Source organism: Podarcis filfolensis (genome assembly GCF_964270895.1).
Source record: "Podarcis filfolensis genome assembly, chromosome: 14".
NCBI lineage: Eukaryota > Metazoa > Chordata > Lepidosauria > Squamata > Lacertidae > Podarcis > Podarcis filfolensis.
This window is the reverse complement of record NC_139616.1, coordinates 10080301-10224479: the sequence shown is the minus strand read 5'-3', so window position 1 is coordinate 10224479 and position 144179 is coordinate 10080301. Positions and strand designations below refer to the sequence as shown.

Here is a 144179-nt window from a genome sequence, read left to right as displayed (position 1 = left end):
GTGCCTTAAACTGTGGACTATTTTTGGAATCCTGTTTGCAGCATTATTCGTACTCAGAAATGATTCGTCATTGCAACTCAGCTTTTCCCAAACCTCTGATAGTTTCTCATTTCTTTCTGAATTATAACTGAAGGCAGTGCTTTTTTTCTGGGGAAACACAGGGGGTTGCATACCCCTAAACATTTTGTGAATCTAAGTTTGGCCTCATTGAGGGTCAGTATTTCAACAGGAGTAGGAAAAAGAGTACCCCTAAACATTTTTTTAGAAAAAAAAGTACTGACTGAGGGTATAATTCATTTTTACACACTAAAAGGTTTACAGGATATTCTGGTGGATTATTGGAAGATTGGCAATAGATTGCCAAGCGCATATGCCTCTCAATTTAACAATAAGAATAACTCCCCCTCCCCCACAAAATTAGGATATTAGCATCCCTGCTCTGACCTCAGACACAGATTTGTACTTGTATATGCAGGTCACTGAAATGTAAGGGTCATGAATGGAAGTAGGCAACTTCTATTTAGTAAGCAAGCAAACAAAAAAGCATGCAAGGCCCAATCTCTTGCTTAAAATTATTGTTGTTGTTGTTATAATTGTATACCACCTGTTAAGTTGTGGGTGAACATATCAGACAGCACAGCGATTCTTCAAACAGCTCGTTTATTCACAGACCAGGACAGAACTGAACTGAAGGGTTCAGTCAGCCTGCTTATATAGAGCTCCAGTACAACGTTATTGTAACAACTTTCTAAAACTATCACTGAACGTCACTTTCGATCCCTTATTTGCATAACTATCTACAGTATCCCCCTGCTGGCCCAGGGTGAGAACTTCAGTACATAACACCACCATCCATAGATCTCAAGGTAGTTCACAACATAAAAATACAAGATAAAGACACAATATATATAATAAAATCAAGAACAAAGAAAAAACACAAACCAGTAACCTCCCCACCCCCTCTCACAAACACATTTAAAAGAGTATTGGATGTAAATCAGCCAAAGGTCCGGTTGAGGAGGAACGTTTTCACTTCTCTGGTGAGAACATTCCACAAACAGGGAGCCACTGCAGAAAAGGCCCATTCTCGTGTTGCCACCTTCCTGACTTCTTGTAGAGGAGCCATACAAATAAGGGCCTCAGAGGTGATTGCAGGGTCCAGGCAGGTTCATATGGAGAGCGGCAGTCCTTGAGGGATTGTGGTCTAGTTTGGCTTGTGGAAGTAGAGACAGGTGACATCCATAGCATACGTTGTTGTTGGTTTAACGGCTTTCCCCTGGAAAGTGTAGTTTGTTAGGGGTCTGATAATTGCAGCTCTGTGAGGGATGAATTGCAATTCCCAGGTTTCTTTGGGGGAAGTCATGTGGAGGTAACTAAAGCTGTGAGTCGGCCTGTCTCTATCTACCTGGGACATTTAGAAGACATCTGAAGGCAGCCCTGTTCAGCGAAGTTTTTAATGTGTGACATTTTAATGTATCTTTAATCTTTGTTGGAAGCTGCCCAGAGTGGCTGGGGAAGCCCAGCCAGATGGGCGGGTACAAATATTATTATTATTATTATTATTATTATTATTATTATTATTATTATTACCTTCATGTAGATGTGATACTAAGGATGAGATCGGGACTTGCATACTTATCAAGCACGTTCTGTTGCAGGACCTTTTCCTAGGGTTCTACTGCCTTGTTGCAGCAGTGCCTGCTTGCCTCTATTTATTCTCCTCTTGTAAATAAAGCAAAGATTACAGGGGCAGTGGGTCCCTGGATGCCAGTTGCTGGAAATTGCAAGTGGGTAGTGTTGCAATCAGGTCCTGCTTTGGGGTTTACCATAAGCCACTGTGGGCTTGGCCACTGTGAGAACAGGATGCTGGACTGGGTGGGATATTGCCCTGATTCAGCAGGCTCTGATGTTCCCAGGAAGACGTATCATGTCCACTTTGCTCTAATCCAAACAGACTCCGGTAGCCCTGAAGATAGAACTCATGACTGCTCAGAAGAGTGGTAAGCAGCTAGTACAGTGGTACCTCGGGTTACATACGCTTCAGGTTACATACGCTTCAGGTTACAGACTCCGCTAACCCAGAAATAGTACCTTGGGTTAAGAACTTTGCTTCAGGATGAGAACAGAAATTGTGCTCCGGGGCCGCAGCGGCAGCAGGAGGCCCCATTAGCTAAAGTGGTGCTTCAGGTTAAGAACAGTTTCAGGTTAAGTATGGACCTCCGGAACGAATTAAGTACTTAACCCGAGGTACCACTGTATTTATTTAAGTAGGTCAGAAGAGTTGCATTACTGTGAGGTCCACTGTGCTTGACACAAACACACAGTCACCAAGCTTGTTTCAGCCCTTGGCTGACATCTCTTCCTCCAGTGTGACTCACAATTTAAATTTTTAAATCTGCTTTGAGGTGTTCAGTATAAGCTGCTCACACCCAAAACGGTCTCCCCTGGCATCTCCTCTAGAGACAGTATTTGTTTCATGACTTACTCTTCCTCATTGCTTACCCGTATGCCTTTTATAATTTTAGAACTGTAATCTTAAGAATGCATGTAAGTCCAGTTCAGCAGAACTTACTTTCAAGTCAACAAGCGTACACTTAAGATTGGAAATATCCTGAGACGTATCTGCCCCAATAAACTACTTAATCCTTCTACCACTGCCCCAGCCTTTCTTATGTTCTCCTTGTCACACTATAGACCCACTTTCTCAGCAAAGCCACCACAGCCAGGTAAGCCGTCCAGGAGGTGGCTCATCAGAGAGTGATCCAGGAAAACCTAAAACCCAGAGCTATCCTTGGGCTTCCTGTTTGAGCGAGGGTTTTTCTTGGGCAATATAAGTGTTCTTTGTTCTGTGTTGTGTTTCACCTTTGATTCCTGACTTTGTTTGCAAGCTCTGGGTGCCAGTTTTGGCCCTCTGGCACAACTCCTGACATCTGACTCCCAGCTCCTGTCTTGATCATGACAGCTGCCTAGAGACTGGCCCTGGAAACCTGTCCATACAGTTGCCACTTGGCTATCCCAGCTGAGTTACAGGCCTACCAGTGACCCTGCATGTCCCTAAGGGCCAAGTTAATAATAATAATAATAATAATAATTTTATTATTTATACCCTGCTCATCTGGCTGGGTTCCCCAGCCACTCTGGGTGTCTTACAGCATATATCAAAACATCAAACATAAAAAACTTCCCCATACAGGGCTGCCTTCAGATATCTTCTAAACGTTATGTAGTTCTTTATCTCCTCCTCATCTGAAGGGAGGGTGTTCCACAGAGAAGGCACCAGTACCAAAAAGGCCCTCTGCCTGGTTCCCTGTAACTTTGCTTCTTGCAGTGAGGGAACCAGCAGAAGACTCTCGGAGGAGGACCTCAGTGTCTGGGCTAAGCGATGGGGGTGGAGACGCTTCTTCAGGTATACTGGGCTGAGGCCGTTTGGGGTTTTAAAGGTCAGCACCAACAATTTGAATTGTGTCTAGAAAGAGACACCTCGGGCAATTATATGCATCTGCAAAAACATGTTTGACACGTTCACATTTAGCATTTTATCGGTGTACGCTCAAAACATCTTAAATATCCATCTAAAATGCAACACATCAAGTATTCCTTGTGATTGTGGAGCTTGTTCATTGTTAGAATGCTTGGGGAATGATGTGAATTTGCCTGATTTGCACCTTGAGGAGGAGCTGTGCAGCTTGGAGCATCATTATCCTTCAGATTTCATACTTCTCCAAATTCTGCACTGCAGTTCTCAGCTAAACCCCCCTGCCCCGGAACAAAAAGCATTAAGAATTCATATTTCAGAACAGAACATGTTTAGAAATATATCAGTTAAAATAAAATATGTATCTTATGCAGTGCTTTTCTTCAGGGGCTACTCAAGAATATGCAGTACCAGAACCACTTTTTGTTTTTGTTAAAAAGTGTGGCATTTGTTGTAGCAACTTCATGGTGAGTACCGGCACCTATTTTTCTAGAAAAAAGCATTGTACCTATAATAATATACTGTATATATATTTATATACAAATTTGTGTGTAGATTCTTTAACAACTTGCAGATTTACATGAAAATGGAATGGAACAGACTTATGAATGAACATTTGCAAAACTGACATGGACTTGAAATAAGCTAATATGTACTGTATTTTTCCATGTATAAGACAAGGTTTATTTATTATTTAAAAATGTTAAAAATTGGAGGTCATCTTATACATGGATAGTGCAGAGGGGTGATGGGCGATTGTTGGCAGCCGCAAGCAGGAGATATTCAGTGACGACTGAGCAGGTGATTGGTGCCTGTGGCAAGGGGTGGTTGAGACTGGCTGTTGTTGCGGCAATTTGGTGGGCAATCTGCGGCTGCTGGCGGTGAGCGGGCAGACGATTGGTGGCTTTGGTGAGGTGTGCAATTGGCATTTGCAGTCAAGCAGGTGAGTGTTTGCGAAGCTACCAGCATGAGTTTGACCAAACTGCGGGAGGCAGTGGAAGACAGGAGTGCCTGGCGTGCTCTGGTCCATGGGGTCACAAAGAGTCGGACACGACTAAACGACTGAACAACAACAACAGGTGAGTGATGGTCATTAATCCCCCCAAAAGAAGCTCAACAACTCTGTGCATCCCCCCCAAAAAAGCTCAGCAACTCTGAGCAATCCCCCCCAAAAAAACTTAACAACTGTGGGCAATCTCCCCCCAGTTTCTTAATTTGGAGTCCCCAAAAATAGGGTTCGTCTTATACACGGAGGAGGGTGTTGTACATGGAAAAATATGCTATGTCCTTAGTTTATTGTAGGTTACAGTAACATAATTATTATTATAACATTACAGGTCCCAAGTTGAGCCCTAGTGTTGACAACAGTTTTTGAGGCTGAAATGAAGCCCTGGATAATATATTAAGGAAAGTCTGACTAGGGATTATAGGCAGGGAGGGAAAGGGCAGGATATGATTCATCAGACAAGAAAGGAGTTTCATAATTTCATGCACTAGGTTTTCCCATGTTGTAATGATTTCCTATTTGGATGACAACTTTAATTGACAGTTTTTCAGTTTGGGTGGACTGTCTCAGATAAGCTGGCACATCCTTCTACAGAAACCATCATAAGGAGATTCCAAACACCCATTTTTGAAACAACATTAATATGCACAAATCCTATATAGCAGTGGTGGCAATTCTTTAGAAAATAAAAACTGTTTCATGATCTACATTATGTTTTATATTTTTCTACACACTTTTCGGCTAGTGTCTGAATGCAGAGCAGTTTATAAATTCTCAGATCAATCAATCCTTATGCTGCATATTCAGGCTGAAACTCTATAGTTCACATTCTCAAGCTTGAGCTCTTTACAGTGGTACCTCAGGTTAAGTACTTAATTCGTTCCGGAGGTCCGTACTTAACCTGAAACTGTTCTTAACCTGAAGCACCACTTTAGCTAATGAGGCCTCCCGCTGCCGCCGCGTAGCCGGAGCACGATTTCTGTTCTTATCCTGAAGCAAAGTTCTTAACCTGAAGCACTATTTCTGAGTTAGCGGAGTCTGTAACCTGAAGCGTATGTAACCTGAAGCGTATGTAACCTGAGGTACCACTGTACCTGTTTACCAGAGGGCCAGGAGCTATGTTAAAATACAGAATCTCCCTTGACGTATCACCATTAAAACTTGTGTGTATATGGTCATAGTTTTCCATATGAAGTTCGGACGCCAGAGCAGTTGCCTGCCCAGCCACCTGTTTTACAGCAGGGGAAGAGAAAAAATCTGATACAGTGGTACCTCGAGTTACAAACGCTTCAGGTTACAGACACTTCAGGTTACAGATGCTTCAGGTTACAGACGCTTCAGGTTACAGACTGCTCTAACCCAGAAATAGTACCTCGGGTTAAGAACTTTTCTTCAGGATGAGAACAGAAATCGCGCGGCAGCGGCGGCGGGAGGCCCTATTAGCTAAAGTGGTGTCTCAGGTTAAGAACAGTTTCAAGTTAAGAACGGACCTCCAGAATGAATTAAGTACGTAACCAGAAGTACCACTGTGTAGCGTTTCAGTGAAGTGAAACCCCCTTGAACCATAGAAATCAATGCAGAAATGCAAGAATTGCACGTACTTCCTGGGGCTGGGAATAAGTGTCTGCATCTCAACCCTGCCTTCAAGCTCTAAAATGGAGAAGCAAGCTTCAGAACAGCTTGTTAATGGCAGAGCATGCTGGGGGAGCATGAAATGCTAATTGATGGTTTGCAAAAGGGGGGGGGGAGAGAATGGATTGGAGGGTCTGGAATTCTGAAGAGAAGCTCTGCACACTGCAACATTTTGTTGCAAGGCCTCACTTTGAACAATGGATGCCATTCTCTTGGGAGGAACAGCAGGAGAGGACCATCACCTACAAATCCCGTTTGGGGACTTCTCAGAGGTGTCTGGCTGGGCACTGAGGGAAACAGGATTAGATCAGGGATTGGGAACCTGGCGCCTGCCAGATGTTGTTGGTCATGGGTAGGCAAACTAAGGCCCAGGGGCTGGATCCGGCCCAATCACCTTCTAAATCTGGCCCACGGACTGTCCAGGAATCAGCATGTTTTTACATGAGTAGAATGTGTCCTTTTATTTAAAATGCATCTCTGGGTTATTTGTGGGGCCTGCCTGGTGTTTTTACATGAGTAGAATGTGTGCTTTTATTTAAAATGCATCTCTGGGTTATTTGTGGGGCATAGGAATTCATTCATTCATTTATTTCCCCCAAAATACAGTCCGGCCCCCCGCAAGGTCTGAGTGACAGTGGACTGGCCCCCTGCTGAAAAAGTTTGCTGACCTCTGTTGTTGGTCTACAACTCCATTTGCCCCAGCCAACATGGTCAGTGATCAGGGATGATGGGGGCTGTGGTGCAACATCTGGAGGGCAACAGGTGCTCCATTCCTGGACTAGATGAATCTATCTGATCCAGCAGCCTCCTCTAACCCTCTCTACCACCTTGTGCCATACCAAGACTGTCTTATTTTATTTGGTCCCTGTGTCTTGAACTATCTTTTTAAAAATATTTTTTATTAATTTTTCTGTTTTCCAGTTTAAAGTACTCCTTTTTACATCCTTCAGATATCAGTGACTTCCCTTCTTCTCTTTCCATGGTTCATTTTACATATAAATCCCTGCATATTTTACAAAAACTATACCATTCAGTATTCCATTATTGCAGCCATCAAAACTCATTTACACTGTTGAATTTATCTTAGTGCTGCCAGCATTTTCAGCTGTACACAGTTATTTCTCATATATTCAATAAATGTTTTCTGATCTTCTCTAAATGTATGGTCTTCCTGTTCTCTTATTCTATATGTCAAGTCAGCAAGTTGTGCATATTCTGTCAACTTAAGTTGCCATTCTTCTTTGGTTGAGACCTCGCTCCTTTTCCATTTTGGGGCTAACAAAACACAGGCCGCATACATAAATAACCTTTTTTGACACCTGGGAATTTCAGTCTGAATTATCCCCAATAGAAAGGGCTCTGTTTTTTGGGAGGAGAGTACTTTTAAACATTTTTTTCAATTCATTATGGGTCATTTCCCAATACTCTTACCCTTTTACAAGTCCACCACATATGAAAAAAACGTTCCTTCTAACTCTTTGCATCTCCAGCCTGTGTCGTGAACTATCTGTGCACCATGTACAACTAACAAACTGTAGTTTAGTAAATTCTGTAATGCGTTTATTAAATTGTTTTTGGATATGCTACAAGATTATTTATAGGAGAAATGTAAAAGCCTGGATTTCTCTTATTGGTTCTTATCGGCTACTACTATCCAGGTGCAACTAAGTGGTCTACTAAAACTGATTATCCGCCACACTAAAACAAAGTAAATATGATACAGTCTTAGAGTGTGTGTGTGTGTGTGTGTGTGTGTGTGCACATACCACATCTTTGCTGCTTTTACGGATTGTTAACTTCTTATCCTAGGATGGTTACACAACAAATAGGTGGTGTTAAATTACTGGTAGGGGTGTTTTCTTCTGTTACATAATACAGCTCACTGGAGTTTCAAACTGAGTAAACAAGGTAAGAAATCTGCTCAGAAGCAACACTGACTAAAAGCCCACAGGGATTAAAAATAAATAAATCTTAATGTTACACAAATTGCACAACAAAGGGCTTGCTCACATAAAATACAGAATGACGTAACAGGCAACACAAGGGACAGAGTGGAGCTACAATTAACATGTGGCATCTGCTAAACATGGCATCCCCGTGTGAAATCTTTTCCTCACTTTTGTAAGATCACTTACCCTGTGTTGCTGTGGCTAAGGATGGAAAGACCTGCCAATTTTTGTTCTCTTGGCTTATCATTTTTCCAATCTCAAATTCAGTTTCCCCATTTCTGCAGCAATTTGATAGTTGTTGTTTTTTTAAAAAAAGCAAAGCAAAACAAAATTAATGATCATGAACCGCATTTATTGGTTCTGTGAAACACCCTGAGACTACTGGGTATAGGACGATATAGAAAGTCAATAAATAATAAAATAAGAATAATGAAAACTTGTCAGAGTTTTAGGGTGCGTTTCTCCTAATAAACACTTTTTTTTTGTACGCAGTTTTGCCTAACGCACACACATTTTTGTAAAACAATTTCCCCCAATATTATGCATCTCTGTATTTTATTTTCACTAATAGATGCATTTACTTAGGTAGAGAACTGTGTTGCAAATTTCAAGGAATGGCTATGTTTTAGGAAAATGAGGATTTGGTAGGTTCAGCTTTGAATGTGAACAGGCACCATGACATTGTGTTTTCCCTGTCTTCATCCCTCATCACTGGCTGACACCAGTGGTGACAGGGTGGGTCTGGGAGACACATTATGTGATGATGCCTCAACAAAGGACTAGTTATTATTATTATTTAATTGATTCTCCATGTAAGGGAAGAGACAAAGACAAAAAACGGAGATACAGTTTTTCAGTAGCAGCCCTATCTGGAACCTTTGTAGAGAGAGCATTTCAAAGTTGAGTTACCACCACAGAAAAGGCCTTGTAGATACATAATGCACTTCATCAACTGATGGCACTCAGAGAAGGATCTCATTTAAAGAATTTAATGCATGAGCAAGCTTGTATGGTCTGAGGCATTCCTTCAGGTATTTGGGTCCCAGGCCATGTAAGGCTTTAAGGCAGGTCTTGGCAGGGGCATCGCAAGAGGCATGCGGGGGGCGCGGTCCGCCCCAGGTGTCATGCCTGGGGGGGTGTGACAATATCCCCCCAAGCGGATCGGTGTGGCGGCGCTCGCACCCCCGTCAGGCGGATTTTTGCAATTGTGATTATACAACCTTTAGAAGACATCTGAAGGCAAGTTTTTTTAATATTTAATAAAAATAATAATTTATTATTTTCTCCATCCATCTGGCTGGGTTTCCCCAGCCACTCTGGGCGGCTTCCAACCAAATATTAAAAACAATACAGTGGTACCTTGGGTTACATACGCTTCAGGTTCCAGACGCTTCAGGTTCCAGACTCCGCTAACCCAGAAATAGTGCTTCAGGTTAAGAATTTTGCTTCAGGATGAGAACAGAAATTGCACGATGGCAGCGTGCATTAGCTAAAGTGGTACCTCAGGTTAAGAACAGTTTCAGGTTAAGAACGGACCTCCGAAACAAATTAAGTTCTTAACCCGAGGTACCACTGTACAGCGTCAGACATTAAAAACTTCCCTAAACAGGGCTGCCTTCAGTTGTCTTTTAAAAATAAAATAGTTGTTTATTGCCTTGACATCTGATGGGAGGGCGTTCCACAAGGCAGGCGCCACTACCGAGAAGGCCCTCTGCCTGGTTCCCTGTAACCTCACTTCTTGTAGTGAGGGAGCATAATATTTTATTATGTTTTTATATATGTTGGAAGCTGCCCCGAGGGGCTGGGACAACCCAGTCAGATAGGCAGGGAATAATAATAATAATAATAATAATAATAATAATAATAATAATGGAATGGGACATCCCTATTTTCATCGGAGAATGTTGGAGAGAATGGAAGCTACCTGATTTGCAGTCTGACCACTGTTCCACCTTGCCTAGCACTTTCTGTCCTGAGGAGTTATAGTTCTCCAGCGTCTCAGGATGAGATTTGTTTGGATACAGGTGATGAAATGTAGAACCTGATACATGCACAGCACGTGCCCTTTCCAGGAGCTATGCCCTGCCTGCAAGAGCACTCAGCACCAATCTTAATAAGAGGTTAGACATTCTTTTAATTAGATCTCAGCACTGTGGTTGAGTGGCAGGAAGGTGTGTTCACTGATGATACAGGAAATAGGAAATGAGACCAAAAAATAACCCATTGCAGGCATGCATGCCATTCTTCTTAATTGTTTTTGTGATCCATCTTTCACGAGGAGCAGAAGGCTTTTGAGCCTCACAACAATGCTATGAAGAAGGATGGACTAAGGCAGAGGGACATGTTTTTAAAGCCACCAGGTGAGCTTCATAGCTGACCAGTGATTGGAACCTGGGTTTCCCACATTCTGGTCTAGGAGCCTAGTCACTGCATCACATTTGCTTTCACTAGTAAATGCCACAGAGAGAAAGAGAGCTGCTTAAGGCTGTATACACACACTAGGTAAAGGTAAAGGGACACCTGACTGTTAGGCCCAGTTGCGGACGACTCTGGGGTTGTGGTGCTCATCTTGCTTTACTGGCCGAGGGAGCCGGCGTACAGCTTCCGGGTCATGTGGCCAGCATGACCAAGCCGCTTCTGGCGAACCAGAGCAGCGCATGGAAACGCCATTTACCTTCCCACCAGAGTGGTACCTATTTATCTACTTGCACTTTGACGTGCTTTCAAACTGCTAGGTTGGCAGGAGCTGGGGCAGAACAACGGGAGCTCACCCTGTCGTGGGGATTTAAACCACCGACCTTCTGATCGGCAAGTCCTAGGCTCTGTGGTTTAGACTACAGCACCACCCGCGTCCCTTGTGTACACACACACTACTGTACTTTTAATAACAATAATTTTATTATTTATACCCCACCCACCTGTCTGGGTTTCCCCAGCCACTCTGGACAGCTTCCAGCAAGATTCTCTCAAATAATTTTGGGCTTGTAGTCTTTACTTACTGACCCTTGATACGAGATGTATTTGTTATATATTTATTTGGTGCATTTATAGCTTGCCCTTAGCCAAATCGTCCAAGCATAGGGGTGCATATAATATCTTTTTTATATATATAAATTTTTATTAATTTTCCAACATATATTAAAACACAATACAACTGACAATACATAAACAAACAAACATATAAACACGTATAATTTCATAACCTCTTTTCCTTAAACCTTGTTTCAACGACTTCCCCATACCTCCCTTTTCTGCATCCCTGTTTTAAACTTTTCCAGCAACCCCTAATTTCAATTACTTATAATTCACTTTCTTTAATCCTTTTTCTCTTACCCAATTATTTGTCACTGCAATTCTGTTTTACATTACCCATGACATTTTAGCACTCATTGATTTTACAACAGTTCTTAAGATAAACTTTAAATTTCTTCCAATCTTCTTCCACCGTCTCTTTTCCTTGGTCGCGGATTCTGCCAGTCATCTCGGCCAGTCCCATATAGTCTATCACCTTCGTCTGCCACGGGGTGCATATAATATCAAAGCCATAATCAAAAGCATTTCTAAAGCTAAAATGCAGAACATAAAAACACTAATATAAATCTGCATGGCAGCAACGAGGGACGAAAACAGTTAAAGGAGTCGTTTCACTTAAATCAGGGATGGGGAGCCTGTGGCAAAAGTTGATGGACTTCAATACCCAGAAGCCTCAGCCAACAACTCATGCTCACTGATGGGAGTCAAACTTCTGTAGCTTTTGGAGGGCCGCGGTTTCCTCAACCCTGATTTAACTGAAATGACTCGTCCCTTGCTAAGCATGTTCATTTGGAAATGGTGCCATCAATATCAATGGGATTCCTTTCTTTCTTTTTTATAATAGATTTTTATTGATTTTACAACATATATTAAAACACAAAACAACTAACAATTAACGACATAACACATAAACAAACAAACATGTAAACACATATAATTTCTTAACCTCTCTTTCTTGAACCTTGTTTCAACGACTTCTCAAAACCTTGGCCTACCCCCATCCCTTGAAGATTCTTTTTCATAAAGCTCCAAGAAATATTGTCAATGGGATTCCTTTCTTCCCAGGTCAGTGTAATTAGGTGTAATTTATCATTTATGTGTGGGCAAGTGTTTATGTACCTGCCTGGTTTCCTCATTGAAACTTGATCCAGTGACATACATTGTCCTCTTCCACCATGAAGTGTGCCGTGTTTGCCCTCTGCTGGCAAAACTACAAGGTTGCACAGGAAAGATCCTGTCTCACTTCTAAGTTTGTTTCTAAATCTTTCCAGAAATTGTTTAGGAAGGCTTCCCATTGTCACAAACAGTAAATGTTTGCAATTTATTTTCCTGTGTGACCCACATTGCTCACTTTTATTAACATTAACTGTTAATGATACGGTAAAAATAAAACCTCTGTTCTATAGCAACAAATTATCCCATTTTTTGTTTTGTCTAAGCTGGCATTTTGTGCACGTGGGAAGTGCTGCAGATAATATTGCAAGGAGGAGTTACCAGCTGCATACTTCCTAAGATTTCAAAGTGAAATGTGAGGTTGGTATATTCATTTATTCCTTCACCGATTCAAAAGCCATAGGGTGTTTGTTTGGGGAAGGGCACTACATCTATAGATAGCCGACACCTATGAACCTGCCCATGTTTTAAGATCAGTTTCCGAGACCCTCCTTGGGTGCCTGCCATTAAGATCCATTAGGGTGCTGGGCACTATAGGCAGGGCCTTCTGAGTGCTGGCTCCCACCCAACAGATATACAGCTAGTTCCTTCATTTCAGGTTTTATACAAAGTTCTAAAAACTAATCTGTTTTTGTCCTTGGCTGTTTAAAATTATGTATTTATTTATTTATTTCGAAATAAAGAGAGTACAAAAGTAAAAAATCAGGTGTCATACATTAATGTTATATTCATATCAATGGTTACAATTCAGTTTTGCTCCATCTTCGAACTGATGGGAAATGAAGAAAAGAACGCACCTGCCTGCCACAAGAAAAACAGCTGACATTTATATCCATGTGATCCAGGAAACAAAAAGTTCAACATCCAATTTGGGTTAAGTAAAAACTCTAAATAAACAACGACTCTTTCCTTCTCCCCCCTGCTCCCAAAACCACTGCATGTATCCAAGAAATACGACTCAGGAATGCAAATGGAAGTTTCATGGTGTGCAATTTTGTGTGGTATGTGAGCAGTGCCGGATTTACGTACAGTGGTACCTCGGGTTATATACGCTTCAGGTTACATACGCTTCAGGTTACAGACTCTGCTAACCCAGAAATATTACCTTGGGTTAAGAACTTTGCTTCAGGATGAAAACAGAAATCGTGCTCCAGCGGCACAGCGGCAACAGGAAGCCCCATTAGCTAGAGTGGTGCTTCAGGTTAAGAACAGTTTCAGGATAAGAACAGACCTCCAGAATGAATTAAGTTCTTAACCTGAGGTACCACTGTATAAGCTAAACAAGATATAACTTAGGGCCCCACTCTCTTTGGGTCCCCCCAAAAAATTAAAGGAAAAAAACCCTGGATGTACATTTCCAAAATCTAAGATAAAAATCAAACAAAATAAAACCTACATACAGCCGCAGTGTTTTATGTTGTGTAGGCTCCTATGATGTAAGTAATGGGTCCCACCTGCTAGCCTGCTCCCGAAAATATCACATATAAAGGGCCCCATTACCTTCAGTAGCTTAGGGTCTCATCAAACCTAAATCCGGCCCTGTATGTGAGAGATAACAAAGAAAAGAAAAATGGGTTACCAATAGGAAAAAGTCAAGCCCTCAGAATTCTAGCATAACATTCTGCTTAAAAACCTCCAAGGAGATCCCACCACCTTCTTCGGAAATCCATTCCACCGTCAAACAGCTCTATCTCACTGTCATAACATCTATGCTATGTTTTCGTTATGGATTGGGCTCTCCCTACTGGTTCTCTTTCTGACTCCAGATTTTTGTGGGGTGGCAGTGCTCCTTTTCTTGCAGCCTCTTGCACTGCAGGAGTTTGGACTAGATGACCCTTGTGGTCCCTTCCATTTCTACAATTCTAAGATTAACAACACAGTTCTAATCATGTCTACTCAGAAGTGAGTCCTATTAGCTTAAGCTTTACCTTTACTCAGAGGTCGTTGTGCTAGGTTTGCAGCCTTGTTGTTGTTGTTGTTTAGTCGTTTAGTCGTGTCCGACTCTTCATGACCCCATGGACCAGAGCACACCAGGCACTCCTGTCTTCCACTGCCTCTCACAGTTTGGTCAGACTCATGTTAGTAGCTTCGAGAACACTGTCCAACCATCTCGTCCTCTGTCATCCCCTTCTCCTTGTGCTCTCCATCTTTCCCAACATCAAGGTCTTTTCCAGGGAGTCTTCTCTTCTCATGAGGTGGCCAAAGTATTGGAGCCTCAGCTTCAGGATCTGTCCTTCCAGTGAGCACTCAGGGCTGATTTCCTTCAGAATGGAGACGTTGGATCTTCTTGCAGTCCATGGGACTCCCAAGAGTCTCCTCCAGCACCATATTTCAAAAGCATCAATTCTTCGGCGATCAGCCTTCTTTATGGTCCAGCTCTCACTTCCATACATCACTACTGGGAAAACCATGGCTTTAACTATACGGACCTTCGTTGGCAAGGTGATGTCTCTGCTTTTTAAGATGCTGTCTAGGTTTGTCATTGCTTTTTTCCCAAGAAGCAGGCGTCTTTTAAGTTTGTGGCTGCTGTCACCATCTGCAGTGATCATGGAGCCCAAGAAAGTAAAATCTCTCACTGCCTCCATTTCTTCCCCTTCTATTTGCCAGAAGGTGATGGGACCAGTGGCCATGATCTTCGTTTTTTTGATGTTGGGCTTCAGACCATATTTTGCGCTCTCCTAGGCATCAGCTATGTTTAAACCACTAGGTGTCAGTATCAACATTTTAGATGCCTTGATAACCAGGCAACTGGGATTTCCCAGGCTCGGAAAGTATGCAGAGCTTTCCTTCCCCCTCTGCAAAGATTCACTGAGCTTAGTCAAACAGAGATCTCATGTGGTACTATAAGAATGAGTTCCCTGGGGAACGAGCTTGACGCTTACAGCAAAACTTTCCTCCAAGGTATGCATAGCAAAATGCCCCAAACTACCAAGCAAAGGTTCCAGTGGAAGAGCTTGTCTGGGGACTATAAATTGTGCAGGTTGGTTTGAGAGATTTGCCCGAATTAAATAACAGGAACAGAGACACAATTTATGTGACTCTACTACATTCCGTTTCCTAGCTTTGTTTTCGTGAAAGGCATCCTTTGTTGTATTTGCATCCAGAATTGAAGTTCTTTTTTATTCATGCCTAGTAATCAGGCCATCAATAAACAAAGTTTAAGAGAACTGCATAGCCATATCAAATTGGCAAAAGTTAAAATAAGCATAAACAGCACACAAGCAACAAAAGTTAAAACAGATAAACTGAACAAATGTTTATCTATAATTAGATAAAAGCAAAATTAGCCTTAGTGGTGCCCTTTAAGAATTTGGCAAGGAGGAAAAGGATGGGGGGCATAACTAGAATGAGTTTGGCTTTGGCACCACCTACTGGTGACCTCCATTCTTTTTGCCCTACCAGTCCCAATGGACACCAATCCCCACTGCATCCAATGAGCAACAGATATTCATTAAACCTATTCCCTGCTTTCCAGCCAAGAATGGCTCCCGAAGCAGCTTACAATTAAAATCCAAACGTACAACATAACTTGGAATGTATTGGTGTGGGTATGAACCTATCAGTCCTGATGGACACCAGCTGCCACCACAACACCCTGTTGGCTATGCCACTGGATTTGCTTTCTTCTGTGTTGTTAGAAGACTGTCTTTTTTCCAGCCAGGTCATTACTGCTTTATAGTACATTTACTGAGCATTTCCTACATTAGGACTTTAGAGTAGCATATAGAAATTTAATAAATTCAGCCCAGACACTGAGGTCGAGCACCAAAGGCCTTCTGGTGGTTCCCTCACTGCAAGAAGTGATGCTACTGGGAGCCAGGCAGAGGGCCTTTTTGGTGGTGGCACCTGCCCTTTGGAACGCACTCCCATCAGATGTCAAGGAGATGGGTAACTATATAACTTTTAGAAGACATCTGAAGGCGGCCCTGTATAGGGAAGCTTTTTAATGTTTAATGTTTCATTATGTTTTTTTATATGTTGTAAGCTGCTCAGAGTGGCTGGGGCAACCCAGTCAGATGGATGGGGTAGAAAATAATAAGAATAAGAATAATTCTGCTGAGGCAGTGGGGGGAGAGGAATGGAACCAGGGGGTCTCAAGATAAACCGTGGAAAAGTCGGCCAAGCCTGCTTTTGGCTTGCAGATCTTTGTACTAAACATCTGCAGTGCCGAGAAGTCCTTTTCAGAAAGAAGACACAGAACAGTCCCACCCACAGACCTGCTGCTGAGAGAGAGAAAGGCAATAATCAAAATGATTCAGAAAAAGACTCAGGAAAGGACATGAATATGAGTCATAGATAGACTCAGGATGACTGTGTTAGCTGAGCTGTTCTCCTAAACCTTCAAAGTCCTGTGATGATTTCAGCGCTGAGTAAAAGAAAACGCTGGTAGTCAAATTTCTCTTGGTGTGAAACTTCTACATTCTGAATTGTATGGTCCTATGGGAAAGCTACACATCCCCTTGGTAAAGGCAAGTTTCCATTTTTTAAAAAAAAGAATAAAATTTAATTTGTTTTGCTTTAGGCCAAATGACATATTGCATTAACTACATATCTCTTGCTGTATCCAATGTAGCGCTAAGCAACCTTCCTGTCACTGCAAGGATTTAAACTTGCACAATAGGACTCCTCCTGCTGCCCCCTCACATGCCACACCCTCTCCAAATCTGCTCTGGAGGGTTAATAATAATAATAAATAATTTTATTATTTATAGCCTGCCCATCTGCTCTGGGTTTCCCCAGTCACTCTGGGCGGTTTACAGCATATCTAGAAACATAATAAAAACATCAAGCATTAGAAATCTCCTGACACAGGGCTTGGGAGGAAACCGCCAGAACAGATTTTAGGAGCGCATGAGAGGACAGGGCGAGAAAGGGCATTGATGGGATGGCTCCACAGTGTTACAGTGACTACAAGTCTGTGATTTTAAGTGCCGGCAGGGACGTACCTTGGGATGCGGGTGGCGCTGTGGTCTAAACCACTGAGCCTCTTGGGCTTGCCAATCAAAGGTCACGGTTTGAATCCCCCCCACGAGGTGAGCTCCTGTTGCTCGGTCCCTGCTCCTGCCAGCCTAGCAGTTCGAAAGCACACCAAAAAGTGGAAGTAGATAAATAGGTACCGCTCCGGCGGGAAGGTAAACAGCATTTCTGTGTGCTGCTCTGGTATCAGTGTTCCATTGCACCAGAAGCAGCTAGTCATGCTGACCACATGCCCTGGAAAAACTGTCTGTGGACAAACGCTGGCTCCCTCGGCCTGTAAAGCAAGATGAGCGCTGCAACCCCAGAGTGGTTCGCGTCTGGACTTAACTGTCAGGGGTCCTTTACCTTTTTAAATAATGGAATACTGTATGGTATAGTTTTTGTAAAATATGCAGGGATTTATATGTAAAATGAACCACGTGACTCAGTTTCTTTCCTTTATATTTATTTTGTATTTTATTTTTTGATAAATAAAAATAAAAAAAGAAACCCAATTATCTTTAAAGCTATTTTTTATCCATTTAAATTTAATTAGAATTTTAAGTGAAGAGTGCCTGTGTCCATTCAGGTCCATGATTCTAGAATGATCATGGGCTGGTTCCATTCAAAATGGAGAGTTTATGTCTAGTCAATGTGGCGTTATGTGACTAAACCATTCCCAACCCCAACCCCCCTCACAAGCATAAAACCACAACCTCAAGGGTTTAATTGTTCAGGAGGAAGTGACTGGGCTTTGACTAAGGTGGGGGAATGACTATTATGTAGAAGTGGAAATATTTCATTCTGAGCTCATTTTCAAAAGTAGCATCTGAAAAGGTTTTCAGTTAAGAGAAACAGAGCTGGATATGAAATTGGTACTCTAGGCCCATCTGCAGTATAGTGCAGATTTAAAGCAGTATCATGCCACTTCAAGCACTCATGGCTTCTCCCAGAGAATCCTGGGAACTGTAGTTTGAGAGTTCTTAGAAGAATCCTATTCCCCTCCCATAGCTAATTCTCAGAGTTCCCTGGGAAGAGGCTCTGGGAGTTTTAAAAGATAAAGGTAAAGGGACCCCTGACCGTTAGGTCCAGTCGCGGACGACTCTGGGGTTGCGGTGCTCATCTCACTTTACTGGCCGCGGGAGCCGGCATACAGCTTCCAGGTCATGTGGCCAGCATGACGAAGCTGCTTCTGGCGAAACCAGAGCAGCGCATGGAAACGCCGTTTACCTTCCCGCCGAAGTGGTACCTATTTATCTACTTGCACTTTGATGTGCTTTCAAACTGCTAGGTTGGCAGGAGCAGGGACCGAGCAACGGGAGCTCACCCCGTCGCGGGGATTTGAACCGCTGACCTTCTGATTGGCAAGTCCTAGGCTCTGTGGTTTAGACCACATATTACGGCCCTCCAGATGTTGCTGAACTACAGCTCACATCATCTCTGGTCATTGGCCATGCTTGCTGGGGCTGAAGTTGTAAATTCAGCGACATCTGGAGGCCCAATGGTTTTCCACACCTGGTTAGCGGATTGGACTAGCGCTGGAGTAACCATGATTAAAATCCTCACTCAGCCACTAAATTCATTTTGTGACCTTCAACCAGACCTTAGCTTAATCTACCTCACAGGATTGCTGAGACCACAAAAATGGTGGTGAAGAGAAATATGTTCTCTGAGGGAATGCTGGGATAAAAACACATATACTTAATATAATTATCTTATATAATTTACTTAATATACATATAATAGTAAATCATCCAAGGGTCCTTCACCTTTACCTATAATATATATAACCCGACCATACCTTATTCACACTGCAATCAAAGTAAAAAATCATGTTTATTTTGAAGCCCCCACCTTTTCATAGGAATGCAGTCTTAACTGTCCAATCCCAAAGGTGCTGAATCAGAAGAAAAGTCCCATTAAGCTTATTGAAATTTACTTTCATGGAAGCAGGCTGTCAGGAGCAAGCCAGCAATAAATCACATGGGGTAAGTGAAGTTAATTCTTTATTAAAAGAAACAGGATCTGCTCAGGAGTATCAGGTCTAATGAGCACAGCAGCTCTTCTCTGTAGGTTTTACCCCTTTGAGGAAATTGTGGAGGCCCACAGTAGCCAAAGGCTCCTCCTCTCCTCTTCTGCCACTCTCAAATGTTTTTTTGGGGGGGTTGAACCCTAAGCTGTGGAATTCCCTCCCCACAAAGATGCACCTGGCACCTTCACTGTACAGTACAACATTTAGTGAATGTTGAAAACACACCTCTTTATCCTTGCATCTGATGCCTGAGCAGTGTCAGAAACTGAGATAAATGGCACCTTAAACCTAGGTTATGGGCGCAACAACGGAATGTCTAGGTGCACTTTTTTATAACAATAATACAAAGCTGAAAATGAATGAACTGCAGCTTATACAGTCATACCGTCTTATACAGTCTTATACAGTCATGCCTTGGGTTACAGATGCTTCAGGTTATGTTTTTTCGGGTTACAGACCTGCCGAAACCCGGAAGTACTGGAACAGGTTACTTCTGGGTTTCGGCAGTCGTGCATGTGCAGAAGCGCCAAATTGCAACCTGCGTGTGCGCAGACGCGCTGTGGCGGGTTGCAAATGCTGCGGGTTGTGAACGTGCATCCCGCATTGATTACGTTCGCAACCCAAGCGTCCACTGTATTCATTTTTCACATGGTCTAGTCCACATCTGAAGATTGCAAAAAACAAAGCCCTGCTTCCCCTGCCTGCCCCCCCCCTAATATTCTTAAGAGGGTCTCTTCTCCAGTCTTCAGAGAGTGGCTGGAGGTGGGGAGGCAGAAAAAGCTCCTGCTTTCCTTCCACTCTGCAATTTTAATCTAAAATCTTAGACTCAATACTGCACCCAGAGCTCAGAAACTGCTCACGCTAATGAAATTCCTTGTCGCAAAACGCGCCTAGAACAATGTGTTATAAGAAAATTTCTCTGTCTCCTTTGTTGGGTTTCTAGAGCCCGTACACAGTTCCTCACAAAGGTCTCTATCGGTTGGAGAGAAGAAGCAGAGGCCAACCAGAGTATATGGAAACAAGGCAGCTAGTAAGCCTGATCTTTATTAATAGAAATAAGCTGCTGCAAAAGGTCCCCGCTCACCACAAGCAGGAGGGAAGAGAACCCAGAAAAAAAAATTGTATACCTTTTGATCCAGAGGCAGATCTTCCTGCGGCCTGCCCAGCAAGAACATCAGTCATATATCAGAAATACAGTACATCATAGAAAGGAGGCACATCGGATAGAGTTACAGGTAAGTTTCACAGGTTATAGTTACGTCACTGACACCTCCTCAGGTGTTGGGGTGGGGTGTTATTTAGGAGAGGCAGGCATGGGTGGGTTTCCATCTGTCACCTCAAAACATCTCCTTGCCAGTTTCTGGGTTTTTTGTTGTTGTTTAGTCGTTTAGTCGTGTCCGACTCTTCATGACCCCATGGACCAGAGCACGCCAGGCACTCCTGTCTTCCACTGCCTCCCGTAGTTTGGTCAAACTCATGCTGGTAGCTTCGAGAACACTATCCAACCATCTCATCCTCTGTCGTCCCCTTCTCCTTGTGCCCTCCATCTTTCCCAGCATCAGGGTCTTTTCCAGGGAGTCTTCTTTTCTCGTGAAGTGACCTAAGTATTGGAGCCTCAGCTTCAGGATCTGTCCTTCCAGTGAGCACTCAGGGCTGATTTCCTTCAGAATAGATAGGTTTGATCTTCTTGCAGTCCATGGGACTCTCAAGAGTCTCCTCCAGCACCAGAATTCAAAACCTCCAGCACCATAATTCAAAAGTTTTTTTGCTTATACCCTAATATCAATAGCATGCTAACAATTACTTGATGTTGTCTTTTGCAGGAACAAACATTGGAGAGCACATTCTTAGGAATGTGAAAAGGAAGTACCAAAGGAGCATCTAAGACATGGAGTTTTTCTAGGGTAACAATGTATAGAATGTACAATGTATAGAACGTTGTAGTTTAATGTTGAATTTTGGATATAATGGAAATGTAAAGGATTTGTATTATTATAAAAGATGCAGGAGGAAATGGTTAATGAAAGGACCCACAAAGGGGAGGGCATCATGCAATGTGAGGAGGGGGGGGAGAGAAACACCACTTAACAGCTTATGAATCCAATGAATGGAGTGGACTGACATTGTGAACTGGTGTTATTCAGTACAGATGCAGTAGATGTCGCTGTGTAGCTGTCAGAGCTCCTTCGCTGCTTCTAAAAGGAAAAAACCCATTTCTTACCTTTTGCCAGATGCAACCTTATACCCAAGTATCAATTATTATACCTAGTTTCATTAGGCTTAAGATAATTTCTTCTAACAAATGGGAGTTTTGAACACTGTGCCCGAGATATGTGCTTTCAGGGCCTGCCCTATTCCTGTGATTGTAATTTGTTTTAACTGTTTTTAATACTCAAGTTTAAATTGTTGTTACCCGCCCTGGGGCCTGCTGGTGAAGGCTGGGTAAGAAGTTATTATTAATTAGAATAATCAGGGCTATATTTCTAGAGAAAGAGATGCCGGAACTCACTATGAATGCCTCCTTTGTTCTCTGAGAATGGCAATGGCGCCCACCTGAGAGGGGCCGGAAATGAGTTCCGGTGAGTTCTGGCTGAAAAAAAGTCCTGAGAATAATAATATTAATAAGAATGGTTGGGATTCAACTACAATGGTACCTCGGGTTACAGACGCTTCAGGTTACAGATGCTTCAGGTTACAGACTCCGCTAACCCAGAAATAGTACCTCAGATTAAGAACTTTGCTTCAGGATGAGAACAGAAATTGTGCAGCGGCAGCACAGCAGCAGCGGGAGGCCCCATTAGCTAAAGTGGTACCTCAGGTTAAGAACAGTTTCAGGTTAAGAACAGACCTCCAGAACGAATTAAGTTCTTAACCCAAGGTACTGTAATGGATGCTGTAGTGAGACCTGTCAGTGGTTGCCCAGTGCAAGGACTTCCATTTGCCTGACAGGGTTCCCCCCCATATGTTCCCCTCAAATTGGCCCTGTGGTGGGGTCAAGAGAACTCCTGGAACAGCACACAAGGGGAGGAGAGAAGGATCATTTCACCTGGCAAGCCGAAATGTTCGTGCGGATGGAACAATCCTCGAATTCTTCCTCCTCCTTTTCCAAATAATAATCAGTGCTTCCAATCCTTCCTTGGCAAGCAGAGAGCCACTGGAACCGGCTGGGATCTGAAGCTTTCCATCAATAACTCCCTAGTGTAGCCAGGGAGGTTCTTGGTTGAGAGCCATTATTCTGAAGACCCATTTGCAAGTGGTTTGTTAGCCTTAGTTCACGGGTAGGCAAACTAATGCCTTCTCATTCTGGCCCATGGACGGTCTGGGAATCAGCGTGTTTTTACATGAGTAGAATGTGTCCTTTTATTTAAAATGCATCTCTGGCTTATTTGTGGGGAATAGGAATTTGTTCATTTCCCCCCAAAAAATATAGTCCGGGCCCACACAAGGCCTGAGGGACAGTAGACCGGCCCCCTGCTGAAAAAGTTTGCTGACCCCTGCGCTTAGCTTATAGATGCATGGCAAAGGACTTAGCAAGGTTATAAAGTTTATGACCACACTAAACTCTTTTTGTTGTGCATCTGCATTCTGCCCTCCAGCATCTCCTGAGGGAAGAATACGGCTACACAATGAGGGACTTAAGTTGGCTAGAAAGTTTATAGCCATACTTAACTCTTTGTTGTGCACCCAGGCCTTCTCTCAAGAGAGGTTGGAAGACATGCTCCTGAAGCAGTATGGGGGTAGAATTTCAAACTGTGGTGAGAAAGTGGTCTGTGTTGTGTTTAGCCAGCTCTATGCAGCACAATCCCATCCATGTACCCTCAGAAATAAGCCCCATTATGTTAAATTATGTTAAAAAGCAGAGACATCACCTTGCCAACAAAGGTCTGTATAGTTAAAGCTATGGTTTTCCCAGTAGTGTTGTATGGAAGTGAGAGCTGGACCATAAAGAAGGCTGATCGCCGAAGAATTGATGTTTTTGAGTTATGGTGCTGGAGGAGACTCTTGAGAGTCCCATGGACTGCAAGAAGATCAAACCTATCCATTCTGAAGGAAATCAGCCCTGAGTGCTCACTGGAAGGACAGATCCTGAAGCTGAGGCTCCAATACTTTGGCCACTTCATGAGAAGAGAAGACTCCCTGGAAAAGACCCTGATGTTGGGAAAGATTGAGGACAGAAGGAGAAGGGGATGACAGAGGACAAGATGGTTGGACAGTGTTCTTGAAGCTACTAGCATGAGTTTGACCAAACTGCGGGAGGCAGTGGAAGACAGGAGTGCCTGGCGTGCTCTGGTCCTTGGAGTCACAAAGAGTTGGACACGACTAAACGACTAAACAACAACAACAACATGTTAAATAAGGCATTCTTGCAACAGCCCTATGAGGTAGGTATGGCTGAGAGGAGACTTTAATCCAAAGCCTTTACGGTAGAGATCTAAGATTGTTCTACAGTGGGCCATGGGAAGACAGGTTTGGAGGGGATCCCAAAATCTGGGGTTCTTTCCTGTGTCTGGAGGATACAGCAGGCTACCAGCTCTGTTTCTGAGTCTCTTCCATCCTACCTTAGACTCTCCTGCAGTCACAAACATTTACATAGGTGCAGGCTTTGGGTCTGCATTTCTGCAACTTCTGAAACTCTTCCGCTGCTCTGAGGCTCTGGGAGTTGCTTCCTTTCATGGAGGAAGGCATTATGTGTGTTCTTTGCAAAGGAGGAACATCCTCTCCTCCATGTATGAGTCAAGCATTTTGTCTGGTTTGGTTTCCATGTCTGAGATATTCTCTTTATCTTGTTGATAAAAGAAGTCTATTGTTTAAACAGGTCATGCAGTTACAAGGACTTTTCTTTCATAACCTCAGACATAAGATTCCGTCTTGTTATATAACTTTAATTTATTATTCTGCTGTGAACTGACCTACTGTCCTGGAAAATAAGACTGTAGGATGCTCTCCCACTTCCCTGGCAGTGAGATGCTCCTGGGACAGGGATACCTGATCCACAGTGTGATCCCATCTTTGTTCTTACAGATATAAGTCCCACTGAGTTCAATGAGACTGACTCCTTTCTTTGGGTTGCAGCCTGAACAGAGCAATTTTGGCATCTTTACTTGAGGGCAAGGGCTCATGTGCTCACTCCCTTTTCTTCTATTCGGGATTGCATTTTTACAATGCAATCCTAACCATGTCTAATCAGACAAGTAAGGCCTATCAAATTCAATGGGAATTGCCCCCAGGTAAATGGGGCCAGGATTGCAGCCTCAGTATCATTCAGATTAGAAGAGACTAAACATGCATTTGCAATGTTACACACAGCACAGAGACTTCAGGGGTGCCAGCACTTACCCCGGCTTTGATTTCCTTGGAATGAAGGTCACCAGAGACTGTAGTGTCTTTGGGGTGTATGGTTTTACTTATACAGATACGTGAGCTGAGCGTATGATGAAAGTCTTCATAGAATTAGCACGCCAACAAATCTTGCTCCCCCATTAGATTTCTAGTGGGGTTCCCAAAGATAGTTTTGGGTTCAGCACAGAAAGCAAGGTCTTCCCAGCTCCAGAGGAGACCATGCAAGACGGGCCTCTGGCCTGTTGTTTTCCTTTCACTTGGAATGACCTTGCCTCCTGCTAGGTGAGAGGTGAAGGCCTGCAAGTCCAGCAAGTCTAAGGTGCTGTATGGTCCCAGCTCCAGAGACTAGACCAGACTCTGTTGGTCCTCAGTAGGACATCACCTCCAGCCAAGAGAAGGGAAGGAAGAATCACATGTGTGATGGCCAACTCTTTAGTCATATAAAGAGATACTTTATTATGAAACCTTTAAGATAATATTTTGGTTTCCTATTAATTATGTTGCTTTGAACGCATACATATTTGACTTCTTTTGTAATGCTTTATTCTAGATTGTTTTATTTGATCACAGAATCATAGAGTTGGAAGGGACAGCATCTAGTTCAACTCCTTGCAATGCAGAAATCCTGCCCAAGGCTGTCCCTGGGTGGGCTTGAAACACCAACCTTCTGGTTCACAGCCAGAAGCACTAACCCATGGTGCCACTGGGGGCTCCTTAAATGATGTCTTAATGTAAACCGTTTGAGATTTTTTCTTAAAAATATAAAGCAGTATACAGTGGAACCTCATGTTACGTACCGTCCACCTTATGAACGCTTTGGGTAATGAGCTCCACTAACCCGGAAGTAGATGCTCCTGGTAGTGAACTTTGCCCTGGAATGTGAGTGGGTGGCGTGCCAGCAATGGGAGGCCCCATTAGCAAAAGCGCACCTCATGTTAAGAACGGTTTTGGGTTAAGAACGGACCTCTGGAATGAATTAAGTTCATAACCGGAGGTACCACTATAGAAATGAAAGGAATATGATGACAATGACTAATGCTTAATGGATTTGGCTACACTGGTTTGACCACTGCAGCAGTTCATTCTGCTACAATAATCCATTTTATATACATAAAACCACAAGTTTGGATGGGCCCAACAGATATTATCCAGACTAGTCCCCCCATCCTATTTGCTTTATTCAAACTTCCTTTATTTCACACAGCTACAAGCACAGCTGGATGCAAATATTTTTAGAGGGGTCTCTGTTTTGCAACAAAAATAACAATGGGTGTTAGCCTTTAAAATGCCACAAAAGTCCTGGTTGTTTTTGGAAGCAAAGAGCCACTCGAAGGACTGTTACCCTAAGTCAGACCAGAGACAGAGTCCTGCACCCACAAGGTGCCTTTAGACTTCTTACAATTCTTTCTCTTTCTCTGAGATTTCAACTGCCCCCCAGCCCTGCAGCCACCACTGCTTAACTGAAGTTCTCCAAACCTCTGCTGGGGTATCTCATTCAAGACACTTTGAACTGTGAGGAAACCATCATTGACCTGACCATTATCCCCCATTCATTAAACATCCTGGACCATTAACCAGGAATGTGCCTAATAGAGCCATGAGACCTTCAACAATACTCAGTTAGAAAAGAAATACAAAGGAATTAAGTGCCCTTCTTAAGCTCTTTTAACATAAGTACAAAGATGAAGCCTCTGAGGAGGAATCCCTCTCCTTTAGAGATGGGGATGGCTTCCTGGGGAGTGGGGAACAATAGCATAAGAGGGGGATGGGGAAACTGTGTCCTGCCATGTTACTGGATTGCAACCTCTGCCACCCCTGTAAAATGGCCATGCTGACTGTTGAGGCTGCTGGGAGTTGCCATCCAACAACATCTAAAAGCCCAGAAATGTTCCCTCCCCATCATGGGCATTGTTGTTGTTGTTTAGTCGTTTAGTCTTGTCCGACTCTTCATGACCCCATGGACCAGAGCATGCCAGGCACTCCTGTCTTCCACTTCAAGAACACTGTCCCACCATCTCGTCCTCTGTCGTCCCCTTCTCCTTGTGCCCTCCAGCTTTCCCAACATCAGGGTCTTTTCCAGGGAGTCTTCTCTTCTCATGAGGTGGCCAAAGTATTGGAGCCTCAGCTTCAGGATCTGTGCTTCCAGTGAGCACTCAGGGCTGATTTCCTTAAGAATGGATACGTTTGATCTTCTTGCAGTCCATGGGACTCTCAGGAGTCTCCTCCAGCACCATAATTCAAAAGCATCAATTCTGGTCCAGCTCTCGCTTCCATATATCACTACTGGGAAAACCATAGCTTTAACTATACGGGCCTTTGTTGGCAAGGTGATGTCTCTGCTTTTTAAGATGCTGTCTAGGTTTGTCATTGCTTTTCTCATCACGGGTATAAGACATAGTTTTTGGATGGGTTTTTCTTTCCTATGGACCAATGCAGCTGCCTTGGTAGGGGTTTTGTTGATGCTGTTATTTTGCAAGTGAGAGGCTTCCCTTGAAGTAGATTCATCCCAGTGCTCCTTCTTAAGAACATGAGAAGAGCCTCTGGATCAGGCCAATCTAGTTCAGCATCCTGCCCTCACAGTGACCAACCAGATGCCTATGGGAAGCGCAAAGGCAGGACCTGACTGCTTTGTGCAAATCAAGGCAGGAAGCCACTACCTGCGGCGACAAGGAGAGACATTCCTTCTCTTGGTACAAACAGGGCTAGTGCAGACACACCTTAAGTGAATACCGTACATCCTGTGTTACATGCAACACTGGGGTGCTTTGCCTCAAGAAAGCCGCACCCAGGTTTAGTTTATTAGTTTCTGCAATGCATTACTGGGAAGACTGCTTGCCAACTGCCATCATACATTATCCTTCTAAAATATCACTTTTAAATCTCATGGGGAAACAAAGCATCCTTATGTTTTCCAACTGTACAGTAATTTTTCAAGGAACAATAAAACCTTTCTGGTTCTTCAGATGGAAAACACCTTTGTGGCAGATGACTGCCATTCATTCATTATATTTATCCTCTGCTTCTTTCAGCCAAGATTAACTCAGCTGAAAATCCACACATATGTACAATATTTTTATGAGTATTTTTTTTTGGGGGGGGATAGGCTATATGCCTGAGTCCCCTAATGAAATCAGTGGACATTATTTGCATCCTGGTCGTTAACTGGATGGGTCTACTCTAAGTAACACTTTGTTGAGTGCCATCCCTGGTGCCCTTCAGATGTTTAGGACTACAAACTCCTATCAGCAGGAACGCTGAGACAGAACATCAGCTGAATCAAGTCAGGCTGCTTTATGGTGGTAAGTAACTCTTTTAAATCCTTTGACTGCTAACAGAATAAATATATTTAAAAATTCATTCCAATAGCACCTTAGAGACCAACTAAGTTTGTTATTGGTATGAGCTTTCGTGTGTGTGGTATGAGCTTTTCGTGTTTCTAAGGTGCTACTGGAAGGAATTTTTTTATTTTGTTTCGACTATGGCAGACCAACACGGCTACCTACCTGTAACTAGAATAAATATGATACTGCCACCTCTGTGCACCTTAAACCTCTGTGCACCAATCTGTACATGGAGGCAGGTGAGCACAAGGAAGGAAGCAGACACAATTTCCTTCTTTAGAAACTCTGGGGCTACCCAGCTGCTCCATATGGTAAGCAGCTCCTTGCTAAGGAGAGCCACCTGATTTATCTCCCAACTCCTGACAGATGATTCTCCTCTCCACCCCCTCACCCCCGGCACCCATAGCAGTGCCACTTCCCTTTGCCCATGGATTACTATTCTGGAGTTGACATTTTGCTGGCCCATGGATTTAGCAGCTGCTTATCTCTGCCATCTGAAACTGCTCCTGCTGCGGGGAGTCTGGCCTTAGCAGATGCAGGAGGCAGTGCAGCCAGGGACAGAACATACCGATATGAGACTAACCCAAGTTGTCTGTTTCTGTCAGGATTGTTCTGTTGTTATTTGTAAGATGCTTAAAATCCCCGACACTATATAAATAATCTAAAACGGGATCCCTCCTCTAAACAACAACAACAACAACGGCTTATAAGGTAAAGGTAAAGGACCGCTGGATGGCTAAGTCCAGTCAAAGGCGACTATGGGGTTGTGGCGTTCATCTTGCTTTTCAGGCCAAGGAAGCAGCGTTTGTCCACAGACAGCTTTCCGGGTCATGTGGCCAGCAGGACTAAACCGATTCTGGAGCAATGGGACACCGTGACATAAGTCAGGGTGCATGGAAACACTGTTTACCTTCCCACCACAGCGGTACCTATTTATCTACTTGCACTGGTGTGCTTTCAAACTGCTAGGTTGGCAGGAGCTGGGACAGAGAAATGGAAGCTCATTCTGTTGTGGGGATTCGAACTGCTGACCTTCCGATCAGCAAGCCCAAGAGGCTCAGTGGTTTAGACCACAGCGCCACTTGTGTATAGTAAGGGAGGGCAACCAGAGGTCTCTGGCCTAATTTTTCATGGGTGGCAATAATGGAAATATGGGGTGAAGCAGTATGCTACTGGATACCTGTTTATTCCTAGCAAGACAGAGAAGCACTCTGTGTGAGAGTTTCCCATGTTTGAGAAAATGGTCACTTGTACCTCCCCTGAAGGAGCAGGTTTGCAGTCTTGGCTCCAGACTGGAGGGCCAGGCCATTTCAGTGGTTAGAATTGACTTTTACCAGTTGAGACTGGGGCAACAACTACGATTGTTCCTCAACCAGGAAAACTTGGTAGTTCATGCACTGGTTACTTCAAGACAGGATTACTGCAGTGTCCTCTATGAGGTGCTCCCTTTGCACTTGATCTGGAAGCTGCAGTTAGTGCAGGATGCTGCTGCCCGATTGCTGATGGAAGCAAAACCCTGTCTACTGCTGCTTGAGAGTCCTGTACGGGTTGCTGTTCTGCTGCTAGGCCAAGTTCATGGTGTTACTGTTTATTATATGAAGGCTTTAAAAGCTTGGGACCAATTTACCTGTGAGATTGCCTTACACCATATATGCCCAGAGGACTACAGTGCCCACTGGAGCTGGCACTGTTATAGGTGCCACAAAATACTCATTCTGCGTTTGTAAGAAATTGATATTTCAGTGTAGCAGCGCTCAAACATTGGTATTCCCTGCGTATTGGCATCAGGTAGATAGATGCCTTCACTGTACACTTTTGGGGATCTGCTAAAAACATTTTTAAAAATAAAGCCTATCCAGACATGTAGAATGTTAACATGTGTTTTCATCTGGTTTTTAGTTGATCACTGATTCTAATTATTTTTGAATGCTTTATAGGTGTTGTTCTTACTGATGATTTTAGTGCTCTATTCCTTTTGTAAATGACTTTAAGGCTTTATTACAATCCAATAGTATATCCATCTTGCACAATAAAATAAAATCAATTCAAGAGGAAAGTCTTTAGCAGGTGTGTGAAAAGACAATGGACAAGGTCCCTGTCTGATATGCAAAGGGAAGGCATTCCAAAAGGTAAGTGTCTCCACATCAACATTTCTAGTGGGAAGGATGATCCAAGGTAGCTTGTTTGTAGGAGATTCAGCGCAGGGAACAAAAAGTGTGGTGCATAACAAATGCACAGAATTAGCTGTCACAAGATGTGATAATGGCTATTAGCTAGGGCTGAGGAACCAGTGGATAATAGCCTAAACAAAAGAATCTTGTAGTGCCTTAAATATTAAGTCTGCAAATTCACCTTCCTGGGAGTAAGCCCAACTGAGTACAATAAGTCTTACTTGAGCGCAAAGAATTAGAATTACCGTACACTAACACATTTAAAGTGGTGTACTCTTTGGTTATCAACAACTATTTCTTTCACGATTACCCAGTTAACTATGACCACTGTCTGTACTTTTCTGCATTTCATTTAATTCTTACCTCACTGTTTATAATTCCACACACACATACACATGCCTGCAACTCAGGATAACACTTCATGCGCATGATGAAGCATGGGGCAATTGTTTGAAGGAGTTTTCTAGGAACTCAAAAGGCCGCATTAAGAACATGTAAAAGAGCATTTTTAATAATTCTACAGTCACAATTATTTTAATAGTAAATGATTACTATTTGAAGAAACTTGGCATTTAAAACTTAACAATAACAACAAAAACCCCTCCACAACTCCAAAAGGTGGTTTGTTTGTTTGTTTGTTTGTTTGACAAAATCCCACTCAGCATAAATCTTTGCAACAGGCCTCCTGTCTCCGGTTGAAAGGAAGTGGACAACAGCAGGCCAGGGATCATAATAGGCTGTACCAATCTCATTCAGAGCTATGTTTAGCCTTGCATTAACAACCATACTTGTTCACGTGCCATCCACCAGCAGATTAGGCAGAGCCACAACTCTTTCAGTTTGCCCTCAGTGGGGTTGGGTTTTTTTTATTGCTGACAGTTATGGGCAACAGGTGGTAAAGACTCACCAATAGTGAACATCCTAAATCACTCCCACATGGGAGATGTGGCGCTTCAGAAAATACTTGCCATTGTTTGTATGCATCATCAACAAATGCACCACCTATCCCTAGGAAGACTCTGGTGCCCAGTATAAACCCTGCTTTCACAAACCATGTGAGTGATTGGGTTGATAGCAGGTATTGGATATTATTATGGTTCTTTATTCATTGCCTTCCACATATATGTCTTAGGGTGATGTGAAAAAAATAACAGAAGCAGCTAAAAACAGTTTAAAACAGCACAAAATGAATTTAAAAACAATGCAAAGCAGACACCCATGGTACAGACCTATCCATCCATCATGGGAAAGCCTGTCAGAAAAAAAGTCTTCAATTGTTTCCAGAAAATGCAGATAGCAGGTCTCTGTCATATCTCAATGGACAGAAGACTATCCACAGACAAGTTCTATCCCAGGCTTCCTCAACCTCGGCCCTCCAGAAATTTTTGGCCTACAACTCCCATGATCCCTAGCTAGCAGGACCAGTGGTCAGGGATGACAGGAATTGTAGTCTCAAAACATCTGAAGGGCCAAGGTTGAGGAAGCCTGTTCTATCCTATGTTCCCCTATGGGCAAGCATAGTCTCCCAGAGCAAGTGCCTGATGTAAAACCTGGCAAAAGCAAGCTCACACCTCTGATTTTGTATGCATACTTAAGATACATATGTAAGAGACTCCTTTATCATTATGTTTTGGGAATGATTCAAGCTTTTATGTAGCTGCATTATTTTATGTTTTCTGGCTGACCCTTGATCATATTATAAAGGAGATGTGTTCTATGTTATAAATCAAGTACCGGTACTGCTGGGAGTTGTTTGTTTTTGAATGTATTTCTTATCATTTAACAAATCCTGAAAGTGTGGCCTAGAGAAAAAAAGTTTGTGAACTGCTGCTCAGTCTCTGACCTGCAGTTGCTCCACAACCACCCTCTCCACCACCTTTGCCAAGAAAGAGGTGATGGTGGCCAGTCTGTAGTTACTCTGTTGGGTCTAGGGTGGGTTTTTTGAGAAGTGGACACACCACTTCCTTTTTGAGGACAGTGCAAAAATGTCCATTGTGCAAAAATGCATTTACCACACCTCTGACCCATTCAGTCGCCCCTACCCTGGCCAGCTTTAATAAGGCAGGGTGGACAAGGATCTAATGAAACACCACTGCAAGTTTCCTGCCCACATCTGCAGGCCACGTTAACTGGGGATGGTCCCACAATACATGGCTTCAAGGTTGCATTGGTCACCTCGGCTGGTACTGCTGCAATCATGGCCACTGGTCCCATCACCTCCTGGCAAATAGAAGGGGAAGAAATGGAGGCAGTGAGAGATTTTACTTTCTTGGGCTCCATGATCACTGCAGATGGTGACAGCAGTCACGAAATTAAAAGACGCCTGCTTCTTGGGAGAAAAGCAATGACAAACCTAGACAGCATCTTAAAAAGCAGAGACATCACCTTGCCAACAAAGGTCTGTATAGTAAAAGCTATGGTTTTCCCAGCAGTGATGTATGGAAGTGAGAGCTGGACCATAAAGAAGGCTGATCGCCAAAGAATTGATGCTTTTGAATTCTGGTGCTGGAGGAGACTCTTGAGAGTCCCATGGACTGCAAGAAGATCAAACCTCTCCATTCTGAAGGAAATCAGCCCGGAGTGCTCACTGGAAGGACAGATCGTGAAGCTGAGACTCCAATACTTTGGCCACCTCATGAGAAAAGAAGACTTCCTGGAAAAGACCCTGATGTTGGGAAAGATGGAGGGCACAAGGAGAAGGGGACGACAGAGGACAAGATGGCTGGACAGCGTTCTAGAAGCTACAAACATGAGTTTGAGCAAACTGCGGGAGGCAGTGGAAGACAGGAGTGCCTGGCGTGCTCTGGTCCATGAGGTCACGAAGAGGCGGACACCACTAAACAACAACAACAAAATTGCTGCCGAGCTGAACAACTTTATCCTTGATTGCATCTAATTATCGGGTACTCCACACAGGTCCTCTCCACCCCACCCCCCGTTTGAAATTATATTTACAAAGAAAAGCGAGGTGCCAGCAACTGAAGTAACTACAGTGGTACCTCGGGTTAAGTACTTAATTCGTTCCGGAGGCTGTTCTTAACCTGAAACTGTTCTTAACCTGAAGCACCACTTTAGCTAATGGGGCCTCCCGCTGCCGCCGGAGCACGATTTCTGTTCTCACCCTGAAGCAAAGTTCTTAACCTGAAGCACTATTTTTGGGTTAGTGGAGTCTGTAACCTGAAGTGTATGTAACCCGAGGTACCACTGTATATAACTGATGGGCTGCAGCACGACAATCTGGCTCGTGTTTTTCCTCGGAGGCAACTCCCACGGCAGGCCTTTATCACGTCCCCTTTAAGAGCCGCTTCATCCCCTTTAACGGCCGCTGCCGTTGTCATTCAGGGCCCGCGTGCCCGACGGCTGGCCGTTACCCCATTGGTCCGTTACTTTCCCTTGTCGGCCAATTCCAGCTACGCTGCATCTTATGAGTCCGCCAAACGGCGAAAAAAATAAGTCCAGGTGTCCCGCCTACTACGGAATCCTTACGCGGGATTGGAGAACGAAGGCGGACTGACGAGTGGCGGAAGGATATTGGGGGCGGTGATGTGCCCTTGCCCACAACTACCTTAACCGCCGTTACCGGCAGCTCGGCTGCTCAGAGAGGTCGAGACTCTCCGAGGTGACTGACGTTTGATAGCCGGGCAGGTAAGGCTGGTGAGATGGGTAGGGCGGGGCGGGTTATCCATCAGCCGCTGCACGTAGCTCCTGCAGAGGCGTGAGGAAGAGCCCTGCCTCTCTAACTTCTCCCCAGCGCCTCACTTCTTTCTCTGCCCCGCTTTTATTCACCTACGACATATTCTCCATCTTTAGAGCCACCTCACTCAAGGCAATTTAACGTGGTTTTTTTAAAAATAAAAAAACCTAAAGCCGTATAATATATACTTCCCCAAAAAGAAAAGCATTATTGGGCTTGGGAGCGTATGGGGAGCATTCTGCTCACACACACCCTGAGGGCGGTTAGGTAACGGCCTGGCACGCGGTCTAACTGTCTGGAGGAAACCCCAGGAAATGAGGGGGAGCTCCTGAGGCGCCAAGGTTTGCGAGGCACAAACGTGCCCCCCTTCCCGTCTCCATAGAAACTCGGAGGGGGGGGAGAGAAGAGAGGGCCAGGAAGCATGCACGGTGGGGGGGGGGTGCTGCTGCGCACGCGGGAGCGCACTTTTCGAGGTGCCCATCATGGCTTCCTCCATCTCCATCTTCACGCTCTTCCCACCCCCTCTGATTTACTTCCTCGTTCTTTTTCCACGCGCTCTCTTTCTCTCCCCCTCCTCCCTGAAAGCCGCCTCTGCGCATCCTTGAGCAATTCCCCCCCCCCCCCGCGCCAGCAGCCTCCCTCTCTGCTGGTGGAAGCGGGAGGTATCGAGTTTCACCGCATGCCAATTGTGGCCGGGCTATCATATTGCCAAGGCCCTGGTTTCATGAGCGTTATCGGGTCGCACCCATAAGGCAATCAGAATTTACGATTTCTTTGCTTTCCTCCCGGATCTAACCCCAGTACCAGGCAGGTTTATGCGCGAGGTAAACGCCGCTAAATCACAGGTATGCAGAATAGGTCCATTGAAATTAATGGACCCGAGTTGCCAATGTTTTAAAATGGATCAACCCTTGAGAAGGACCAACACCCCATGGTGCTTACTCATAAAAAAAAGCATGCGTAGCATTTGCAGCCTTATTCTGACCTTCTCCAGTAAGGATGCTTTTCTCTAGTTGCCTAAGGTGGTATTTTAACTCCCGCATGCCTTAGAGTGAGTGCAGAGAAGGCAAGATTTCCTTGGGAGCACAGTCTACCATGAGGCGTTTCTCTAGGGTGACCTTGGCTATTGCAGCAGCAGCAGCTCTGTGCAGGCCAAACATTTCACGCTCGCGGGAGTAGGAACAAATACTAAGAGATTCTATCAGTGTGGTTGCCTGCACCTATTGTTGCTTTTGTGACAATATTGGGGTGGTTTTTGGAAGAGGCATAACTAAGGAACCATAGCGTATCAGTTTTTTTTTATCTGGAAGCAAGTTTCACCTTCATACTGGTTTGGTGGGGAATGAATAATTGCAGCTTGTGATCAATATTTCTCAGAATAACAATAAATAGTACTGAATGAAAACAATTGTTCAATAGGCACAGAAGTTGTAGAGAAACCGTTTCACATAGGTAAGGTTGTCTGAACCATAACAGGTTAGGAAGCTGTCCAGTAGTCACAGTACTGCTGCCACACCAGAAATAGGTTCTTTATGGTATTCTATATGATATTCTGTACAGGGGTCCACAAAGTGGCTACTTATAACAGCAGGTATTCATTTGTTTAGTAGCCATGCTTCAGGCAGAGATTTGGTGGTGCTTCGAAGCAGTATCTCCAAATCTTGATGTGAAATGAGATTGCTTCCCATTTTTCTGAGACATGAAAATTTAGAAGGGGAGGAGTCATTACTAACTGCTCAACCCATGGGCTTTTTTACAGATGTGATGTAATTTCCATTTACTGGAAGAAGGAAATGACTGAGCGATTAGCACAGTTAATGAAAATTTAAGTAACCAACTTAAGTTGTTTCTTCTTATGTCAATTCTGCCTGCCTGCTGGAAATACTTTTAGATAAAACAGCTAGGGGGACAACCATTTATTTCAGTTTAACATGTTCTCTCTGTATCATAAAGTAGTACAAACCTGTGTCTAACCTGTAGCAGCTTTCCCTTGACATTTGTTGCCATCATGTACAAACATGTCCACAAGCAGATGGTTCAGAGGGGAGAAGCTTTGGCATGCAAAATATGGTGCCGTAGCCCTTTTATTTGGCAATAATTTATTTGAAATCTCTGTAGCTGAGTCATCCTACATTGCCAAGGCCAGTTGGAACGCATGCAGTTGGTGCAAATCTTTTCAACCAGGAAATGACTTAAACTGGAAATGCTCATATATGGAATCAGCTTAGCTTTTCAGGGAACAGAATTAATGACAGTAGCTTTATATATGTTTATAATTGTTTTATTCAAATATGTCTATAGATGTTTAATCAGACATATTAAGAACTCAGCTTTTCCATGATGCTGTTGGCTTGCTGCAGTATTCTGTGACTTCTAGCACGTAGGATTTGAATGAGACTGTAGTAACAGCCTATCACCACTACTGTGTCTGTGCGCAAGAAAGCTTCAGGCAAATGATGCAGCCAATGAGGGCCCAACCAATGTGTCTAAATTTAGCTGAGGGCTTACACTTTTGACTGGGAATAAATTCATTCATTTCACTTGGTCAGCAAAGTAGTCTTTCATTTCTGAAAATGAAGGACTATTAAAGCAGCACATCCTAGTGAAGTGGTAGTTTAAAAATTACGTTGGAAGTTGATAGAAATTAGATAAAGGCATATTTTAGATAAAGACATATTTTAGTGAATAGTGCATGTGTTCTTAAAATAGTGATGATCCACCTTTTTGCAAAAAGAATAGCATGGGACTAAAATGTTTAAAACCACTTGCCCTGGGATATCCCAATCTTATCTGTTCTCACTAACAGCTCACAATATACTTAGGTTTAAAGCTTATCACATAAATAAACCTTTCTTTGTTAGTGAGGTTATATTAGATTATATTGCCCAGCCTGCTTGTTCATCTGTTCTGTTTTGTGTTGAGGGCCCATGTGATCCTCCACCTAAAATTGATCTGCACTAAATTGAAATCCATCACCTTAAGAGTTATAGACTACAGATAACCTGGTTGGATCAGAGTATTTAAAATGATATTTGGGGTAACTTGAAGTGTGCGTTTGGTGTTTTGGCATTGGTACATTTCCAAAAACTATTGGAATGTGCTAACGCAGTCAGGCTACTGTCTTGTACAGATTATAGGGAAGCATTTATATACTGCTTATTCCACTAAGTTTTTGGTAGATAAAATGTGATGATAAGAATTTAAGAATTAGATTCTCTAAATTAGGTGATAGACGTGATGGGAGGGTCACCTCAGTCTGCAATAATGAAGAGTGCTGAAAAGCCCTATTATGAGTTGGGATGACATATAACTCTGGAGTGGCATATAATTTTTTTGAGGTCCAGGCAAATCCCAATACGTAGCTGTCAAATTTCTTGGATACATTGATTCGATTATCCTGTTCACTTTAAAACAATAGTCTCCTGCTACTTGGCAAGAAAAGAAAACGTGGATTCAGGAGATTACTGTTTTAAGTCTTTATTGTTTTTATAACGTTACCTTATGTCTAATTGTAACGTACATTGTAATTGATAGGCAGCATGTTACATTCCTTGTACAAATGACTGCTTTAATGTCTGGATTTAGTAAACATACTATACTAGGACCACCTTCCTAATTTTCAGAGGGATGCTTGTTCTACCCTCAAATATTATATAATGGTTTTGTAGTTAGTCCAGCATAATATGTTTACTAATGTATGGGAAGGTGCAAACTTTTATATTTCTTTATTGAAAAATTAAAAGTATAAAATTAAAAGGGCACAAGGTAAAATAAGATGTGAAAAGAAAAAAAATATGTAAAAAAACAATTCATTAGTTTTGTGTCATGTATTGAAAAAGTGGAGCAGTACCAAATGTGGCAGTAAATGGAGAGTAAGAGTCCCAAGTTTCTTAATACTGTTTCCCATTGCAGTGTTGTGCCGAAGTTTTTTGAAGCCCAATGTAAACTGTCTTTACGGACCTACAAAGAGATGTCATTGGAGTAGGAGGTGGCCTCCCCAGAAACAAGATGATAGTTTCTGGATGATAGTTTACCCCATAAGAAAAATGCTAAGCTAGACTAATTTAGTAAAGAGTTGGGGCAAGCTTAAGCTGAAAGAGTGCAATTTTAAATAGATATTTGCAAAAGGTTGTATAAGTATGAACCTGGTTGCATAAGAATCTTCCTGTGCTGGGAAGACATTGGTCTGCATCACTGCAGCAGCTATTTCCTGTCTCTCCCCCCCCAGCATACTTCTGTTAATTTGAAAGTGAGTCAGCATCTTCACTGAGGCTAGAGCTTGTATTTCCTCTGAGAATTGGCTTATTCAAAGGGAAGGTGAGGGATGAGAAGGGAGAATGATGCTTGCAATAAGCTGAATCTGAATCGGATGAGTTAAAGCTCTTGACTACGAGGGAAGCTGCACGTACTACAGAGGTCCTAACCAGAAAGGGTGGAGCTAATGCACATAGCCTAAAGCTGCTGGGAATAACTATACAACAAAAAGGGGAAAAGGTTTTACTCTTTGAGAATAATTAGTATAAATCAGAAGTGCCTGCATTGTAGCTTGTTGAGCACAATATTGAGAACACATTGCTATTTGTTCCAGGGATAGCATGTGAAGCCAACATCTTGTCTAGCTATGTGCAGAAGTTAAATGTGTGTAAGTTGCAAGTTACGGTACTTATATAGGCTGGCTGCCAAAATGCAGTATTAAGTGTAAGTCTATTTAGTTCAGGTTTACTGGGTTAGTTTTAAACTTCTATTTAGATTAATTCATTATATGTTTGGCAGTTCCTAAACATTAGTTAAATAAGTGTATGCAATATTGTGGCTCTTTTATGATAATACGGAGCAGCAAACACTCAAGTTGCTGCCTCCTTGGTTGAGCACGCATTAATGCAATGCTGTGCATATGTGCGGTTTATATACACTCAAAACTGCATAGGAGTAAGTTGATTTGCTGGCTGGGACAGACCTCAGCCTGTTCAGTCTGTCTCTTTGCCAGTCTGAGCATGGACTGAAATCTTTCCCTTGGAGTTAATCAATTTGCAATGAAGGGCTTCAACCTATCATGTAGGAATCTCTTCTGCATGGCTACATCCCAGGTATGCATTAAATGGGAAACATGTTCAGTTGATTGCTGCAAGGTCAGGCAGATGTATTTCCTTTATTTCTTTTTAGATACCAAATCTCAGCAGCCATGTCGAAACAACACGATGCTTTCATCCAGACCCAGCAGTTGCATGCTGCCATGGCCGACACATTCCTGGAACACTTGTGCCGTCTGGACATTGACTCTCCCCCAATCACTGCAAGAAACACTGGCATTATCTGCACAATTGGTAAGTGGAGTTCAACCACAAATTTAACATAAAATTGGAACACTATTTGCTCTGCCATCTTACGGTTTTTACTAGCCTACTCTACATATCAGCTGAGTCAATTGCCTACCTGAGTAAAGTTTTGAAAGAAGCTTTCAGATAAGTATTGGAATACAGTGGAACCTCAGGTTGCAAATGTGATCCGTGCGGGAAGCACGTTCGCAACCCGCAGCACCGTGTCTACGCACGTACAGGTTGCGATTTGGCGCTTCTGTGCATGCGCAAAGCGTGATTTAGTGTGACTGTGCAAGCGCCGAAACCCAGAAGTAACCCGTTCCGGTACTTCCAGGTTCGGTGCGGTGCGCAACCCGAAATCACATAACCTGAAGCGTCTGTAACCCGAGGTACCACTGTACAAATAGATCTTCATATTAGTTGTTTTTATTATATTTTGTACATAATCTCAAGATATGTATGGAAGGCAAGTAACAACAACCACAATAACCGCTGCTATAAAAACGAGCATATTTTCCAATAGATAATTTATGTGTATTTCTTCTAGCAGTATTAGCGAGAAGTGAAAAAGTAATGAATGTAGCTAGCAAACTAGAAGATGGGAGTTAGTCCGGTACTTGGTTGTGTTTGAACAGCCTCACCCTTGCCCTGCACAAGATTAAGGAAGTAAAACCCAGTATTCTGTGGACAACTTACTTATTACATTTATATCCCACTCTTCCTCCCTAAGGAGCCAAGGAGAGCAAAGAACAAATAATAAACATTTTATGGCTTCTATGAATATTTTAATAGTTGAGAGGCTTTCTCAATAAACTTGTTCATTTTGGCTGTGTGCCCCTCTTCATGTTACACTAGCTAGAAGGCTAAACATAGATTTTTAAATGTTTTTAAGACTTAAATGCGCATTTCTAGCCTATTATTGTTTAATAATAGCTTAAACAGTTATTTTGCAGACAAGAAGACAAAGGTGTAGAGTAGTAGAATAGTCGTCTTCAGTAGCTCTGGACAGTTATCTGGACTTTAATGCTCTGTTAGCAATGATTTCAGTGGATCTGCTCTAAGTATGACTTAGTTGAATACCACCCGTAGACTTGTAACTATTAACTGGCATATGCTAAATAAACTTCATTTTCAAATCTGTAGGCCCGGCTTCTCGGACAGTGGAAACCCTAAAAGAAATGATTAAATCTGGAATGAATGTTGCTCGTCTCAACTTCTCTCATGGAACCCATGAGGTAAGAGCAGATTTGAGGGCAAATATTGCACTCACTTGAGAACTGTTCTCATTAGATCAATCTTACGTTTTACCTTGGGGCTAAAGACTTGAGGCCTCATTTATCCAGTCTGCTGTTTAAAAACATACACACTTTAAACCAAGCATTCCAACAAATATGGATGCTAAGAGGTTTGTATATCTAAAAGTGCTACTGAGTCCTTGTTAAAAGGCTGGTAAAATACATTTTCTTGTTGGTCTTCAACTTTCAGATAAATGTGGTAGTCCAAACCTTAAATGAACAGTTAAAGCCGCATGTAACTGGAAAGCAAAATGATGAAATGAGTTAACAAAATAGTTTCTCCAAGAAGATCATGGCCATCTTGAATATGGAACCGTGTCCATGCAGCCACTGTGCAGACTTTGGAGACAGAGCAAATGTCAGAGGCTGGATCTCAAAAAAAAGATGCCGGTTACAAGTACAGCGTGTCCATTTCAGTATTCACTGAAAGTTCACCTGTTAAAGGTCACTCCTCTGTTACCAGATACTGCTGATGCATGCCTGACTTCCAAACAAGATCTTGAAACATGTTCACCCTTGTAGCCACAAACATCTCCTCCTGTTAGGAGTGGTTAAATGAAACTGCTATGCTCTGGTTCATGGGGTCTGCTCAGGTACAGTGTCATTTGAAGCTGCTGCTCCTTTATTAAGGTTATAGCAGTACCTATATTAAGAAAATTTAACCAGCATTACTTTTTAGTATATGTTCTAGTTATTTCCCTGCAAAATTATGAGATCTTCAGGGAGCCAGTTAGATATGACTGAAATGGAGTTGCCAGTTGGGTAAGATACAGCATGTCTGCAAGGCTTGCAAAGTAAGATTTGGGAATAGAATTATGTTGATAGGATTTTGGCACTTTAAAAGCAGAGTGCTTAAGGTCACAAGACTTGCAAGTAACTTGTAGTAGAAGGCAACCCCCCTTCTATAAATAAAGCAGCCTTCTCACTATTGCTACAGGATGGGAGGCTCTCAGGCTCCCATTCCCAACTGCAACTTTCCTTAAAGGCCACCTGAATGCCTTTGGGCTGGCTGCTGTTAACTCTTTGAAAGGTCAAGCTGCAATCTGGGCAGCAGCTTGCAAAGTTATGTTAGCTAAAAAAAATGTTTTGGCATCTTCTATTGGTCTTTTCTTTAAAAGGCATCATGCTGAATGTGCATAAAATACATAAACACTCCTAGACTGTTTTATTATTTTAGAAACTACTGTATGTGATGAATTACAAGTGATCATTGCATGTGATGAATTACAAGTGAGAGCCAGTGTGGTGTAGTGGTTAAGAGCGGTAGTCTCTTAATCTAGGGAACCGGGTTCGCGTCTCCGCTCCTCCACATGCAGCTGCTGGGTGACCTTGGGCCAGTCACACTTCTTTGAAGTCTCTCAGCCCCACTCACCTCACAGAGTGTTTGTTGTGGGGGAGGAAGGGAAAGGAGATTGTTAGCCGCTTTGAGACTCTTGAAGGGGGGTGAAAGGCGGGATATCAAATCCAAACTCTTCTTCTTCATTTTTAAGCTCGCACACACTACTGCAGTATGTGCACATAAGTCATATTGGTGCTGGTATTATTAAATTTCTATACCAGTCTTCATTTTAAAATAAAATGGGTATGCTTTTAACAGGCAGTGGAAGCTCACCACAGTAGGTGTGTGCCATATCTTAAGTGGGAGAACCATTTCACAAAGTGGGCCCCTTTGGAGAAGGCTGCCTTGCACCTCAAAATTCTGCAAGACTGACCCAATAGGTTCACTTCTCAAGTTCTTGGTGAATGAGCAGGTCTATACGGGAGAAGGTGTTCTTTCAGATTGCCTGGTCTTAAGTAGTTTAGGGTTTTATGAATTAATGACAAAACCTTAGACTTTGCTTCCTAGTAGGGTGATGGTCAGTGCAATCTCTAGCACAAGTGTTACATGTGCATGGTAGGATGCTTCACTTGGTAATCTAGCTGCTGCATTTTGTACCACGCAGCTTCCATACCAGCCTTGGAGGCAGCCCCACCTTGGAGTGTATTGCAATAATCCAGTCTCTAGGTTATCAGTGCATGTGTCCCTGTAACTAGGCTATTCTGTTCCAGCAACAGTTGTAGTTGTCACATGACCTAAAGCTGCAAAAAAGTACTCCTAACCACTGGGCCACTTAGATTTCCAATAACAAAAGTGGAGGAAGAAGTTCCCTCATCTTGAGTACCTATTAACAGAAATAAGGCTGGCTATCATCAGCATATTGATGGTAACATGCTCCAAATCACCTAATGTCTGCTCACACTCTCTTTATATAGATATTAAAGAATCTTGGGGACAAGATGGTTCACTGTGGCAGCCCACAGGACTACTGTCTGGGAGTCAGAAACAATCACCAAATGCTCTCTGACATCAGCCCTTCAGCTAACAAAGTGCCTCCCAAGCAATGGAGACTGTTGTGGAGGATGCCATGGTTGATGGTATCAAAAGCTGCTGTGAGAAGCAAGCAAGAGTAGCAGATCATACTCCCTTTCATGAAAGGCACCCATCTGGCAACAGAGAGATTTAGTCCCCAAACCTGATCTGAACCCAGAGTGTAATGGGTCTAAATAATCAGCATCCTCCAAGACCATATGCAGCTGAACTGCAACTGGTCTCTTGAACTCTTTGCTTTCAAAGAGCTACTCGGCAGTGGTAGCTGAAAACTGGGTTCAGGAGCAAACACACTACAGTGGTACCTTGGGTTACATATGCTTCAGGTTACATACACTTCAGGTTACAGACTCCGCTAACCCAGAAATAGTGCTTCAGGTTAAGAACTTTGCTTCAGGATGAGAACAGAAATCGTGCTCCAGTGGCGTGGCAGCAGCAGGAGGCCCCATTAGCTAAAGTGGTGCTTCAGGTTAAGAACAGTTTCAGGTTAAGAACGGACCTCCGGAACGAATTAAGTACTTAACCCGAGGTACCACTGTACTGTCTTCTTACTAAAGTTTCACCTGGGATCCTAATGTCCCACTGTTAATGCAATTACAGCACTTAATTTCTGAACCTGTGTTAATGTTGATTAGTTAAACTGCTGTTCTGCATGGTGATCAAATGAGCTAGTTAGCCACTTCTCCTGTTTATTCCTGCAGAAACTTAATATTTGGCACGGCATGGTACCTTGCTGCTTTCTTCTTTTAATAGCTGTAACAGTAAAAGTTTACATAACCTTGATTGCAAACTTTGCCTGTCTTCTATTGCTGTTTGATCAAGATAAGCAAACAGTTTTCATAGGCTAATCTGTGAAGTGAAACCTATCTGTTAGTGAGGATTCAGCTAATCTGACTTTGACTAGAGGTGAAGGCTCTTCAGCAGAGCCCTGTGGAACTGATAATTCTGGTGCTAGATGAAGATGAGAGCTTGGTTACCACCTAACTTCAATCAGTCAGATCTTTATTACAGTCATAGACCAGCATACACCTAACTTCATTTGCAGTTGGCTGTATCTGTCTCTGATATACATTGCTGTCATTGAGCAATGGATGAAACAAACTGAGTTTGTAACTCGCAACTTGCATTTTAACTTGTGTGCATTCAGCTTTTAAGCACTTAGCAACTTAAGGGTAAAAAATGGAAAGGGGGAGAGACTTTGTCAGTCCCACCTGCCTTTAAATCCAATGTGTTTTGACTATACACAGTTTTGGTTTATGCACTATCCCTGGAATGTAACACTTGTAAAAGTTGAGAATCTCCTATATTGTGTTAAGTTTTCAAAATAAAATGTGGAAGTCTTAGGCCATATTTGCCTGTGCTAGAAACTGTTCTTCATCATATTTGACAAGATGGCAGTAAAAGTTATAGGATGTATTAATAATGAATATATATAATTGTCCAGCTTCTAGACAGAGCCCAGGCAAAACAAATTGTAGTGTCCATTGCATCTAGTTAGCCAGACCTAAGGCAGACAGCTCTGTGTCAAGGTAAGTGATTATTTCTGTTCTGTAACCATTGTATCTTCTGTATTAGTACCATGCAGGAACAATCAAGAACGTTCGAGAAGCTACCGAGAGCTTTGCTTCTGATCCTATTTCGTACAGACCTGTTGCTGTTGCACTGGATACTAAGGGACCTGAAATTCGCACTGGACTCATCAAGGGGGTAAGTGTGCCACACTGTTTTGTTCTTTGTCTTATTGCTCATTGTAACGGATAAGATCACTCTCTTCGAATAAACATCAGTAATAGACTCCCAGATGACAATGCTGCAGTTTCTTATAGTATTGTGCAGTCTGCTGCTCCATGCAAGGATCTGTAGTCAGGGGTACCAATCAAACACTGGTAGTCAAAGGAGAATAGAACAGTTCATTTCTGACCCGTCTAAAACCATAACACAACTGTATTTAGAACACAAAGTTGTTCATTCTAAATCAGGCCAGGATGTAGTCTTCCCCACAAATCCAACTAGAGTCATCTGCCAGAGGGCATTCAATCTACCTAAGTCTTGGTGGAAGAAGGGAAACTTAATTGAGGATCGTTTTCTGCCCTTTAGCTTCATGTTTCTGCTTCCAGATGTACAATGCCTGGTTTCAGTACTTGTTCTGAGATTATCGTTGAAAATTGAGGGAATTATAGGGTTATCCTAGTAGGGTTAGCCTTTCTGCTGCACTTGTTGCATTTAGACTGTGGCAGCCGTCAGGATGGCTTAATTCTGAGGGAAGGGGATATCCTCTGGCAATGCCAGTAACAGTTGTTTGTCCTTCCAGAGTGGTACAGCAGAAGTGGAGCTCAAAAAAGGTGCAACTTTGAAAATGACCCTGGACAATGCCTTTATGGAGAAGTGCGATGAGAACACACTTTGGGTGGACTACAAAAATCTCACCAAAGTTGTTGATGTTGGCAGCAAGATCTATGTGGATGATGGACTCATTTCCCTGAAAGTTAAGGAGAAAGGTGTGTTCGGAAGGCATTCCTGTTATTGTGGCCATACCTTAAATAGGAATACATATTTATGTGGTGATGCTACTTGCTATAACAGTGTGGTATTTAGAAACTGCATAAACGTAATTGCTTTCAGCATATTAGAAACTGATACAAAGAAACCAGGTGTCTGCATCTTGACAGATTAGGAAAGAAATTGGGCACAATTATTGTGGACACAAAGGGATAATTATTGTGGAGGTGAGCTTATTTTGAGTTATAATGCTGATTCTTGGAACTCTGTGCAGGTGCTGATTTTGTCATCACTGAAGTTGAAAATGGTGGGCTACTAGGCAGCAAGAAAGGTGTAAATCTGCCAGGTGCTGCAGTAGACCTTCCTGCTGTTTCTGAGAAGGACATCCAGGATCTAAAATTTGGTGTGGAGCAGGATGTAGACATGGTGTTTGCTTCCTTCATCCGAAAGGCAGCCGATGTTCATGCTGTCAGGAAGGTGCTGGGAGAAAAGGGAAAGAATATCAAGATCATTAGCAAGATAGAAAACCATGAGGGTGTACGTAGGTAAGTTGGTTATTAAATTTGTAACAACCCTTTTCTTGGAGTAGATATGTTTCTTGAAAAGTGAGCTACATGCCAGGTTGCACCTCCTAAAATGGGTCAGTAGCTCTGTACTTGCTGTTGAATGTTGACAGTACGCTGTGAAGGATGCAGATTGTGAAATTCAGTGCTTAGAAGCATCCTCCTTGTGTGCTCAAATACAAGGTGGCAGATAATTCTCCGGAAGTGGGCTTGTCAGTGACTTCTTTCTCTTGATATCTGGGACAATGTGTGGTTTTGGTGTGCTACAGTATTCTGAAAACTCCATATAAGGTAGATAAGCAATTTGACTATGACCCCTTGCACCCGCATTATCACTTTCACAAGAAATAATTTTGTCTTTTGTGCATTTCAGGTTTGATGAGATCATGGAAGCTAGTGATGGCATCATGGTAGCCCGTGGTGATCTTGGTATTGAGATTCCTGCTGAAAAAGTCTTCCTTGCCCAGAAAATGATGATTGGTCGATGCAACAGGGCTGGCAAGCCAATCATCTGTGCTACTCAGGTACTTGAAGAAAAGTTGACTCTGAAGGCCTGTCCTTCCTATACATATGGGCTATGTGAAACCTGAATTATTTTTTGCTATTAAATGATACCTTCTGTTGCAATCAGTAAACATGGAAAATGTTAGTCTAAAATGCTGAGGTTGATTCCACATCTCTGATTGGATCCAACACTGTTTGAAGAAAGATTCTTGAAAATCTTAATCAGAATTCTTACGGGTACTGCAACAGTCTAGTTGTAAAAATGGTTTAAAAATGGAGGCTATAGTAATTGGAGTAGTTACAAGTACTAAATAAATTACATAGTTCACCATTGTTTTCCCCTGCTGGTTTTGAACAAGTTAGTTGAAAAAAACTTAAATGTGTGGTTTAGGAAACATAACACATCATTTTGACAAGTCTTTGAGCAAGCAGAATTGAGATTTGATAGGTTTGCATTTTTGTTACAGAACATTCTGTGATTAAACATCATAGAAATTGTTCTTTTATAGAGTGTATATGAATACTACGAACTAATGTGAGTTTGGATACGGAAATAATTGCAAGCAAGAAAGCATGTTCCTGTGGTGCTTTCATTGGAAGCAAGTCTCAAGGAGTTTGTTCTTCATTGTGCAAATAAGATTGCAGTTACTGTATTTTTCGCCCTATAGGACACACTTTTCCCCCTCCAAAAATGAAAGGGAAATGTGTGTGTGTCCTATGGGGCGAATGCAGGCTATCACTGAAGCCTGGAGAGCGAGAGGGGTCGGTGCGTACCGACCCCTCTCGCTCTCCAGGCTTCAGGAAGCTATCTGCAAGCCTTGGGAGCCTGTGGGAGTTCCCGCCAGTCTCCCAAGGCTTGCGGAGAGCTGCCTGCATCCCGAAGCCCGGGGCGCGCTGAGAAGCGTGCTCTGGGCTTCGGGCAGCTCTCCGCAAGCCGTGGGAGCCCGGCGCGAAGTCGTGCTGGTCTCCCACGGCTTGCGGATAGCAGCCTGTTCTGGGGGCTGGGGTCGGGGGAAGCCCAGGCTTCCCCCGCCCCAGCCCCGCGCCTGGGGGGGAAATAATTTTTTTTTCTTTATTCCCCCCCCCCCCAAAAAACCTAGGTGCGCCCTATGGGCTGGTGCGCCCTATGGGGCGAAAAATACAGTACTTTTAGTTTCTTAACATGTCTTTAACGTCTGGATTTTATAATGTTGGCATGGTTACCAAGGATTCTGCCTTGATGAACAGTACAGAAACAAAGCATTTCAAGTTTTATGTAAATAAGATGATTATCTTGCAGTGAAACCTATCAACTTCACCTTGTCTCATTAGATGTTGGAGAGCATGATTAAGAAACCACGGCCAACACGTGCAGAAGGGAGTGATGTAGCTAACGCTGTCCTGGATGGAGCTGACTGTATCATGCTTTCTGGAGAGACTGCCAAAGGAGACTACCCTCTGGAGGCTGTCCGCATGCAGCATCTTGTAAGTGATAACCATTCAATGTTAAAAGACAGTACCTGTATACCTAGAAATATTAGCACAGCTTATTCCCATCTGCTCAAATACCATCCAGGTCTGGTGGCTAGCTTAATGTGTTATATATGACATGTGGCTGTTTTCTCACTATAGCTTGCTATATGCCATAGGTCCCTCAGGCTGCCATAGACTTCTTTAATGGCAGTGAAACACAAAGTGCTTTCATGCACTGGCTGCAAGTATAAAACTTTTTATGCAAAGGCAAGTGAAACAAATTCTGAACTGTAGTGATAAGTTTTGACAGCCTTAAGTGTCTGAAATTGTCCAACTTAGTATATATTATATTTTGAGACAATTTCAGATACTGTATCTGGGATTCCAATTATTGAATTGTATTGTTTTGATGAATTTGTTGTTTGATTTATTTATATGCTGTTGTGTTAGATATTATAGTGATTGCAATGCTTGTTTTTTTAATGCTACTGTGATTGTTGTGAGCTGCTTTGAGTTCAACATTTGTTGTTGGAAAAGCAGAATACAAATATTAAATCAAAGCCGAGACAAATCAGGAGTGGGCCTGGAGTATGTTCTCAGTTTCACTCCTCATAGGTAAGAGAACTTGTGAATTGGGGACCAGTCTATATTTTAAGTTCTGTAAGTGGCATGGGGGAAAGAGTGTGAGCCCAAGGCCCACTCCCAATCTCATCCTGGAGGGAAAAGAACATCTGATTCACACTCTGTAATTCACCTTTGGGGTTGGCACAGTTGTTTTATGCACAACGGTTGTGCCCTTGGAACAGCGTTTATTTTATTTTTTTAAGTGCATGACTGACACTTTTTACATGTTTAAACTGCCAGAAAACTCTCTGCTCTGCTTTTGGAATTCTCCAGTTTCTCATTGACAACATGGCACTTCGTGCCAGAATTAAAGTACTGATTGTGTTGACGGTCTGCTGTGAATTACAGCCTTGATAACCTACTAGTCTGAGAGCTGCAGTTCAGGTTAGCTAGCTTACTCCGAACAACTCTCACATAATAGTATGCTAACTACCTCTTTGCTTGGACTCATCCTTATGTAACCTGGTCCATACTGTCAAGCAGTTGAGGGAACCAGTTCCTGTGAGCTGGTGGCAGATAAGCATGGTTGTGTTGTAATGCAGCCTGATTTCTAGCCATTTTGAACTCCCTTTCATTGAAAGGGTTGACTTTACTGGCCTTTGGTATCTTGCCATTGTACTCATACCTTGCTATTTGCTTGAAGCATGACTGTCTGAAAAAATGGGGTTTCGTCAGTGCTGTTTAACAGCTACAAAAATTACGTATTAAAGTGTCTTCAAAATGCCTAGATAAACCTTCCTGTGGAGTTCAAATGTTCTTTAATTTTCATAATGGAGCTCACCACCATATTAGTGCATGCAGGATCCCTGGCTGACTTAGTAGTTCTTGATGCATTCTTCTGAAGTAGCTAAGAAAAATGGTATACCTGGAAGTTGAACCTCGAACATTGAAAAGATCAGAAGTTAAGTTCAAGACCCTGTCCCTGCTACTTGAAAAACTAATACATGCAATTAATAGATGTAAAGAATGCCTTACTTTTAAGAGCACACGCATATAATTCTACAACTTAACCCCCTCCCAATTATAAGCTAGATTTTAAACGTCATTTGAGAAATGTACAACAAGGTTGTAAGAGTGTTCCATGCAAGATTCAGCCAGTACACGCTGAAATGGATTTACTATTGGGTTGTTCTTGGCCTTCTCAAAGCAGTTTTGCCTTTTTATGTTACCCTAATGACATTCTTAAGTATTCTGGGGGATTTTAAATCAAAGTTTAGTGCAAACAAACTTCTTCCTTGATTCCCATTATGTTGGACATATAAATGTTGACATAGATGCCCTTCTGGGGAAAAAATAAGCGATACTTTAAATAGGAAATAAGAGGAGGGGGAAGAAAGATCAGTCAGCTTTGTGTTGTGCAAAGCATCTAACATAACTTAACATAACTGCTAACCCAGAATCTTGTTCAAGATGTGTTGCTCCTTGTTTTTAGTGCTTGGTATGTGTCTGAGATATAGTTCTTGCAGATGGGGTTGTAAACCTGTTCCTGGACTGTACCTAGAACAATTTTCACCAACATGCCAGTTTTCTACGTGGGATGAATTTCTCTTCCGTATGGAGGAGCATTCAATCATGTGAGCCTCCATCTGCTGAAGACCTGGGTTTACCATTTCATCTATGAAAACCAGGGCTTACTGTTGTGCCACACTGCATAAGATCCCAAGTAACATGCTGCAGCTATGCAACACTATTCTGTTGATTCTGGTCATCTAAATAATGATGGGTTCTCTGGCTTTGTACTTTCTTTCATGTTCACCCACTGCTCTTCTACAAAATATGCCTAATACTGCCTAATGGGGTTGAATGGGAATAAACTGCACTTCTTGCACAGGTGGTTCTTGGAAAGTATCCTTAATATGCCATGCTCTTAACTCCATCTGATCTTATCTAGACTGTCTAGATGCAATAATTCTTGCATAGACCTGTCTGCATGCTTTAAAAATGCTATGCAAGTCTCTGGCTGGTAAGGACACATGTAGCACCCTCTATTGAAATATAATGGCATAAACCAGTATATTCTGGTAGAAAGCACATTGAATTCAGTGGTATTCCTGAGTAAGTGTACATAAGATTGTACACTCAGTTTTCAATCCCAAGAAGAAAGTTCCATCTGAACCCAATGTGGAGCATATAAGCCAATAACCTGGACATTAGCAATTATCCTACATGTTGCCTGCCAGCTAACACTATTACTCGATTATAAATGAGACTTGTATTGCCAAATGTGAGAGATTTTATTTCTAATTAAAGGGTAGGGTGGTGCAGTAAAAGAATGAAGCTGTCTGGAGTTAAACCATAGAAGTGCCTTAATAGAGGCATTAGCTACCAAAAACTGATTATAAACTTTGACCCAATTAATTGATGTAGTGATTCTGCTTCTATAATCTTAACAGTGCTCAGACCTGCAGAAGCAGAACTTTGAAGTCATGGTCTTAACAGTCGGGGGCTTCTGTCTTCTTTCTCTGCTTGACAGAATAAAGAAACAAGTTTAAATTATGAGGCAGGATGCTTAAGGGCTTTTTCCTGATGACCACTAATCTGTGGTTATCTTACATAAGGCCTGTATCATGTCCAAATTATGGCTCTAGTGATTATTTTAACTTTGAAAACCAGGTAGTTGCACCACCCTACCTTTAATCTTGCATGACTGACAAATAAGCAATTAACTCTCCTTGCAGATTAACTTTTATCATATCACTCTGGTGAATTTCTTTCCTTTCTATGTCGCTCCTCTTTTTTTCTTCCCTCCCTCTTACTCTGGCCTACAGATTGCTCGCGAGGCTGAGGCTGCAATCTATCACCGCCAGCTGTTTGAAGAACTTTTCCGCCTCACTGCTAACAACAGGGACCCTCTTGATGCCATGGCTGTAGGCGCTGTGGAGGCCTCTTTTAAGTGCTTAGCTCCAGCTGTGATAGTTTTGACAGAGTCTGGCAGGTAGGGTTCAGAGTTAGGTACACATCTAGGATTTGTAAGGTAACTCATAATTCGTTCTACAGTGGCTAGAGGTTTTAAAAGCAAGCAGCTGCTTCAAACCTATACTTGATAAAACCTGTTCCTCATATGGCATTCTTCCAAAACCAAACCATCAGTCTGCCCTCATCTTTCTATCAAAGCAGGATTTGAGGTAGGTAGAAGCAGAGCAAGAGTGACTGGCAGTTGCGCATGGATGACTGTAACGATTTTGGCAGAATGGAGTGGGGGTGACATGGCAGATGTTGCTTTCAGAAGGGAAATGTGTGTGCCCAGTGGGTGCAGTCCAAATAGCATGTGCTAATTTTGCTTTTGTTGATGGTGCGCAAACAGTACTCTTGGCTGAAGTTCCCCATCAATCGCATTACTAGATGCTCATTTGGGTTTGCTGCTATAAGCACTCTGCCAAGTCCAGACCCCACCTTCACTCATGCCGCTAGCGATGACAGATGTGAATGTTGTCTTCCGAACGCGTGTTGCTCTTATAGATTGCTCGCGAAGCAGAGGCAGCCATCTTTCACAGGCAATTGTTTGAAGAGCTCCGACGGCTGGCCCCGCTGAATCGGGATCCCACTGAAGCTGCCGCTGTTGGCGCTGTTGAAGCTTCCTTCAAGTGTTGCAGTGGGGCCATTATCGTACTCACCAAGTCTGGAAGGTAGGAGGTGGAAGGTTCTGGCAGAAGTCGCATGGACTTCACGTGTTTAAGTAACACACAACATGAACATCTGTCTCAATCAAATACTGTATTTTTCATTGTCTGTGTGGAGGAGTGTCTGTTACATTGCTACTTACTTGGATTTACCCGGACCTGAGTAGTTAATTGCACATTAAACTTTTTTATATTGTCTTTCCAAAGGAAGTCTCAAGATAACTTAAAGCAATTAATTTAAAATAACTTTTATAGGAAAAACTAAAAGCAACACCCAGATTCACTCCACTACGAGAGCAGTTAATACTGAAACAAGATTGTAAAAACAAGAACAAAATTGAAGTGTAAACCTCAAATTATATGTAAAACCAACCAGCCTGTAAGTTGTGGGCTTATTGTACTAGAATTTCTCTGGCACAAAGGAAAATGGGTGGGAAAAAATATGTATGCCTCATTAATGTGGGGTTGGCACTAATTCTATATTTTTGACACATCTTGAATCAGTTGTCTTGTCAACGTACAGATCAAAGGCTTTGTGCAATACTAAGTAGCTTCTGTTTTGCCTTTAAATATAAGGTTCCTCAGTGCCTGGCTGCCTGAATGTTCTGTAACTGAACCAGACAGCATGAGACTTTCACTTGAGTTCAGTTTTGTTTATCAACGTACAGGAATTGTATTGTAAATGTACGTGGCCATTTATCAGACCAGTAATATCTACATTAATTGAAGCTAGGATCAGTGCAGAGTTCTCATGCCAAATTTTGTAAGGAGTAACAACTGCACAGAAACACTAGGTTGCTCAAGGAAGACATTGCTTTGCATGTTCCATATATATTTAGTTCACGTAATTATAGGGTGTGAAAGGGGAAACAAAGTGCACACCATAATAGGTCATTGTAGATGGTGCTGCAGTGATATTTCTGCACAGATTCTCCTTGAAATTGGGTGGAGGTTTTAAGCTATGGTGCAGACATGCTCTGAGCTGTACCCTTAATATTATTACTTGTTTGTAAAGGGTTCTTCCCAGCCTCATGCCTGACCTTTCTGAAGAAATCTGAACTTGAAACAAAATCCGGAGCTAAATTAGACGTTCCTTCTAACAGTACTGCTTAGGTCTCCTTGAGCAACTTAAAGGTTTCCAATACTGTAAGTTTGCATTTGTGAATATCAAATAGTTTGTAAAGCAACAAACTGAAAAAGGTCTAAGACAGTTTTTCTGTTTAGATTTATTAGTCATGGTGCAGCAATGAGAATATGGGGCCTGCTGAAACCATAATGTACACATCTTAAATCTTGGGATACAACCTTTTGGTAGCTTTCTAAAGAAAAGTAAAAGCAATAGTACTTCTTACTCCATTTCTGAGTAGTGTGATTTAGTTACATTTCTTCCCTATTTCAAGCATTTACTACATGGTCCCTGTTCTGTTCAAAATGATGATCTCTTAGCACACTGAGCTCTTAGAAGAACTGAGAAAATTTACAAAGTATCTTCTTCATTGCTGCTTTTGTCACCCAGGAGGGAGCAAACAAAGCACTTTTTTTTTTGCTAAAATGTCTGGAGAATTGAATGAGCTTCCTGTTTGCTACTCACTTAACGAGTTGGTTTACTGTGCTGAAAAGGCAAATGCATCCTTTTTATTATAACAGCATTTGTCAGGAGGCTACAGTGCTAGATTATGCTTGCTAAATATTGTCTGGGGTTTTTTCCATATATCCAGAACTTGAGTATAATACCATATAATCTGGAGACTAGTGTGATGTAGACATCAAAAGTTGGTATATTAAGTCTCTGCTTGGAAGCTGCCTTTGTACCCTGGATGCATTGTACACACTGAAATAGAATATCCCAGTGATCTAGATGAGATGACAATTGAACCTGCCACATGTTCTCCTTTGTAGATCTGCTCACCTGGTGTCAAGGTACCGCCCACGTGCTCCCATCATTGCTGTGACCCGTAATGCTCAGGCCGCACGCCAGGCCCATCTGTACCGTGGTATTTTCCCTGTGCTGTGCAAAGAGCCAACCCATGATGCCTGGGCTGAGGATGTTGACCTCAGAGTTAATGTGGGCATGAAAGTTGGTAAGTTAATAAATGTTGGTATCCTTTGCTCTCTGGAAGCTTCAAAAAATCATACAGTAATTTTATCTGGCAGCTGGAAATATCCCAGAGTTTTGAACCAATATTTGACAGTTTGGTGTATTAGAACAATCTTACATGAGATTTTAGGGACGTAGGTGGCGCTGTGGGTTAAACCACAGAGCCTAGGACTTGCCGATCAGAAGGTCGGCGGTTCGAATCCCTGCAAAGGGGTGAGCTCTCGTTGTTCGGTCCCTGCTCCTGCCAACCTAGCAGTTTGAAAGAATGTCAGAGTGCAAGTAGATAAATAGGTACCACTCCGGCGGGAAGGTAAATGGCGTTTCCATGTGCTGCTCTGGTTCGCCAGAAGCGGCTTAGTCATGCTGGCCACATGACCCGGAAGCTGTACGCCGGCTCCCTCGGCCAGTAAAGCGAAATGAGCGCCGCAACCCCATAGTCTGTCACGACTGGACCTAACGGTCAGGGGTCCCTTTACCTTTACCTTTACATGAGATTTTAGGCTACAGTTGAAGCTATTATAACTTTAACTAGTTTCAGAATAACTTGGTCATTTTGGGTTTTAGGTGTTACCAAAACCATTGCTATGCAGTTCTATAATTTATATGTTTTAGGACCCATTTTCTCACTGCTTTCTTTTTCTTTCCAGGTAAAGCTCGTGGATTCTTCAAGACTGGTGATCTAGTCATAGTACTTACTGGATGGCGTCCTGGTTCCGGCTATACCAACACCATGCGTGTTGTGCCAGTTCCATAAAATCAGACCCAGAAATCTCAACCCTCCTTTTGTCTCACCACCTTCCCCTTGCATTAGATCAGCAAATTGCTTGCAATATTGTCTTTGCCTGTAGAGTGGATAGAGGCTGCCAAAAACCACCAAGTGCAGTAATTGGGGGGAGAGAGACTAAGTCTAGAAATACTTGAAATAGTTCTCTGATAATTAGAACCCCTCCCCAAACTCTTCTGCCTTATTTGTTGGGAACCAGCGTAAAATTGTCCAGTGTGGCAACTTGGGCTGCCCAGTGTTTCTTCTTCGGCTTTCTGGAGTCCAAAGAAACAGGAGGGCCTGGATCCAGCTAGTAAGGCATTTTATGCAGTGGCAATACCTGCCAAGTCCCTTTTCTGTAGTTCTGTACTGTCAGGTCTCCACGCAAACACTCCGGATTAGGATCTACATAGACCGACATAGCTCTCCTTTCTGTAACATCTCTAGTCTTGCTGTGTCCCTGTGGGTATACAGGGGTTTTTGGTACACTGTAACCAGAACTCTACAACACAATCACTTGGATATCTTAACTGTACACTCCAATAGGTAGTGGCAGAAAACATCACATGCTTGTCCCTTGAAGTTCCATAAAACCTGGTTTTAAAAATTGGTTGCTGTATCTTATTGCCAGCACAGCTAGAGAATAGCAATGGAAATGAGTGTCTACAGGGTTCTTTTGCTCCCAGAGTCTACTCAGGTACAGATTGCTTCAGGTTTGATATAAAAACTAAAAATGACATATTTTGTGTATGGAACTTTAAAGGGCTGAGCAGTGCAGTAAAAAATTCACCTGATGCACTCCCCACATCTCAAGCTGCTTGTGCGCCTGTTGCAGTGTTGTGTTTTGTGTTCAAGTTGAGTCGTGTTTCCTGAGCACTATCCTCTATAAATCAGGATGATTTACCTACTGTAACAGGTGTATCGGGTTGTAGAGTACAACTTTGTACATCAATAAAGCAGAGCTCACATACCTATCTGTGCATATTCTGTTTTTTTCTGGTTTAGTGGTTCTTTTCAACTTGCCTATCTCCTGATGCCCTGAAACACTGGTGTTTAGAAAAAAATAGCTGCTGCTCTTTCAATCTGGATTATCACCAAGGTGCCTGAGAATCATAGTTTCTTATAAGGCTTCATGACAGATGCACATTACAGCAAAGGTGGCCCTCCACATGTTTGGACAACTCCTCCCACCCTATGATGGCTATACTGACTAGGGTTTGGAGTTCCAACATATAAAGGGACACAGGTTGGCTCCTCATTATTCTGTCCAATCCAATTGTACATTGAAAACAGCTGCAGATGTTTCCAAACCTCTTATTGGGGACAAAAATATTTGCACACACTGCTGTGCTTTGATATCCTGTGCAGCATTTTCCATGAACACATTTAGTCTGCCATATCTTAGAGAGTACTGGCTGTTCAATGGCTTTTTGCTGCTCCCTTCAAGGGGATCTAAAGCTTTGCACCAAATGTATAATCCTTAGTATTTCCTTAACACAGTTAATTATATTTATATACTACTTCACACAAAAGGCTTGTCAAAACGGTCTGGAAGCCAATAAAAATTGAGAAGAAATTCACTGAAAGTACAAATTGAATGTATAATTTTTTTTAGTGTTTCAATTGGGCTGGAGTGCTAGCAAATGTTTGTGCCCCTGTACAGACATCTCCCCACTAAACACATGGATCAACTCTTGTGTGGTTGTGTATATGTCTGGTGCTGGGAAATAAATTCAAGCCAGGAAATGACGAGGAGACCCAGGAGCCCGAAAAGGACTTCAGTGACAGTGGAGGAAGCCCCAGAGAGACCAGAGGCTGCTCAGCCTAGCAGTGGATGCACATGGTAGCAAAATAAGTCTGTACAGCTAGTGAATTGTTTATTGAATTGCATCTTTAAAACTACTGGGAGAGAATAAAGTTATTGTGCTAATTCTAATATAATCCCTTTGCCACCCATAATACAAGCGTTTTCACATTCAACACATGATCCATGTTGGGACCAAGTGCTTTTGCACTGAATTTGAGAGCTATTTTTTCCATACAAATAAGCATCTTCAAGAACTGGCCTCTGGGAACTTTTTCAATAAGCTTACTGTCTCTAGTTGCCTATACTAAATGGAGGAGCCCAAATGCTCATCCTGTTAGAACAATCAGCAAACTCAGCAGGGGGCCGGTCCACTGTCCCTCAGACCTTGTGGGGGGCCGGAGTATATTTTGGGAAGAAGAAAACACTAATCCCTATGCCCCACAAATAACCCAGAGCTGCATTTTAAATAAAAGCACACATTCTACTCATGTAAAAACACACTGATTCCCAGATCCAGCCCCTGAGCCTTAGTTTGCCTTAGATCCTAGGAGGCCCAGGATTTCAGAAAGGGAGTGTTACCTGCAGTTTGAACTTGAGCCACTGAGCTATAGCCCTTCTCTGAAATTCCGGTTGCATTGAATGCAAAGCCTCTAGTACTGTTAGTGGATGCAGATTTTATATAGTCACCCCCAATTTCCTTAATCCTAAAAGTGCATCAAATTTATGCCATTTTACAGTTAAGCTGGAAGCAGTGGGTCTAGACACTACATTGTCACTGTTGGGGAATTTTTGTATTTCACTGAGTGTACTTATTAAATCATCCACTAGAGGGGGAGCTTTTTCCAGAATTCCTAGTAAATATTTTCCTCTAAAAGGAGGCTTGGATTCAGAAAGCATGGCCTAGATTCAGAACTGAACTTTTTTCTTATAACTGGCAAATTACTGATGCATCAGCATATGCAGAATAATCAAATTAGACTCCAAAGGTAAAAGCACTGGTTAGGTGACCTTGACAGAACTTTTCCCCCTAGAGAAAACAAAACAAAACGACTCCAAAGAACTGTCCTTTTGCGACCTAGCTGAATGGCAAGTTGTGCCGAAGACTGATGGTTTGTTTATGAATCAAGCCGCTCCTGTTTAGCCAAACTGATGATAGGAGGAACAATCTGCACTGCTCCTGCAACGGCATGGTCATGTCAAAAGTCATATTTGACTGGTCTGAGAGGCTTGTCAAGTTAACAGATCCATAGCCCACCTTCCTTCATGTGCCTGTTTTAGTCAGCTGCAACACCTGAATAGGTGACAGTCCTAAGCCTCTGAGGGGTTGTATTAAGACAGGACACTTGAATGCGGGTGGTGCTGTCGCCAGTTCAAATCTCTGCGATGGGGTGAGCTTCCTTTGCTCTGTCCCAGCTCCTGCCAATTTAGCAGTTGGAAAGCAGGCCAGCACAAGCAGATAAATAGATCTACCGCTGTAGCGGGAAGGTAAACTTTCCGTGTGCTGTGGCTTCCCATCACTGTGTGTGTCCTGTTGCACTAGAAGTTGTTTAGTCCTGCTGGCCACATAACCTGGAAAAGCTGTCTGCAGTCAAATGCTTCCTCAGCAGAGATGAGCGTTGCACCCCATAGATTTGACTGGACTTAACCATCCAGGGGTCCTTTGCCTTTTTACTGTAATCTTATTTTATACTATGAGCTCATTCAGAATGATTTCTCTGCTGTGGAATTAGATCAGAATAGGGATAAGAAAAAATTGTGTTCAAGTGATGCTTATTGGGGATACCTTTTCCCACTTCTGGCCAGCCAGGATGATATTATTATTATTATTATTATTATTATTATTATTATTATTAAAAAATGAGCAAGCTTTTGTGTTCTCCAGAACTCTTTAGCCTTTAAGATGCAGTGTGTAAACCTAAACCTAACCGGCTAGGTTCCCCCAGGTGCTGTGCAGGTTTATGGTCACACCTAGAGAGGCTGGGATGAAGTAACTACAGTGGAACCTCGGGTTGTGAACGTGATCTGTGCGGGAGACACGTTCGCAACCCGCAGCGCCGCGTTGGTTGCAATTCGGCGCTTCTGCACATGTGCAAAGTGCGATTTAGTGCTTCTGCACATGCACGAGCGCCGAAACACAGAAGTATCCCGTTCCGGTACTTCTGGGTTCAACGTGGTGCGCAACCCGAAATCACGTAACCTGAAGCATCTGTAACCCAAGGTACCACTATAATTGGTTGGTTCCTTAGACCTGTCTTCTCATTTGACTAACCCGAAGATATTACTGAGGGTGGCCGGGTGAGCAGCTAAGTTCTGGATATCAGCTTTCGCATCAGCAGCTCATCAGTCCTGATCTGTGGAAATCTGGTCTGATTTGTGTATCAGCCTTTCACAATGTGCTTGTCCCCCTTTGCAAGTGCACCAGGGTGGCACATGTGGTTCTGTCAATGTGAAAATCTTCCATCTGGTCCCATAAGGGCAGTGTGCATTTGCAGTCTGGCACGTAAGAGACTTGGGACATTCAGAAGGAATAAAGTATTCAATCTCTGGCTTTAAGTGTTTATCCTGAATCTCTCCTGTAAGTTCTGGGTAGCTTTGTGGCCAGGACTTCATGCAGTCAAAGGTTCTGTGATATTATTTGTCAGGCGCCACCAATATTAGCAGAACGAGGCAAGCAGTTACCAGATTTGCAGTCTTCTCCATCATCTTAGGCTTTGCTTCCTATATATCAGTTTTCCACAGTAGCTTATTTGACTAGAACTAGCTCAGTTGTCAATACGTCTTCCTATATATATATAAAGTAAGGCTGCCATCACACAAGCTGCAATGGAGGATCTATAATGCCACGTTACAATCCTGGATTTGCATGAAGTCAAGAGCGCAGTCTCCACTGAAGGATCTGTAGCACCTCACCATCAATCACAACCCTGGATTTCAGTGAAGGCACAGTTGGAGGAAAAGAGTTGGCAGGTTACAGAAGAGCAGCGGCTATGACATGGAAGGGAAGGGCCCTTGAATAGAAAGTAGTGGGGGAGATCTGAATTGATTGGGAAGGGAGGGTTATTTTTATTATTTTTTTAAGGAGGAAAAAAACCCAGATGGGCACAACATACGGTAGATGCTAACACGAAAAAGGTAACACAACAGAGCCTTTCCCAAATCCTATCTGTACTCAAACTTTGTTTTAAACCACAGCTCAAATTTATTTCCCATTGTTCAGCTGCCTTTTGTGAGAGAAAGGATACAGAGCCCTCATATATTCCATTGTATTTTCACACAATGTATTTTCCTGGTACCCTGTTGTTTTCAACGTAAACGTTCCAGATTTAAGGTAGCAATTTATAACCGGTGTATTATTAATAAGCAAATACCCACATATGTACAACATCCCATCTTCTTATATTTCCCCCCCAATAACAATATTTTGACATTTTTGCAGCAATTTAAAAGTTAACAGCCATTAAAAAATGATTATAATACACTTTAAACATTCAAGTAACATACCTTTTGGGTCGTTAGAGCCTATATTATTCCTAACTGATTCATTGTTAACCTGACAACCTCCTTGTGTTATACGAGATGCCATCAATATTGTAATTTGCAAGTTCCATTATGTTTAGTGTGATTTTATTCCGGGTGCCCTTGACATCTTCATATGCGCCCCCCCCAATTTCTCTGAAATCACTTTACTTTTCCTGGGAGATTAGCAAACGGTAGAGTCTACCCTTTTGTTGCTTTGGGTTACATTAAAGGAGGGAACTGTGAAGGAGAAGGCAGAAGTCCTGGCAGCAATTGGAGCTGGCCCTGCGTCCTGAGGCTTGTTAGAGCATCATCTGTTGTGCAGGAGGAGGCTGGATGGTCCATGGGGAGCTGGAGGAACTTCCCTGGGGATCTGTTAATGAGGCAGGTGTCTGCTTTAGAGTTTCCGGCAATGCTGCAGGCTGGCCTTGTAACAGCAAAATGATCTCAGCTGTGCCAGAAGAGTGAGGTACACTAAACTCCCTGCTGCAGACTCTCCCTTCTCACTAAACCCTGTTAACTCCTCAGTTTCCAACACCTCCTCTGCCCAGTCTTCTCCCTCTGACCCCTCATTGTTGTCCCACCATCAATCCCTGAGCTCTGAGCCAGTCTTCTCTTGGGAGTTCCCCAGCTGGTTCCTCTCACCATTCCTCTGCGTCCGTGACATCAGGATTGGGCCCTGAAAACTCAAGTTCTGGGATACTTGTCACCCGGCAAACCTAATGACAGTTAGTGAGGCCTGGTTAAGCTCCTGCAAGTTCTCATTAGAGAATAGTCTCACATGCAGAGCAGACCAAAAGGGTTAGGAAAAGCTCACAAGGTGGCATTGATGTCCAGAATTTACTGCCGTTTGATACAGTGATGGCCTCAGGCATGGGCGTAGCCAGGATTTGGGGGGGGGCTTTTTTGGGGGGGCAAAACCTCAGTTTGCTTTGTTTATTGATTTTTATTGATTTGGGGGGCAGCTTGGTATCTACATGCTGTTCTTTTCATTGCCAAGTAAATACCATTTTAATACTCCTGGACATTTCAAACTTAATTATTTTTAAGAGTAGCATCTACTTTATTGAGCTAGTCCATTGACAATATTAAAGAACAAAATAAAAAGATATTTAATCAAAAGTATACTCAAGAAATGTTTTATTTTGCCAACTACTGGAAGCCTGTGGCTGGAGATTAGCAAGACTATTGATCTCTCTAGGTCTGGACCTATGCTTTAATGGAAAATTTAGCAACACACCCAAACCCTATGCAATCTGAAAAAGGGACAACTTTTCTGAAGTTTGGCATCCATTTATTGAATACATCAAAGTTAAGGAATATGATTGCCAGCCACCCCCTTCTCATGGATTCTTATGGTGAAACAACATTGGATAATATGATTTTGAGGGACAATTGTCTAGAACTACCATGGTACCTCGGGTTACATACACTTCAGGTTACAGACACTTCAGGTTACAGACTCCGCTAACCCAGAAATAGTACCTCAGGTTAAGAACTTTGCTTCAGGATGAGAACAGAAATCGTGCTCTGGCGGTGCGGCGGCAGCAGGAGGCCCCATTAGCTAAAGTGGTGCTTCAGGTTAAGAACAGTTTCAGGTTAAGAACAGACCTCCAGAACGAATTAAGTTCTTAACCTGAGGTACCACTGTATAATGCTGTTCTTTGAATGCTACCACTCCGTCCTCTCTCCTGACATCATTCCTTTCCTTTCTTCCTTTGATCTTTTGTCTTAATTGTTGTTGCTATTGCTTTGTATATACCAGAAAATAAAAAATTAAAACAATTACAAAAAAGAAGTATTTCATTTTTAAAAAAATTGTAAAACCAAACTAATAAACAAACATAAATAAATTGGGGGAATTCATGAGAGAATGAATTTATACCCTGAGAATCTCTACCACACTTGGCTGAAATGGATTCTAAATATCTTTCCCTTAGGTGGGAAGCCCTCACTGCAAGAGAACAATCTTCCAGTGGTGGCTGTTGAGACTGGTAGGGCGGAATGCAAGGAGACCAACAGCAGGTGGCGCCAGAGCCAAATCTGGCAGACCCAACCAATTCTAGTTTTGTTCCCATCCACCTCCATGTTATAGTTCCCAGAGAGGGGATAGAATTTAAAGCACACAATCATGAATTATGGGAACTGTAGTTTAAGGGTGCTGAGAATTGTGCCTCTGTGAGGGGTAAACTATAGTTCCCGGGAATGGAGGCTGGTCCATTAGGGCTAATGGGGCACTGTCCCACCAACCACAGACTGCTCTCAGACAACCCCCATCTGCCTGTCTTCTAACTTACAACCAGTTCATGGGGTGGACCTGCCCTGCGGCTGCTTCTCCTTCCAGCAGATATCTTCGTAAACGCAGGAGAGAGTGAAGGGAAAGGCTTCCAGGATCTCCGGTCTCCTCCTGGGTGCCTTTGATTGAGCCAATGTTGTTTTAGTGCCTCTGTGTGTGTTTTCCCAGTTTGTGCCAGAGTGGGCTTAGCAGTGCCGGATTGCGAAAGTTCATTTTCGTGGCAGATGCCCAGAGCAACAAGGCTGGGTGCTTTGTTTGTTTTAATGAATGGAAATAAATAACATAATGACAGGCTGAAGGAACAAGAAAGTCTCTCCACCGCGCTGGCTTTGTGGGAGTACGGAGCCTGGTTGGTATCAGCACATACTAGAAGGTAGGAATGATTATCCAAGGAACTCATGGCAACGCTTGGAGGCAGCGAGGAGATTGCCTTGACCTTATTTAATGCAAGCTGCAGAATGGGCAACACTCAGAGCTGGAAGGGACCAACAAGAGTCATCTAGTCTAACTTCCTGCAATGCGGGAATGTTCTGCCCAACACGGAGATTAAGAGTCTCATGCTCTATGACTGAGCTATCCAGGTGTGTAGTCAACTCACTCAACTCTGACCTACTTTGAATGAATAAATGGGGCATGTTGTGACGTGGTTGCAGGCGTCAATGGAATCATGGAAGGCGGTCTCTGAGGTCATCAACTCGCTTGCTCAGTGCAGGATCTGCAGTGCAGTGCACATTGGAACAGAAACAGTTCAAGGAGGGGAGGAGCCACATGTAGCTGGTTCCTCAGCAGAACCTCCTCTGCTGATGAAATGGCGGCCGCCAGGAAGGACAGTTGAGGGAGGCCGCTGAATGGTCACCTCCACACCACATGGAAAGCACATGGCTCCCCTACAAACAACCATGGGAACTATAGTGAACCCTTCTCGGAGCTGTAATTCCCAGCACCCTTACCAAACTACAGCTCCCAGGATTCTTGCGGTCAGCCGTGTGGATGTGATGAGAAACTGTCCTTTTTCCATATCGGCGCCCTTTAACATCTAACTTGCACACTGTTTTCTTTTACACCCATGTGCATGTATATACTATAAATATATTCATATGAGGATTGCTCTTCTGTTGCAGTGGACTTTAGTCCCCAAAGGTTCATGTCAGTCTTTATGGTGTCACGTGATTCTTCATTGCTTTTCAATGGGGAATAACCCCCATTTAACTGGCGCTGTGGGTTAAACCACAGAGCCTAGGACTTGCTGATCAGAAGGTCGGCGGTTTGAATCCCCACGACGGGGTGAGCTCCCGTTGCTCGGTCCCTGCTCCTGCCAACCTAGCAGTTTAGAAGCACCTCAAAGTGCAAGTAGATAAATAGGTACCGCTCCAGAGGGAAGGTAAACGGCGTTTCCGTGCGCTGCTCTGGTTCGCCAGAAGCGGCTTAGTCATGCTGGCCACATGACCTGGAAGCTGTACGCTGGCTCCCTCGGCCAATAAAGCGAAATGAGCGCCACAACCCCAGAGTCGGTCACGACTGGACCTAATGGTCAGGGGTCCCTTTACCTTTACCTAAAGTACTTAAAGGTAAAGGACCCCTCACAGTCAAGTCCAGTCGCGAACCACTCTGGGGTTGCGGCGCTCATCTCGCTTTACTGGCCAAGGGAACCCACGTTTTTCCGGGCCATTTAGTAAACGTGCACAAGCCGGGTTGCGGCAGCAGGGCAATCAATACTCCTATGAATGCTTCCTTTGCTAGGAAGCAAGTCCCAATGCGCTCGGACTTACTTCCGAGTAAACCTCAAAAGGCTCAGGCTGCAGGGCTGCAATTTTTTGCACACTCACACAGGAGTGGATCCCACCGAACTGCATAAGGATGCTGCTACTAGTGTTTCTCATCCGGAGCGCAAACCGACGACACGCCACCAACCCCACATTCCCTTATCACCGGAAAGATCTCCGCCCCGTCGAGCACAGGACGCGTCCCCTTTAAGAAGCGACACAGCCGCCGCTGCGCACCCCGCCCAAACCCGGGGGGAGGGACTTCGCGTGGAGGGTCAGCGAGCAAGCCAATGAGAGCGCGAGGTTGGGATAGCGCGCGCACTCGGGGAGGGAGGGCCACACCGCCGCCGCCGCCGCTGCAGCCAATAGGCTGGCGAGTGGGCGTGGCCAGTGCCGGGCGATCGCGAGCTGCCGGGAATGACGGCTCCGCGGAGGGGGGATCGCGAGGGGCCGCCGGGCAGGTATGCGGGTTACATCATCCCCGTGTCAGTCTGCACGTGGGAACGCGGGAGGGATGCGTGGCTGGGACCCGGGAGCGGGGAAAGAGGCTCCTCGGCTGGGACGCGCCTCGGGCAGGCGGGCGGGGGGCTCCCTGTCCTGCTGCTGCCCGCCTGGGGATCGGGAGCCGGGGGAGCAGCAGCCCTTTCCCCGCGCCTTCTACGTGCCCAGGGTCGGCCTGGGGAGAGAGCGGGACCCGGCGGCTCCTGCCTTCGCTCTCGTTCTGATCAGCGCAAACGGTTTCCCTCCAGGCTCGTCTCTCCTGGATCGGAGCGCTGGTGGGATAGAGGCGGGGAGCTTCGCTGGCGCCTTGGCTTATGCCGTCGTCTGGAACCTTTTGGGCCAGGGCAGCCCCTCGAGGAAAGGGTAAGGGGCGGCACGCCTGACGCGGGTCGGGAGGGAGGCGCGGGCCGGTGCCAAACCGGCGTTTGAGACCCTGGGCTGGCCTTGGGGGCCGAAGGGGGAAACGGGGGCTGCTTTAGATGGTCGCTGAAACGGTGACAAGCCGCCCAGAATCGCGGCTGCGTTGCTTTTCCTGCCTGCAAGCCGCTTTAAAATGCCTTTACATATTGTGATTTCCCCTTGCTAACCAGCCCTGAGACCAAAGGAATGATGGAATTGTAGAGTCGGAAAGGGGTTTCTAGGGTCATCTAGTCCAACCCGCCGCCATGCAGGAATCTCAACTAATTGCGAAGAGTGTGTAGTTAATAATTATAACAGGTGGATCCCATTTGCTCATTCTGCTGCGTGGGGCCCTTGTACTTCTGCCCTAAAGTCCTGTCTTGATGGCACCACCAAGTACGGTCGCTGAAGTTGCATCTGCATGACTAAGGCTGTGGCAGCATCTTGTGGGGGATTGAGCCTGGTAACAGATGGACTTGGTGTATCTCCCTGATGGCAGCCAAAGTCTGAAGGGGCCACTCCTCAACAACCTTGGTGTGGGTCTCTAGGCTGGGGGGGGGGCAATGTTGCCTAGTCTTAACTCCTATAGCACAGGATAATTTCCCCCTTGCCAATGGGATCCCAGCTGCTGCTATAGCAGGTTTTCCTCTCTCAAGCCAGGATGGGGAAAACTGTGGCACTCTGGATGTTGTTGACAATCAAGAATAATGAGAGTTGTTGTCTAGCGACACGTGGAGGCCTGTGGGCTCCTTAGCCTTATTCTGAAGAAGGCCTGTGTGGTGTAGTGACGGGGGGGGGGGGGGAGAGACCCAGGTCCCACCCACTTCCTTTCAGTCATTTGTGAAGCCCACTCTGTAGGCTGTTCATATCCTAACCTACCTCACAGGGTTGTTGTGATGGTAAAATGCACATGGGGTTAGAGTGGGAACAACTATACATGCATTGCCTGACCTCCTGGGAGGAAACATGGGACCGAAATGCAATTTAATAAATAAGGTTATTGTGCTGATTACTGCCAGAGTGAGTGTGAAAGCTGATTAAATTGCAGCAGGACGTTTCAGAAATGATCCCTTAGGGGTTTGGGAACATTTGTTTGCACTACCTGGTGTAGTAGAATAGTTAAAATAAATAAACAAAAAACCTGTTTTGCTGATGAGAGAATTATAGTTGAGAGACTACTTGCTTGATGTCACTCAGTTGGTGAGCCAGTCAATTCAGGCACAATTCTCAAAGGCCTTCTCTGTGTTGGCACCATGTTTACAGGGTGCATTCTTTTCAGTGGTACGGTTGTTGCTGATTCTTTTTCTTTTGGCACCAACTTAAGGTGGATCTATCTATTCAAGCTTTTGGAGGATGCTAATTCAGCCAGCCTTGTGATGGAAGTTAGGAGCTATGCTGCAGTCTTAAAGATTCTTAATGTTTGGTGTATTCTGATTATGTTATGTTATCCGCTCCGTTGCTTTTGTGACATGGAATGTTTGTTTGTGGTTGTCCTGGGGTCATGAATGATAAGGGGTGAGTCTGAAATATTGTAAATAATAATCAAAGCGTAAGGCTGGATCCTAACCCGTTTCACTCTTACAAAGCTAGGGCATTATGAGGATGAACAGGCTGCAAGAATGAGTTCAGTTTTTGGAGATGAGCTGATGTCTGGACTCGGGTGTTTCTGCAAGATAGCAAGGAACACTTCTAAAAATATTTGGATCTGGTGGCCTTTTCGGATGCTTGATCTATTGCTAAAAAGTTTCTTTTAACTCTGGAATTAAAGCCTTGATACTTCCTGTCAGTGCCCAACTCCCCTCCAGGTTTGAGAGCGATGCCTGCTGTCCAGAGACACATGTCCCAGTTGCTAAAATTGCATCATACGGCCGTATTGGGCAGGGAGAGGTTGAGTGGCAGATTTGGAAGCCGTGGTGGCTTGCCATTTCTCCATACACAATCCTGGCTTTGTTGCTGCTGAGTTGAAGAACTAAACTGACGAGGAAGCTTCTGCCGTTTCTGATTCCCTAGAGCCCAACAGGGAAGGTCACGGGAGACGAGTGAGGCGTGTTTTGCAGCAGACACATGCGGGCTTCTGTATGTTAATGATTCCCAGGTGGAAGTTTTGTAAGCCTGTGTCTGGTGAGTTAGACAACTTTTATTTCAGAGAGTGCAGTTATGCTCTCACTTCAGCTGGTGCTTGGGGAGCCTGTGCTGCCCCCTCACCCTCTGCCCCCCCCCCCGTTCCCTTTCGATTTCCCTCTCCTTTGGGTCATCTGCAGGTTAGATTTGCCAGGTTCCTGGGGCTGCCAGCTGACAAAGCTCTTTATGGCATGATTCTGGAAATTCTTCCCCCTGCCCTGGGTGGGATTGCGTGGATGAGACTGTCTGGGAGACCTGCCGTTCTCTGCTCTAACAGGCCCGGCATTGTTTGCTTTGCACTATTACACATCTATCTCTGCCAGTGAGGACAGAATGTCTGATTTCCCTCCACCTCCCCTCCTTTTCTTTCCTTTTGCTGTGCTGTCTTTTGCTACACTTGGGCATGCTAATTATTTTTGGTGTTTCGCTCTTCCCCCACCCCGCTGCTTGCCAGAGTGCTTTCTTTTTCCCCTGTGACATATGCTGGGATATGAGAAACCGGGGCATCGCGTGACCTTGAAGTTTGGAGGGAAAGCTATGCAGGGTGGCTGCAGCTCTCCCAAAGGACTGTATGTTTCCAAACATCTTGTCCACTTGGCTCTCGGCTGAATGTAGCTTTGTCTCTGTAGCTGTGTCCAGAAGCTGCTTTTGATGGTGGCAAGGCAAAGTAACAGAGGCTTGGAGGTGGGACTTAATTGCTCTCTGTAGGTGGGCAATGCCTTCACTCCAGTGCCAAAACAATTATAGTTGGTCCCAATTTCCCAGGTTGATTTGATTCTTGGACGCCAGTCTGGTGGGTATTGTCTTAGAAAATTTGATTGTTTTGCTTGGCCGCCTGGCAAATTGGGAGGAAAACACCCCAGAATATTTGGAGATCTAGGTTTGTAGAAGGACTGTTGTAGGGTATTAGAGCCACAAGCTGTGCCTGAAGAAATTCCTGGGCTTGGTCCTCCAGGTAAGGCTCAGAAAAACTTCTCTCCCAAATTCTGGGCAGATGAGCTTTAACACAGATGATACTGAATTGGATGGGCCGATGCTATAAGGCAGCTTCCTGTGTTCCTAACCTGGGTATGTACCGGCTATGACGCTTGCCTACGTCAATTCTGATCAATGTCTTGTCTTAAATGACCCCAGATTCTTGAATGTGGCCACTTCCTCCCAAATGTTTATCGTTGTTGCTAGCACGTGTGAGCGGTGGATGAATAACTTGGGATCCATCCATGGAAGACTATAGTGATTGCTTTTTGAGAACATATGACCAGTGTTCGAAGTTCCCCAGGCGCCAGGTGTGTTTTGCTTCTGGCGTGGGTCCAGTTGCAACTACCTGGAGATTTCGGGGCACTGGATTGGTGACCACAGTTTAAAAACCTTTGCATTAGTCCAGCAGAAATATCACTTCAGTTTCCCCTGTGTGTGTTCCTCCTTCTTGCATCCTGGGACAAGTGAATGGTTGTAGGAGCAAGCTACAGGTCAAGCAGTGTAGCTGAGAATTGTAGAATCGTAGAATTGTAGCATTGGATGAGACCCCAAAGGTCATCTAGCTCAATCACCTGGCGAATAGCCATTTCTTCGTGGCGGCCGTAACCTAGATTGAAGGTGCCATTTGGAACCTGGCTTATATATCTGAGTTTATAACATTGCATATAACAGGGTGGATAAAAGTAAATGATATATATATATATATATATATATATATATATATACACACAAAAAAAAAAAATCAGATTTATTTATTTAAATCAGATATTTTTTATTTATATCAGTTTTTTTTATTTAAATCAGATTTTTCAACTAAAATGCTTTTGGAGGAAAAATCTTTCTAAAGATAGTTTTCTATTTTCTATTATTGTCCATCAGGAAATAAGGATTTGTTTTAAGTTTTTCATGTGTGCTAAAACTCAGTCTAAGTTTTTTTTAAAAAACCGTTTAACCACATCAGTTAACAAACATGGATACATATGCTATAATGTTATTGCTTTAGTTAAATAAATTGTTCAAATTGTTATTAAGTAAATGATTATTTTTCCTCTTCCAATAATGTACAGCAGAAAAGTTCTCCAAATATAAACAATTAACTTATTAAACCTCACAATAATTTCATAATTATCTGTCTATGCAATTCTAATAGTATAACCAAATCAGTAATGTTTGCTATAACTGTAAAAACTACTCTGAACATTTATTATTCCAAAAATGAAACCTTCATCCGGTTGTAAATATTAAGGAGTCGTCTTTCTGTAAAAAAATGATTTAAATCAAGTCTTACTGACTAGTGATTTAAATCGTGATTTAAATCAAATCCACCCTGGCATATAACAAGTTCTGCTGCATTAGGCCAAAGGTCCATAAATTTTAGAATTTTTCATGTCCCTCCAATGTGATGAGAAGTACCAGGCCATGTGTCTGAAGCTGCTGCCGTCTTAATTACTCCTAATACCTCTTAGCCCTGGCTTGGATGCACACAGTGTTGGAGGTGGGGCCCAGAGACATTTGGGATAATGAAGATGGCCACTGTAGCTGCCTCCTCCACCCTTTCTCTCTGCCACTTTGGGCTGAGGGAGTGCCAGGAGTCTGGTGCTGCTTTCATCATCCACAGGAGCATGAGGACCTGCCTTATACCAAGTCAGGCCATTGGTCCATGCAGCTCAGTGTTGTCTGCATTGATTGGCAGAGGATTTCCAGGGTTACAGACTGGGGACATTCCCAGCCTTAACTGGGGACCCCAAGGATTGAACCTGGCACCTTCTGCATGCAAAGTTGAGGTGGGGAACTGAAATATACTCAGAGTCGCAAAGTGATTTCATGCTCTTTATTCAGCTCATAGTGGTGAGGAGGAATGAATGAAAGTCCCCTCAAAGTATCTGCTTTATATACATTATTTACACAATGGGCTGCACATGATTGGCAAATTCCGGAATTCTACTGTAAGCCAATCAGGTTGTGGATTCACTTCTATCTGGAGCATGATTGGGTGGTTCCTGCCAACCAATCATACTGCTGCATTGTTCTAGGACCAATCAGACTGCTGCATTCTGAATCCTATTGTTCTAGGACCAATCAGACTGCTGCCTTTTGGATCCTATTGTTCTAGGACCAATCAGACTGCTGCAGTTTGGATCCTATTCAACTCAGTACATAACAGGAACCATCTGTGATGCATCGCTGCTGCAGCCTCCCACTGCCACTCCCTCTGCACACACAACCCAGTCAACTTTGGAAGGTCCCAGTCCTTCCCTAGACCAGCTGCTGCCAACCCTGCCCTGTCCAGCTATCCTTCATATGCGCTCATTTTTTAAGATCCCACCAAGTTCTTTGGTCGAACCAGTTTGGCAGGTTTCTGTTGCATTTCCAAGACCTACCTGAGGAAAACCAAAACGAGCTCTCGGAGGTGACCTGAGTACAGCAGCAAGAGACATTCACATTTTTGTGTGAGCATTTTGGTTGTCGGCATTATACCCATGATTGAGGCCCTCTTCTGCCGTCTCCATATAATTTCTAGTTCCTAGAGCAATTTGGTTTTTTAAAAACACCCAGAAGGATGGACATTGAAGTTCTTGTGTGGTGCATTAGAAAAATGAACCTAGCAACACCTTGCAGGAATGCACTGCTGTCCAAGGACTAAGAAATCAATAGAAATCATTAGGAATTAAATTGATTAGATCAGAAGTTGCTTGCCCATCTGGTTCAGGTTATTTCATCACTGTTTATGAAAGTGGCTAAGAGCAGCAGTTGTAATTAGGAAAGCCCAAGGAACATTCAGTCACTGTAGTGAGGCTCTGTCCTTCCCCCTCTTGTGTTTTGTTTTGTGTAGTGAGGGTTATGCTGGATCAGAGCCTTTAGCATGGTAACAGCTAAAGAAGAACTCAGTCCCATTGCTCCATAGAGGTAACAGTCTATACGCTGCCTAGGAAGCAGGATGAATATTGCCCATACTTGTAGCTATTGCTATATCCTATTGATGTAATACATGCTTTGCCAAAGGTAAAGTCCTTGTTTCAAAGCAATTGCTGTATTCTGTGTTCTTGGTAGTTTTAGGGGGAAGGTATTCACTAGGGGGGCCTTGGCAAAGTGTATTCTTATTTTATTAATCTGTGACTGTTAGGAGAAGACAGAAGTGAAGGCTGAAGGAAAAAGGATAAAACTCCTGGGTGCTAGATCCTCCCCCAAAATTCCTGGGTCTAGTGGGTGATGGAGTTTAATCAGTGGTTGGAGTATTAAAATGGGCTGCCAGGTGCTGGATTTAGTGTTAAAATACAGGTGAAACCAGTTTCCCGTTCAGGAAATTGCCTGGGAGAAGAGCCATTACGGAGAACAAAAGGAAGGTAATGGGCGATTAACAAAGCAAATACTCTGTGCCAGTAGATGGGTCTGAGCCCCTCCTTCAAGGGAGAGATAGTTAGAGACAAAGCAGAGTTGAGTCTTGGGATTGCAGTTGGGGATGATGTGAGCTGGAGGAAAAATAGTTGCGGGCTGTAAGCATCAGCAAGCTGGAGAGAAAAGTGGATGTCTTAAATGCAGCAAGCTGAGCAGAGTCAGAGCTATGGGAGAAGCAAGACGCTATGGGAGAAGCAAGAGTGTAATGCTGGCAGCCCTTCCATCGCTGGCTCAGGTTGTATATGTGTGTAAATAAACCATATATCATAATGATAGCACAGTTTCCACTGTGCCTCATTTCCAAAGAAAACACGAGCCCTGGGTAAGTGCCTGGAATCCCTGGAATCTCTCACAACTCAGAGATTGCAGTGGCACCTACAGAAATATATTCTTATTTTATTAATATCTGGCTGTTTAGGAGGAGGCAGAAGTGAGGGCTGAAGGGGAAAAAAATTAAGCACCTATACTTGGGGGGGGGGCGCTAATGGAGAAGATGTGATATACTAGAGGTGGCCAACATAATGCCATCCAAATATACTTGGACTACAAGTCCCATCATCCTCAGCCATAGCTGGGGCTGATAGGGGTTGTAGTCCAATAACATCTTGAGGGGACCACATTGACTACCCCTCCTATGAGTTCAATTAATATTGGACTCATTATTTGAGTGTGAACCTCTGTGTAGCCAAAACGAAGAAAGTGTAAGCAAGCACAGGGGAGCCCAACATTTGCAGCAGTACAACATACCCCTCAACTGTCCTGATAAAACCAGGGCATCTCAGGGTTTTTTGTGTGAGAGCACGGCGGCCATTTTGGGCGCCATGACCTCACACCGTCTCACACCATAAAAGTGCAATTTGCAGGGCTGCAATTTCAGGTGGTGACCCAAAATGCGCATTTTTGAGTGCCCTGAAGAAAACACACCTTTTGGGGCTGTGATCTCGCGTGGGTCATGTGACTTGTGCATGAGCGTTGCCCCAGAAGACGTGTGCCCTGTTTTTTTCACCTCAGCATTGGGGAGAGTATGGTATAACATGGGGTGGTCGGATATCGGGGAGATAGCCTGGTATGAACTGAGCATGCGCAGTAAGCTGGAATACTGACAGTTTTGTGGTGGGGAGAAAAAATGACTATGAACTGGGAATATTCTGAGAACGGTTAGCATTCATTGGCTGGCTGGCACACTGCAAAGACTCATGGCATTTTGTTGCAGACCCAGCTATATAATATTTTTCTTGTCTGCCTTGGATCCCTACAAAAAGGGACTTTGCTTAGCCTTTTTCTTCCTTGCTAGCATAGCCCCACCCCCTGCAACACCCCCCCCCAACTCCCTGTGAATAAATATGACTCAAAAAGCTGCCTTTAGCATTTTAGTTATTTCATATTTGCCGTGCTTTAAGCAGGAGCGCAGTGTGACTTGTCAAGTCTTCACTGCCCTCGTTCTGAGCATGATTTCGCCAACAAAGGATGCCCTTGCTTGCTGCGTGTGTCTGTGTGTGTCCGTCCCCCGCCTCCGGCTGTAGAGAAGCGTAGCATTTCTCCGAATCTGCACGCAAACAATTTCCACTGGAATGCAGGCTGGGGCAATGCAGCCGTACCCATATAGAGCAAGGAAATGAGGTCACTGCTGAATGAGGGCTGTGTCTCGGAAATTCAGGCTGGCTGCGCGAAACTCTCGGGACCTGGCGTGGGCATTCTCCAGCAAACCTCTCCTGGGAGTTTGACTCAACATGCAGCAACGTGACGGGCTGCCTACAGCTTGACTGGGACTCTGTCGGGCAGGTCTCTTGCATAAGCTGCCTTGCTATGTTCTCGGAGAAGCCAGGGAGGATGGTTCTCTGATGAGGAGCTGCTTCCCACATTCATTTTCTATGGGTGGCTAACCCATGGTTAGGGACACGGGTGGCGCTTTGGGTTAAACCACAGAGCCTAGGACTTGCCGATCAGAAGGTGAGCTCCCGTTGTTCAGTCCCAGCTCCTGCCTACCTAGCAGTTCGAAAGCACGTCAAGGTGCAAGTAGATAAATAGGTACCACTCCGGCGGGAAGGTAAACGGTGTTTCCGTGTGCTGCTCTGGTTCGCCAGAAGCGGCTTAGTCATGCTGGCCCCATGACCTGGAAGCTGTACGCCGGCTCCCTCGGCCAATAAAGCGAGATGAGCTCCACAACCCCAGAGTCGGTCATGACTGGACCTAATGGTCAGGGGTCCCTTTACCTTTACCTAACCTGTGGTTGCTGGACTGCAGCTCCCATCACCCCTGACGGTTGGCCATGCTGACTGAGGTTTTCAGCGATAGAAAATAGCCAGGTGCCAGGCGCACTTTGTGACTGGCGCGGGTCCAACTGCGACCACGTGGAGATCTCTGGCTGCCAGGCTGGCGACCAGGGAAAGCAAAATGTCCTTTCGAGGAGGATCTGAAATATTTTCCTTGAAGCTTGACTCTGATCTATTCTGGATGGTTTTATTTGATGTTTCAGTGTGTTGTAAACCGCTTTGAGATCTGTTCTTTAAAATAAAGTGGTATAGAAATGAAAACAAACAAACAACAACATTATTGTTGAAAAAAAGGCACTTAGACATTCCATTGTGGCTACCATAATCCAGGTTTAAGGTGCCATTTGGCAATTAGATTGTATATCTGAGTTATTAACACTGGCTGGTGCCGTTTTCTTTTTATTGTGAGTCTTGGTTTTCATAGCCTTTATATATGTATATAATTTTAATTTTATCAATTTTTAATTGTTTATTAATGCTTGTCCCCCCTGGTTCTTATAAGCTGTCTTTGAGTCTCGTCAGGGGGCAAATAAATAAATAATAAAAAACTAAATTCATTGCAACCTTAACAGCTGCCCTACTGGATCCACCCCAAAAGTCTGCCTAGGCCATGGTTGTTCAGATGTAGCTGGACTAAAACTCCCCTCAGACTTGACCCTGGGGGTGATCGGAATCTGGAGGGCCATTGGTTCTCCATCTCTGAATGGGCCTCCCAGAAGATAACAGCCATGCATGAGTGAAACCCTTGGTGCTCATCTCCCACCTGCAAATGAGAAATGGTCACCAAAACCCCCCACTAGCGACGTAATCCTAATACCACTGAATTTGTGGGCAGGGCTTTTTTTTCATTCAGAACTCCCCAGAACTTAGTTCCAGCACCTCTCAGGTGGGTGCCATTGCCATTATGAGAGGACAAGGGAGGCATTCATGGTGAGTTCTGGCACCTCTTTTTTCTAGAAAAATAGCACTGTCTGTGGGTAACTGGTTTTTTTAAATCCAGGTCCTAAATGCTCGTAAAGCGGGCACCAGGAGGCTTGCTGTGGAAAGGAAATTTCCACAAGTGGACATTGCCACAAAGGAAAGCCATCTCCCTGGTAGCTAACACTCCTAGTCCAAACCTCTGAGCCGACCTAGATCACAGCCCCTAATACCCAACTTAAGATTCGGGTAGGTTCCTGCGGGAGCAGGTGGTCCTTCAGATTTGGGAAGTGAGTTGTGCATCTTCATCTCCCTGTGGGAGGGGGCCATCTGTGAATCGGTTCTGAAATTCTTGCGGGCAAGATGCAGCGACGAGGATGGGTATATTTTGAGGGCTCAGCCAGTCAGCCGGCAGCCTTTTGCGGAAAGAGGCCAACAGCTGTTGGCCTCCTAATCAGGATGAACTTGGTGTTCTAAAAACGGGGAAAATATATCGGCCTTAGTTTTAAGCCTTGGTATGCCTCTGATGTGTTTATGTAACCACATCACCCTTGATTTCGGGTTGCGTTTGGGGGGCTGATGGCATTAAATCGCTACTGTTTTAGTGTTACAGGGTTTTGTGCGTGGTGAAATGTTTTTTGCCAGTTTTTGAAAATGAAAACCAGCTTTGCTTGGCAGAAAGGGAAATTTGAGCACAGAGGTCACAGGGATGCTCTCAAAGCAAAGAATGAGCGAGTCATTCTTGTAATTGTTATGCATTTTTAAAATTATATATTGTGTTACTTTGTGTTGCTCTGGGTGGATCTGAGGCTGCCTCTTGTGGCTAGAATGCTGTCTAAAATGGTACTTCTGGCTCATGTTCAGCTTGGAATCACCTAAGACCACCTGGACAGCCTTTCTGGAATCCTATAGTTTTAGATTCTGGAATCCAAAAGAAATTACTAAAATAACAAGAACAACAACTGGAAAGTCTAACCAGAATTAGCTTTGTTAAATATATTTCTAGACAACAATCTGGATTCACATAATAAAGAGTTAATAAGCCATTTATTACAAATGACGAGATCCAACATAACCAGATACTGTACTGGAAATGCCTTTCTGGCACAACGATCGACAACTGACACAAAACAGTTTGGGAAACAGCCCTCCTGGAGAGATTAACAAATAAAGTGTGGTTGACACGTGAACAGATCAAGAAAGATGGCTTTACCCCTGTGTGATTTAATTGCATAACATATGCCAGTACTCCAGAAAATGAACCCCCCCCCCCCCGCATTTGGCTCAGTCTGGTTGATCTAAATTTAAATTTAAACATAAATTATTATATTTGAACCCCGCTTCCATGTTCATCAATACACCAACACTTTACAGGTAACAACCGTTTTGCATGGGAGTTGAGTTCCTGACCCACACGCATATAAACCCACTCCACCCTCTTATGCCCTTGCCCCGCCCCCTTTTCCTGCCACTTCTGGTTGCAATGATGTCCGCATGCACGGTTGTGCATTCTTTGAACGTGTGCAAAATGGGAGTTTCCTGTATATTGTTTCATTAGTAACATAAGAGGAAAAGTGACTATTGCTCATACTTAATCTAAGCATAATCACAAGGGCATTTAGCTATGCTACTGGGCATTTAGCTGTGCAATTTTGAATATTATCTGTTAATTCTGTTCTATCCTGTTTCCCCTTTGTTTAAATCAAATGACAAACCAAGAACCTATACATTGACCACTAATAATGCACCATATGTTGTAGATATTGCTGAAAATTCATTATGCTATTTTTGTTATGTACAACTGATGTGAGACTTCAGTGTTTATTATTCCTATGGTCCTTGTTTATAAAACCCAATAAAAAGTTACTAGATCCTTTCCACTTACAGTTAGGCCAAACTGCACCCCTCATCGTGCAATACTTTTGATCATCTTGGTTGCCCTCCTCGGCACACATTCTAGCTTGTCAACATCCTTCTTAAATTATGCTGCCCAGAACTGGACACAGTATTCCAGGTGTGGCCTGACCAAGGCAGAATAGAGTGGTATTATTACTTCCCTTGATCTGGATACTAAACTTCTGCTGATGCAGCCTAGAATGGCATTAACTTTTTTGCTGCTTTATCACACTGTTGACTCATGTTAAGCTTGTGATCCACTAAAACCCTTTCACATGTACAGTTGTACCTCCGCTTACGTATCCCTCCGCTTACGTAAACTTTGGGATACGTAAGCAGCAAACCCGGAAGTATATTTCTGGGTTTTGGTCGTGTGCACATGCGCAGAAGTGGTCTCTCCGGTTACGAAAACCTCAGGATCTGGCCGGAACACCGGAATGGATCCCGTCCGCAACTGGAGGTACCACTGTAAGCCAGGTGTCCCCGATCTTATATTCTTCCTGCCTAAATGCAGAACCTTATATTTGTCCCTATCAATGTCAAGTTCACTGGTTGGTAGTTTCCTGGGTCTTTTTGAAGATGGGGACAACATTTGCCCACCTCTAGTCTGTAGGGACCTCCTCTGTTCTCCAAGAATTCTCCAAGATCATAGGCAGAGGCTCTGAGCTTATATTCGCTGGCTCCTTTAGTACCCTTGGGTGCAGCTCATCAGACCCTGGAGATTTGATTTAATTTATAGAAGCCAGGTATTCCCTTACCACCTCCTTTCCTATCTTGGGCTGCAGCTCCCTCCTTATGTCGTTTATTATGTTATTGGCAGGTTGGGCATTGCTCTCCTTTTGGGAGAAGACAGAGGCAAAATCAACGCAGGAATTACATTTGTAAAACATAAAAAAAGAATATCACACGTTGGTTTTTTTCAGCCTGGTGTCCCAGCCTGTCAAGAGGGTTTTAAACTTTGGTCCCCTCTATGCAAATCTGTTAAGCATCCCCCACCCCATGCCCTCCTCCAAGCAGTTAATAAAAAAAACCACTGGGCCTGACAACGGAAATATCCTCCTGGTGTTTGTGTGAGAAGAAGTGGTCCTGGATGATAAATGCATGGCATGACTGGGCAAAGTTCGTACGGTGAAGCATCTAGGCAGGAAGCTAGAAATGGGCCATCTGGAAGAATAAAGCGAAGGGTTGCCAGCATAGAGAATCGAGTTTTGCTGCAAAAGGTGATGGACTGTGGAAAAGTGTCACATTAAAAAGGTACTAAAGGGCAAGTCTGTGCTGTACTCCATCCACACACACACACACACACACACACACACACACACACAGTTGTTGATTACAGCTTGTACAATTAAAAAAAGTAATACAAATAAGTGCTTTTAGAAAAGCGCTTGGAATTTGAAATGAGGGCAAAAGCGGGCAGATGGATTTGCAGTTTGATCAAAAAGTGGTTTCCTGCGCATCCAAGGCCACATTAAAGACTTGTTTGCGTAAGTATTCAGATAGCTCAGAATGAGGCAGCCTTAAAGTAGCTTTTAGGATAGAAATGAGTGGCTTTTGGCCCTCCATATGTTGCTGGATTTCATCAGCCCCAGCCAGCATGGGCTTGTGGTGAGGAATAGCAAGAGGTCAAGTCTCGCTCTGCTTCGTGTTGTTGTTTTTGAATGCGTAAGGTTTTGTGCTGTTGTTTCTGGGTTTTTTTTTTAATTTTAAAATGTGGCCTTGGGTTGGGCTATTCCTTGGCTAATTTTGGCTAAATGGAAGTACCCAAAAGAGATTCAGTGGGAGCTGCTGGATGAGGATATCGCCCCAAACCCAGGCAATCTGTGTGCTGATTTTACTTGGCTAGAGATCCAGCATTGACTCCCTCCCTCTTCACTGGCTTCCTGCCTGGGAAGGGAGAAATGAATCTTCTGTGTCCTGTGGACTTACCTCAGGACCATCCAAAGTGAATGGAGTCTTGTTCTTGTTTAACTGTTTCTAAAAATATAAGGAGCCAGGAAAACGTTCAGTGCAATAAATAGGCTCTAGATTTTAAGGAGAAGAAAGCAAAGCGTCTTCCTTCAGTGCTGGGGATGAAATGGCATCCTTTGCCATATGTGACAGCAACTGGCTGGCTTAGATCATGGGTAGGCAAACTAAGGCCCGGGGCCCGGATCCGGCCCAGTTGGCTTCTCAGTCCGGCCCGTGGACGGTCCGGGAATCAGCGTGTTTTTACATGAGTAGAATGGGTGCTTTTATTTAAAATGCATCTCTGGGTTATTTGTGGGGCATAGGAATTCGTTCATTATTATTTTTTCAAAATATAGTCTGGCCCCCCACAAGGCCTGAGGGACAGTGGACCAGCCCCCTGTTGAAAAAGTTTGCTGACCCCTGGTAGATAGAGGGTGCATGGCAATCCGCCATTGGCCCACAGATCTGTTATCCAGCACCTAATCACTTTTCCCCAACGCGCATCATCTATTGTCACTTTGCTTAATAGTAGGGCTGGCCCTTTGAAGAACTGTTGTAGAATATGACTTGTGGTGTGGCGGCCAATGGTATGGCACTTTCAAGGATTGTTTGAATTCTTGCAGGTTAGGAATAATGATGATGATGATGATGATGATGATGATGATGATGATGATGATAATAATAAATTTATTATTTATACCCCGCCCATCTGACTGGGTCTCCCCTGCCACTCTGGGCGGCTTCTAACAAAATATTAAAAATACAATAAAACATCAGACATTAAAAACTTCCCTAAACAGGGCTGCCTTCAGATGTCTTCTAAAAGTCAGATAGTTGTTTATTTCCTTGACATCTGATGGGAGGGCGTTCCACAGGGCGGGTGCCACCACCCAGAAGGCCCTCTTCCTGGTTCCCTGTAACTTGGCTTCTCGCAGTGAGGGAACTGCCAGAAGGCCCTCGGAGCTGGACCTCAGAGTCCAGGCTGAACGATTGGGGTGGAGACACTCCTTCAGAGCCAGTGTGGTATGGTGGTTAAGAGCAGTAGACTCGTAATCTGGTGAACTGGGTTCGCGTCTCCGCTCCTCCACATGCAGCTGCTGGGTGACCTTGGGCCAGTCACACTTCTCTGAAGTCTCTCAGCCCCATTCACTTCACAGAGTGTTTGTTGTGGGGGAGGAAGGGAAAGGAGAATGTTAGCCGCTTTGAGACTCCTTTGGGTAGTGATAAAGCAGGATATCAAATCCAAACTCCTCCTCCTCCTCTCCTTCTTCTTCAGGTATCCTGGGCTGAGGCCATGGGAGGGGGGGCTAGGGAGGGCTGCTATTGGGCAGTGACTGGTGGTCTGACTAGCTAGCATGGGGGCACCTTTTGTTGTTGGTGTATTGTTACTCTACCTCCAGCCTTCCTTTGAGGAACTCAGGTTGTGGTTCTCTCTCTTTTTTATCTTTATGGCATACGTTGGATAGAGAAATGATGATATTCTCCCCACTGCCAGCTGAGCAAGGATTTGAACCCAAGTCTCCCTAGTCCTAGTTTGGTTCTCTAGCCCAGGCTAGTCAACATGGTATTCTCCTGATGTTGTGGACTACAACTCCCATCACCCTGGTTACCTCTAGCAACCCAACCTTTCTGGCTGTCGCAGTCTATGCATTTCAATACCACCACAATTGGTTCAGCAATCTGGAAGGCTGCAGGTTCACAGCTCCTTCACTAGGTAGTCGTCCTAGGCAAGTCACCATTGTCACGTTCTCAAGCCCTGCTCTGTAAAATGAGGATAATGATGTCGGTCTGCCTTTCTAGGCTGTTGTTAATGGATTCCTGAGAAACTGGACATGAGGCCGTTTGAGCTGTCATGGAAAATGCTGCATAAACGCAATGTGTGCTTTTACTCTTACGATTCATTATCCATGCTAACCTTTTCCACCAGGGAGATCTCAATGGATTCTTTGTTCAGATGTACATATCAAATTGTCATATTGGTACAGGAACAAGGCGTGTCTCTCCATCTCTGCCCACTGCCTTAATCAGATTGCCTGGTGATCAGATTAAGGCTCTTTGCTTTTCTCTCTAGCGTGCCAAGGTGACGGATTGTTGGCAGCCATCTGGATTTAAGCCTGATAGAAGTTATACTTGATATTTGCCCTACATAGCCTGACGAGTACACTGCTTTACAGCACACTGTGCTCAGATTGACACGTGTTAGATGTGCAGGGCTTTGGAAACAACTTTCGCAGGAGGTTCTTGGCTGGCAGGATGATCAGCGCTTTGGAACAAGCGTGGGATCTGTCTCACTGCCACTTTCATAGGTGCTGCCTAACGTTCATCTCACGCTTGCAAGGAGTGAACCTTTAGTGTGCAAACACCTACACTATGGAACTCCCTGCCCATTTATATTAGGCAAACGCTTTCACTGTATTGTTTTCAGTGCCTGCTAAAACCCTTTTTCTTCCAGCAAGTCTATCCCGACATGCAATTTTAACATATGATTTTAGTAAGTATAAGTGTTTTAAGGTAGCTGGTTTTATTTTCTATTTTAAAACTTATAAATTTATAAATAATTTTATTAAATTTTAAAATTTTATATGTGTTGGAAGCCGCCCCAAATATCAAACATTAAAAACTTTACTATACAGGACTGTCTTCAGATGTCTATGAAAAGTTATATAGTTGTTTAACTCTTCGACATCTGCTGGGAGGGCGTTCCACAGAGCGGGTGCCACTGCCAAGAAGGCCATCTGCCTGGCTCCCTGCAGTTTTACTTCTTGCAATGAGGGAACTGCCAGAAGACCCTTGGAGCTGGACCTCAGTGTCTGGGCTGAACGCGGGGGGTGGAGATGCTCCTTCAAGTATACAGGCCGTTTAGGGCTTTTAATGGTCTGTGAAGACAGGTAAAGGTACCCCTGACTGTTAGGTCCAGTCGTAGACGACTCTGGGGTTGCGCGTTCATCTCGCTTTAATGGCCGAGGGAGCCGGTGTTTGTCCACAGACAGCTTCCGGGTCATGTGGCCAGCATGACTAAGCCGCTTCTGGTGAACAAGAGCGGCACACGGAAATGCCGTTTGCCTTCCCGCCAGAGTGGTACCTATTGATCTACTTGCACTTTGACGTGCTTTCGAACTGCTAGGTTGGCAGGAGCAGAGACTGAGCAATGGGCGCTCACCCTGTCGCGGGGATTCAAACAGCCGACCTTATGATAGGCATGCCCTAGGCTCTGTGGTTTAGACCATGGTGCCACCCGTGTCCCATGAAGATGGGTATTGGATCTCAAAACATATGGAGGGCACCCTTTTCTCCCCTGGCTCTTGATACCTATAGACCAGCAGGTGCTTCGTGTTCCTGAGCTCTTGGCATCCTGCTGTCAGTGCCCTGCCTTGCACATGTTGGAGAGGGCATTCTTCTGTCTGCCGGTGAGCAGCTTAAGGAGATCACCCAAAGGCTGTGGGTCTTGAGGTTGACCTGCCAGGAATGCTCCTTTTTAAAAGTTGCCAGCTTCCTGATTCAGAGCTTGTATACTTGCCGTTGCTTGCCGACACAACGGCAGCCTTCAGCAGCTGAGTCTGGCAAGCAAGGAGGCGCCATGGAGAATGTCTCTGCTCTGGGCAGGTAAGGCAAATTGCTTGGAAAGCACCACTAAAGAAAACGTCTGTAGTAGGGAGAAGGGGAGTTAGCTGGAGAGAAGGAGGGATTTGGATTTCAGAAGGTGCTGGAGGGAGAACTGAATGGACAAGAGCAGCCCCCAGCTGAAGATGGGCGTGTTGGCAGCTTCTAAGGAAAATAATACTCATGCACACAACGTTAGTACTATTATTATTATTTGCATGCAGGATTGTGTGTCCAAAACTTAGGGTTGTTTTTTTAAAAATAGTTTTTTATATTGAATTTTCCAAAAAGATGCAAATCCAAGAACAGTCAAACAATACAAAACAAACCACAATAAATCAAAACAATACATTCTATAAGTACATTTAAGGGGGATTGGGTGGCAGAAGAGCTGGTGGTCCCAGACCCACCCAGTGCTCAGACGTACAAGCAAATAAATCAGTACATGGAGTTCATGCAGCGGAGAGATCCCCGTCTTCCTTGTGCTTATGGAAGATCACCTTCTCATAAGCTGCCCATCAAGTCATGTCTTCTGTCCATTGTGTGACTGTGGGGTCGGAGGAGTGGACCTCTCCTTCCAGTATTGAAGCATATTAGACATTTAGCCACAATGAAAGCTAATTTTAGGCTGCATACATGCTGTACCTTTGAAGCACATTCTTTCCTTCAAAGAGCTGTAGTTTATCACTTCTGGCCAACCTTAGCAATCAACAGTGCCTAGCATTCTGTGTGTGTCTGCGCGCGCACGCCTCAAATGTGCCATAAAGTGTGTATGCAACTCAGATTGACTCTTGTATATCTGCCTCTTGCGGTTCTGTGCATAATTTGTGTATCAGCCCTTGGGGAGATACTGCCAGGCTAGCCAGCTCATGTGTGTGCTTCTCTCTTTGTGTGTGTGGATGTTGAGGCTTCATTTTGCCTTGGGGTTACTCAATGGGCCTCTGTTTTGGATGGGAGTATGTAAGGTGAAGGATGGATCCTGAACCCTCCTCAATACACTGCCTCTTCCCTTCCCTGCTTTATAGCTGTGGAATCCATCCAGCCTTTGCCCAGACAGGCAAATCCTTCTCTTTATCCGCTCTTGAGAAATCCTAGCTTAAAGTATGCCTGAGCAAATCTCTGCCTTGTCTGTTTGAGGCAGAAAATCCACTTAAGGGATGTGTGTGTATGTGTGTCTTTGTCTAAGCAGACCTGGGCAGTTGCTGCTTTGTGGGTTGGGGCTTCAGGATGGCTTAGAGGGTCAACTTGGCACTTTGAAAGCAGAGGAACTGCGAGGTTCACAACTCCAAATCTTGTCTTTATTTCTGTGATGTTAGTCTGTAAGATTTGTGGAGTTGGGGTGAGCTGTTGAGCAGATGTGTCGCACGTATTGGCCTAAGAAGGACCTGCAACCATATCAGCAGTGGCATAGCATGGTGGTGGAGGTACGGGGGCGGTTGCCCCGAGTGCAAAATTGTTAAGGGATGCAAAATTTCAACACCTCAATACAGCTGCACACTTCCATCACTGGGCTCCATTGAAAACGGCTTCTGCGTGCAAACCAAGAATTGACCTCTCCAAACAACAGAACAACTCTTATTTTCTTATCGCCGCGGCTGCGATCTCCTGGTGGTTATGGATGCCATTAGGCAGTTGAATGTACACGGGTACTCTGTCCTTTTCCTCCCTCCTCTCCACATGGTCCCAGACACTGGCAACCCACGCTATGCCACTGCATTTCAGAGTGTTAGTGGAGGCAGAGATAGAAAATAGCCAGGCACATTTTGCAACTGGGGTGGGTCCAATTGTAAACAAGTGGAGATCTCTAGATGCCAGGCAGGGGACTGGGGAAAGCAAAATGTCAGAGAAGGACCTGAAATATTTTCCGTGAAGCTTGAATTTGTTTTATTCTAGATTGTTTTACTTGATGTTTTAACATGTTGTAAACTGCGTTGAGATTTGTTATTTAAAATATAAGTAACATAAAGTGGTATAGAAATGAAATCATCATCATCATCATCTTCATTGGAAAAAGGCACCTAGACATTCCATTGTGATAACCATAACCCAGGTTTAAGGTGCCACCTGGGTCCTAGATTGTGTGTATATGTGTGTGTGTGTGTATATACACACACACAGTGGTACCTCGGGTTAAGTACTTAATTCGTTCTGGAAGTCCGTTCTTAACCTGAAACTGTTCTTAACCTGAAGCACCACTTTAGCTAATGGGGCCTCCTGCTGCTGCCGCGCCGCCAGAGCACAATTTCTGTTCTCATCCTGAAGCAAAGTTCTTAACCCAAGGTACTATTTATGGGTTAGCGGAGTCTGTAACCTGAAGCGTATGTAACTCGAGGTACCACTGTATGTATATGGGGCAAAAGCTAAATAATAATGGTGCTATATACACCTTTGTTCAAGAAGGAATTTTTAGCTTAGGGGCTTCCACAGAGAAAGCCCTCTCCTGAACCATCACCACCCATAACTTCTGAGGGTGGTGGAATTACTAAGAGGGCCTGTCTCTGATCTCAACTCCAGAGGCTATTTAGGGAAGAAAGCAGACTTTTGGAAATCTGGGGCTTTAAACACTAAAGCAAATTGAATTGGAGCCAGAAACAAGCTGGCAACCAGTGATGTCTAAAGCTGCTTCCATCCCCAGCATCTCCCCCGTCTTGTCTGGGTTCAACTTGTTCGCCTTCCTTCACTTTCATCTGACTACACTCCCAAGCTAGGAGTTACTGGCACAGTGTGCAAAAAATAAAGGCCGTTCTTAATAGTATTTCTTGTTTATATAGCACCAGTGATGTACCTGTGCTTCATAGAGCGATAGAAGGAGAAGACTGGTTCATGGAGTATTTACACCCTGACAGACCCTTAGGGTAATACGCCCTTACCTTTTGTTCCACACTTTTCAGGCAGAGGTCCTCAATTTAAAGCTCTGTGTCCAAGCGCTTCCCCCCCCTGCAAAAATCTGCTCTTTAAAGCTGAAGCACAACAAATAGCAAGAAGAAGAAGAGGAGGAGGAGTGCTTGGACACAGAGCTTTAAAGCTTAGAAAATGCCTGGAAAGTTTGGAGAAAAGGTAAGTAGGTGTGTCAAGTTCCAAAGAACGAGAAGCACACGCCAAAAGGAAGTGTATTATTGCACCAGTCCCACGTTCAGAGTGCCTAAAGGAAACGGTTGAAATTTTGCAATGCTCTCCCAAGTGCAGAGAAGAGAAAACAGAAAGTAAAATGACCGTTAGGTGGTCTGGGCCATTGCTTAATCAGTGAAGTTGAATGCCTTTGTTCTTTTTTTTAAAAAAAACAAAGCACCAGGAAGTGGCTGCACTTAACTGGATTATAACCCAAGGGGTGGAGTGGCTCCGTTGCGTGGTGCTCTCGCTCCCAACAATGTCCGTCCCCTGGAAACGCATTCCTGTGCCAATGCTGGAGTGCCAAACATAACATCCAAAAATAAATGCAACAGTCAGGCTACACAAGAGGTTGACTTTCCCCCTTGGAAGCCAATTCCGTCTTTCCTTCCTACCTCACAAGGTCATGTGTTGTTCTTTAATGTGTGTGTGTCTGTGTACACACACACACACACACACACACACACACACAGTTCCTAAGGACTCCTATCTTGCTTCAATTCTGTCCTCACAATGACCCTGTAAGGCTGGTCAGGTGAAGGTCAAGGTGAGTTGCCCAACAGCTTTGTGGCTCAAGAAATACCATTTGTTGTTGTTTAGTCGTTTAGTCGTGTCTGACTCTTTGTGACCCCATGGAGCAGAGCACACCAGGCACTCCTGTCTTCCACTGCCTCCTGCAGTTTGGTCAAACTCATTTTAGAAGCTTTGAGAACACTGTCCAACCATCTCGTCCTCTGTCGTCCCCTTCTCCTTGTGCCCTCCATCTTTCCCAACATCAGGGTCTTTTCCACAGAGTCTTCTCTTCAAGAAGTACCATAGCCAGCTGCTATTTATCCACAGAATTCTGTCCGTTTTGTCCATAGTTAAGCTGCCATTTGTCCAGGCTTGCCTGCCCTGACTGGCAGGGTTGCCTCTACCTGTGCAACTGCAAGGGAGCAGCCACAGCACCAGGCAACAAAATGCAACCAGAGTGTGTGTGGAGACAGCTTGGGCACCCATAGTGGCATGCACTGGAGGCCTATGTGGACCACAGGCAGCTCATCTGTGCCTTAGGATCTCAGGCACAGAGGTCCATAGCACCTGCTCTGCATGCAGAAGGCCCCAGCTTCGACACATGACATCTCCAGGTGTCTCCTTCCTGAAACTAGTGTAGACCAGGTTGGCAAGGTTTACCTCGCCTGGGCCGGTTCACTCCAGCGGAGATCCTTCCGTGGGCTGGATCGTGCGCCCGCCTGCGATTTCCCACATCTGCGCAGACGTGATTTTCGGCATCTGCGTCCATGCAGACACGATTTTTGGCACCTGCGCATGTGCAGATGCGATTTCCAGCACCGCAGAAGCGAGTCCCCATGCCACTCCACGCCGGTTTAGCGCAGCACATGGGGACTAGCTGAGCAGGCGGCTCGGTTTGGGGGCAGCTTGTGGGCCAGTTAAACGACCCCCGTGGGCCGCTTGTGGCCCATGGGCATTAGGTTGCCGACCCCTGTTGAAGACAATAATGAGCTAGATCAGTGGTTCTCAACCTATGGGTCTCCAGATGTTGTTGGACTACAACTCCCATCATCCCTGAGCTCTGGCCTTGCTAGCTAGCGGTGATGGGAGCTGTAGTTCAACAACATCTGGGGACCCACGGGTTGAGAAAGGCTGAGCTAGATGGACCAGTGGCCTGGCTCAGTATAAGGCCGCTTTCTATGTTCCGCTTTGACTTTCAACCTCAGTCCTGGTGTTGGCACACTTCATCCGTGGGCAGCTGGGTCTCAGCACCCATACTTTGCTTGCTATTGCTTCCTTTTGCTTTCTACTTAAGGTGTTGGGACATGTTAGCTCAGTCAGTAGAGTGTGAAACACTTAATCTCACAGTCCTGGGTTTGAGCCCCATGTTGGGCAGGAGAATTCCTGTATCGCAGGGGGTTGGCCTGGATGACCTTCGTGGTCCCTTCCAACTCTGCAGTTCTGTAGGCTTGGATCTGATGTGCCCCAGCTAGCTTCTAGGTGGAGCCACCAATGCCTAATAGAGTGAACTTCCCATCACCTGCTTTCCCACCACCGTGGCCTTGTTCCTGTAAACAGCAGTAACTCAGGTGTTCTCTGATAAGCTATGCAAACATCTGTGCCATTGGGGAGAGAGGCTTCATGGAGGAAGCGTTTGGATGGTGGTAATGGGGAGGAAACTAGGCATTTCACACATCTTCTTGTTAGTACTTCTTGCGTAATGTATGAATGGTTCACCCTACTATAGTGAGATGCGGAAAGCCTGCCCTTGTTTGTAGCACAAGTCCCATCTCAACACCATGGCCTGGAAGCCGTGATTTCATGCTTACATGAATGAGAGAAGGCCAGCATGTCTCTGGACCCTCTGGAGAGATTGCCTCCTTCCCCAGTTGCTAAAACACCTTGCTCGGATGTTTGCCTAGGACAGGTATGGTGAACCTTTGACCCTCCCAGTTTGACTAAACTAGACTGCTCCCATCAGCTCTAGCAAACATGGCCAATGACCAGGGATGATGGTTCAGCAACATCTTGAGTTCAAAGGTCTACCACACCTAGCTTCATAGCTGCCTGGGGATTTGCACTGTTCATGCTTTTGGACTTCCTCCCCTTTTCCCTGCTTCTACCCAAAGTCTCTGAAGTGCTGTCCTTTTGATCCCCAGGGCCATATCCTGGCAGGGCGGATGAAGCGAGTCCAGTTGTTGCATTCCTTTCCCAGTCTCAACATCTCCAGGGCGAGCTGAACTCCTCTTGCTGCCTTGGCCCTGGGAATGGCTAAAAGTAGCAACAAAGCTGACCCAGAAATAGCTCCAAGATTTCCAAGAAAACAGTGGCATGCTTGAGATCAAAAGATTTCTCTCTCTCACTCTATTTCTCTCTCTCCTCCCCCCACCCCCCCTTTACAAACCTCTCTTCAGATTGTTCTTGATAGAGAAGTATCTTGCATTGCATTGCCCTGGCTTTGAAACAGTGCAGTGTCTGGAAAACAATCAACTTGGGGTTTTGGAGCAAGGAAGGTGGCATGTTGCTGAGTTAAACAGCGACTTGCTGGTCCAACTGTCCAAACCTGGTTAGTGCATCTGCTGCTCGTGGTGCATTGCACACTGGTGTCTTGGTCCTGGGTGCCACGTGCCTGGGATGGAAGCAGCCGTGGCCATCACAATGTGCACTGGCTGAGATGGAGGCTGAGTGATGCTTAACAATAATAATAATTTATTATTTATACCCTGCCCATCTGGCTGGGTTTCCCTAGCCACTCTGGGCGGCTCCCAACAGAATAATAATAATAATAATAATAATAATAATAATAATAAAGCAATCAAACATTAAAAACTTCCCTAAACAGGGCTGCCTTCAGATGTCTTCTAAAAGTCAGATAGTTGTTTATTTCCTTGACATCTGGTGGGAGGGCGTTCCACAGGGCGGGCACCATTACTGAAAAGGCCTTCTTCTTGGTTCCCTGTAACCTCACTTCTCACAGTGAGGGAACCACCAGAAGGCCCTTGGCGCTGGACCTCAGTGATGGGGGCTGAGATGCTCCTTCAGATATACTGGGCTGAGGCCGTTGAGGCCTTTCAAGGTCTGCACCAACACTTTGACTTGTGCTCGGAAACATACTGGGAGCCAATGTAGGTTTTTCAGGACCGGTGTTATTTGGTCCTTGCGGCCACTCCCAGTCACCAGTCTAGCTGCCGCATTCTGGATTAATTGCAGTTTCCGAGTCACCTTCAAAGGTAGCCCCACGTAGAGCGCATTGCAGTAGTCTAAGCGGGAGATAACTAGAGCATGCACCACTCTGGCGAGACAGTCTCTGGGCTTGAGCTTCAGGCCTTTTGGAGGAAGTAATTTGACTCAGGGGTAGAGCATCATCTTTGCATGTAGAAATACCCAGGTTCCATCTTCATCCATCTCCAGGTAGGGCTGGGAGAAGGCCCTGTCTGAAATCCTGGAGAGCTGCTTCCCGTCCATCTAGGCAAGACTTAACCGAGATGGACCATTGGTTCTGACTCTGTAGAAGACAGCTTCCTAGGCTCCCCATATTTGCCTGTGTGGGGCTGTTTTGTTCTCCTTCTGCACGAGCCAGGAAGTCACAGTTAGCCATCGCTTCCCCATTGTGTCCAAACTAAGGAACCAAAGTTAACGGCTTCCAAGCAAGCCCGGATGCAGAAGCCAACTTTCAACCACAATGGCACAATTTGGTTGGAATGGGAAGGTACGGTTAACAGCAACGATCTTGCTTGTTTCGCTCAGTTGCGCAAAATGCCTGTGTGCAGGTGCCTGAAGCTCACGCACATTTCAGTTCATCAGAGCCAAGATTTGATTGCCTAAACATGGATGTTGTGAGTTGTGGGGAAGGTGGGAAGTAATGATGGTAGATGAAGCAGTGGAGGACAAGGAGGAAGACCTGTAGGAAACCTTCTGCTCTGCTGAGCCACACTTACCAAGGATGTGCTAAAGCTTCACTTTTAAAATGTTGCTTGATTCTCATGCCAATAAGTACAGTAGGTTGGGTTCTTCAGAATGTCCCCACTCAAGCTCTCTGTTTTGTGTGCTCGACAGCGCCACCTTCCTACCTTGTTGGACATTGCAGCTCTGGCCTTTTACTGTGGGTTATGCCTGACCAAAAGAAAAAATTGGTAGCTGCGACAAAATGTTGTAGCATGGAGAACTCCTGTTCCCGATTCCACCCAGAATCCACCTTTTCATGCCTTAACTGGACTGTTTTAGTGTCCCCATTTATTGTGCCACCAGGTATTTTATTTGTGTACTTCTGAAAACGTTTGGGTTTCTTCAAACCTGCCGATACAGATCCCTTACATATGAATGATGCCATCTTGCTTTTGAAGGATGAAATCTTGGAGAATGAATTTGCTAGATGGTTTTTATTTTTAAAGCAAGATACCTAAATCAGTCTCTCTACCTCACCTCTATGCCACCTTTCATTGTCTTCCTTTATTTATTAGACAAAGTGCTAATTCATAACTTACTGGTTAATTAAATTCACAGGATGAAAGTCAATCTGTGATTTAGTCTAGATGTGTGTGTGTGTGTGTGTGTGTGTGTGTGTGTGTGTGGTCCATCATTTCTCCTCCGGAATGGAATCTCTGGTTCAGTATTAACCTGCTGGAAGAATATATAGTAATCTTGGCTGAAACATTCCCTCACTCCCTTCTATGTACTTGACCTAGTTTGAAGTTTGACAAAAAGAGAAAGTGGGAGAGAGAAAGAAAGAGAAGGTGATAAGAAAAGAAGTATTGGGAAGAATGTATCATATGAGGACAATTCAAGGAGGTTATACAGGGCAAGCTTTTCAGCAGCTACAAACTTCATTATGGCTTTTTGCTGCTGCCTTGCAAGATTTTATCTTTCTTTCAGCTTAGTGGCAGAGTACGTGCTCTGCCTGGAGGAGCCCCCAGTTTTAATCCCAGGTATCTCCAGTTAAGATAACCAGGGAGCAGGTGATGGGAAGGACCCTTCTCTGCCCAGGAACTTGGAGAGCGGCTGCCAGCCAGAGCAGACAACACTGGGCTAGGTGGGCACATCGTCTGCCCTGCTATAAAGCAGCTTCCAATGTCTCAGCAACATAGGAATGTGGGACAGCTGTCTTGTACTGAGGTAGACCATGACTCCATCTCTCTGAGTATTGTCTACACTGACGGGCAGCTGCCAGGGACTGAAGCTGGGTCGTTCTGCATGCAAACCAGGCCCTCTGCTGCTGAGCTACAACCCTATCCCAATAGCAAGGTGGATATATACAGCCTAAGCCCAATATATCTCATAAAATCATAGAGTTGAAAGGGACCCTGTGGATCATAGTCCATGGGTAGGCAAACTAAGGCCGGATCTGGCCCAATCGCCTTCTGAATCTGGCCCATGGACAGTTTGGGAATCAGCGTGTTTTTACATGAGTAGAATGTGTCCTTTTATTTAAAATGCATCTCTGGGTTATTTGTGGGGCATAGGAATTTGTTCATTTCCCCCCAAAAAATATAGCCCGGCCCCCTACAAGGTCTGAGGCACAGTGGACTGGCCCCCTGCTGAAAAAGCTTGTTGACCCCGGATCTAGTACAACCCCTGCAAGGCAGGAATATGCAGCTGTCCCTTACGGGGATCGAACCTGCAACCTTCGTGTTATCAGCATGCCTTATTTATTTCCTGCATCTCATCCAAGGTGTACAGAGTGTACAAGGTATACTGTTCTAACCTCACCACAACCCTGCAAAGTAGGTTAGGCTAAGAGATCTGTTATAAGTTTGTGCAAAACTAACCTTTAGCTACAATGCCATGCTGCGTCTCCTTTCCCCCTTAAGGGCTGCCTCCTCTGCTATGCCCTGTCGCAAACCCTAAGATCAATTGTGGGCGCCCCTTAAGTGGCCCCCGCATGCCACGTTCAGAGAACAGTACTGCTGCTGTGTATTGTTGCTCACTCCCCCCTCGACAATAGGAGCCATGGTTTTCAGCAGCGGCTGGAAGTAAATCAATAGAAGAGTTGGCCGCAGTCCCTAGAGGTTTTTAATCTATTTTTATTATTGCTTAGATAGCACCTAAGGATCTGCGGTTGCGTCAGTCCGCTCACATGCTTTGTACCTGAAAATACTTAAAATAGCTTTGCCGGCCTCTGCCCCTTCCTGTTCCCTGTCTGCTTTTCTTTTGCCAGCTTTGGCTACTTAGGCCACTTGGGGGATTTTGGGCACAGCAGTGCAAATGTTGGTAACTTCAAGACTGGCTTACTGAAATGCACTTCTGTGGATTCTGTGGAAATGTTGGTTAGTACAGAATTCTGCAGCACGGTTGCTGACCTGAGTGAGGTCCTGTTGGCGTATTGCACCTCTGCTCAAACATCTGTGCTGGCTGCCATTTTGATACCAGGACAGGCACTGGACTATAAAGGTTTTATTATTGGTAAATAAAACCCTTTAAGTTTACTTAAAGGATTGTCTTGCCCCATATGCTCCTACATGATGGCTTCAATCAGCAAAATGTGCACTAGTAATGTTTGTTCCACAGCTGGGAATAGTTTTATTTTATTGCACTTTGGAACTTTGTTTAGATTTTTTTAAAAAATTAAGTGGTTTATAAATGTTTCAAATGAAAACAAGCAAAATATAAATAACATTAAAAATTAAAAATAGTAGTCAAAGCACCTAATAAAGGCACTGTGATTTCTTATGAGAGCCAGTGTGGTGTAGTGGTTAAGAGCGGTAGTCTCGTAATCTGGTGAACCGGGTTCGCGTCTCCGCTCCTCCACATGCAGCTGCTGGGTGACCTTGGGCCAGTCACACTTCTTTGAAGTCTCTCAGCCCCACTCACCTCACAGAGTGTTTGTTGTGGGGGAGGAAGGGAAAGGAGAATGTTAGCCGCTTTGAGACTCCTTCGGGTAGTGATAAAGCGGGATATCAAATCCAAACTCTTCTTCTTCTTCTTCTTATGTCTTGTTTCCAGTGCTCCTAATCCTGACCTTTATTCCATAGGTTAAGGCTACAATCCTCAGCCTACTTACTTGGGAGTTGATTCCATTGAACTCAGCAAGGTGTCCTTCCGAGTAGACCTGTATAGGACTGCACTGCAAGCCTCTTCCCCTTTCTAGCAGTTCCTACCTCATTCATTTCATATTTGGGGATTGAGAACTAACCTGCTAGAACCCCAGTAATTTGCATACTGGTGTGATGTAGCTGTAAAAGTGATTTAAACTGAGCTGGTTTCCTCTGAAGCAATATGTATTAGTCAATTGGCCATAGCAGGTTTCTCGCTTTAAAATAAATATTTAATAGAATTATTTAGTTCGTGATCCGATCACGCATATTCAGCAACATTTACTATCTCCATCTACTAACTGGGGTGTGTGTAGGTAAGGTAAAGGGACCCCTGACCATTAGGTCCAGTCGTGGCCGACTCTGGGGTTGTGGCGCTCATCTCGCTTTATTGGCCGAGGGAGCTGGCGAACCAGAACAGCGCACGGAAACGCCATTTACCTTCCTGCCAGAGTGGTACCTATTTATCTACTTGCACTTTGACGTGCTTTCAAACTGCTAGGTTGGCAGGAGCAGGGATCCCCGTCGCAGGGATTCGAACCGCCGACCTTCTGATCGGCAAGTCCTAGGCTCTGTGGTCATTGTAGTTTTGGGGGCCGCCCTGTTAGATGGCAAAGTTTATTTCTTCACTTGCTTCAGAATGGGGTCAGCTCAGTCCTGCTGCTGCTGCATTTAGAGCCTCGCTGCTCATTCTCCTGAGTTGGGGTGGGTGGGGTAGATTTCTGCCCCCCAAAACCTTGCTCTGTGATCACCGTTCTGCCTATCTGTGTGTGCATGCATGTTCGCATGAGTGCAGACACGAAAGGGAATAATTTTGAACTTAGACAGCCCAAGGACCAGCTAGAAATTGCTCACAGTTGTGCATAACGGCAGTGGGGCACACTGCCAGCACACTGACCGCATTCCTTCCTGGGCAACTTTCTGAGGGCCGCAAGCCAGTGGCGCGTGGGGCCAAAGAGCAAAGTTGGCAGAGTAATGAGAGTGAATTTTAGCTTTGTTGAATATAGGTTAGTTTCTGCACGGACACACACATGACCCCTCTCTGTCTTCAGTCCAGCCAAGCAAGAAGTATCATGAGACACAGTCTAGCCAGGTGAAAATATTGGCCTGGGGAAATAGAGAGGTTATGGGGAACTTTTGGCCCCTGGGGCTGAGACCCCCCCATCTGTAGGGTATAGTAATGACCAAGCAGATGAACTACTTAGCTTGTATCTCTGAAGGAGAAGTGGCAGTATTTCCTCACTGGTTCTTACTCAATTCAAAATGCAAATATATGTATTTATAGTTGTAAATGTGATTCTGGAGCTTCAGGGGTTGGTGGGTGGAGGGAGTTTTTGAACAGAGAAACAGTCAGCAAGACAAAGGTTGACACCTCCCCTGCTCCTCATAGCTGTCAACTTTTCCGTTTTCTTGCAAGGAATCCTATTCGGAATAAGGGAATTTCCTTTAAAAAAGGGAAACGTTGACAGCTATGCTGCTCCGCAACCCACCACTCCCCTCCCACCTTTTCTGCTCAGAATTACCATCAACCGCTTTTCATTTACACTCACCTGAGTACATTTTTAAATAAATAAATAAATGAAACTTTAAAAAGGATCAACTTGCAGTCCTATATCTACATAGCTAGGAGCAAACGCCATTGAACTGAATGGGACTTGTTGAGTATCTGTCAGAAGAGTCTTGCAGCCCAGTTCTGATCAAGGACAAAAGAAAGGTGTGGTCTATTGGTTGGGTTAAAGATGTACTAGCAAACCACAATTTCCCTATAAAATAAAAGGAATAAATAAAGGTGTGTGTATTTCTTGGGTTAAAGATATACTAGAATATACCACAGTTGCCCCTATGAATTGTTAATACCCAGAGCAGCTTGGAATGGCAGGGACAGTGACTTGCAGTTCAAGTGCACGCATGCGCGAGAGGTGAACATGCAGCCGTTCAGGTTTCTTAGCTTCTTGAGATGTTAAAGAAGGCGCCCCTTAAACTCTCCCCCTCAGAAGCAAAATAGGGGCAGTAAGTTTGACCCATGCAGCATCGTCCTACCCTGAAGCATTGCGTGGGAACCAAATGGAAGCAGCTCCCACGTTATGGGGATCATATTAGTCAGCTGTTGGATTGCCAGTTTTTGCTCTTTCTTTGTTTTTTGAGAGGGAGAAAGGCTCTTCTTCTGCCTTGTGAGCTGCAGGACGGGTTGAAATCCAGAAGTTTGATGCTGTATACCCCAGGTACTTGGGACTGCTTGTGTGATGGCATGCATCCTCCAAGCTTCTCCTAAGCATCTACACCAGGCATAGATAAACTCGGCCCTCCAGATGTTTTGGGACTACAACTCCCATTATCCCTGACCACTGGTCCTGTTAGCTAGGGATGATGGGAGTTGTAGTCCCAAAACATTTGGAGGGCCGAGTTTGCCTATGCCTGATCTACACTCTAATTCTGCTTGTGACTAAGCTTGCTTTATTCAGACTGTTGGTCTGTACCGGGGGGAGGGGGGTCGCCAGCCTTTTTGGACCAGCAGGTACACTTCGAATACACTGCGCAGCACTCCCTCTCGCTGTTCTGGCTTCTGGGATAGCCTCGCAGCCTGCATTTGCTCCATAAGACGCACACACATTTCCCCTTACTTTTCAGGAAGGGAAAAGTGTGTCTTACAGAGTGAAAAATACAGTACCTCAGGTTAAGAACTTTGCTTCAGGATGAGAACAGAAATTGCGCAGTGGCAGCGGGAGTCCCCATTAGCTAAAGTGGTACCTCAGGTTAAGAACGGTTTCAGGTTAAGAACGGACCTCCGGAACGAATTAAGTTCTTTACCAGAGGTACCACTGTACTTTGGCATGGAACCCGTGGGCCGCACACTGCCTTGTGCATTGGGGGGGGGGAGACAAAAAATTGAAGCCCCCACCCCAGCCCTCCTTCTGCCTTCACAAAGCAAGGCACTGACAGGGTCCTAGAGCTGTCCCACCTCCTTCCAAAAATTGGGAAAGTACGAAGGAGGCTTTGGGAAGGAGACAGGAGGACTCTAGGACCCTGTCAGAGCTGCCAGAAAAGGCCCTGAGGGGCCGCATGTGGCCCTTCATGTTGGAGCACTTTGCCCCAGATTGTAAACTCTTGAGGTAGAGATTTGCCCTTTTGCACTTTGGGGATTGTAAGAATATATGTCTGTGGCTCTCTAGGTGCTTATAGTCTGAAATTCAACGCAAGGGAAATCACAAGAGGAGACGGGAGAAAATGGACCTGGGGATTTAAAGTGCCATGCACACCGATGGCTCAATATGAATGAAAAAGAAACGAAAAGCGCTGTTTCGGGACCAGGGCCTACATAATCTTTTCTGTGTTAACACAGAAATCAGTTCCCCACTTCTGTGAAACGATATCCTATTTGCGTCAGCGGAAAATCCCTCAGACCTCTGATATGCTCTGGCATGCTGGGGTGTGTATGTGTGTGAAATCCGTACTCTTTATTTAAAATAAACAAGTTTTAAAGCTTGCTGTGGTGTGCTTTGCAGGGGGCTGCCTTTGGAACCCATCCAGAAGCATCAGCCAGAACAAAAAGCAGCAGCTAAGCTTTTGACGGGGGTGGGGTGTGGCGTGGGGAAGGGCACTGCTTGTTGGGCATGCCAAATAATAATAATAATAATAATAATAATAATAATAATAATATTTATACCCCACCCATCTGATTGGGTTGCCCCAGCCACTCTGGACAGCTTCCAACACACATAAAAACATAATATAATATCAAACATTAAAAACTTCTATCCCCTAAATGCCTTTATAATCCTACCTTGTCAGTGATGTCATCTGTGGAAGCCTTCCTGTCGGTTCTGCCACCAGCTACAATGAGTGTGTGTGAGTTTGTGTGGTTCCTGGCCTTTGGAACCCCCTGCCACAGGACACCTGTGTCTCTCCCTCTCTGACCTTATCCTACTGCCAAGTGAAAAGAGTTTTCTTTTCCAGCAGGCTTTTAGTCTGAGCTCTGTTAACTTTACCTGACTCTCCTTTGTTCTAGTTTATAACCTTGTTCTAGTTTATACCTGCTCCTTCGTTTTGTTTGACTCCTTTATGGCCACCTTTGCATCGTGCTGGGTTAGCCATGTGATTTTTCATTCCAAAATTGGAAAGGCAGTGGGGGGGAGATGAAAAAACTAAAACCCTGGGAGATCCAGAATTTGATTTCCAAATGTTGCAAGGTGATGGAGTGCTGATTACCCAGGAAGCAGTCTCCAGTTTTGAAAAAGCGGAAACAAGGACAGAAGTTTGCACCTTTTAAAACCTTTATCTCTTATCTTAAATCTGTTTATAACCTAACACTTGTATTTGCACTGACACAATGGTTGCAGATAAAAGGTAGACTTGGGGGAAAGAAATAGATCCTCTACTTCCGTTGATGAAAACCTGTTTAGTGTGTAAGAGTTTAACAATCCAAGTACAGTGGTACGTTGGTTCTCAAACTTAATCCGTTTGGGAAGGCCATTCTTACAAAACCAAAGCGTTCCAAAACCAAGACGTGCTTTTCCATAGAAAGTAATGCAAAACGGATTAATCCGTTCCAGACTTTTAAAAACAACCGCTAAAACAGCAACTTAACATGAATTTTACTATTTAACAAGACCATTGATCCATAAAATGAAAGCAGTAATCAATGTACTGTACTATAAAATAAATAAGACAGTATTGTAGATGATAAAATAAAATAAAAATAAAAAATCTTACCTGCACTGATGATAGTCATTGTTTGGATGGGGGCACTTTTATCCATTTCTGCAGTCACACTATCAATCAATCAATCAATAGCTGAGCTGGGTTCCACACAGTCACAAAAACAAAACAAATGAAAAAGTCTCAAAAACAAAAACGCAAAATAAATAGCAAAAACAAAAGCGCCAAACTTAATCCGTTCCAGAAGTCTGTTTGACTTCCAAAATGTTCGAAAACCAAGGCACTGATTGGTGCAGGCGCCCCGGAAACAATAGCTGACAGCTGCATCGGATGTTCAGCTTCCGAAAAATGGTCAAAAACCGGAGCACTTACTTCCAGGTTTTCAGCGTTTGAGAACCAAGGCGTTTGAGTACCAAGGTGTTTGAGAACCAAGGTACCACTGTAGGTGGGTTGTGTCCTCAGAGGTGCTGCACACAGCAAAAGGGAAAGGGATTGCTGGTTTATTGACTGCAGTTCATCTTTGAGGTGACTTGTCGTTTGCAACCTGTCTTAGATGGGGATGAAGGGTCAGGTGTGCAGCCTGGAAGTCAGTGCTTCCGGATTCGCTGCTCTTGATGGAGAGGCACTTGGATGGAGCGGCCAGGAAGACTTTTTACCAGCTTCGCTGGCTCACCAGCTACAGCCGTCTCTTGAGGAAGGCCTTATCCATTCTTCTGCTTGTCCTGCCGCTTTCCCCCAGGGAAACCTGATCTTCCCTCTGAATCAGGTTTTTATGGATTGACATTTGCTCCGAATCAGCAACAAAGAGCAGATTTTCTTGGGGGAAATGGTGAGGCAAATGAAAAACCTGCTCAGACTTGTGCTTTTCTGAAGACGGTTCAGAAACTTCACTTGGTACAGAATGTGCAGCAGGAATGCCGATAGGGGCCGACAGAGAGCCTAGATCAGGGGCCAGCAAACGTTTTCAGCAGGGGGCCGGTCCACTGTCCCTCAGACCTTGTGGGGAGCCGGACTATATTTGGGGGGGGGGGAATGAACGAATTCCTATGCCCCACAAATAACCCAGAGATGCATTTTAAATAAAAGCACACATTCTACTCATGTAAAAACACGCTGCTTCCCAGACCATCTGCGGGCCGGATTTAGAAGGCGATTGGGTTGGATCTGAGCCCCGGGCCTTAGTTTGCCTATCCATGGCCTAGAAGGAATGTGGCCCCTGAACTGAAAAAGGTTCCCCATATACATATTTTTAAAGTTTTCTGATTTTTGGAACAAAGCTGAGTTGGGGGCAGATAAGGAAGTGGGAACGACCTTCAGAATTGTCTGTTTGACTTTGCTCGTCATGGACCATGGGCAGTAGAGTCCACCTTCCTATCTCCCCGTTTTGCTCCGTGGAAGTTTTTCCTGGGTCTCAAACACAAGACAAAAGCTCTTTGACAGCTCTCCCTGGCACCATGCCTGGCTCCTACTGAAGGCTGGGCCTTGCTGTTTGGTTTTCTGGGGCCCTCTTCACTGTTTAGCCTCTCTTATCTCGAATGGTTTGCCTATTTTGGGCAATTCCTTGCCCTCTTGCAGAGTCTGAGTTGCAGCTCTTTCAAGGCAGCTTTGCCAGTCTCTCCTGTGGGATAACCTTTTGGCCCAACTGCTGTTTGCTTTGGGTTTTTCAAAAGCCTCTTGCTGACCTGGTTAACTGATAATCCAGGCTATTGCGAGAGAGATAAAGAGATGCAGGCCGCAGCAGCACTGTTACTCCAGGACTTAAGCAGCTGTGTAACAGGATAAATCGCCAAAGCCCATTGGCTCTCTCGCCTCTCTCTTTACCTGATCAGTGTGGTGTGGTTTCAAGATCTTAAGGCCTTTTCTTTCTTTCTTTTAATATATATATTTTTATTAGTTTTTTTAACATATCATTTTCAGCAGTAATTAAACATACTTTTACATCTTATTCAAATTTTTGACTTCCATCAATCCTGTCTGAAAATTTTCCAGTCCAATCTCTCAGTATGCATTTCTTATCTTCCCTATTACATTTCAAACTCATAACCAATATCTCTATCTTTTTCTACTTTGTAACACTTCATATATTTCTCCTTACAAAACGTATTATAGTCCTACTAGCGTAATTTGTTGATTACAGTTGCTCTTCAAATAATTCATATACTTCTTCCAATCTTCTGTAAATCTCTAGTCCTGCAGGTTTCAAATCCTTCCTGTCATTTTGTCCAATTCTGCATAGTCCATTAATTTCATCTGCCATTCTTCTTTCGTCGGAATTTCTTCTTGTTTCAAGATCTTAGGGCCTTTTCGAGCTGCCAGCCCTGGTTTGCAACGAAGCGTGGTGTGACCACATCAACACCAAACATTACAAAATGATACTATTCCACTTGGGCAGTCATGACGTCCCTCAGTGAATCCTGGGAACCATGGTTTGCTGAAAATTGTTAGGCGACCCCCTATTCCCCTCACAGAGGTACATTTCCCAGAGTGCCCTGGGAAGAGGGATTCCTAGCCTGGGAATTGTAGTTCTGTTGCAGGGGGGTGGATAAAGGTAAAGGGACCCCTGACCATTAGGTCCAGTCGTGACCAGCTCTGGGGTTGTGGTGCTCATCTTGCTTTATTGGCCGAGGGAGCCGGCGTACAGCTTCTGGGTCATGTGGCCAGCATGACTAAGCCGCTTCTGGTGAACCAGAGCAGCGCACGGAAACGCCATTTACCTTCCCGCCGGAGCGGTACCTATTTATCTACTTGCACTTTGACGTGCTTTCGAACTGCTAGGTTGGCAGGAGCAGGGACCAGCAATGGGAGCTCACCCCGTCGTGGGGATTCAAACCGCCAACCTTCTGATCAGCAAGTCCTAGGCCCTGTGGTTTAACCCACAGAGCCACCCGCGTCCCTTATGGGGGGGTGGATAGGGGTCTCCTAATAACTCTCAGCACCTTTAACTACACTGCCCAGGATTCTTTGAGGGAAAGCCATGACTTTTGAAGTGGTATAACCGTGTGGCCCGCCAGGGGGCTGCATCCAGAACCGTTAGCCACAATCACATTGCCCTACCTATGCCAAAGTTTTGTGCCACAAATCTCAAGTTGCACAAATCCTTGGTATAGTTATTAAGGGAATATTGGATATCAGGCAGGGTTGTAGTTAACACAGCTGTTGCAGCTGACACCTGACTCTCGGTGTGTCTGTAGGGTTTTGCACTCTTTCCAAACAAGTCTTTGCCTTAGTGGCTGGTACATTTTTTGGTACATGAGCCAACTCCCATTTGCTTGTGTAAGGTGGAGGTGTGTCTATAGGTGGCATGTGTGGGGGGGGGGGGGAGAAGAGGTGATGCCCTCTCCCCAGACAAGTAGCTTTCTTTCCTAGGCAACAGGAAGACCCTTATTCCCTGTAGCTGAGGGGCAGACCATCTGCTTTGCATGCAGAAGGTCCCAGGTCCAATCCCCGACAATCTCCAGGTAGGGCTGGAAGAGACTCCTTCCTGAAACCCTGGAGAGATGCTCCCAGTCCGTGTATACAATACTGAACTAGATGGAGCAATGGTCTGACTTGGTACAGTCATACCTCGGGATGAATACCCTTCAGCTGAAATATTTTCGGGTTGCGCTCCGCGTTACTTCCAGGTTTCGCTGCTCACGCATGCGCAGATGCTCAAAATGACGTCATGCGCATGTGCGAAAGCGGCGAAACGTGACCCACGAACACATGGTCGCACAGTCGCGTCTTACGTTCGCTTCAGGATGCGAATGGGGCTCCGGAAGTGATCCCGTTCGCATCCAGAGGTACCACTGTATAAGGCAGCTTCCCCTATTCCTATATTCCTTCACCTCATTCAGCCAACATCTCTCCCCCTGCTTCCCTGACCACATCTTAATCTCCCAGGTACGCTTCAAGAACAATGCTTATAATGACTTAAACTCAGCCTAGTATTAGTGTGCTATTTATTGATTTTGTTTAGGTTTTGTTTTTTGTTAGATATGCCAATTCCCCTTTGAAACAGCAAGTGGATTCACCTTGGAAAGAATAGATTTCCCTTCTGATTTATTTCTTTTGTTTGTGTTAACTCTTGGGGTACCTCCAGGTCCCAACATCAAACGATCCCTAGAACTGAGTGTCTGGATTGCATGTGAGAATTGCAGGCGTGTGTGTACGCTGCACACTTAGTAACTCTTGGCAGGTTTTGTGTCGCTAAACAGAATGTGGGCTTCCAGCCGGAGCATTTTGTAACCTTGCTCTCTGTCAAGATCTAGGGATCTAGGCCCTAGTGGTCGTGCATCTGTTTGGCGTGCAGAATGTGTCCCAGGCCTCTGTTCCCAGGTGGGTCTGGGGAAGTCCCCCGCCTGAAACTGGACAGCTGCCATCCGTCTGCCTAGACTCTTATGAGCTGGACGGGATAGTGGCTTGGCTGTGTCCTGTGTTATGTGCTACGATCACCACCTAATGGCTGCTTTTTCGCTTGGGATACAACCTGTATTATTCTGTGTCTCCTTCCCCTTCTTTTTCTGCAGCACGAAACCAATGCATGAGAAAGCAGGGCTCATGCACAGCCTGGACAAACTGGAGGCATTACACAAGGAAAAGAGCTTGGATTCTCCAAATGGCAGGTGAGTGCGGTTGCATTTGTTTACGTTTTGCTTTGCTTTTTAAAGGGACTGAGTTCAACTCTCTCTCTCTCTCTCTCTCTCTCTCACACACACACACACCCTACCCACACACCCTACATTGCTTTCCCTTCCCTTTCTGCTGGGATCATATCTAATAGCTACCACCTGGGTGTTTGTAAACTGGGCTCAGATGACATTAGGCATCAATCCGATGTGCTCTTACTTGTGCCCCATTCAAGCGCATGCTTAGGATGACACTTCAGCTGTAAGAAGTCAACACAAAGGGCCGAAATAAATGTAACGTTAATTGCACAAATGCGATTGGGTGCTTAGCTTTTGTATAAATGTTGTGTTTCGTTTTTCCCGTCTAAAGAGCAGCTACAGGGAGGCAGCACAGGATCAGGACCGTGGCACACAGGGAAGGAGAAATCAATCCTCCTTCCCCATGCTTCATTACCATTCTGCCCTGCCACCAAAATTGGTCGGCCCTGGGAGGGGAGCCTCTGTAGAGCCAATACAGAATATAGGGCTGTCGCTGGCCACATCCTGTGTGTCCACCACCCACATGTTCCCTATGCATGCATCCTAGAGATTTAAGATCTTTTGCTGGAGTCAGAATGGGCATTCCTTACTAATGGGTGTTTTTACTCATGACCTTGTGCCTAACAAAGGAGTTCACGCACCAGGAAAGAAAGAACGGTTGTTTTGTTACATGAAATAAAGGAGGCAGCGTACACAGATGCTGCTTTTTGACAGCCTGGTTGCACATAATCAAGCAGCGAGTCATACACAGTACATACACACCTTAGATCTAAAATGGATCCCTAGCTACCCAAATGCCTGGAGAGTAGGCGCAGCAATCTTCCACAGACCCATGCTAAAGAAGGAAGAGGAAGGGGGAGTGTGTATCTGTCCTTGAAGTAAGTGGAATGTAAGTTAGGGGTCAGAGATCTCTGCCTTCCTTGCGAGAGTTATGTGGCCCCCGTTAATATCCTGTAAAAACAAGGCTCCAGCATCTCTCTCACCTGTTTTCTGGTCCAGTGAAGCTGGTGGAGCTTGTGAACTACCTAACTCTGCAAATCTGAAGTTTAAAATACTATCTGGGGCAAATGTAACTATGAAGAGGAGAAGGATCTTCATGGATGCATGTGTGTCACAAAACCTTCATGCCGCTTTTAAAAATTTCCTACAAATTCTTAGTGGCTTTCTATTTTGTTTGACGTGGAAAAGGACACAGCCCTCGTGAGATATGACTAACAGGAAACATACAGATAACCTGTTAGTCATTTCTCACGAGGGTCATGTCCTTTCAACTTCAAACGTGACTTTACTTTTGGGAGGAAGATTCCATTGTCTACGCGGAACCCGATTCTTTCTTACAGGAGGTGATAGCGAAACTTTGCTGGCAGAACGTAGGATTAGTGTGCTAATCTTTTACAGTAAGGGTTAGGGGGGCAGAATTAATAACCTGGCTTTTCAGCACGATACGGTCAAACAGAAGAAAATGCAGCATAAAAAGGAATGGAAAGCAGAAAGGCGGAACAGCAGCCAAAAGAATCAATTAGGTAAAGTGAACTTCAGAAACCTGTCCTGAAAGTGCAGGTCTTTTAAAGCCCATCTTAAAAGAACCAAGACCTCTAATTTGGCAGACCTCAGTAAGTCGATTATGTTTGCAGACCCAGAATGCCCTCTTGTCAGTCGCCACCAGCCTAATTGAGTTTTGAGCGGGATCTCGATAAAAGTGCAGGGTGTTTTTTTCTGTGAGTATGGCCGTAGGGGTGCCCATCCGTGGAATCTCCCTTTGTCTTCCAGCCTGCACCTGAGTGATGCCATAAAGGAGGAGGAGTTAAAGAAATGCCGCAGCGAAGTCACGGTGAGTCGGGGTGGGGCAGGGTGCTGGTTTCCAGGACTCTGCAGCCACTGCCCTTGGTCAGGGGCAAACTGTCTGGCCGGATTCTGCTTGCTTTTCCCTTGTAATCTTTCCTCCCTGCTGGACAGAAAGCTGCCTCTTGCATCCTGGTCCTGCTGCTCCACCTTCTGCTCTTAGCTTAAACTTCACAGGAACTCTGGCCTAGCGACACCTGCTAGATACAGTATTTACCTTTTATGGGCACTCTGCATGCATGCTTTTATTGTTATTGTCATCGACTTCTCTCTTCAGGTGCCCCATGGCGGGGGCGGGGAGGTGTCTAAATAATTGTTAGGCGTTGCAGAAGGAAACAAGCTTTGAGCAGACAGTACAGGAATAGTCATCTTTCCATATAAAGCAGGAACGTTTTCCTTCTGGGCAACCTGCTGAGGGCCACATGCCAGTGTGGGCGGGCCAGAGACAAAAGGAGGCGGAGCAACAAATGTCATCGTTACCCTTGTGCAGTAGGCTAATGGGTTTTACTTCCCAACACTTTACTATCCGGACAGTGTGTTGTCTCTTTTCTGAGCTCTTCATAACGGGTCCTGGGAGGAGGAGGACATGATGGTGATGTTGATGATGAGGATTTAAGTGAAAAGGCTGCAAGAATGGTAAACCTGTGGTCAGACTATTTTGCCCAATATCTGCCTGCTGCCAGTGCCCTCGGGCGTGACCTCTTTGATATCCTTAGCTCTTTTTTATGTCTTTTTGTCTAGCCTCCAAATAAATACAACTCTCAATACCACAAGTTGTTCAAGGACATCCCTACCGAGGAGAGTGTGCTGAAAGGTGAGTGGTAAACATTGCTTAAAGGGAGGAAGCGAATCGTAGAGTTGGAGGGTAGTATTGGAGGCTGGCTGCTCTGGCCTGGCTGTTCATTTCTGGATGAGGCTCTCAACAGCCAGAGGCCTGGTTTTTAAAACAGGCTCGGTGGCCATTGGCCGGCGAAATCAGCTGGCTGTATTCTGGCTGAAGCCATCTCCTAGAGGGCAACCTTAGCCCAGAGTGTCTAATCCACCTGGTTTTCTGAAGGCCAAACTCGATGTGACACAATAAATGTAATTAGTAGTCACTCGAATGCTTTTTGAAAAGTAAATTGCAGGAGCCACTTGGACCTAGATCTTGGAATGCGGGCTTGAGGTTTCCAGCTTTGCCCATCACTGTGTCCCCATTGGAGCAGGGGGAGAACCTCAATTTGCCTTGTGGGTGAGAAAGAAGTTCCAAAGTTCCAAATAACAGGGCTGAGGAAACTTTGGTCTGTGGGCCAGTCTTGGCCCATCAGGAAGTTCAAGCTGACCGTTGAGGCCATTTCCTCCAAACCACACCCACCTTCCAATCAGCTGGTGTCACTGGGTGGGAACAGCTGATGGGGTTCTGCTTTTCCAGCAAGTCCCCTTGGGGGAATGAGATGGTGAAGCAGACTCTGCCCCATGGGGGAGCTTTTGACAACTGGGTGGGGCCCCCCACCTATCAGTCTCCTGATGTCATCGTGACACCACCCACCTGTCAGAGTAAATCTGCAGTGGTGGGGAAAGATAAAGATCTGATTCCCGCCTCCTGTAGAATAATAATAACACCTTCCTTAGAACTAACAGAACATCATAAAGTAGTAGGCAAGTTTCAAGTTCCCTTCCATTGTGCCTTTTACAGTCGTACCTCGGGTTACATACGCTTCAGGTTACATATGCTTCAGGTTACAGACTCCGCTAACCCAGAAATAGTGCTTCAGGTTAAGAACTTTGCTTCAGGATGAGGACAGAAATCGTGCGACGGCACGGCAGCAGCGGGAGGCCCCATTAGCTAAAGTGATGCTTCAGGTTAAGAGCAGTTTCAGGTTAAGAACGGACCTTCAGAACGAATTAAGTACATAACCAGAGGTACCACTGTATTTTATTTGTAACCCCAGTGGCATATTCTTGATCTCCTTTTGTTTATGTACAGCCGCTGCCACCAGCAGGGTGCATTGAATCTTGACTGGGGGCAAACTGCTTTGGGAGGTGATGTTTCCCTCCCGCAAAGCAGGGCCAGCACACCCTTTCACACGATGCCTTGTCTCTTTGCAGTCTGCTCCTGTGCTCTTCAGAGAGACATCCTCATCCAAGGCCGCCTCTACATCTCCCCAAACTGGCTCTGTTTCTATGCAAACCTTTTTGGGAAGGATATCAAGGTGAGTCAGTAAACATTAGCAGACTAAAAGAGGAGCGTGTTCGATGGAGATCAAATGACGTGGCGACAGTAATAAAAACCACCCACCAAATGCTTGAGCACAGGAAATTCTGCCTACTTGCTTTTTCAAACCTGTTGGCCAGTCAAACGTTGATTGCAGCATTGGACGTGCCTTCTCCAAGTGTTGCCTCTCAACTGCAGCATCTCAAATGTAGCACAAGTTCTGGGGGAAATCTGGTTCTCTTTCCAGAGCTATGCTTGGAGCTACTGGCTGCAGGGGGGAAAAGCCCTTTTTAAAAGTATATATTTATTTTTGTTAGTTTTCCAAATTATTACAAATCTGTCCGAATTACTTTAATACAATTTCTTAAAACCAGGTTTCCCACTTCTGTTGCAAACATATGTCCATCTCTTCCTCATGTTGCCCCATCTTCTCATCTTTCAATTCCATTTCAGTCATTACTTGTTGTCGTCCATTCTTACGGCAGCCATATTTTCCTCCTCACAGACAGCAGCTCTGTCATCTCTTATAAATACAAAATCCATTTTCGCGTGTGCAGTCTTTCATAATCTTCATGCTGTCTCAAACCTAGAGTGCTGGAAGAGTTGAATATTATCTTCCTTTGTTCATTCTTTGCAGCACATTCAATCTAAAGTCCTGGGGTGCGATGTTTGCCAAATGTTTACATTCCCACTTCCATTGCCCGCCCCTTAGATACAGGCCCTTGACCCCTCATGGTTTGGGGGTAGAGACTTGTCCTGCCTCTATGCTTGACAGGTGCTCTGAACTTGGGGTGCCGCTTGGGCTTGGGCCTAGAGGCAATCCTGTTCCTTGGCTTCTTTAATTCAGACAGGAGGCCCAGCTCTGTCTCTGCTCCGAGCTCAGAACACCACTTGGGTTGCTAGAGGCCACCTCTGCTACCTGAAGACCTGAGCTGAGGTTGGCTTTTGGGATGCACACCAGCTTGCCTCTGCCTATAGCTCCAGATTTGGGATCTCACTCGCCTGAGCCTGACTCCCCACTTGCCATGGTGAGGGGGACAAGCAAAATGGTTGAACCCAGCTTTCTAAGGTGCAAGGACATCTTATGGAAACAAATGTCGCTTTTTCGTTTTGTTTTGTTTTAAATCCTCAAAGCAAGCTGCTTTGGAGGCAAGGTCTGTGTCTGTGGCATAAGAGAAACCATAGCTGAATCTGATAACAGTGCATAATTCCTGCTGCTTTCCTTGATTTACAGTTCTGGGGTTATCTGGTAAACACTGCCGTTGATGGGTAACGCTCGTCCATATTTAGAACAGACTTCCTTAAAATGGTGCCGAACGGCTGAATTATTTATATCCTGAGCACTACCTATTTAAATAAACATTGCTGAGGAAGAAGGCTGCTTCCAGCTCCACAACGTTCAGCCCATTTAGCAGGACTCTTCTGTCGTTACATTGCAATTTATCTAACTGCAGCCTTGAACTTTTCCCTCCGACTGTTTATTTTCCTTAGATTGAGGGTCATGTCCACAATCTGTGGCATGTTCTTCTTTCTCCCTCATGTGCTAGGCACTAAGTAAAGGAGATGGCTTTTCTGCCTTGATGTCAGGAGCCAGAGTCAGGAATAGCTCAGCAATAAAAACAACAGCACTGGAGTCAGTGAAGTTAACTCTTCGAAGAAACCCAAACAGCACAGGCCTAGTGATCACACCAGCTCTTCCCAGTAGGTCTTGCCCCAATGAGGCAGTTGCGAGGTCTGAAAGTCCCCCCCTTCCCACCGCTCTTTAAGGCTCCTCCCCTGGTTCCTACCCCAGCAACCTAAGGCTCCATCATCTTGTCTCTCGTTGCTCCTCCCTCTTCATTTCTCTGTGTGTTCTGGGAGACCAGGGGGAAAGGGAGCTGGTCACAGCAAGAGGGGGAGATTCCCTGGCTTCTTCAGCAGCCTGCCTCATCTCTGTCTCCTGGCCCCACTCCTCTCCTGCCTCTGATTCTGCACCGCTCTCTGCCACAGCCTCCTCCTGCTTACTAAACCCTGTTGCCTCTTCAGCTTCTGACACCTCCATCTTCCAGTCTTCCCCCTCTGACCATACATTTGTTGTCCCACCACCAACCCCCTGTCTGAGCTTCTTCCCCTGGGGGTTCCCCAGCTAGTGCCTCCCATCAACACTTTGCGTCCAGCCTGCCCATGACACTTGAGAGTCTTCCTAGGCCTTTTGTTTTATGTTGAAGGCCGGGTACATTTGCTGAATGCCAGTCCCTCCTTTACTGCATCTGTGGTGCTTGCTCTGACCCAGCACCCAGCATAATGACAGCCGTACCAGCCCAACGGAGGAGAGAGGGAACCTTGACCTGGGAAAGACTTGGTCCCTTTTTTGTTCTAATGTCAGCTGTTTCCCTGGGGCTGATGTGTCACTGCCCTGCACCCTCAGGCTGCTGCAAGGGGCTCCCTGACAACAGCAATGCCTGCCGGGGCCCTTTGCCTGCCAGGGCATCAGCTGTGGATCCCCAGCAGCTTCATTTGGGGTCACTGTCCTAATTCTTCTCAAACGCAATGGTCTGGAAATTGCACCATTACAGAGCATTTGGAAACAACAACAACGACAACAACAACAACAACAAATGGCCCTGCCATGAAACCTGGCATCCAGCACATGCTTATTTATAGGAATTCTTGGTTTCCCCCCAGGATACATAGCAATCTGCCTCTGCACTGTGTCGGACTATTGATCTATCTAATTCTGGGTCATCTACATCTGCAGCAACTGTGCAAAATTTGGGAAAGGAGCCTTTCTCAGTTCTTCCTGAAATGGGGGCCTTCTGCCTGCTCTGCCACTGAGCTATGTGGTCTTTTCCTGCAGCTTGGAACTACTATAAGAAGTTGCATAACCGATTTCATCAGAGCCCATGATGGGGCAGAAAACGTGTACTGCAGGCAAGAGCAATTATCTGATGCTTCATTTCAGCCTCTGCAGTGCCTTCTGCTTCATCTGTTCACAGCCTAAGTGTTTCCAGCCTTTATTGACAGTGAGCAGAATGTGGGTAGGAAAAGCTACTCTTGGGTTGTTGTTGTTTTTAAACACCAATGTTTGACTGGCCAATAAGGTTAAAGAAGCAAGTAGACAGACTTTTCTGCTTGCAAGCATTTGATGGGTGGTTTTTTAAAGGTGCCCGGAGTTGTTAGGCGACCCCCGTATTCCCCTCACAAAGCTACAATTCCCATACTGGTTTTAACAGCCAGCCCCTCTTCCCAGGGAACTCTGGGAATTGTTGTTCTCTGAGGAGTCTCCTCACAACTGTCAGCACCCTGAACAAACCACAGTTCCCAGGATTCTTTGGGAGAAGCCACAAATATTTAAAAACTTTTGGATGGCAGAAGCTGTTTGACAGTGGAATGAACTCCCTCGGAAGGGGTTGGACTCTTTTCCTTGGAGATTTTAAAGCAGAAGTTGGATGGCCATCTGTTGTGGGTGCTTTAGTTGAGATTCCTGCCTTGCAGGAGGTTGGACTAGATGACTATCGGGTCCCTTCCCACTCTACAGTTCTGTGATGCTAGGAAAGTGACAGGAAACAGCTTTAAATGCGTAGTGCAAATGGGGTCTTACTTCCAGTTGCGCAAGCCTCCTCTCGTCGAAATCTTTGTGGCTTGCTTGCAGACAGAATATGGTTAGGACTTGGATGATGATTCTGCAACCAGAAATTAATGACCCAGGGAGTTATTGTGTGCGATCCCATGACTTCAGCTCTTGGCTCACGCACAAACTACATCCATTCTTCTCCGTTTCAGGTTGTCATTCCTGTTGTCTCTGTCCAACTGATAAAAAAGCACAAAACAGCTCGCCTGTTGCCGAATGGACTCGCTATCACCACCAATGCCAGCCGAAAGGTAAGGGACGCAGGCAAAAATCTGTACTATTTGAGGTCAAAGCTGTGAATATTTTCACCTATAAATACTTGGCCTTTTAGCCTCTACAGCAATAAATTTGCTGTGTTTGGGGGTGGGGTCAGGGACATTAAATGCCCATGTGCAGATATCCCATGTAATCTGTACCTAGGAATGTACGGAGTTGCCATATGGCCCCGCCCACTCCAGGCCTGCAGCTTCTGATAGGTTACTCCCAAGGGAATATGGCCCTTGACAGAAACTGGCCTAAGGAGTGGGAGCTTGTGGCATTCCAGGCATTGTTGTGTTCCAGCACCTATCAGACCCAGCCTTCATGACCGACAGCTAGGGATGATGGGAGTCGTAGTCCAACAACCTCTGGAAGGCCACAGATCAGCCACCCTGGCTTTGAGCCTTGGGTCTGCAGCGCAAATCAGGACCTCTCCACATTTCCACCCAGCCCTTCAGAACTCCCCCAGTGCGAATCGTGTCCCTTTATGATGTTGGGTTCAGTCCCAGCTTGCCCTCTTCATGGGTTACGTCAACTCGGAAAGGAACGGGAAGTTGCTGGTTGTTTCAGCAGAGTCTAGTAGGCTCCACGTCAGCGGCTAGCAGGTTCTAGTGCACTTGAGGCACCCATTGACTTTTGCTGGTGAAAGCTTATGATGCAAATAAATCTGTTCGCCTTAGATGTGTCATGCAATTCCCCCCCACTTCATGTCCTTGGCATTTAGGTCTGGAGGCAATGATTTCCCACTCAGTACTTATACTGTATACGTTTTTTGTTTGTGTGTAAAAACCTGCTGCGTTGTTAATTATTATCTAGTGCCCTTTACTCCTTGTGTCACATCGGGGATGGAGAACCTGTGGCTCCCTGGATGTTGACCCATCAGCCCCAAGCAGCATGGCCCAACTGCCCAAGGATGAATCGAGCTGTAATCCAGCTTCTGGAAGGGCCACAGCCTACCCATCCCTGCCCCACATGAAAGGATTGCCAGCGCTTCTGCAGTCACTGTTTCCTCACCTTTGGTTCTGCTAGCACACCCTCTTGAAGGCGGATGGTCCTCCTTACATCGCCTTGATATCGATCCTTCCTCAAATCTTGTGCCTTGTTGAGTTCAGCTGATATCTTGTTTGAGAGGAGGGAGCTGGAGCTGGAGCTCCCATCTCCAGCCTGTTCATGCACAATGTACCCTTCTCCCTGTGGCCAAGTGTGGCACTAGTTTTGCCACCCTTGGACAGGGTGTGTGTGAGAAGGGTGCTCAGAGTACAGAGGGCAGGGGAAAAGGCAGATGGAACTACTACAAATGTGGCATCTATCTCCGGTGAGAGCAGGCACTCACAATATTTATTTGTTTAAAACAGGCTTGGGACTCCCAAGGCCCACCAGTCCCTGCCAGCATCAGGGATTTGGGGAACAGCTGGGGCAGGGAACTTTATTCCTCCAAATGTTCCTGAACTGTCTGGGCTTTCTGAGGTTCATGGGAGTTGTAGTCCACCTACATCTGGAGGACCAGAGGTTCCCCATGCCTGCCATACAACATCTGACGGGACACAGGTTCCCCATCCCTGGTTTTAAAACATTCTAACTCTGCCTTTCGATTAAGAAAAAGTTAAGTTTTGTGGCAACAGCTTACGATTCAGAATAAATAACATGAAACAATGTCCATAAAATTGCACAGAAACTTGAGCACAGGAAATGAAGGCTACGCCTTTGGTTGAAACCCTAGAAGAGCAGGGGTGGATGGAATGTGGTTTTTCAAACTAGGCATGTTCACCACGGCTAAATGAACTTTTGCTATTTTGGCAGCCGCCTGATGGGTTTTCCAAAACTGAAACCCATGAAACTCTTCCAGATGCATGCGTGGCTTCCATTTCAAGCCACCCATTGTGGACGGGCTGCTGGCATTTCAGAAAGAGGCCCCAGGAGGCCTGGCGTAATGCAGCCTTGCTGGGTGGGGCCTCGGCCTTCTGGAGCCTTGCTGGATTTGCCAGAGTCTCATCGCAGGCTCAGTGAGCCCTGGTGATGTACTTGCAGGGCAGCTGGTTACAACGGTCCCATGGGGGTAGGTGATGAAGGTGGCAGGTAGTCATGGGCCTATTGCTACTTGGGTTGTTGTGAGGATAAAATAGAAGGGAGCATGTTCCCTGAGCTCCCTGTGCAAAAGGCACCATTAAAAATAGAATAAATAAGGTCTTCTCCCCACCAGAGCACTATGACAACACTTTAGCCCAGGGGTCAGCAAACTTTTTCATCAGGGGGCCAGTCCACTGTGCCTCAGACCTTGTGGAGGGCCGGACTGTATTTTGGGGAAAATAAATGAACGAATTCCTATGCCCCACAAATAACCCAGAGATGCATTTTAAATAAAAGGACACATTCTACTCATGTAAAAACACACTGATTCCCAGACCGTCTGTGGGCCGGATTTAGAAGGCAACTGGGCCAGATCCAGCCCCCGGGCCTTAGTTTGCTTTAACCTGTCATGGCTTTCCCCCAGAGAATCCTGGGAAGTGTAGTTTGTTAAGGGTGCTGGGAGTGGTTAGGACTCAGTGAGAAATCATTCCCAGAATTCTTTGGGAAGAGGGATTGATTATTAAGGCACTCTGGAAATTGTAGGTATGCAAGGGGAATAACAACTCTCAGCGTCCTTAACAAACTACACTTCCCAGGATTCTCTGGGGGAAGCCATGACAGGTCAAAGTGATATCATAGCGCTTGAAATGTGTTGGGGTGGATATGGCCTGTATAAAAGGTTCTATGAAGCCTCTGAAGCTTGCAGGCTTACCAGTTCTTTGCAAGTGCCCTCTGAAGGGGGCATGTTAATATCCGTGTGTGTGTGTGTGTGACTTTGTCTTTAAACGTGCAAATGCTGAATCAGCCTGGCCAGCTGCCGTGCTTCAAACTTTGCTGCTTGCACCATGATTATTCACTCCTCCTGATTTTTGTTTTGTTTCCAGTACATCTTCGTGTCCCTGATCTCTAGAGACAGTGTGTACGATGTGCTGCGGAGAGTCTGCACCCACTTGCAGGTACTTCCACTCCTTCCCTGACAGCCCTCATGGTATCACTTAAAAGAATTGGTCACCTGCTCTCAGCAAAGGGTCAAAAGATCCAGGTTATGGAGGAGCTTGCTTTTAAAAGCCTGCCCATTGTGATGGTCCTTGGGTGGCCTGCCATTTAAGTTGAGAGGTTGGTGGCAACAAGAAGGGAGAGGGTTTTCTTGGTGGTGGCACCCCCAGGTATGGAAATATCTCCCGGCTATCCTTTCCATTGCCAGGCAAAACCCTTCTTATTATACCATACCTTAAAAAACCAAAAACCATTTCTGCTATTTGGATTTACAGAGTTATATTCTGAATTGTGGTATTGTTGTTACCGTATTTTTCGCCCCATAGGGCGCACCTAGTTTTTTTTTGGGGGGGAAATAAAGAAAAAAAAATTCTTTTTCCCCCCCCCAGGCATGGGGCTGGCGTGGGGGAAGCCCGAGCTTCTCCCAACCCCAGCCCCCAGAACAGCCTGCTATCCGCAAGCCTAGGGAGCCCGGCGGGAAGTCGCGCCGGTCTCCCCAGGCTTGCAGAGAGCTGCGCGAAACCTGGGAATGCAGGCAGCTCTGCGCAACCTTCGGGAGACCGGCGCAACTTCACACCGGGCTCCCTAGGGTTGCACAGAGCTGCGCGAAGCCCGGGAATGCAGGCAGCTCTGCGCAACCTTCGGGAGACCGGCGCAACTTCACACCGGGCTCCCTAGGGTTGCACAGAGCTGCGCGAAGCCCGAGAATGCAGGCAGCTCTGCGCAACCCTTGGGAGACCGGCGCGAAGTCGCGCCGGTCTCCCGAGGGTTGCGCAAAGCTTCCTGAAGCCTGGAGAGTGAGAGGGGTCAGTGCGCACTGACCCCTCTCACTCTCCAGGCTTCAGCGAAAGCCTGCATTCGCCCCATAGGACACACACACATTTCCCCTTCATTTTTGGAGGGGGAAAAGTGCGTCCTATAGGGCGAAAAATACGGTAATTTGATTTTGCAAGCAACAATTTTGTAAAAACTTAAAAAACAAAATCAATGTTTTGTTATAAATGTTATATAGGATTCAAAAAGTTACAGGATTTGAAAATAAAAGGAGAGACTTCTAAGTAGGGATCAATTAATGCATGTAGCCCTTTTGCTGTCATCATAGCCATGGGGTTTTAAAAAAAATATTACACATGAGTTTCCTCATTAATGGCTTCCCCAAAACTGTTGCCCAAGGTGAGTTGCCTCTGTCTAATAGAAGGGCTAGCTTTGAAAGCATGGCACTTCGATTAAGCAGAGCTGCCGCCGCAGGATACCTCCCATTATCCCTAACAATTATCCACACTGAATGGGAGTCCAACAAAGATTTGAAGGGCCAGCTAAAGGCTGTTTTTGTCTATTTGCCACTCCTCATAAGTTTGCATTTGTGAGCCATGTGCGTACGAGGCAGCTATCTCTCTCCATCCTGGGTAAAAAGTAAGTGGGGATCACTTTGCAGAAGCATAAACAACTATTTTAAAACTCAGGTTTTATCCCAAGACTCTTCCCCCACTTCCCTCTCATGACACCCAGAGAAGAACACACAGAGTCCTGTAATCTTGAGAGAGAATCAGGAGTTGGTGGCGATGGCATCTTGCGGGATGCCTTAACAACCCAATGTTTGGGTTGCACTGGCCTGAAGGTCTGCTTTCGGTAGGTAACTAGGCAATTAACGCTCTAAAAGTCTGTCTGATTTGTCTGCAGTACATTTCGTTCCTTGCTCGGCCGGCAGAAAGAGAGGGGGGGGCACTTGGCTAACATTTTGTCTTTCCCTCCTTGCTTCTTAGCCGGCCTGTCTCTCAAACGGGCACTGTGCCATTTCCTCACTTCACAATCGGTAGTCATAGGACGTGAATTAGATAACTCTCGTCACAAGCTTCAGCTGGATCTATTTCTGGCTGGTGTTGTGGCAGAGGAGCAGATCGTCTTACTGGCATCTTAGGATCAGCCCCTCGCCCCTCGCTCCTCCCAAGCAGTCTAGGGTGTTTTTGTTCAGGGAAAGCTCTCCTTTTGTTTGTCTGGATGAAGCTTTTGTTTTGAGGTTTTCTTGAAATACAGCCAGGCCTTTCATGACTACAAAAGCATGCTAGCTGGGCGACAGAATGCACGGGAGACACTTTAAAACGCCTTCTGAAGGACAAATATTACTTTTCCAACTTTGCCCTTGATGGCCATGTGAGTGCATGGAATTGTCAAGTTGTAAACAAAATCTGCCCTTTTCCCCTTATGGGGTATCCAAGAGCCCGTATAGAGTCCTTATGTGGGTTCCTTATTGGTAGGAGGAAATAACAGAGGCCAACCAGAGAATATTGAGAAGCAAAGCAGCTAGTAAGCCTGATCTTTATTAAAGCTGTTGCAACAGGGTGCTCCCCTCACACTCAGGAGGACGGAGGAGGACCCAGAACAAAGATGTCCCTGCCCTTATATAGACATTTTAAATTCCCTGCCCTGGAGCTCAAGACCACCCCTCCATACATCATACATACATCACAGAAGGGGTGTAACCCAAGACCACCCCCCACAAACATCATACCTTCATCATGGAAAAGGTGGTCTACAACAGAAATTTGAATGTTGTTCTTTTTCCTGTCTGCCAGGTTATCTGATAATGCCTTATCTGATTGCCTTTCCTGGTAGTCTGCCCATCCCTTTGAAATGGTGATTACCCAATTCCTGCCCTCCCTCCTTGCAGAGAAAACATTTGGTCAGTTTGGGAGTCAAAATGGTTTCAGGACGGTCTTCCTGTGCTGCTCCAGACATTGGGTCCACATATCTATGTTTGTGCTTGGTTGGTACATTTACGAACATTTATTATATATATATAAGACCTTAAATTTATTATTTTGTTTACAACAGTCAAACCACCGGACCACCTTTGGCCCCACCCACACCACCCATTTAAAGCACATGACTCCCCCCCCAAAGAATCTTGGGAGCTGTAGTTTGCTAAGGGTGCTGCGTATTGCAGCTCTGTGAGGGGCAAATTACAGTTCCAGGGATTATTTGGGGGAAGCCAGGTGTGGATGGAACCACAGGGCTGTGCGTGGCAGTGGCTCTCTGGAGTCTTAATAAAAGGAGTTTCCGATTCTCTGGTCCTCCTAACTCAGGAATGGGGAACCCTTTTCAGCCATTTTTTGCCTCATGGACATTTGGGGGGGCATAGGATCCAACTCCTAGGAGCCGAGGTACTTTTGGTCCCCCCAATAAAAGATTTGAGGGGGTTGCCCCCCAAGTTAATTGCCATTGCCATTGCCATTCAAATGGTATGCATGTGCTGCATCTTGTGATCGATTGTGCAGGGTGGGGTCTGCCAGCCCCCCCAATATTTTATTCAAGTTAGCGCCCCTGGGGGGCAGACAGGCACATGCAAATGGTTTGTGTGGCCAGAGGCAGGAGTGGGTGGAGCAACCAATTCATTGCAGCACCTTGTAGAGGAGTCAGCACTGCAGCTATGGAAATAAGTCAGATTTCGGCTCACACACGCCCTCGCTCCAGAGGCATAGTTCAAGGATCCATGTCAGCCAGGAAACAGCACTCAGGAAAGTCATGGTGCAGGGCTGGGAGAGGTGTGGCCGGTGAAGGGTGTTTGTGATCTGAGGAGAGCTCTGAGGACCACATGGAGAGGCCTGGAGGGCCACATTAGGTCACCTTGCTGAGGTTTCCCCCACTCCTGGAGTTGCATGTGCTCTGCCACTGAGCTATGGACCTCTCAGTTCAGGAGCTCAGCATGGCTTTCTTTCAATTATTGCTTACTGGATTTGTGGTGCGATAATACAGAGACCAGTTAAAATGCAAAAAAGTATAACTCAAAACAAAGGCAACTTTCCATTACTTTCTCTTAAGAAACAACGAGGACTTTTGTTAAGCCTGCTAGATACTGTGCCATGAAATAGTTTGTGCCCCTCATTTAAGCTAGACAGACCCGTTCTGAAGTTACCGGTCCTACTCAGTGATACGCCTGGGAATTAAATCAGTATTTGAGGTGGTTGCATCTGGTGCATGTGTGGAATGGCAGCTTTGAGAGGGGGGTGATTTTGGGCAGGGAAATGGGACAGAGGGAAAAGTCAATCCTCCCTCCCTCTCTCTGGTCCTGATCTGGATCAGCTTCCCTGGCTGCTAATTTTGAAAAGAAGGGCAATAATGAGAGAGGTGATGTCAAGGTTTATCATTGCAGCTAGAGAACTAGCAGTGTTACTCACACGGCTTTCTGGGTCAGGTTTATTACATACACAATATATTCTGTAGGCGTAGCACAGCCTTGGGTGCGGAAGGGGGAACGATGCTGGTATTTTCCCAATGTGGCTAATAGTTAAAATGCTACGAGTCTTAAGAGAGATATGTGGGGTTAGGTCTTCAGTTGGTTTGCACATCCTTCCAGAGACCCCTAAAGCGAGTGGCGCCTCCGTAGAGAAACTCATCTGTTAACACCTCATTCTCTCTGCAGGTCTCAAGCAAAAAGAGCCTGAGCTTGAAGGAACTGACTGAAGAGCCTGACACGGTTTCACTGGTAAGATGTTGTCTTGAATCCCCACTACGGTGATGAGCTCCCGTTGCTCTGTCCCAGCTCCTGCCAACCTAGCAGTTTGAAAGCATGCCAGTGCAAGTAGATAAATAGGTACCACTACAGTGGGAAGGTAAATGGCATTTCTGTGCGCTCTGGCTTCTGTCACAGTGTCCCGTTGTGCCAGAATCGTTTTAGTCATGCTGGCCACATGACCTGGAAAGCTGTCTCTGGACAAATGCCGGCTCCCTCAGCCTGAAAGGAGATGAGCTCTGCACCCCATAGTCGCCTTTGACTGGACGTAACCGTCCAGGGATCCTCTACCTCAGGGGTCAGCAACCTTTTTCCTCTGTGGGTTGGTCCACTGTCCCTCAGACCATGTGGTGGGCCGGACAATATTTTTTTTTTGGGGGGGGGGGAAATGAACGAATTCCTATGCCCACAAATAACCCAGAGATGCATTTTAAATAAAAGCACACATTCTACTCATGTAAAATCACGCTGATTCCCAGACCGTCCATGACCTGGATTGAGAAGGCGTTTGGGCTGCATCGGCCCACAGGCCTTAGGTTGCCTACCCCTGCTCTACCTTTACCTAGATCCAAACCATACCATACCACGATATATACTATCAAGATATACTATCTGGATATAGTAAGAATATTTAGGATGTTATTCAATGCTAGTCCTATTCAGAATAGACCCACTGAAGTTAATGAACAAGCCTATCTTAGCTCCATTCATTTCAATGGGTCTACTCTTGAGTAGGACCAGCATGGTATTATGACCCATACTGTCTGGGTATGCTGTATATATACGTTATGAGTTGTATCCAATGCAGTGCTAAGTTAAATATACTGAGTTGTATCCAACATTAGTATTATTCGGCATAGAATCATTGAAATAAACGGGCATAATTAACATAGACCTATTGATTTCATTGGGTCTCCTTTGAGTAGAATTTTAGTTGGCTGCAACCCAATTAGCAGCATACTTGTTTTGCATGGGTGAGCCTGCCGACTGCTGCTATCTCTGAACCACGTTTATTGGCATAAATGATAACTACTAAAGCTGGGCCTCTATGCCTGGCTAACTGCATTGCCTCAAAGTACTGAAGGGCACCTTCTTTAAGGGATTGAATTTGGGACTATCTGCATGCAAAACCGGTGCTCGGCCACTGAGCGATGACTTCTCCCCAAGGAGAAAGCTCACAATGTCCAGGAGGGGGCAGTGTTGCACTGGGAAGAACTAGCCTAGCAGCCTTTGTTGACAAACCTCTTGCTGGGTTAGCTCTGCCTGTAGGTTGACACTGCAGTGAAAGATCGTGGCTCCTTCCTGCAGCCAACTAACCTGCATTCCATGCCTTCCACAGGAGGTGATTGTCCCAGAAGTGAAGTGGAGGAAGGGCTCGCCGGCTTCGTTGTCCCTGGCCCTCCCAGATGCAGGCTTCCAGTGCATCCACCGGGCATCTATCAGCAGCCTCAGCACAAAGGAGAGCTCTTGTAACTCGGAGGAGCCTCTAGTATCAGGTACGGGGCAGCAGGAGTCTGGGGAAAGGCCCTTGGTGCCGCTGCATGTTTTTTGTCTGGTACCTGCGGACTCTCTTTCTTTTTATTTAATTTTTTTTCTTCAAAATTATAACAAGACATATTATCCAAAAACATATCATCCTTGTTTCCCCCCATTTTTCCTCCCTCCCCCCTCCCACACAAAACCCACCCACCCCGACTTCCCTCAGTTCCAGTCTTTGATTTCTCTAAAAATGCTGTTTTCTGCATGTTACAAAGTTGTATAGATCCTCAAACTATTTAGCTGATTATTATCGATAAAAAGTTTGTGAATGTTGATTCAAAACCTGCCAAGGAGTCCAGTTCGCTTTCTTGCGTCTTCAAATACTTTGTAAAGGGTTCCCATTCATCCTTAAAGTCACAGTTATCCTTGTCCCGTAGCTTATATGTCAGTTTTGCCAGTTCCATCAATTTTTCTTGCCATGATTCTTTAGTTGGGGTTTCTTCAGTCTTCCATCCTTGTGCTACCAGAACTCTCGCGGCCGTTGTCGCATACATGAAGATGTTTTTCAGCTTTTTTGGCAGATCTTTCCCTACAATCCCTAATAAAAATGCTTCAGGTTTTTAAACAAATGTTAAATGGGACATTTTCTTCAATTCATTGTATATCATTTCCCAAATTTTTTTAATTACCTTACAATCCCACCACATATGATAAAATGTCCCCTCCTTTTCCTTAGACTTCCAACATATATTTGAACTAGTTTTGTACATTTCCCCTAACTGCACTGGTGTTGTGTACCATCTGTACATCATCTTCATGTAATTCTCCTTCAATAGGGAACAATCTGCAGACTCTCAAGCAGAGCTTCCTTTGCCCCGCATGATCTAACAGCTGTCCTGGCAGCAGCACCGACTGTTCAGCTGTCCCAAGGACATAAGCTGCGTCTCGATTGCCCCATGTAATCTCCGTCATGCCAGCCATCCCATCACGTCGCTCCTGAGTGCATCCATGTGTCGGCTGCGCACAGATGGCCATGCTCTTTGTTCATGCTCTTCCTTTCGCTTCAGACGCCTGGGGCAGTTCATCCCGTCAGCGGCCACATGGATGCAGACAAACACCATTTCCTTCTCAGAATTCTTGTACAAAACTTTGTTTTAGATGGCGGGTTGTTACTATCCAAAAACATATAGCCTTCATGTGGGACTTACTTGTGCTTTCTGAAGCCCTAGTGACCTTTGCCCGACAGTAGGGACGGCTGCCATCTCTTTGCTGCTGGGTAGCCCACAAAGCAGCCTTTTCCACCAGGGCAGAAGCACCGGTCAGAGTTTCTACCCAGGTGCAAATGCAATAGTTGGCTGTAAGTCTCTGTGCTGTGTTCTCAGCTGTGTGCAGCTAAGCTGCAAATGCACCCCTTGGATCCACCAGGAGCTGTGCACTCAGTATTGTGGGCCCAATTTTATGCAACCCTCTTTTATTGTTATAGGTAGCTTTTTAAATTTCATCTCTAAAATATTTTTGTCCTGTGTCCATGTCGTTCAAAGGCAAGCAGCAAGGCAGTATTAACTGCTTGTTGAAGGAGGTGTGCTGCGGCAACGAAAATTCAAATATTTGCTAGCACATTTTGATTGGCTTTTAAATATTCTGGTCCTGCATATATAAATAAATTCCTGTCTGAAAGATAGGATTTAATCTAATTAATCTCTACCTTCTGTATTGCTCAATGTGTAACCAAAACCATGCGATGGGTATTCTAACCACTGTTTTACCCAATCTTTAATTTGGTGAACCTCCACACACTTCCATGCGTGTGTGAAACTAGCCCACTGGTGGACTGCTTGCGATTTCATTTGGCTACAGCTTAAAAAAAAAAAAATTCTGAAAAGAAACCTCTCTTCGAAAGCACACCAGTGCAAGTAGATAAATAGGTACTGCTGTGGTGGGAAAGTAAATGGCATTTCCATGCACTCTGGTTTCTGTCATGGTGTCCTATTGCACCAGAAGCAGCTTAGTCTTGCTGGCCACATAACCCAGAAAGCTGTCTATGGACAAACGCCGACTCCCTCGGTCTGAAGGGGAGATGAGCGCCACAACCCCATAATCGCTTTTGACTGGACTTAATTGTCTGGGCGTCCTTTACCTTTTACCTTACTCTTCAACAAAAATATTTCCCCAGATCTCAAGTGTTTCCTAACCTTCCAAAGCAGATGTTGCAGGGGCATAGAAGGCATAAAGGTTGGAGAGAATAGCTCTGTTGGGCTAGGGCAGAGATGGTGAGTTTTTGCCCTGTTCCCGCATCAGATGTTGCTGAACTACAACTCACATCATACCGGGCCATAGGCCATGCTTGCTGGGGCTGATGGGAATTGTAGTCCAACAACCTGGAGGGCTAAAATTTTCCCCAGCACTGTGCTAGCAGATGCCCACTCACGTTGCAGTGGATCTCACCCTGTGTGTGTGTGTGTGTGTGTGTGTGTTTGCATTATATATAGTTTTAATATTCGAGTGCCTGATGCCTTTTTATTATTATTCCAGAAAGTGCAATAAACACTGAAGAGGAGTTGGAGGTGGAGCAGAGCTACCAAGCAGAGTTGAGGCCATCTGATTATCAGCTGCTGAAAATCTTCATTGTCTTGTAAGCCTGCCGGCATTCCCCCCACCCCCCCAATTCCTATCCTATCTCCGGGTTGGTTTTCTGACTCTGAGCTCAACGGTGCCTCTCCGTTTTGTCTCTGCTTCCGCAGGATCTGCCTCCTGGTGGTCTCCTCCTCCTACCTGGCTTTTCGCATCTTCCGCCTGGAGCAGCAGCTCTGCTCTTTGAACCGGGACTATCTCTCGCGTGTGCCCCGGAGGTAGGAAAGCCTTCCGAAGCCCAGCGAGTGTCTGCAGAGGAGCCCTTTCTCGGGGTCTGGAAGATGGGATGGATAACATTCTGTTCTCATTATGCCAATATTGAAAGATGCCCTTGGTCGCCGCATGAGGCAGGGATGGGGACCCTGCAGGGGTGGTCTGGATGCTTTTGGACTTCAGCTGCCATTGTGCATGGCCAGTGGTCAGGGATGAGGGGAGATGAAGTCCAGCGACAGGTCTGGAGGGACCCACAGGCTTCCTATTTCTGCTATAAGCAAAGGTTCAGCATTGCTTAATGTAGCTTGTGAACGTCTCTCTTTTTTAAGGGCCAGTTGACACCAGCTTTAGTGGCAGCAAAGCGTGGCCCGTGGCCAGTATTACTACTACTACTAATAATAATAGTTGGTGACTTGTGGAAGCCCCATGTTGGGCAAAAGATCCCTGCATTGCAGTGGGTTGGACTATATGGCCCTTGCGGTCCCTTCCAACTCTACAATTCTACGATTCTGTTCTTCTGCTTAGACTGCTTCTCAAAATCCCAATTCTGCAGTTAGAATATCCCCGTTCTTGGCTGGAATAAATTGTGCACATTTCAATGAATGTTTACTTGATTCCTGCTCCTGCCACTGCCAAAAGGCAATTCTGCATCTGGACTTGTTTCCTTTTATGGACTGGGATGTGGGTGGTATCATATTCCTCGAGGTGGGAGCACAGATGTTAGGCATGGACAAAGACTTGAGTTGTACTGAGTTGAGATGGTTACTGGAATTTCCCTCTCCCCCCCCCAAGTGAGATTTAGTTCCCTTAAATGTATATCATTAATTGCCTTAAGAAGGTCCTTTGACTTGAGTCATTAACCCTGGAACTTTCTTTTAATGCACATGCGTCCATGCCGGACTGGTCCAAAATATTTTTGCTGTAGAGGTGGAGCAGCAAATTGTGACATATCTCCCCTGTTCCCACTCCCGAGTTAAGGTGCAGAGAACTCAAGGCCAGCCAAGTTGGTACCTTTTAGATATTGCTGTTGTCTTGTGGTCTTGCAAACCACCTTGATTTTGCTCTGAAATGAAGGGCGGTGTACAAATAACTGAAGTAAATAAGCAAGTGATGCCATAGGCACCTCTTCCTTCTTCGTAGCAGTAAAAATGCAATAGTAAAAAATTAAGTAACTAACAGCTTGATGCCTTTTCATGGTGGCTCGCATCAGCTTCATTAAGCAGACACTTCACTCTGCCTAATATTAGGGCCGGCCCTGAACACACACAAACAAGGAGCTGCATTAAATCAGGAGAAGTTCTCTTGCCATTTGTGGGGAAGTCAGGTTTCCCATAGGATTGGTTCAGAGCCTGCTAACAATAGCCTCTTTGTCTGTTTCTGATAGGTGACTGTGGGCTCAATAAAGACAACAATGGAGAAAACAGCGCCCGCAAACATAGATCTGCGCTGCGTCCAAGGAGTTAACACAACTGCTGTGAAACCAGAGCAAATGAGCCCCATGCTCTGTGCTCCTCCTGGACCAAAGCTCCTCTTCCAGTGGCGAAATCTAGAAGTGCTTTCTTGCTGTCAGCAACCCATTGGAACGCTTGGCCAACAGTAGCCAATGCAGCAGCTTCCAGATGTTGTTGGGCGATGACATCCATCGTCCCTGGCTGTTGGCGGGAGTCCAGCAACATCTAGAGGGGACCGTGCGGCTGCCAAACTGGCTGTACATGGGCAGTAGTGGTGCTTGTGAGAGTTGCCAAGGGTTGCCAGTGCAATAGTGTCTCCATTGATGGTGTCTCTGGCCATACCTTCCAAAGGCTCTTCAGCCACTGAAGACGTTGGGTAGCTTGCTCTCTAGAGCGGCAAGAAAATTTGGAACTGCAGGGCTTCCTCTGAGGCTCCCCTTTGTATTTCAAAACTGCAATGTCTTCCCGGGGGTTTGCTCCAGAAGGGCTGACTGTTACCACCAGCTAACTGTTGTGTCCGGTCCTCTTTCACATCCTAATGCATCCTAGCAAGGTCTGAAGAAGTAGCTGGGTTCTCTTCTAGGAGGACTCTGGACTGCTGCTAGTTCTCGCTGCTTTCTTTTCCCTGGAGGAAAGGGGCACCAGGAGAAAGTTGGTGTTGGATTTTTTTGCTGCAGCAAAAAGCTCTGCCTTGGAAGGAAGACGGAAGTATCCTTTGCCCAGGGCAGTGAAATCATCTCCATTAGAATCCATCTTCTTGCACTAACAGGATTCCTGTTGTCCAGGGAATGCTGCTGGAGCAATGCTTGTGGCCCTGCAAAATTACTGTAACCGCTGCAGCAACGTTCAGCTAAGGGACCCTGTGAACTGCCAGGCAGGCCCTGAACACTCATGGAAAGACGCCACGGGTATGCACTTTCTGGGGACAGATATGACTGTGGCCCTCAAAGCACTTTACGTGGGTCTGCCCCACTTAACCCAAGGGCTTTGCAGCTTGGCACTGACATGAGGAAGCAGAGACCGGGGGCTTGGCTGGGGTAAAGCAAGCTGATCGCTCCATTTCTTTGTCGTTGGGGAGGTTTTTGGCCCTTTGCAGATGCGCCAGCTCTCTCCTCGGAAGCAGGTGGAGCCAAGGCCGTCCCCCCTTCCATCATTCTGCAGCACAACACAAGGCAGCTCTCTGAACCCCAAGCCCTTGAGAGGCCAATTCATATGCAGGCTTGGAGTCAGCCATCTGCATCCCTAGCCATGGAAGCCTTGAATAGCTTGTATAGATGACTTGGGCTGTGGTTGGGGGCAGGGGGAGAGGGTTTGTCTGCTCCCATCAGTGCTACTGCCCTGGACAAACTGGGAGAGTTGGCCAAGAGTAGAATCATGGAGGCAGAAATCCAGGGAGTAGTTAAGAACATCGGAAGAACCCTGATGGGTAACTGTGAGAAGCCCTACTGGATCACCGAGAAGCCAGGATCCTGGCCCGTGAGAGTGAGGACTATGCTGAAGAAGCTGGTTGTCTTCGCAAGCAAAGTTCTCCAAGGTGGACTTGAGGCCACATGAAAAACGCCTCTCCAGCACAGACTGAATGAATGAACGAGTGTGTGAGCTAGTGTGTGGCCTTTGAATACAGAGCAAGCAGACCACTTTGGGAATGGTCCCTTTCAGGAGGAAGTGGGCCCTGCCTGTGGGACGTTAAGGGATCTGGGACCCTCTTGGGGTTTAAGGGCGTTGCTTTTCAAACTTCCTGCTTTCTGGGAACCCTTTCCTTGTGGTCTGACCTGCTGGGAACGTTCCTTCACATCTTCCAGAGGACCACTTCGAGTGCCGTGTAAAGATTTCGGCGCATGTTCCTGGGTCATCTCGGGTGACATGTACTGGTCTCAGGGCTCAGTGTGGCGACTGTGCAGCAAGCCAGAGGAGCTGCTTGGGGAGGGGGCAGAATTTAGCTGGGGGTGGGGGTGGGGTAGATGGAGGCAGGGGGGCGTGTTAGCCCTTTGTGTTTGGTGCTTCGCTTCAGATAGCAACATCTTGGAATTGCACCAGGAAATTGCATCCACGTGCCAGCAACTTGCAGGGAAAGGAAGGCCATCCTCTAGCCACGCTTGATCTTCTTATTGAGGGAACGCCTGGGTCCCTCAGCACACAGTTTGAAAAGCACTGCATTAAAGGAACATGTTCTTATACCTAGGGACTGTTCCAGGTTTGAAGGGGCTGCATTCTGATGGGAGCCCCCCACATCTGACAGGGGGACTACTGGCAGTCCTAGGCCACATCCGCACCAAATACTTTTCAGAACTATGATAGCAGTTGTGGCTTCCCCCAAAGAATCCTGGGAACTGTAGTTCGAGCACTAGAATAGCACTAAGGCCCCTCCTTCTTCTTATAGAGTTACTGTTCTTAAGAGCTGTTTAACAATCCCTTTCCCCTAGGAATTCTGGGTAATTGGAACTCTGTGAGGGGAACAGGGGTCTCCCGACAACTCTCAGCACCCTTAACCAATCCCAGTTCCCATGTTCCTTTGGGGAGGAATCCTATAAAGTAGTATTAAAGTGCTTTACATGTGTGGTGCGGATGTAAAGGGCCTGAGTGGGTTTATCTGGCTGTGGCGGTGCTTGGATCAGTGACAGAGCCTCTGGAAGATGCTGTCGAAATTTCCCAGAATGCCCTGGGGTGACACTGTTGTATGTATTCTCGTGAGTGTGTCTGTGGGAAATGGAAGCTTTCATACAGTGCTGACCTGATGACTAGGGATTTTTTTGGTGGGGGGCCAGGGCAGGTATTGTAATTTCTGCAGCTCCAGGACTGCTTGAATGAGCAAGAATGGAGGGTTCAGGAGGCCCAGCAGGTCTGGCTGTGGCATGTCGTTCCGAAGAAGCACACCCCGTCTGTGTTCTCTTCTTCTTTCCCTGCTCCCAGTGCCAGAAGTTTACTGGGCTGCTGGACAGCCAGTTGGCTTCTTTCTTAGCAATAACGTCTCAGGTGTTCCTCTTCTTTTTAATCAGATCTCCCATCTCGTGGGAGGTAAATGTAATATTTGTGCTGATTACTGGAGAGTTGTCTTGGCTGTGGGGTCCTGGTGCTCTCGGCAGTGGGCACCACAAGGTGTGTTTGTGTGTCCAGGGTCTGAGGGGCAGGTGGAGCAAGCAGGCCCAGGAAGTGCCAAGAAAACCCGATTTCTAGCAAGGCGGTTGTGTGCTGCATTTTCTATCACTTCCTGCAAGTCTGTGCTCGAGCATAATGGTTCGGAGCATGAGCTATGAGCCAGAAGGCCCCAGTTCAAATCTCAGCTGAGCTATGAATTTGCTGGTTGGCCTTTGGTGAGCTGCTGTCTCTCAGTTCTTGGGAGCCCTCTTTCTTTTCTCTAATTTTGGGAATAACAGTACTGGCCTACCTTACAGGGATGTTGTAAGGATTTCAAGGTAATGTAAAGCGCTTTGAAAAAGCGCTCTATAAATACTAAGTATTATCATTAGTGTTATTCAGTGTAAGCAACGATTCTATTTTTCCTTGTCCTTTCCTTTTCTAAAGTTCAGAACAATTGCACAAATATCCTACAAGCTCGTTGTTTTCTGGCTTTGTTGTCCTGTAAGTGACATGTGTTCATAGTTGTGGGAGGGTATAAACACCAGCAGAGGCGCAGCAGACCTTCAAGCCTCTTTAGCCCCCTTGGAATACTCTTTAAGGCAGTGGTAGGGAATATGTGGCTCTCTAGGTATTGCTGGGACTGCAGCTCCCATAAGCCTCCGACAGCAAGGGATGATGGGAGTTGAACATCTGAAAAACAGATCCTTGGCAAGCAATGAAAGTGTTAAACACATACACACGCACACCTCCTCTTGTTTCTTTTACCCTTCTGGACACAGCAGCTTTTCCTGCTTTAAAAAAGTACCCCATGTTACACACGTTGCTTCAGTTGCAGACGACTCATTTATTTATCATCAATCCTTGTTTGCACAAAGTCAGCAGGGTATACACCGGCCGTTTATTGAGCATTCATTCTGATTCGCGTGTGGGGAAGGTGATGCCACGAGTCACACCAAGCGATTGCCATTCCACACACTTCGTGCCTTTTTGAGTCACTTTCCTTTACAGCAAAAAAAAGAAAAAAGTGTTGTTTTGTTTTGTTAGTAGGTGTGTTGCACAAGATTGCCAAACCCACTTTAATCACATAACCAGAATTTCCTGGCATGTGATTTAATCCCACCTGCAAAAGAGCAACATCTGGAAGCACCTGCAAGCCTGCCTACGCTGTCTGATTTGGCCCTGCAAGAAAATAAGGAATTTTTCGGCAGTATCCGGGCACATACAACAAAGCTTGAAAGTGTCTGGCAAAATTCACCTGGCAGCACAATGTGACTCTGATTTGCCCACACCTCCACAGCCCAGATTTCTGATTTGATCACAAAAGATAATGTGATCTTACTATGGGCCAGCTTCTACTGTTGACTAGCTTATTCACAGAGTTGCAGGCCCAGATGTCCGTCATGGCACCAGCCATAACCTGAATCTACCTGTTCTATTAATGGAAAAAGCGAGGCTGCTGAGAAATGCCGAAAAGGTTGAATTATCTGAATTGATCCCAGAGGCACGGAATTGCTCTAGGCAAGGAACGCACATCTGCTTGGTTGTCGTAGAGCAGGCATGTTGCACCTACAAGCCTTCCAAGTGTGGCTTGACGAAAAAGTCCTGTTCTCCCTCACCCGTGGATATTGGTGGCTGGAAGCTGACGTCCAGCCCCATCTGGAGGGCCACAGGTTCCACATCCTGGAAGAGCATGGGAGTTGAGCTTTCCTGATTTCAGCTGCCATTTGCAGAGCTGTGATCATGGTGCTGCTTCTGCTAAGGCAGGAGGGAAATGTACAGTCAAAGGTCTGTGTTGGTTTCCCAAGCCTGTGTGCACGCAGCTAATTCCATTTTAACGGCTTGAACACACAGCTGTCGGGAGTTCAGGAGTTCACATTTCAGCTGTTGAGAGCTGAAGTGTTGAGATTCTCTTGTGGGGACGAGCCAGGAACCTCTGCCACCCAAGGCCAGGAGAAACAGTCCTTTAGTGTTTTGTAAATCCTTTTTCGCATGTGCCACGTTCCCATCGAGGCAGAGGAATCACGGATCAGCTATGCTTGAATGGGACACATGCCTAGCAGTCTGCCACTACAAGCTATGCATATTTGGGCAAAGTATTTCGGATGTAGGGCAGAATGAATGCTGCTGTGAATTGTGGCAGCGCTGGCTTTCGCAGCAATGCAAGTTTGACGCTGAATACTCCCACCTCTGCCTCTTGCACAGTGTGCTGCTGAGGCATTTTTGCAACAAAGGCTGACTCTCCAGTGTGATTCTCCTGAAGGATAAAGGTGTTGTCTCGTCCAACCTTGACTCCCAGATGCTGTGCTGCAACTTGGCAGTGTGGGGTACCTCAACAATATCTTAAAAAGTATTGATGTCCTCAAATGTCTGCAGTGCTTCAGCAAAGTTTTGGGTGCCAAATATTAAAATGCAGGCAGTGTTTTTTTTAAAAAAACTGAATTTTATAGCTGAAATTGCTTTGCCTTCCAGCCTGGTGATCCACAGGTCCCTTTCCCCCTCCATTTCTTTGCATGCTTAAAAGGTAAAGGGACCCCTGACCATTAGGTCCAGTCGTGGCCGACTCGGGTTGCGGTGCTCATCTCGCTTAATGGCTGAGGGAGGCAGCGTACAGCTTCCGGGTCATGTGGCCAGCATAACTAAGCTGCTTCTGGCGAACCAGAGCAGCACACGGAAACGCTGTTTACCTTCCCGCCGGAGTGGTACCTATTTATCTACTTGCACTTTGGTGTGCTTTCGAACAGCTAGGTTGGCAGGAGCAGGGACAGAACAACGAGAGCTCACCCCGTCGCGGGGATTCAAACTGTGACCTTCTGATCGGCAAGTTCTAGGCTCTGATTTAAGCCACAGCACCACCCACGTCCCTTTGCATGCTTAGGATGCAGCAATTATGTTCTGCAGAAGAAAAATGTGAACAACGGGGACAATTGAGAAACCATGGCCCTCCAGAGGTTGCTGGCTCCATCAACCCCAGACAGCATGGCCAGTAGCCAGGTGTGATGACAGTTGGGAGTCCAACACCTAGAAGGCTGCAGGTTCCCTATCTCTGTCTTAAAAGTACAGGTACACTGGTTTGACATATGACAACCTTCTGCAAGAATCTGAGGTGGGTCCTTTGCCAAGCTATAAGCCTAGGAGAAGCTAGCCCATGTGACCAACTTGGACTACGACAGAACTCTCCTAAGCTGACTGATTCTCCTGAGGACTTTTGGGGGGGCCTATCTGGTGCTCCCCCGCCAAAAAGGAAAGCTGCCATCTGGGCATTTCCCGATTTGTCTGCACCAAACCCCCAGGCCTTGGCCTTGTGGCTTAATCAGCTTGGTTTTTGCTGGGGGAGAACTGTAGGTTACGACTTCTGAGGTTCCGCAATTGCAACGAGGACAGATTAACAGCATCCTCTCCTCCTGCTAGTTCAGTGCCAAGCAGCTGCTGAGCTTTCTGACCCCATTCTGACTGAAAAGCTCCCGTGTTTGTGAAATTGCAACCTGGTAACATCTGCTGCCTTGCTGGGGCGGTGGGTGGGGAGGGGCTTGCTTGGATGGTGGTGCTGAGAAAGGGCTCAGGGCACTTAGCAATATTTCATAGAATTGTAGAGTCCCCTTCCAGGCTTATGTTTGAAGTGGAGAAGGTTTCCTCCAGATTATTCAGTGCCAGGGAAATGAATGTCCTCCACTATAAAGGGCAGCATGAGAATCTCTCCCCCCTCTCCCCCAAGTATTTCCATGTTTGTTCACAGAAATACTTCCATAATCCTCTTATTCTAGTTTAATCACTACATACTCTGTGGTAGCAATTGCAGAGATTAGAACTGTCACTCTGCTGTTTACTCGTTCTTTCAAAGGAAGGCTGCATTTGTGAGAGGATCCAGCCAAATATAAGGACTTGGCTGTGTATCACTTACATAGGGATGAGTGGGGAACCTGTGGCTGTCCTGGTGTTTGTTGGACGTGAGCTCCCATCAGCCCCAGCTAGGGTGGCCAGTGGTCCATCAACATTCTGGCTACTCCTCAGTTAAATAATCTGTTGCCTTTCAGCATGGTTACAACTCCAGATGTTGCCCAGCATTTGTCATGCTTAAGGGGTCTAGAAGCTCCCTTGTGTCTCTTGCTTCCCACAACCATTTACTGTCTAATATAGCAAAGCCTGACAGTTAAGAGAAGAGGAAGCTGCCCCTGGGCTGAAGAAGAAGAAGGATGCCTGCTGCTTGTTTTCTCAGGATGCTTATGAACCAGCCGTGTCCCTCCAGGGTCCCTGATCTGTGCCACTTTGTGTGTTGGCTATGGGGCATTTCCAGGGGGAATAGATTGCACTCACTTCCTGTAGGGTGTAATACTGTTTCAAATAAAAACTCAACATTTTTCTTAAAATGCTAGAGCCAGACAAGCAGCTGTTTTTTCACTGTGCTGCAACACTTATGCTGTACAAACTAAGGTTAATAATGCTGGATGCTACCATCTCATGTGTGAATGATACACAGCCTAATCTCCTGCAGTCCCTTCTTGCCTTGAAGACCTTGCGGCAATTCAACAGGATTCTGCAAAGCAAGGGCTTTGGTGCTTAAAGCATGAGGTAGCGGGGGAAAACCTCTCTGATGGTTACTAAATATCAGGGACCATTGTTGATTTCTCATTTTCCTTCCCTGATAAACCACTGTCTGTGTTTTTGGTTTCGGGGAGTGCCGTGTTAAAATGTTGATAGCGCACAATGCTAACACTGAGTTGTATCCAAGGTTTTTCATACTCGGAGACCAATTACAATTAATGGGCATGACTAATTTAGGTCCATCCAGTTCCATGGGTCTGAGTAGAACTTAGCTGGATACAACCAATTGCTATTTTTCAGGCTTCGGCTCTCTTCCCAGGGTCTCTACAACACCTTTTAAATCTCAGTTCGAAAGCTCCCGTGCACAAAACACTCCCTGGAAAGGCAGTCAGCTTAAAATGCCTCTTACCGCTTATCCTTAAGACCCCCCCTTTACTGCCTCTGCATTCTGAGGTGCTAAAATCTCAGAAGCATTGGGAGACTTGCCTCCCCCACTACCAAATGCTGCAGCAAAAAAACAGCACAAAAGCTGTGTGCACCCTTTTTAAAACCAGAAAAGTAACCTAAATGAAGGAAAGTGGAAATGAGAGTAAATGTATCAGGTAGCAGATGCAGGGAAAGACCAGGCCCTGAAACTCTAGGCAGCTGAAGCCAGTCAGAGTACTGTACTACTGAGCTAGACAGATAATTTTCTTGGCCTACTATAATGCTGGCTCCTATGTGCCTAATGCAGATAAAAAGGAAAACAGAACTGATCTGGGCATGGGGATGTTTGGTGTACGTATGTCATAAAGACAGCTGCTTTTCTGGGGTAGATAATGGCAAGAGGCTCTAGCTCAGTGCAAGGGGAGCTATTTTGCTTGCAGAATGTCCCACTCCCAGCTTCAGTCCCTTAGCATCTCCGCTGAAAAGTTGGGGTAGGGGGAGAGAAGGTGTTTAATGCTTCCTCTACTGTGCTGTTTTCCTGATTTAAATACCCTGCCCAGCTGCCACTGATGCCTTGGCGCAAAAGCTTGATGTACTGGCTCCATCCATTGCGTATTCTTCAGCTTATGTGACATTTAAAGGCGAGAACAGCAGACAGACCAGGAAGGATTTTAAGAAACAAGTGTGCTCTATCATATAATGCTTTAGGTGCTGCTAAGACTCCTCTCTTTCCCTGCCCCATTTCCCACTTTCTTTATGTCTTATGCCTCATTTCACCACACACCAACTATGCTGCCGTGTGCAAGCAAATTTAGATTTAGCACGGTTAGAATGAACTGCAGAGAGGGTAGATTTCAGGGTGAAAATGTATGCCTGCCAATTATAACTATGAGCTTTCTCATGATTACAAATATAACACTAAATCTGCTGCAGCCCTTGCAATGTGGGGAATCTCTGGCCCTACAGTTCAAAAGCTGTGCTACAACATTTCAAAGTAACAAATGTGGGGACATCATCATTAATTAAAATAAACCATTAAAGCTCCACCTGAACAATAATAAAGTGGAAGAAAACTAGTGCAGCAGAAAATCTCCAGCATCAGTGAATAAAATTGTTTAAGTATTCATTCTGAAAGGTCTAGGCTAATAAAAAGGCTCATCATTAAGCATGAATGTTTGCCACTCCAGCACCAGTATGAGCCTGCCTGTCCGTCTATCCAGAGACTTCTCTACCTTTTCCACAGCACACTATGTGCTGGTTCCTCTTGCTGCTGTCAATGACCACATCAGGATACTTCCAAAGGAAAGCAGTGGGAGCACTGCAAGCCGTTTATTTTCCTTAGAGGTGTTCAGCAGTAAATGCTTAAATGGAAGTGTTTTATCATTCTTATGTACACAAGAGGGCAGTAAAATCCTCCACGTGCATGCAAAAGGCGGGGGGGGGGGATACCCTGAAGGGGGAACATCACAGCCAGGCTATCTTCCCCAGCCTAGACGCTGTTTCTTTGTTGTTTCCATTCTGCTGTCCAGTTTACCTAAAGAATTAGCAGTGCTGGAAAGTAGAGAAAGGTAGCTTGCTAGTGTGACAACTGGAGAACATGTCCCATTTGAGCTGCCCCTGGTTTTCTCCCGAAGGATCTGTGCTTCTGCAGTGCCAATGAGACACACTTTGCAACCTCACCCAGCTTATTCAGCAGCGACTATCTTTGCAGTAACTACAAACAATAAAAACACATGCCTGTGGAGGGGGTGGGAATTGGGTGGGCTTCAATGAAATAAGCAAGATCTATAAAATATTACCCACTGATTCTACCCTCCCCCCCACCAACTCTCTCTCTGGATCCTGCCCTCCGTCTCCTGCAAGTGATAGCCTCCCACTTCATTAAGAATGCCTTCTTTAGCATGGAGGCTGTGTCATCGTATCCCAAGCCTGCCACCACCCCAGGTTCTCCATATAGTTAAGTCTTCTGTAGTGGTGAGAAATTGTCCAAATAGCACAGGGAAATATAAGTTTGGTTTGTATCTTTTTCACGCAGCCTGCAAAAGTGCTTTAGCCTCTTTGTGGCTTTTCCAGCTCTAGCTGCTTTAGCTACCCTGTCCTACCAAAACGGGGTTATGCACAGATCAGAGGCAGCTGCTGCGTTATACCAAGTCAGATTGTTTCTCCAGGTATTGCCCACTGTGATGAGATCTGGCTTTCCAGAACCTGTCCCATCTCCTGTCACCCTGAAGACTCACTTTCTGCATGCAGTGTGTGTCCTCAACCACTGAATTGTGGTCCTTCTCCATATCCTACAAAGCAGGAAAGGGCCTCGATGTATTTGAACCAGCACATGCACAAAACATCCGTATGTAAATAAGGTATTGTGAAGATATCTAAATGAGACTTGACAGACACTCTCAAAAGGCAAGCAATAATGTTTCTGTACATCTATGAACTTCGCCTGAGATTGTCAGCAATCACATGTATCATAGGTGCACAGGTAACGACAGCTGTAGCCAACTCCTCTATGATCTTCTGTACCGTTGGTTAAATGGTACAACTATCCACTTTTACCGTTTCAAAAAGTTGCTGTGACCAAGTCAGGGCAAGAGGTTAGTGGAGCAGACCTCTGGCTTAATCAATAAACCAGATTAAGAGCTGGTGTTGTGTGGGTGCTTCAACTCCCTGCTCACTCGTGCAGCTCACTGGCTGAACCTGGGCCTGTCCCTACCTGATCTCGGCCTGATCTACTTCACAGGGTTATTGTAAGAAAAAGTGGGGGGCGGGGGCAGGGGGGGGGACCAGGCGTACAGCCTTGAATTTTTTTGCACTAAGTATCTAATTAAAACACAGCCCTTCCTCTCAATGGAGGAAACACAATGGTTAGGGTCCTGCCCATCCTTTTCCCTCTCCCCAGCTGTTACATCAATATTCCATTAGAGATGGCCCTGGCTGCACCCAGAAAAGAGCAGGCCTTTGGCCTTAGCTCCAGTAGCTGTCCAGCAGGTTTTTCTGGCACTGCGAGTATGCTATAGATTTTTAAGGCTATCAAAAACACAATGCATGGATTACAGTGTTTACAGACTGGGCTTTAACAATCCATTCATGAAAAGTGGAATAGGCTAAGGGTTAAGAAAAGTGGTTGAGCAGTTTCCTGGGTGAAATTTTTCCGCGATCAACATGACACTTTGAAAGATAAGCCTGCTGGTATGCCCAACCCCCTGTCCCACTCCAGAGGAAGAAAGGTGTGTAGATCAGAGGTCAGCAGAAAGCCTCCAGAGGTTTTGCCAAGGTATCAGCTGGAAAGCCAAGTGGGATTTTGACACTCCCAAACAGCAAAGTTGTTTCACTTATGTTGGTAGAAAGCCTTAGCTTTTCCTCTATTCCCCTGTGCAAGAAGTCTTTCTCCAGTTTCCTGAAAAGCTGCTCTGCAAGATTTTTTTTAAAAACGTGGGAAAACAACTCATTCCACACTTCATGCACACTGAAACTGCCTCTTCTGTATTTAGGACACATGCCACATATAACGGTTGCTATGAGATACCAACTACAGACCATTTGGGATTTTCAAATTAAAGGTTCTTTGAAAAGATGTTTTTCCCATTATGTCACTCTTTAGAGAGGAGGCATGTAAGTTTTTCGAACACCTACCAAATTGGGTGCAACCCAATGTACTAGTCAGCTAAGTTTATCCTTTATCAAAACAGGGCTGGCTGTAGCACACAGCCAGATTAGATGGATACCTTGAGCAGCAGAATACAGGCTTCCTGTTTCAATTTGGAGATTATTGCTCATACCTTCCATATCTATATACAGTCCTTAAGCCAGCTGCATGTCTAAAACATGTGAGAGGTCCTTTCGCACCTTCCCTTTCTAGCAGCCTCTTTGAGCATTTCCACAACCTCCCTGAGCAACTTTTTCCATTGTTGATCTGTTTAAACGGTTAAGTTCTGAACACTGAAGGCTCCCACTGGCAAGGCATCATATGGCAAGCAGTGAGCAATCTTAACTGGATGCACCGCTGCTTCCCTCTCTTCCCACCCACACATCACACCAACCGTTGTGGCTTATCTGACAAACAGTATATAAGCAGCTCCCATCTTACAAAAAGTGTTTGTCTTTCTCTTTCTACTTGTTGACGCCCATGCTATTTTGAAATTGTTTGCTTTTCTCCATATATAAAGAGAAGTAGTTTCACCTGAAGGCTACTGTACTAAACCTCTCTAGGCATATTTACCTTGGAGAGAGTTCCATCAAATATGGTGAGAACTACTTCTGAGCAAATGTGCATAGGACCACATTGCAAGTTTCCTAGTCTTCTGTAGTATGAAGGGAGAGATGGGAGAAAAAGAACCTTCCCCAATGCTCAGAATCATGTCCTGCAGCGTCAAGCATTTCAAAACAAACAGCTCAAAGTCACCTAAACCTTTCTTGGCTATTTCTTGTGAAAGTTTTATCCCACCACCATCACCTGTACTTACCTTCCTAGATGCTAAACTCCTGCTGCCCCTTCTTCAATCCCAAATAATTCCATTAGCAGCAACTGGAATCAAAGCAGAAAGCAGACATGTGGAGGAACATATAGCTATTTATTAAACTTTTATTAAATCTTAATTTGTTCTGAACATCCTCCCTACTACAAAAAATGAATCATACTCTTTGCTTTCACTGTGATTCAATTTTTTATGTTACACTACTGTTTCACAAATATTTTGAGAGGCTGCTAGATAGGCTCCTTTTCTTTTGGGGTAAAAAGAAATGGAAGGGGTTCAAGTCTAATGACTTTGTTCTAGCCAGGCACAACAGCAGGTTGACAGCAGGTATGCACAGAGCAGTTGTTCTAGGGAAGCTTGCTCCAAGACCTTCCTCCTCCTCCTCCCTGTTATGTATGTATCCTACACATCCCTTGCTTATTTAAGGGAGCTACGAGAACAAACGCCCCCATGATAAACCCGAACACAACTCTTTGAAGTGACAGTTCTCTTTATTTTTGGCTGCAGATTTTCCCAAACAGAGTAAAAGTCATCAGGCCTCCTCTCTACACATGTGCAATGAAAAAATGATTAAAGCTTTTCTGCCCCAACAGTGCCATCACACACTTGAATAATTGAATAACCTGTTTGCTGTGTTTCCTTGTGCAGCATTAGGAAATAGGACGTGCGGCTAAGGCATCATTCCTTGGTAAATAGCAAAATAAATTAAAAGCTAGCAGGAAAAACAAACGATACAGCCATTTGGGCTCCACCACCCACCAGGGTATGCTATCCAACAGGATAGGTCTACTTACTTTTTTTAAGCAAAGCTGCATGTTTCATAGAAGGAAGCAATCCAATGTTACCCAGCAATAGAAGAGGTTCATATGCAGCTGAGGACAGTTCCCCTGCTACCCCACTTATTGTTACTGGTGAAGAGTAGCTGCAAGCAGGAGACACATCAAGAGGACTAATGAATCCATTGCTTCCTTTTGTTACCAGTATGCTGCTTTTCTAAGTTTCAGATTCCCAACTTACTCCCCACAAGGCATAGAGCAGAATGAAGCAAGTTGCTGTGCACTTGCTGTTGTAGTGGAAATCAAAGCCAATCCATGCCCCTAATAAATACAAAATTGCTCTCATGCCCTCCTGTTTTCATAAGTGTATCCAGAAATCCTTAGTTCTAGGAACTAAGTCCAGCTAAAACACAAAGTGATGCAGGAAAAACTGCTAGAAACTGAACAGCAGAAACTACCGTATTTCTTGCCAGCAAGGTTTACAATATAGAAATTCTTTGTCATCATACTGATGTGTACAGTTTTCTCAAGGTAGCCAAAACATTTGATACAACGATCCTTATTCAGAAAAGCAGGAACAATATTTTGGGGAGTTCTGAAACAAGATGGCTGGTACCATTATAACATCTTATCTGACTTCTGATGGTTTCTGCATGAGTTTTGAAAGATGGCTGAAACAATTGAATAAAGGCAGAAATATACAATGTCACTGACATCACTGAAAATTGATCACACACAAAGAATTTGGGTGTTGTGAGAATTTTTTGGGATATTGGAAGGGGGTGGGATAAATGGCCAAAGCCAGAACTGCCCAATACTTCAGGGAAGATATGTAACTTTCCTACGACTCAGCTCTATTCTGATCAGCAGCAGAATAAGGCAGTGCAGAAACACAGAGGTAAATACATTCTTTCTGTTGGGAAAACCCTATGTACAAGCTTCCCTCCCCTCAGGCACTGAGAGCAAGACAAGAACGACAATAATTGGAGATTGGCAGGTCACTTCTGGGACAGCTTAGCAATGAGTTCCTTCCATTCTTCTCTCTTGCCTGTTATGTAGGAGGGAGTAAGGAGCTGAAGCACTGGCTCCTGCTGTCCCCGGAAAAATTCCTGACACAGAGCTTCTGTGTTACAGATTACGTACATCCCACAGTCATAGCTATTCTGCTGGGCAGGGGCCTTCTCCTCTACAAAGGCAACTTTGCCTTTCTTGCCGAGAAAGACCTCCAAATTCCCTGCTACCCGTCTGGCATGGGCAGAGTTGCTCCTGGTGTGGGAATCATAGTGAGCAAAGCGGTTTTTGTCTTGGAAGTAAACTAGTAGGCTCCAGTGTGTGCCGCCAGCAGCCTGGCTGGAGTTGTCGTTGATGGCCAGGAACACTATTTTCTTGTGGAGGAGGTTCAAAGGCTCAAGAAATAGGGCCAGCTCCTCTTGGCTGCTCGTGCACTTGATGAACTGAGCCACCTCGGGGCCAACGAAGCACACTTGATCGGAGAAGTCTTGGAACTGGTCGCTGGCAAAGTACTCAAAGGCAAACCCGATGATGTGGTCGTTGAGCCAGCAGGGAGGATCCAGCAACAAGACATCTGATTGTCTCAGCAAACTGTCCATGTAACTTAGGACAACAGGGTCCATTCTATCCAGGCAGACTCACGGCGGCCAGAGAAATACCAACGCCTAAAATAATCAAGGGTGAAAAGAACAGATTACTATTAAAATAGGTTGGGCTTTTCTCATTGCTGAAGATGACCAACTCAGTCATGGAATTGTGCCAGTTAACCTGCTGAGGGTCGTCTTAGCCTCCCTACGTGATTATGATCGCCACCAAACTCCCCCCCCCCCCAAGTTTTCTGGCACATGCAGAAGAGGAAGAAACAGCATTTAGTCTTCCTGAATTAGGGAAAAGGTAAGAAACAGTGGAAGAAGAATCCTTTTCATACTCAAACCTGAGCATAGGTGAGGGAAGATCCTGTCCCTCTCTCAAATTCTGGGAGCTTGCTGGAGAGCTTGAGGGTACTGTACTGGAGTACAGAGAAGGAACAAACAGCACAAGACTCTGCTGTTTCTTGCCTTCTCTAAACTTCTGCTTAAGTGGGACTGGATATATGCTGCTAGGCATCCTTCTTATTAAAAGACCAGGGATTCTTTCCCCAACCATCCTTTTTGTGGATGCTTGTAACTGATAAACATAAACAGGAGAACCAATTTGTTCAGCTACAACCAAAATAAAAGGGACAGGTTCACCTACAGTTGCCATATTTCAGCCTAATCTAACTTGCAGGGTTGTAGTGAGGATAGAAAAGGACATGTATATCACTTAAGGCTCTTTGGAGGAAAGGAGGAATATAAACGTAAATAAAATACATACCAGAATAACAGACCAAAGAAACAAGTCTAAGTATTGCAGATAATGCCATGTAAAACTATGTAGGGGCATGGGTGGCGCTGTGGTCTAAACCACTGAGCCTTGGGCTTGCCGATTGGAAGGTCGACGGTTCGAATCCCCGTGACGGGGTGAGCTCCCGTTGCTCAGTCCCAGCTCCTGCCAACCCAGCAGTTCAAAAGCACGTCAAAGTGCAAGTAGATAAATAGGTACTGCTCCGGCGGGAAGGTAAACGGCGTTTCTGTGTGCTGCTCTGGTTTCACAAGAAGCGGCTTAGTCATGCTAGCCACATGACCCAGAAAAAGTGTCTGCAGAAGCAGACAAACGCCGGTTCTCTCGGCCTTTAAAGCAAGATGAGCGCCATAACCCCAGAGTCGTTTGCAACTGGACTTAACTGTCAGGGGTCCTTTACCTTTACTGAACTATGTAAGGTACCACAATACACCACTATAAACAGTAACAACCCATTACAGTCCACGGGAGGGGATGAGGTGCAGCTTCTATTTTTAAGCCAATACTAGAATCTGCAAGGCTGTATATGTTTTGTGCCTAGTACCAGAGACACTACCTGTACACTTCCTCTAGATGGACAAAAAGGCAAAAGCAGGGGAAAAGTCACAGGTATCAAACCACTTTAAAGTAAGTAGTTTTATGGCATAATTTACCAGCTAGATCTGAAGTAAGATATTATATAGTTGATGACACACTGATTCAAATACCAAAGCTTGCTTAAATGATCTACTTAGTCGATCATTAAGATGGCTCCTTTAAGTATCCAAAATTATTTTTAAAACACAAGAGGACAGCCCATGGCACTATAGAATACACCCTAGCAAGTGGTGGACTTAGGATGAATGGTTTATTTAAAAACAATTCCAGAGAACTTTCCGCCTTTCTTCTAACAAACCCACTAGGCAGCAGGAGAGAAAAATTCCACAACCGCCTTCTCTTCTATTCAATAGACTTTTTCAAGATTTGCCTTCAGGCTGCAACTAGACATTATGCCAGGCATGGGGCTGCTGCTGAAAATGACAGCCCCATGCAGAGTCTTCTCTCAAGAATATTTATGCACTCTTACAGATACCTTTCCTCCATTTCTTCAGTTCCTGCCAAAGCTGCCAGTTGTGTGGTGCAGGAATGAGGAAATGGTGGCATTTTTCTAGTTCCATATTAACTGCGGCATCCAACATGCCCATGCTGCTTCTCTAAAGTGAACTGTCTTTCCAGATAAACTGGAAGGGATTCTGGAGTGCTCTCGTTATGAGGAAGGTTGGCAAGAGTGCAATAGGAAGTGAAAGCAGAAGCCAGGTAGGAAACAATAATCTGATATGCAGGGTGCTCCACGACAGGTGGTCTAACATCAACTGAACTTGAGAGCATATTTTTAATTACCAGTACTAATCAGCCCCAAATTAGCCCTGAAATCAGAGACTTGTAGAGTTCAGCAGGGCTTACTGGTAAAATTAATGTAGCCGTGAAATTATTTGAGACTTCATGTTCTGTAAATATCAATTCTTTATCACCCAGGATCTGGTCCAGCCTTCTGAAAGCACAGCTTGCCCACTGCAAACATTGTCCCTCTGGCATGACTCAGTGCAAACCAGAGAGCACCCACCCAATTCAGCAGGAATGAAATCAAATGGTTTATTTACTCATCAGGAAGGAAGTGGGACGCTTCTAACTGCAGTATAAATGATTATGGGACAAAGAAAAGTCAAATTTACGCACTACTTCTTCAGATGAACCAGTGAACCTTGTCAAGCTTTGTTAGGTCAAAAATTAAGCAATATCCTTTTAAGATCTGAACAAGGAAACTAAAGTGATATACCGTACATGAAACATACTGGATGCATATACCAGTGGGAGGGAAGATCTCCAGGGAACCAGATTTTTTTTTTACTCTTTTAAGTGTCTAGAATTTTCCACGTTTGTCAAAATTAAATGTCTTACCAACCAATGCACAAGGCACTGATCATTCCAGTTGAGCGTTATCAAACATATAATAATAAAATATAAGGGGAGCAGTTACAGTTACCTAACACAACTTGTCACTCAGCCAGCTCTATTCTTAATCATCCTTGAGATTCAAAATAAGAAAAAAGGCAGGGCTGGTTCTGATGTTTATGGAATCATCCTTTGGCTGCAAAACATCTGTTAATACACATGAGTAATCCTCAGAGTTTGCTAGCAGATAATACTGGAAACTACTGCTGGAGTCCTGAACTGCTGTGCCTTATGGAATCGTACACAAGGCTATCTATTCTCAATTCCCCCCTCCCAACCACTTGAAAATTGTGGAGGATCTTGGTGGATTACTCAATCATCTTTCTTAATGCTGAGTGCATATATTCACAGGTGAAAAACAACCCAAAGCAATCTCAGAGAAGGTGTGCAGACCTCACTGTTCTTTAACTCTCTTTGCAGGTGAGGATATGGGCTCCACTGCAAGTCCAAGTACCAGGTGGGTTAAAGGTCTCAGGCCGATGGCTGAGAGTTAATCCTGCAAAATTCTTCTTGTGCCTCTCCACAGGAGCTCTTACACCAACTTGATCGCACTGTAGCTGTGCACAGCTACTCAAAATCATCAGCAGAAACCCCGTTGCACCCTTAGCCACCAGGGATTCCACAGGTGGTTCAAATCACATGACTTCACTTAACGCTGGGGTTTAGTACTGACCGGTGGGAAGACAGGGCCAAGGCAAGGAATAGCTAATGTGTTCAGATCCTGGCTAACTTATTGATATCTAGCTGTCGTCCCCGCCCCCTCCACTCCTGCAGACCACCTGAGTGGAGCTCGTGGACCACTGGTGGTTTACAAACTACAGCTTGAGAACCCCTGTTCTAAAGAAAGATGAACAAACAACCCATTTCACAAAAGAGGTTGTTTCCTAATTGCAGCCATAAGTGCAACTTTCAAGACAAGCTTTCAGTTTTCAAAATCCTTAATTCTTATTCTCCCCGAGACCAGGCATTTTGCACTAGGAGAGGATCCCTTAATTCTACCACAGCCTGATTTTTGAACAAAATACTTCAGGAATATCTAATGGCAATGGTAGAGTACTTAAAGTCTAAAAAGTGATAGGATACAAAACCTTACCATTAATCCAAGATGTGACATTGTTATTATTACTATCATTATAAATAAGATGTGAGATGCCTGCTTGCCACTACATACCAATGAAAGATAAACTACACACATTTTTAAAAGCATTATCAGTGCTATGTGTGTCTTGGCTGTGAAAACTGATGAGGGACACTGAGCAATGTGTGACGATCCAGAAATAGAAATATGAAAGCAATTAAGTCTTCCATGGATGCAAATATGTTGTCTTGGACCAGGCCCCAAGAAATAATTATCAACCTTACCAGTCTTCACAATTAAATAATCTACCATTTTCCAAGACGATTTGAAAGGGAATGTCCGGCATTGAATCCTAGAAGATTATGATTACAATCTCTTCTAATGTATGAGTAACCTTGAAATGCCTTTATAATCTATTCCTGTGTCAAGTGTGGTGAAGAAGTCAAGTCAAGGAAGTTATTAGAGGCAAGAAGACTTCCCCAAATTAGAAGAATAATTGAACTACAAACATGCACTCACAAAAAGGTAAGCAGGAAATTAAGGATACAAAAATAGAATTTGATGAATATATTGCTAAGATCATTAAGACCAACAATAAAAATTAGTTAAATACAACAGAAGCAGGAAACACTCTGGTGAGGTGGTTAGACCGCTGGACAAAAAGGAATTTAAAAGTTGTGCTGAAGGAGAATAAAGACATTGAAGAAAACCTGAATGAATTATTTGCCCTGCCCTACATCTTGTGGAGGATGAAGGGCAGATACCTGTACCTGAACTGACTTTTTGCAGGACGCGAGGCTGAAGAACTGAGGCAAATAGTGACGACAAAATAAATGAACTTCTAAACCTTATTGACAAATTAAAAATTAACAAGAATCACTCCTGGGATTTTGTCTTTTAACACTTGCTTATAAATGACTTAGAATTAGGGATGATCAGTAATGTAGCCAAGTTTGCTGACAACAGAATTTTAAAAATAAAAAGAGATTGCAGATTGCCCCTAAAGGATCTTTCCAATTTGAATGAATAGGCAATAACTTGGCAAATATGTTTCAATATAAAGTTAAGTGTAAAATGATACACACTGGGTCAAAAAGCTCCAATTTCACATACATGCTGATGGAGTCTGAGCTGGTGATGACTGACCAGGAAAGGGATCTTGGTCATGTGGAGAGTCCAAATAAAAAAATGCACCAGTGTGCAGCAGATATGAAAAAGGTTAATTCCAGGCTAGGGATTATTATGAAATGAATAAAAAACAAAACTGCCAATATTGTAATGCAGTACAACTACCGTACGTCTCAAAAAAGGATATTGTAGATCTGGGAAAGATGCAGAAAAAGGCAACCAAGATAAAATGGGAGACGGAGCAATTCCCATATGAGGAAATGAATATTTTTTGGGTTTTAGGTCAGAAGAAAGGTGAGAAAGGAGGAAAGATGTTAGAGATGTGAAATTTTGCATGGTATGGAAAATGTAGATAGAGAGTTCTTCTCTGTCTCATGGTAGGAGATTCAGGTCAGACGGAAGGAAGGAAACCATTTAGAGGTTTTCTTCCAATCAAGTGTTATGTACATTTTGTTAAAGAAAAACAAGTACTACTTCACACGGCACATAGTTAACCTATAGAATTTGCCGTCACAAGATATGCTGATGGCCACTGGCCACAAACTTCAAAATTTAACCACCAGGCCTTGCACAGCTACAGAATTAATCTGCATTCTGTTCTTTGCTTAAACACCTGCAAACTCATGTTTACAGCAATGCAGTAGTTTTTCAGTTTTCTCCCAGAGCACATAACTGGCAGTCTTTTGCATACATTTGTTCCCAAAAGCAAAGAAGCACTGCTCGTTTTATTAGCTGTTACTTGAAACCTCTTGACAGTGACTCACCATATAAATCCCACATCTAAAGAAAATC

General features: G+C 44.9%; 3 protein-coding genes across 12 annotated transcripts in view; 2 read left to right on the top strand and 1 right to left on the bottom strand.

Annotated features, from left to right (window-relative positions):
- The first annotated feature begins 33532 nt into the window (after window positions 1–33532).
- PKM (pyruvate kinase M1/2) lies at window positions 33533–55880 on the top strand. Of its 3 annotated transcripts, none has more exons than XM_083586682.1 (11): window positions 33533–33753; window positions 38966–39126; window positions 40264–40355; window positions 44359–44490; window positions 45095–45281; window positions 45557–45827; window positions 46219–46369; window positions 47661–47813; window positions 51885–52051; window positions 53945–54126; window positions 54791–55880. In XM_083586682.1, the coding sequence occupies exons 2-11, from the start codon at window positions 38985–38987 to the stop codon at window positions 54895–54897; spliced, it is 1584 nt and encodes a 527-aa protein (XP_083442808.1). In that variant the 5' UTR covers window positions 33533–33753; window positions 38966–38984; the 3' UTR covers window positions 54898–55880. The 3 variants fall into 3 exon arrangements, 2 of the variants coding, with proteins under 2 accessions (XP_083442808.1, XP_083442807.1); XM_083586681.1 differs by lacking the exon at window positions 51885–52051 and adding an exon at window positions 51194–51360 and having other exon boundaries at window positions 33602–33753; XR_014541666.1 differs by having other exon boundaries at window positions 33603–33753; window positions 51194–52051.
- Window positions 55881–64655: 8775 nt separating this feature from the next.
- GRAMD2A (GRAM domain containing 2A) lies at window positions 64656–127052 on the top strand (the record flags this gene model as incomplete). 8 transcript variants are annotated; one of them, XM_083586839.1, is made up of 13 exons in its annotated part: window positions 64656–64749; window positions 65038–65152; window positions 102113–102208; window positions 104021–104081; window positions 104834–104906; window positions 106181–106284; window positions 110049–110147; window positions 113106–113177; window positions 117638–117700; window positions 119067–119223; window positions 121739–121838; window positions 121948–122055; window positions 123435–127052. In XM_083586839.1, exons 3-13 carry the CDS (start codon window positions 102123–102125, stop codon window positions 123436–123438), a joined length of 927 nt encoding a protein of 308 aa, XP_083442965.1. In that variant the 5' UTR covers window positions 64656–64749; window positions 65038–65152; window positions 102113–102122. The 8 variants fall into 8 exon arrangements, with proteins under 8 accessions (XP_083442965.1, XP_083442962.1, XP_083442960.1 ...); XM_083586836.1 differs by lacking the exon at window positions 65038–65152 and having other exon boundaries at window positions 64679–64749; XM_083586841.1 differs by lacking the exons at window positions 64656–64749; window positions 65038–65152 and adding an exon at window positions 67047–67309.
- A 9044-nt stretch (window positions 127053–136096) lies between these two features.
- The window catches only part of SENP8 (SUMO peptidase family member, NEDD8 specific), a 10841-nt gene continuing 2758 nt past the window's right edge, over window positions 136097–144179 (bottom strand). Inside the window, exon 2 of the mRNA XM_083587067.1 lies at window positions 136097–138471. Within this exon, the coding sequence (XP_083443193.1) occupies window positions 137794–138429 (636 nt within the window). The 5' untranslated portion in view covers window positions 138430–138471 and the 3' untranslated portion in view covers window positions 136097–137793. The remainder of the gene's footprint in view (window positions 138472–144179) is intronic.

What these genes read in the sequence shown, in the direction of transcription:
- PKM (XM_083586682.1), top strand. Translation starts at nt 38,985, where the DNA reads ATGTCGAAACAACACGATGCTTTCATCCAGACCCAGCAGTTGCATGCT. An exon ending in TGGCATTATCTGCACAATTG is followed by an intron (nt 39,127 to 40,263) that starts GTAAGTGGAGTT and finishes TCAAATCTGTAG; the next exon opens with GCCCGGCTTCTCGGACAGTG. An exon ending in GCACTGGACTCATCAAGGGG is followed by an intron (nt 44,491 to 45,094) that starts GTAAGTGTGCCA and finishes TTGTCCTTCCAG; the next exon opens with AGTGGTACAGCAGAAGTGGA.